Source organism: Guyanagaster necrorhizus (genome assembly GCF_019112545.1).
Source record: "Guyanagaster necrorhizus MCA 3950 unplaced genomic scaffold BT62scaffold_17, whole genome shotgun sequence".
Classification (NCBI taxonomy): Eukaryota; Fungi; Basidiomycota; class Agaricomycetes; order Agaricales; family Physalacriaceae; genus Guyanagaster; species Guyanagaster necrorhizus.
Genome location: NW_025064896.1, coordinates 88,477 through 191,356, shown reverse-complemented (window position 1 = coordinate 191,356; position 102,880 = coordinate 88,477). Strand labels below are relative to the sequence as shown.

The following is a 102,880-nucleotide window of genomic DNA, read 5'->3' as shown; positions in this document are numbered from 1 at the left end:
GGGCCCATAACCTGTTGTAAGTAGAGAGCAGAGTAATGTAACAGAGAACTAGAATTAGCCTCTCGAGAGAGAAACGTTCTACTTAAATACATTTCATATTACTTCGAGATCTTTCTACGAGATACTAAATAAGTCCGGATCACGATCCAAGTCAGCTGCCGCTGACTGGCATCGTATCTTCGAGTACATTCTCGTACTCGCTTGGGATTGCTATCCCAACATACCTGCTCTTTCATGTGCTGGTGAAGAGCCATCTGCAGCATAGCATATCATCACGTACAGCCAGAATGGGCTAAACACGTTCGCCCCGCAGGTGCATTTATAAATAACCGAGTCACAGATGCATAGTCCGCATCCTCCCCGTCGTTTGCATTTTTTTTTTATCGAGTGGATGGTTGATTCGACTTGGGACTTGGTTGAAATATCAGCAGAAAAATATGATGGGCTGGAGTTGAATGTTGAATGCGAGGATGGGATACCAGACTTGATATCTGGATTGTTATGAGCAGGCAGACAGTCTACTCATGATGAATGACCATCTCCAGAAACTGATGTGATGAACTTCGGACTGGAGATTTTTGCAGCTATATCGGTGAGGCAAGTGGGGATGGGAGAACTTGAGGACCCATACCTTTAGAACTTCAAGGATAGCTTTGTATGTAAGCTTTGGCTCAATCTGCCCTCTCACTCGGTGCATTCTGTTCGCTCGCAACAACAGAGCCGGGAACCTACCACTGGGGATTGTACCATCATTGCATCCTCCCCCAAAATCCAACAGCGCAGTACGGGTCTGGTTACAAGTTTCATGTGAAGAACGAAGGCGGCCTCTATCTGATAAAGATGGGCCAACTTGACCCAGCATATGCAGCTCATCTCTGGATCCATCTTGAACGGGTTAACTGCACCTTTCCTTCCCCACATACTGTATTTTCATGCCAAGTCTGGGTGGCCATCGCTCTTCATATTGTCGGCAGAGGCCGGTCACGTATCGCAAGCCAAATTGGCAACCAAATGCAGCTGTCCATTCTCTCTTCCGATGACGCCCATATAGACAGGTGGTATTACGTTTCTTCTTCATAGTGTTATCAATCATTGTCGCCACGTCTACCAGAATACTGCTTCGCAGCTTTACGGTAATTCTCTGCTCGAAGAATCACTCGGCCCTGCTGTCGATTCTTTTCACTCTGTCAATCGCCTAACCCTAACCTATACATTATGATGGCGTATACCACTTTACAATGAAGAGGGCAGTGGCGAAAACGTATTATAAAACCAGTCTAAGTTGAGAATATTTAAATTGATTACTGAAATACATGAAATGGAATAGCGAGGGTTTAAAGCTTGGATCTGTACGGTCATGCGAGTGGCTATTACCAGTACAGGGATGGAAGAAAGGGACAGAAAGATGAGGATAAACCATGTATAGGATGGGATAACTGCGAGGGTAATGCAAACGTACGATCTAACCGGTACCAGACGTGACACAGTGAATTGCATTCAGACAAACCCATGAACCAAGTAGCCAAAAGAATCCGTGTGACGTGTGACCATGGTTGAATATTAGCAAACAGCATCATCTAACTGGGAAATTCCAAAACCTTTCGCCTCTCCCAGGTCAAGAAGATTGGATATAAGCGAACTTCATGACAGGAAAATCTCTCTTGATGGCGTTGATGACGGTGCGGCCGTTTTCTCAGATTCATTATGTGAGACTCGGCACCGGATTTTTTAGATGTATGATCATAAAGAGCCCAGTCGTAATCTGTCGGCATGGTGTGAGCAGAAACAGCAAACCCTGTCAAGGATTTTCGATAATCCCTCAATGTATGTAGAGTCTGGAAATTTACCGAGGACAGATGGGGTATGGGTGCTACTGCTTGAAAATATGTGGAGGTGGACACCATGACAGAGTCCAAAGAGAGAGGACGACCCTCCGAGGCCCAATTAAGAATGTGTAGGTAAAGGCTTGACTATTACACTTTAAGACCCAGATGGACACCAGAGAAGATGGGGGAAGATAGATTGTCCATTGGTACCAAGTAGCTATGTACTTATACTATTTGTAGAGTGGCATGTAATAAGACAAAGGTAACTGGCAAAGACAATGTAAAATATTGAAAGAAAGGGGGAGGCTAACTAATGGTGACAAGTAAACACTGTATAGACAAAGAAAGGTAAAAGCAAGGTAAGGTAACAAAGGAAATGATCAAAGAAATGGTCTAGAGAGGGCGAATCCTCTACAAATGGGTCAAATCAGTTATTAACCCTCTTCTCTCGCATTATACAGCTACAATATTCCACGAGTAGCTGAGAATCTAACTATTAACAGACGCTGGAATAAGAATTGTCTTCTCAAAGATCTGTCATGAGATACATCCGGGCAATGTCGATAATGGTGATAGGTCATAAATGAGTGTAAATTGGTGTCCGCGAGCGCGTAGAGCAAAGGAGGAAGGACACGACATGTGGTCAAAGTAGATTCCACGCAGAGCGCCCACGATGCCGGCCGTTACTAATTTTAAGAACCCGATCGAATCTCCGGTTTAAGTTTAAATAATATATAGAATTTTAATGATGACGAACTTGTTCGTCGTTGTTACTTACATATCTGTTTTCTAGTCCTCACTCTGATTTTCCTGTCATACGTATGATGGACAATGTAAGTTGCATTGCTCACTTATACGCGCTCATCCTGACAACATTCAGAAATTGCCTTTCCCTCCACTACCATCCAAAGGATACCCGTGGCTAAACCGCATTCGTGGATACATACACGCTTTCATACTAATTCCGATATCATACTACTACTGTCGTCTTCGTGGTGAAGAGCTCCCGCCTGGCATTTTCCCCCTTCCATTCAACCTTATACTTAAATTCACGTCGGGTACCCGAGAGGAGGAGGGTCTGGCTATGTCCCTCGCACGTTCCATTGGCATTCCTGTACCTCGGTTCATCGAGTATGGTGATCACTGCGGCAGAGTGCCTTGGGGGTCCATTCTTATGACCCGCATACCAGGCAAGCCTCTGAGTGAGGTAATGGACAATCTATCGCGACAGGAATTGGAGACTATCAAATCGGAGCTCACGGATATCCTGAAACGCATGCGCTCTTATTCAAATCCATGGGGCAGCCGTGTTTGTGGCGTTGACGGAAATGATGTCTATGGGTCTCGTGTGCCTTCGCGGCATATCAGCGCCTGTGAAGACGAACCCACATTTCTCAAATCTCTTCTTCGATTCGCCCTTGTCAATGATAGTGAGAAGGACGGCGTCCGACTGCAGATGGCTCGGAAGTTGACGTCTCTACCTCACGATATCGTCTTCACCCACGGCGACCTTTGGGATCATAACATCATGATAAATGACGGACATATCAGCGGTATGATTGACTGGGAGTGGTCTGGGTGGCTTCCCGAGTATTGGGAGTTCACGTCGATCATGCAATGGCGTAGTTCTCCATGGAGCAAGCAATTGGCTACTTTACCTTGTTACAAGTACTACAGAGAGCTGGAGTGGGACTTGGCCCTTATAGGGCTCACGGATTCTTCCTTCTCCTTCTGGTAATGTCGGCAGACTGTAAAGGAAGGCGACTTTAGAGTAATGAGCCATGTAATCGATTGACTCACCTCAATTTATCCAGAAGGACTAGAAGGAACGTCACCATAGACGACAAGGGAGTAGAGATCGACTGTGATCTATGATCGTTATCTTACACAACACGGGGTGACGGTTCTTGAATAACATCATCGTCATCATAATATTAGACGCTACGCAGCAGCATTGTACCTCATTGTACTTCCGCAATGCTGCCACATGGGGAATGAGCGTAAATTTGAAATCAGGCTAACTCTTTTCTGTTTAACGAAACGCAGCTTTGATGTCTTGACTTTCTCAGTGGTATTAAGGATCTTGCCTGGTAGAATGACCACTCGTCCTTGCATTCATCTCTGAAAATTCAAATCATGCCCAGTGGGCATTTCATGCTGGTAATATGCGGTGGGACTTTGTTGATGGCATTAGAACATTCGAGGAGGAACCCGTTTATGGTGCCTTTTGACAGCTGAGATCCAGGATGGCAGTGATACCTGGACCCCCATTTGGAGATGTCATCGAAGAACTGTTGCGTTGTCAAGTCATACCAGTAGGTATGAAATAGGAACTGAAGCGGCCACCAGATATTCTGAAGCTAGATCACGGTCTCCAGGACTTGAGTCAAGGTAATTTCGCGTCAAGTCCCCTTTTAGTAGCGTACCATTTATATAAAGTCATGAATACGGGCCATCACGGGCCGTTACCTTTTCGAAACCATGGTGAACATGCCACTTGGTGCGTAAATAGAAGGTCGGCCATCGGGATTGAGGCGGGACCGTAAGCTCGCTCTATGACTTGACGCGGTGCCAGGCCTTCAATATCATCAATTATCTTGAATTTCGCTTCCTCGTCCTTCAAATTCCTCATTCTGATGTTCTAGAGAGATGCCCCGGATGAGGCGATCCTTATATGACACTCTCTGACTCGTCTGAACGTGAGAGGTGGGAGTCGGCGTGAACCATATTGGTAATCTCTAGAAGCCTTAAAAATCGACCAATACTCCTAGGTTCCCCCAACATTCTCTTCCTGTTCCATCCTTTCAATTGTCAGTGTATATATCTTTCATGACATCTTTCATGCCCTTATGTTTCACGTCCTTACGTTCGCCTTTTTTCAGAAATGTCTCTCGAAGTTGGCGCCATTTATATCATTTTGTTCGCTCGCCCAACAGAGCCGGGAACTTACCACTGGGGATTGTACCACCATTGTACCCCCCCAAGTCCAATAGCGCGATACGGTTCTGGTTACAGGTTTCATGTGACGAACGCAGGCAGTCTCCCAGGACAGTTTGTGCAAGATTTCGGCATGACCTCAGGCGCATTGATCTCATTCGCTTTGGTTGGACTTATCAAGATCGGCCAACTTGACCCAGCATACGTGGCTCATCTCCGGATGCATCTTGAGCAGGTTGACTGCACCTCTCCTTCTCCAGATATCATATTTTCGTGCCAAGTCTGGGTACTGAAGGCCATCGCTCTGCTCATCCATCTGGGTGTCGTCCACTGCAATGACATCAATGCGCTAGAACGCGAAGTATGTGGCTTCGCAGACCAAGAATGGGCTAACGCGGAAGGCAATAAGCAGCCACGCCCTATTGTACAGTCAAATGTTTGCACTTTTGCTTAACAAGTGAGTTTCTGCATCATAGTCCTGGTAGAGCCATCTGATGCTTTGTCATCCTAGCGACAGAATTACCTGTTAGATTTTCAATGTCTGAACTCAATGAATAAGAAAGATTTTACGTAGCTCTTCTGTATTGTCACACGTGTATAACATAGAAAGTGTTATGTTTGAGCATAAACCTATAGAAAATGAATTAGTACTTCACTAGTAATAATCAATTTACCTTAGTAAGATCGACGTGTTCAGAAGATGAGAGAAAGTTTCTAAGAACTTAGAACTAAGTTGAGGTTCAACTAGGGATCCGCACCGTACCTGTAATTACAATATTACGGGACGGTTGATACCGGTACCGTAACCGTACCGTGCTTGATCTTCATCACAACCATACAGGTCGGTATACGGTACGGACTGCACCCGTACAATCCGTACAAAACACAGCCGTGTACGGCTGTATATACAGATACCCAAGTGGTATCATCGGATCTTGAAATGACATCAACCAGCTGATTGATTGCATGACCTCCTTTCTCCAGAGCTGCCATGTCGACAACCATTCTAGCTGTTCTATTCCCTGTTACCCTTGCATTTGCCCACTGCTTGCAGCTTGACATTTCTTTCACTTATTACTTCCCAACTCTATCCCCAGGTCATGATTATCTCTTCTGTAATGACCTCCTTAGTCAATATGCAATATATCACTAGCCATTTCACTCCACCTAGCAGAAGTTTCAGTCAAGAATATTTCTGGGGAATCACTCTCTTTGCCTTCTGTTCATGGTTAATCCTTTTTTAGTTTGATGTGGGCCTGATAGATATAGGTCCATCATCTCCAGCAGCTGAACCATTGGAATCTACATTCCTTGATGGATCTCCTCAAAAGGTGGACTTCACATCTCGATATGATGATGATGATGATTCTGCAGTCACTGTTGATGAGTTTGAATGATACTTTTCTATCCCAAAGGAAATTTTCCATAACACTAACCCAGTGAATTAGTGGTACATTTGCTGTCATGACTTTCCATGACCATATTGTCTTGCTCATGATTTATTATCAATCCCAGATATGATTGTACACTATATGATGCAACATGTGTGCTGGCATCATGCCCAACCCCAGGCTCTGCAGTAGCAGTAGAGCATGTGTCTTCTGAAAGTAGAGACACTGTTTCTCTGTGATGAGCATGGTTAAAGCCTGACACCCTTCATGTTCTGATGCTAGTCAAACACAGGCTTCAACTTGCTCACAATGCTGTTGAGGAACTTCTAGCTAATAATGAGGATGAGGTAAATTTTGCACCATAGTTTTAGGTACATATTTAAGTACAGGACAAAGCTACAGTCATATACCCATAATACAGGCAGTATTATTACCATACTGTAAAGCTCCTAGATTTCTTCTGTACAGTTGCAGGTATGGGATATCCATATCTGCATGCAATCCATATAGTTGATGGTCATACCCATATACAGGTATGGTATGGATCCATAGGTTCAACTGTAACCTTGGAAAGATTGCATTAGTAGAAGCTGATTAACCTAATGAGGTTCTGCTTAAGATCACTTGATTGATGATGCATAAAGCAGAAGTAGATTAAAGAGCTATACTAATAGAAGAGGAACATATTATATACTATAGAAACACATCACTTGTAGTATATAAGTAGCTAGAATTTTTCCAATAAGAGGAACTTGCTACAAACCCCAACTACAGTTGTGTAATACAACTCTTCTATACTTGGCATCTGCGACTCTAATACTCACGACCGCATCTCTGATGGTATCTGCATGCTCTCAAAGATGTCAATGATTTCCTGCCACTCTTCTGCACCATCTTCCAGCCACATGACAATCTGGAGCATGCTGGGAGAAAGCCCTCGAACACGCTCGTGCAGGGACTTGCACATCATCCTGCTTTTCTTTCCTTTTCCAAGCTAACACTGTCACAGATATCAATGTCAAGCATCCTGTCATTCCCATCAAGTATCACGGATGGATCTCAGGCTGTGACCCAACTTTGCCCAATGCCTTTAGAACTTTAAGGATAGCTTTGTATGTAAGCTTTGGCTCAATCTGCCCTCAGGTTGTGGCGGAAAGATGAGGATAAGTGTGATTGCGGACTCATATAATCCCGTTACCACAATTGTTAGTCCCTCTTAGCTCAGTTGGTAGAGCGCGTCACTAGTATGACGAAAAGGTGTATGGTTATGACGAGGTCAGTCGTTCAAGTCGGCTAGAGGGAATCTCATTTTTGAACTTTGTCATAAGGTTGCACAAAATCTCCAGGGTCAGTAACTGTTTTACTAAAGGCTGAAAAGACCCTATGCATAGTCACATGACAGGTAAGTTAACCTCAATGAAAACTCTTCGGTTCTGTGTGCAACCCTGTGATTAAATGCGGGTTCTATCAGCTTCAGATTCGAAGATTCCTCGAAAGCCAAGTTTCCATGACCTGTGCAGCCTCGGCTGTATTATGGCCTGGGTAAAATTTCAATGTTCGGCGATTCATTAAATCTGGAGTATCAGTGTCTATAAGCTTCCTCTTCTAAATCGGCGCGACCGTGTTTGTTCACTATATGCCATTGAGCCATTTTCTGCTTTCAAAGCGAAGTTGGAAGAAATTTAAGTGCGACTTGTTCACGTGATGTCATTAACCTTTTTGACGGCCGGCCTCGAGGACTTTTGGTCTTAGACGCCTAGTACGATGTCTGAACACACCGCAGGCCACCACCGTCCTACCATCCCATCCATTCCTCCCACCAAAGAAAGCCGAAAATAGGAACGTGAAAAAAAAAAAAAAGTTAACAAAAATGGGCAGCGCACTCGGACGCAATCCCAACGATGGCGGCCCCAGCAGCTTTGGAGACTTTTACGCCGTGCTGTCTATCGAGAGGGATGCGACAAGTGAGCAAATTCGGGCAAGTTTTCTCCTCCCCCTTTTTTGTTTCTTTTCTTCAACTGTGGCTCTTATTATTGATTGTGCAGAAAGCGTATCTCAAGAAGATCATCGAGACGCACCCAGATAAGAACTTGGAGGATGCCGAAGGGGCAAACAGGCGTTTCCGGCTGGTAAAGAAGGCGTACGATGTGCGTGGAGTGGAATTTTCTTTTTTTTTTCTTTGGCAGTCCTCTTTCCTAACTGACTTTGGCAGGTGTTGATGGACGACAACGTAAGCCTCAAAGATATATATATATATATTGACAGAGACGCATGGATAACTATACAGGAACGAAAAAGGTACGATATATATCCGGAAGCATTCCATCGCGAAGTATCCGACTGCGACGAAAATGCAATGAGCGCGGAAGAGAGTTGCCCTGATTACCCGAGTGTCCCAGGTGGGTGGACGAATGACGGTGGCAGCGACAACGACGATGCCGGCGGGCCATACCACTTCTTCCCTGGAGGAGGCGGATCCAGGTCCAGCCCCGAAAACTCGTTCTCCGAAGATGACGACAAGGTCTCCTTCGAGGATCTCATCACGTTCCTGCGCTCCCTGGAGGGTTTGTCTTGGACTGCCGGCGAGAGTCATCCCACGGTTCGTGCTGGGCTCCAGTATACCCATACCCATACCCGATCCAACCTCATGACCCACTGTAATTATAGAGTGCATTCAACGTCATACCCGAGTTTTTCGCCCGGCTTGTCGACGATGAGCTGCGCTGCAGCGACAAAAAGGCTTCGTCGTATCCCTCCTTCGGAGACGCGCAATCCGTGTTTGAGCTCTCTACCTACACAGATGAAGAACGCGCCAATATATCCGGAACCGAAGTCCGGCGGTTCTATGCCTTTTGGTCCAAGTTCCAGACTGCGAAGCGGTTTGAGTGGTTCGAACCTGTTTATTGTCCTTACTCCTTTGATGATCCTCAATACCAGAGGTGGGCTAAATCCCGTGTTTTGATGGAGCTTCTGGCTGCTGACAAGTGCTAGGTTCTATCGGAAGATGAACAAGAAATATCAGGACGCGCTGCGGTTCAAGTATTCTGAGATTATCAAGGTGCGTTGGGGCGTTGTTGCTTTGCGGAGGTAGGGCTGACGCTTATGCAGGTTGCTGTCATAGCTCTGCGTGATAGCGACCCTCGATACAAGGTCCATGTTGAGCGTAAGAGTAGTGGATTGTATTATTCGTTGACATGTTGAGATTCGGTTTTCACGGCTTTAATATCATATTCTATTTTATATATATTTACTGCTTACTTTATACTTTGACATTTTTCGTACTTATCGACTTGACTTACAACCTCCACTGTCCTTACCCTATACAACGAAACATACCTTTCCTTCGACCAATATGCCCCCCTCCGAATTGCCAGCACCTAAATTCCAACACAACAAGCCTCCAGAAGTTGGACGCTGAGAGGAAGCAGAAGAAGCAGAAGAAGAAAGATAGGAAGAAAGGTAAAAAGGGCAAATGGTGAACTGGTAATCGGACATATTTTCTTGGGCCTTCTATCTTGGGACAGCGTGGGTACTTCTAGAGTGTAACTATTGGGAATTCAGGTTCTGTATTTTGTAAATCATTGGTGCGCTGTCACCATTTATCTAGGGACCACTTGATAGCGAGGCAAATGTCAGCTATCAGTCTGCTGTGTGCAGTAAGTAATTACTCACTCGTAGGGCCCGTGGTAGCATGGGTCGTGGGTGAGGCATATTCCTGCCGCAGATGATGATTCCGACGAGAACGATACTACTATCAATCATTCGATAAGACAACGAGAAGCAAAGATGGGTTAAGCCCAGGGATTCGAACCCTCAGTGAAAGGTAGGGAACCAAAAGGCTATTCACGTCATTGCTGGGAAATCTCACGAGATAGCCGCTAAGCTGTCACGCGATATGATAACACCCGCATGTCTTGTATTATGGCTCCGACAGAGTAAAGCCTACCAGCCTCATCCCAGCTTGCAAAGAAGGTAAACTGAATAATAGGACTCGCCCCGGTGTTTCAGTGTCGACGGAGTAATGGGCGTGAAAAACCCCGAGACACGCCAAATGCGCGAATTACGCCTCAGACAGTACAATAAACCTGGTGTTAGGTGAACTTTAACAGACAATGAAGGCCGGTCGATATCTTTCATATTCCAACTCTTGTCATTCGACGTGTATACTAGTCCTCCATCGACAAGTTGGGTATCACGGTTTTATTTATGGCCTCGACTTGGAGTCGCTTTTCAGATGATTTCTCAACGCACACAGGTATATTTTTCCTGGCCCGTGCTATCGTTGAATTAGCTCTGGCGGAATGACAGAGCATACAGCTCCCATGCTTTTTGTATTGCTTTCTGCAAGGCCGTTGATGTTGAGCATGATCTAGACCATCCCGTTATCGCTTCATCGTCGCTGGTCCAAATAGGAATGTACTTGCCTCAAAGGCCAAAGATTCTCTGTTGGATATTCCCGTTTTAGTACGTCCATTTCGGGTATTTCTAGGGACATGAACGTCGCATTTTGTAATGCGATTCTTTCCTTTCCGGACACAGCGCAGGAAGGAAATTCAATAAACGAGACCCAACTTCAAAGGTCGCCTACTAGTGTCTCGACCGGGACACGCGATTATACTTCTTTCCCGCGTAGATATGACGATTACACCATCATATCTCAGTGATCTCAGTCTGCTGCTGGATTGGCCTTTGGTAGGATCACGCCCTGAATATGAATATCAACTTTTGCTCCGTTTGCTCCGTCTTCTCTGGCTGGAAGAGGCAGTCAGGTACTGCTGTACTGGAGAGAGGACCTTTTCGGCTGCGCCACCCCCCCCCGTCTCATGGCCCGTTTAGCATGTAAGACGCCGTGGCTATGCATTCTGGAGCTTCGAGCCACAATGAGTTTGGAGCGGCCCAAATCACGCAATCTCCGAAACTGAGACCAGAGCTTCGAACTGCAATCGTGATGGAGCGGCCAAAGCACGTCATCAGAACTTACATAAATTACAAGGCGTATACTCCTTTTCCCACCAGCCCATGGCCACCGACGAGCGTTCTATTTCCAGTCGCGGCAAGGAGGAGGAGGCGACTGAAGATGTGTACAACGAGAGTACTATTGACCCGATATATCAACGCAAGGCCCATATTCTCAACGATGCGATTCAGGGTATTGGAATGGGAAAATACCAGGTATCTTGTCTGGAACTTTCCTCTCCTTTGATGATTGCTGATATATCCACGTCTGCTTCAGTGGGCTCTGTTCGTCGTGACTGGATTTGGCTGGCTCGCGTGAGTTTACTTACGTCCTTTTCGCCGACGATCGATGGATATAATTTGACAACGTCATCGATAGGGACAATCTATGGCCGGTAATGCTATGCTGCTCTCACCGTCATTCGAGTTGACAAACCAAAAAAAAAAAAAAAAAAACTTCATTAACAGATCGTAACCGGGCTCATCCTGCCAGCGGTCGTACAAGAGTTCGAGTTTCAAGGGCCGTTCCTCAAGCTCGGACAGAATATCGGTCTTCTTGTCGGCGCAGTGTTCTGGGGCGTAGGTTCGGATATTTGGGGACGCAGGTCAGAATATTCGCTATCTCTTACTATCTTCACGCTCCCAATTATGCCATGCCAACCAGAATTTCCTTCAATATAACCTTGCTTATCACAGGTGTCTTTGCACTTGCAGCGGGGGGTTCACCAAATTACATCGCCTTGTCGTCATTTGCTGCAGTATGGTCCATTGGCGTTGGAGGTAATCTCCCTGTCGATTCCGCCATATTCTTGGGTGCGTTTCCCCCGCAGATATGATGAGACCTTATGGCTTAACAAATGTTGGTTGGTTAGAATTTCTTCCAAAGTCTCATCAGTATCTCCTTACCGTCCTTTCCATATGGTGGGCGTTTGGTCAGCTGCTCGGAAGCTTGGTATGTGGGAGATTAATATTCGGCTCCACGTTCCTACGTAATGACCGCCTGGGTTGCATAGGTCGCCTGGCCTCTGATCGGTAACTATTCTTGCGACACGAACCAAGTCCCCTGTCCGCACTCCGCAAACCAAGGATGGCGCTATTTCCTATTCGCGATGGGAGGATTGATGATGTTGCTTTGGGGAGTCCGATTTTTCGTCTTCAAGCTTTACGAAAGTCCCAAGTACCTAATGGGCCGGGGAAGAGACGCCGAGGCTGTGGAGGCTGTGCATAAGGTCGCCAGGTATAACGGGAAAGAAAGCAATTTGACGATTGAAGATCTGAGAAAGGCGGGCGATGAGAAGGAGAATCCAGATGTGGAGCCGGTGGTTATGGATACTTCTGTGAAAGCAGCTGTTCGGAGGAACTTGAGTGAGCTCAGCGGGGATCATGTTCGCCCGTTATTTGCCAATGCGAAATTGGCCTGGTCGACTAGTCTGATCATTACCTTGTGGGGTGAGTTTTTTTTTTCTTTTCGTGCTTTTATGCCTATCTGAAGCATTGTCTACCTAGCACTAATTGGACTTGCCTTTCCCCTGTATGCATCCCTTCCATTCTTTTTTTAGATAAGCGCTGACATGCAAAAGGTATAACGCCTTTGTGACTTACTAGTGAGCCAATCCTTTCCTTCTAATTTCGCATCATGCATTGTATTGTTGTCTCAGTTTGTCCACCCGAGGCGCCGATTTCGGTGATGGCTCCGTGTACATCACCTATCGCAACGCAAGTACCCCCTTTCCCTTCTCCCTCGGTTCTTTAGTAATAATACACGACCTACCAGCAAACAATCTTAAGCGTCATCGGAGTACCTGGGGCACTGCTGGCGGGATACCTCGTCGATCTCCCCCTTCTAGGCCGTCGTGGTACACTGGCAATATCAACAGGTTGTTTCGTTCCGCATTGGTCCTTTCTCTCTCTCTGTGATTCCAGGCTCGCTGACCCGCTCCGCTCCATAGTCCTCACTGGGGTGTTCATCCTCGCGTCGACCACTGCACGGACCTCTGATGCCCTGCTCGGCTGGAACTGCGCGTATAGTTTCACGAGTAACGTCATGTATGGCGTCCTGTATGCCCTCACGCCCGAGCTGTTCCCCACCAAAGATCGCGGGACGGGGAACGCGCTCGCCGCTGCGGCCAATAGGGTCTTTGGCGTGATGGTCAGTCGGACTTGGGTTCTTTGATCTTCTTCATAACTTATCTGTGAATGAATACTCGCAGGCCCCGATAATCGCTTTGTATGGGAACTTGACGACGTCGGTGCCGATGTTTGTTTCGGGGGCGCTGTTTTTGGTGGCGGGGGCGATATCGCTGCTGTTGCCGTTTGAGTCGAGGGGAAGGGCCGCCCTGTAAGCTAGGCGTACGAGGTATTCTTGCTTTTTTTTTTTTTTTTTCAGATTGGGTCGGGAATTATGATAGGTGGTGATGAGAATCGGTTCATTGTGTAGGATCTCTCGCTTCTTTAAGTTATCATCAATCATCAGCGTCGAGCATGGCTCGGGCGGGGTACGGCATCTCCAGCTGATGCTTGTGTGATTTTTTGAATGTTTGAAGCACGTTTAGATGCTTAGCTACCAAAGGGTTCGAGTATGACACGATTGGCTCTAGTGTCGCCTATCTGCTACTACTAGTAGGATTCTGATGAACAAAAAGACGTTCTCGATGGGGCTGGCGATGTATATCTTTAATGTATCCTGGGGGAATCCTCTGCTGAAAACCTAAACGGGCTCGATCAACTAGTCAGTTCCATTTATTTTGTTTAAATACACTCTCTACATTATACAAAATTCGCAATAGTCCAGAGTAGCGATAACGCGGTTGTGGCTATGGAAAAAAAATCTGCTTAATTGTCCGAGCAAGAATAATTTTCTGGCTGTTCCTTTTGCTTTCTCTACCTGACTCCGTCGTCTCACATTTGTCCGTCAAAAGTTGATTCTACTATATCTTCCAAGTCGTAGGGCTCCTAGCGAGTATAGTTGAAGTATAGCATTACAGTTCGATCATGGCCACTAGTTTAATGAGTGATTTGGGACCTCGGCTTAAGTCAAGTCAAAGCAACGGCACCGAATACGCTTTCTCTGAAAAAGAAGTCAGCCTTACTTCTTGTGCATGCTGGAATAATATAGAAACTCGTAGAATATTAATAACTTGAACTATCTATAGTATATAAAACTGTCCTTACCATGTATGAAACAAACCAATCAATCTCACTTTCAACCAACCCTTCACACTGCGTGAACTCTCAGTCACGCCAAGCGCTTTCCGACACCAACTCGAAGGCTACGCTTAGCGCTTGCTTTCACCTCCAGCATGTAGTAGCTTCGCGCTTACCGGCCACTTCCCTCAGTAATTGCTTCGTGCTTACTGTCCTCATTTATTTCGCAAACCGGACCTCTCAGGTCAGGTCTCCTCACGGACCCTCGCCGGAATTCGTTTCTGATTCCCTAGCGTCGACATACATCATTTCCAATTACCTTCGATCATCACACCTCGCCTCGTGCTCGCATATCCGGACTTCGGCATATTGATGATGACGAGAAAGACGCGGACAGCACGAGAAGTATGTTACATAGAAAAGACGGTCCCCCACCTCAATGAATTGCATGTGCGCAGAAACCTTGAAGGCGGAGCTCAACGAGATCAAAGGGTAATGTGACGAGCGCAGCCGCCTGTCGTATAATCCCGAGTTAGCGAGGCCGAGATGTACACGAGGAACAGATCTCAGGGCGATTTTCCATTCATCGAGTCTGATCTATTTTTGTCTGATAGTTGTAAAGCGAACCTGAAAAGCAAGACAAAACATATTTAGGCACTCTAGGCAGTTCGAAAGACATGTAATCAGCATCAGAGGTTGTGTCATTCATTACGCGATAAGACCCCAAATTGACGGACCCCCCAAGCCATAGCACCGAGGGCTGTGCCCTTACAAAGAAGGCGCAGCATGAATGAAAATAGCAAATCCCACAAAAAGGATCCGGGGAGTTGTTCGTTAAGCGAAAACCGGACGAAGCATGCCATGCACAGGTGCAGTTATATTAAGAAACAAACATGAATGTCATCTGGGTGTAACAACCCGGTCAATACGGAAATTCGTAATATGAACCGTCCCGAGCCATAAGTTTGAAAGACCAAAAGTCAGCTTCAGACTTGACAAGTCTGCTATTGTGCATGTGGCCCGTGGACATCTCCAACGCCAGCATACAAGAATTCGGCTTCACACACTGGAACTCGCTGACAATGTCGTTGATGCGTCGATGGCCGTGAACACCGTGGGGGGCGTACATCAGAATGATGGGATCGGCAATGGAACGGACGCTCCTCGGATTGGCGAAGGAGACAGCAATGTAGCGGAGGAGGGGGAAGACACCACTAGCCACACCCTCCAATAGCCGTGTCTGCAGAGATAAGCATCAGCACCGGATCCACACCGTCAACCACGACACTCACAATGACGTTCTCATCATACGGAGCATCGACCTCACCCAGCCCAACAGACACGTCAAGAGAGACCAACCCGGAACACCTCATGATTTCATCCAGTTGCGTGTCGCCAAGACACCACTTGCCCTCAAAATCCGTGTTGACGCGCACGTTCCTCAAGCTCCCCGAGTGCTTGGGCACTACGCAATGATAGAATCTGTCCGCAGCCAGATCTGATTTGGCGACGTCGTCGTCGAATCGCCCTGCTGACAAGTCCTTTAGACCAGCGTAGGACTCTAGATAGCTTAGGAGGGGTTCATCGAGCTCTCGCACCGAGAGCTTCTGCAGATAGATACGCGCGGTCTCGAGTGCCCGCCAGAAATCGGCCGGCACAGAGATGGTGTCGGAGGTGATGACGAGGGACGTGAGGGATTTGAAATGGGGGGGGATCTGTGGGGCCGGGTCGAGGAGATAGCGCATCGTGCCACCTATGGTGAGGCTCTGCAGGGGGAGCGTCGTCCCTGTGGGGAGTTTGGAGAAGAGGTTCTCCATCGTGGCGGCCTTGTCGGACTTGAGTTCGGATGTTCCGTCGAGGGTAAGCTCCGTGAGTTCGGGGCTGTTGGCGATGATGATGGAGGGCGCGTCGTTGTAGCAGAGTCGGAGGCCACATAGGTGGATGGAGCTGAGGTTCTTGAAGTGTCGCGAGAGGGAGAGAGATACGCTGGGGTCGACGTCATGATACATGTGAACGGATAGCTTCGACAAGCGGGGGAGGGCTCCTAGTGATTGCATGATCTTGTCCGCAGACGAAGGCTGGTTGGTGTGTATATCGAAACTGGGAGACAGGGTCAGCGCATGCATCGAATGCTGGAGATTTGAGAACGCACTAAAGTGAGGTGACCGCTTCGAACTTGGTTATCGCACGAAGAAAGTCATTCTCGAAAGCCCTATACACGCGCTGCTTGCGCTTCATGATCCGTTGCCATAGCTTGAGACGCTTGTACCGCGGTGGGGTCAGGGATAGTATAGTGAGAGTCTGAACGTGCCTGGCCACATCACTCCGGCCAGAGGCGATAGCCTTGAGGATGGACGAGTATTTGCGAAATTGAGAGCTATCCGTATCGATTTTCATACTTGAGAATACGAAAGGCGTGGCGACTGCGTTGAAACGCTTGCATGTCGACCGTAGGCGTTTCAGGTCAGACATTTGTAGCTGACGATCGACGATGAGATCATGACGGCGCCAAGATGGTCGTATTCACCTTTTGAAAAATCTGATGCAGTAACTCGGGGGGAAGGGTTGGGATCATAGTGTGCGTTGGCAGGAAGACGGTGGGTGAGCTGTAAATATAAGTAGCTGTTATCCGCAGCCAGTCGGGTCCCTGATAAAAGGTACCCTTGATGGTAATTGGCAAATGTTTCAGTAGAGGCGGCCGAGATTCAATTGGCCAAGCTAGGAATGATTGACATCATCGTTACACCAGCGCTAAATTTGGATGAAAGCCGCGTGCTGTTGAGGTTCGAGTTATCATGCAATGGTCTCTAGACAACGCGCCTCGAGGATGGATGTGTACATATCCATAATTTCTGGCCAAATTTTACATAATAAATGACCATCGAAGTACACATTTACCACGTTCAAGTGAAGCAAGCTCGTGGCAACTGCGAAAGGCGGGACGAATTCGCATGTGACATGATGGGGGCGGAGATCTGGATCCAACAAACCCCGCATTATTAGCAAAACTACGAAACTGGGCCCGGAAGTCACAATGAGAATTAATTGATGTCAGTAGCCGACCGGTCAAAATCCATTCGCAAGAATTCGAAAGGTAATCACAAGTGGGTGACCATTGAGCGCACACTGTAGCAAGATTTTGTATTTTGCGATTTTCCCCAGGACTTCATATCAATGGTAAAGCGTAAGAACAAGAAGGACAACTTGATCCAACCACCACTAGCATACATACTAGGTTGACATCGCCACCAGGGGGGGGTTGTGGGATGGGGGGCGCACAGTCATGGTCATTACATTCTACCAGGCCGTCCGGGGTCCCCGAAGAGATGCAAACCTGGACTGATCAGAAAGTCGAAGTATGACAACCGTAGAAGCAGAGTTCCATTTTTAAGACGCGAGATGGTCGTTTGACTCTTTTAAGGTGCACGTCAGTGTGAAATTCTGATTTTCGAAAGCCACCGCCACCACGTGACTTTAATCCATATTTGGACCTTTTCAGTCAACAGTTTTTTTTAATTTTTTGCTTCCACCAGGTGCTGACTGAACACTGGCAGCATCGGATATCGAGGATATTCTGGAGACATCAAGTGAGACTGTCTCCTTGTTTTCATTACTTCCGTCTTCACCAATATGATCCTCGCGGCAAAGATAGACCGCCCAAGCGGCTGCTATGTTTACCCGCTCGACCTGCCGTAAGAGCTAAGATTAGTAATCATCCAATTGTCGTTAATGAATTTCATAGCCCTCTAAGAGATGATCTTCATGGTTGACATCAAATAATTGTATATCCGATGCACCTCGATTGAAATGTCATCCTTGGGTTTCTTACCCTCTGCAGGCTCCCCTGACGTACTTCTAGGGCTGATGCAACTCTCCTAGAGTCCAAAGAGTATCCTTCTCCATCATGTTTCACAGAGCGTGGACAAAAAATGAAGGTATCACTTTTGCGTCGCTATCTAATAATGATCACAAGCTAATATCAGCAAATCCCGTGGAATTTTAATGCTGAAAAGACCTGCATTTGGCTGTGCAAGACCGACGCCTGTGCAAACCCCTATGGTGGACCCGGACCTATCAGCTGATCACCAAAGAACTTTCAGCTGAACCCGCCTTGCGTTTTATGCATCCAAATATTCGAGACCATCTGTCTGCGCGAATATTCAGCGAAGGTATGAAACGTCGGCACAATTTCAGACATTGTCTGCCTTCTCTTCCTATCCTATCGGATTCCCTCAGATCCGCCACCGCTTCCGCACAAATCAACAGTGCCTTGGAATACTAACCTAGTATTCCCACAGTTTCCCATTCAATGATTGATCATCGATCGGCGCCACAGCATTTGCACCGACTCATGCCTACAGACGTCGCCGACGAAGCAATACCCCCTAGGCATCAACTGCGCTGCTTTTGCCCTTCCAGCAAAGCAGGCGATGCCTTTCTCGGTGATCCCTGCAGAGACGACACCGCAACCGTAGGATTATGCACGGTGACCTCGAGCTCCCCTTATTGGTTTTCGTCCTCCTCTGGAAGATTATCAGTGCTATAAAATGCCTCACCAAGGTCGGATTTCGACACCCGCTTCCTTTCTACATCATCTGACCTTTTCCCTGCCATGAAGCTCACACCTCTTTCATTTTCCTTGATTGCTGCGATCCTTCCGGCCACGGCGTACGCAGCGACATACAACGTGTCGGTCGGAGCCAACGGGACGCTCGCTTACGACCCGCCTTACGTCAGAGCGTCTGTCGGTGACACGATCAACTTCAACTTGTACGCATGTCACCGACGCGTTCTGATACAATTATCTTACGCCCAATTTTAGCTACCCAAAGAACCACACTGTCACACAGTCCTCCTTCAACGCGCCATGTGTTCCTCTCACGGACGGTGTCGATTCGGACTTGTAAGTGTATATCCTATCTCCTGATCCTTCCGAGCCTAAAACTGTTTTCATAGCATGCCAGTAAACGCCAGTCAAGTCCACTTGCCTACATTCCAGCTTTCAGTAGAGGACACCAGTCCAATCTGGATTTCCTGCCGCCAAACCGGCCACTGTGGCAAAGGTTAGCACTACGTCCCATTCTCTCTGCCTGTTCCTGTATGGCTAATCTTCCTGTGGCTTTCAGGTATGGTATTCGCCGTTAACCCAGGCGCAGAAGGCTCCTCCAACTCCTTCTCCGCATTTCGAGCTCTCGCGATATCCACCAACGGCACCGCCTCATCTTCGGCAGCAACAGTCGCTACCACTAACTATACCCCTCCGCCCGCACAATCCTGGACGACAGCGACGGCGACGGTCACTCATGGCACCACATCCTGGTTGACAACGTACACCAGCTACGACGGTACTCCCGGTACGGCCTTTCCCCCCCCCCATGAAACGGTCAATCCTCCTAACCGATCTTCTTCTCCTAGCCCCGACTTTTGCGCCCCAGCCCGTCGACCACAAGATCGTCGTTGGGAACAACGGACAGCTCGAATATGGACCCGCCAATATCAGCGCGTCCATCGGGGACTCGGTTACGTTTCAGTTCAACCCGAAGAACCATACCGTCACTCAGAGCAGCTTCCAACACCCGTGCCAGCGCCTGGCGGAGACGTCCACCTCCGGACAAGTTGGGTTCTCCTCCGGATTGTGAGTGCTTCCTCCCCCCCCCCCCACCCCTCTCTCTCTCCGTTGCCAAAAAAACCCTGTCTGACTGAACGTTCCTATACTGGCAGCCGGCCCGTCGCTGCTAATGCCACTGATTTCCCGACGTTTCAGATCACGATCAACGATGTGCGTTTTGGATTTCTTAAAGCTCTCCGTTCCCGTTCCCGTTCTCCCTCACTTGAGTTGACGCTGTTGATTAGACTGCCCCGATCTGGGGCTACTGTGCTCAGACGAGCCACTGTGGTTCTGGGATGGTGTTTTCGATAAACGCTGTTGAGACGGGGCCTAATAACTTTGCGGCCTTCAGGGCGCTGGCGATTCAGACGAATGGTACGGGGACAGGGGCCGGGGGGAATAGTACAAGTGCAAGTGTAAGTGCAAGTGGAAGCGGGAGCGGTAGTGGGAACAACTCAGATTCGAGCTCGGGGTCTGGAGTCGACAATGGTGCTCTGTCGATGAGCGGAGACATCAAGTTGATGAGTCTTGGTGGGCTTCTCTACGTCGTGGCTTTGCTACTATGATCTTTGATCGGCCGTGCTGGCTACTTACTTCGGATGGTTTATTTAATGCTGGACGTCAGTTTCGTTACTGTATCATGCTAGGGCTCGTTTTGTTTCAAATAATAGAATGGGACTGACTCTTCATCACTTTCCTTTGTGCGATCTTTAACGACTAAATGTACAGAAATATCAATGGACCAGGCAATCAAGAAGGTCGAATTTTCATGTCTGGGTTCAGCAGCCGGACGATGACGGTCGGGCTCAATGCCTTCAAGTGACTGTGAGTGGGAAACAGCTTCAGGATGCGGATTAAAGCGAGCATACTGTGATGTATGTATTTGATAGCCTGGATTCAGAAGGAATTGGATGAGCGATGAAATCTCCATCGCGGAAGTCCCTGGAGCAGCCGGTGAAGCTTGAAGGGAACTTGAAAGAGCCGGAGCGGTAGGAAGTGACTCGAAGGACGAATAAAAAGTCTAGTAGTCAAGGTTAACAGTACGACGGAGTGCGACTGGGTGAGCACACTTACCATGATATCATACGGTTGAGGGAAGATGAACGGATCGTCGTCCAGAGTCGAAGGGATTAGTTTCTGGGTGATGGCGAAGTTCAGAGCGATTAATGCTACCTCCTTTAAGACAGACGCTGCTCACCTCTTCGGAAGGAAAGGGAAAGGGGACGCAGTAATTGATCATGGTTAACTGTAAGATGCCACTTTAGCGATGTAGGAGCTGCATGTGGTTTACGCGGTAACTCATCTTTAGAGCAACGATGCAGTTGTCCAAGAGAAATAGCCAGCATCACGGTTTTAATTTCATTTTATCTTTTTTTTTTTCCTCCCATTGTTCGCCCGATTGAACGTGAACAAGAGGGCGACTTTTGTTTGCTGTCTCGGGTACAGTGCTTGGTGGCCCCCGGGGAAAAGAAATTCGTTATATATGTCTTCTAGCCCGGCTCCGAGTGGCGTTTGGGCAAAGCAGAGGTTCGAATGTGATATGACCTTGATTGAAACGAGTATATAGTTATATTACTTCGCCGGAGCCGTAGTCTGGACAGGCACAGGGAAGCATGCGCCGGCGGAGGCATGAGCGTTTGATATCATAAATGTATTCTCGAGCAGGCAGTGGAGTCCGGATTGGGTCGCCACTGAGGTTGCCTGACAGTTGCGTGAACTATCAAAGTGAGGGTAGTTCATGATGATACATACGTCACTCGGCATGGATAGTGAAGATGGGGGATATGACGGCCTTGGTCCCAAACATACAAATTTTGCCATCTGAATAAAAAATACGAGAGTTTCAGTGCGGGGGGTGCTGAAAAATAGATTCAGTTGTACAGAGATCAGAAACATCTGTCGCCTACATATATTTTGCATCGACAACGGTAGAAATTGACGGTCTTATGAATCAAAGTCTCGCATCGAAAAGTAGAGCAAGCCGGTGTCATGATGGTGTGAATGGGGATGTACGTGTCGAGAAGATTGGGTGCCATGTGGACGGTAGCTCCCTATGTGTGCACGATGATTGGATTGCAGACTGGATCAAATGTTGAGAGTGGATGCGCCTGCTATCCATTGTACATATATTTTCAGGGTCGAGTACTGCCAAGGAGACCGGATGTAACAACGAGAGAAATAGATTACCACGCGTTTCCAATGAAGTTTTTGGCGGATCTCCAATGATGAAGACGATCATCGCTCGATGCTACAGAACTCAAGATCAAGGCTGAATCAATGATGGACAGAAGGAGGTGACCATAACTTGTTGAAACTGGGATACATGCATTGTGTCGTCTTCCTCTGAAGTGGGAAGGGGTCTAGTAATTTGGATAATAACGCCGTGAAATATCAAAAGACTCGAATGAGTATGTCGATCTAATGGCAATTGCTACTGCAGCCTAAATTGTTTCAAATAAGGTTCGACCAAACAAACGTTAATGACCGTACTTACCTAACAGTCTATTCCATCTCTTGGATCAAACCAAAGAGCGGGACATGTGACGCAACATTTAGTCAGAATTAGTAATTGCTGGACTAGATTTTTTGAAACGCCCCAAGAAAGTTGGATAGATTATTAACAAAATAATCAACATGTTTCAAGGCAAAGGATACGGTCAGAGGGCAAAATCGAGTTGGTAGCGCGTCTTTTCGTTCCACGGCAGCGATGCGTTCAAGAGAATCGATCGGCGCTGCCCGCGCCCGAGTCGGTCGTTGCCGAAGCGGAAAGTGTTCCGAAAGTTTCATGCCCGAATGAACTTGACCATCATCAGCTTGAACTCTGCGACCAGTGGCAACTCCATCTCTGCTTTTTCTTTTTCTTTCCCTGGTGCCACTGCTCTTCTAAATCGTACTGAACCTATGGCATTAGCTCTCTAAGCTATTGTATTTCGTATGCTCAATCCGCCTATGTTCAAGATTCTCCCGGTTTCGGAATCCTGATTAATGATTACTGAAGTGCTAGTCCATATGGACCATCAAAGGCTCGAAACAAGTGACATGCTGTTCGTCCTGAGGATTGTTTTGGGAGATCAGCCGAAAATTCGACTTCGCGCTGTGTCCCTAGATTCTCTGGGTGATCTATCAGATATATCCATTACCATATACTGGTCACCTAACTTTAGCACATGGATGGTCGGAATGGAGTGTCTGCGTCGCAGATCTCTACCTCCCTTTCATCAAGTTGAGGTTTCAGGAGCTCTGTTTTGATTTTTAAAGAGTTCGATGGTAATGTTCATGAGTCATAACGAGCCCAAGCTGAAACTTCGGTATGTCATAGCAATCCGCCAACTTGGTCTTGCTTTGACAATATCATCAGGCCACTATACCTTGTAGTATATAAGACGACAGAGTTCAGGATTTCCACAACAGCTCCGTTCAAACTCCAGTCAGCTGAGACTAACCAAGGGTGTCACAGTCGCCAATATGTCTTTCAAGTCCGTCAAGCACGCTATCTCTGCATTCTTCCATACTGTCTGGTGCGCCATCTTTCGAAGCATTATCGGCATAGCGATACTCATAATCTTGACAGCACCACGCTCCAGGGGGAGTCAACCAGGTTCGCAGCTTGAGACTTTTCCATTTCTTCTCTTTATGACTGGATGACTATTAGGCCATCCAAGCAAGACCAAACCTTTGTGGAGTACGCGAATATTATGATATCAGATATGCAGTAAATTGTCTTACTCGGAAATTCACAGGTACCTTCCTCGAGGAAGCGCAACCGTCCAAACCCAGGGTTCCCGAGGAAATTCTGGAACCAAGGGAAATGGTTCCAAGTAGAGGATCGGCGCATATAAACGACGTGATATATATCTCATCGTCATCCACTGGATATAATTTACATTCTCTTATACTCCGCTATTTCTTACTTAGATTGCTTTATATACATTTATAGTACACACTTTTCTGACCTTTATTAATAATGTTATACAAACCAAGTATATTTTTCAAAAACCCGTAATATATGTTATCTATTGGTTCCGCTGAACACGATCGTAAACAAGGACGCAGCTACGATGCGCTTCTATAAGATCGTAGCTCGCTCCTTGTCGATGATATGAATCAACCATTCTTCAGTCCAAGAAAGGTTGGATTTTATCATTCAGAACTACGACAATGACCATTTGGCTTTGAACGAGCTGAAAATAAACTGCTATTCCTTTAACATGCAGGCGGAGGCCCATACTTTGCGGAGAATGCCGAGACCGCCGGCAGCGGCCGGGCAGACCCAACTCTTCCGCGGCGACTACTACTCCGACTGCCTAGCCTGCAAATAGCTTCCCTTTCGAATAAAGGAACATTTTTTTTTTCCAAGGCGGCCACCTCTTGTCCAATTTTCTGCCTCGTGAAATGCAGCCGACTTGGAGTGGCATCAAACGATTGGTTTCCACGCCTTGTACCGAATATGGTAAAGGTACTCCTTTGCCGGTGACTAAACCAGCTCTGAAATACCTAATGGTCTTTGTTTTTTTTATTCACTTGGCGATCGCCACTATTGTTGTTCCGCGATTACGAACTTCAATCACCCATAAAGGCCGACTAGCGTCTCTCCTAGAACTATCGTCTGCTTCATTGCTCCCTCCCACTTCTTTACCGCCCTTCTATGTTCATGGACGAACGCCGCCTACCACTGCGACTGGTTGACCGTTACCTTTCGACCCATACGCCTGCTTCTTGGGCTCCATTCGTCTCTCATGAAGATGTAGCGCGTCAACGAGACCGTAGGGATTTTGCGTACCAATTGCTCGTTCCGCGCCTTAATCAGATTCCGATGGAAATGAACGGGGACAATGTGCGGTGGCTTTTTGACGACTTGGAGCGGATATTTATCACTGCCCCCTACATTGCTATCGAGTCGACTGCTGACGCCGCCGCCGTCTATTTCTTCTTTTCAAAATTGCGCCATCCCTCGCTCAATCCTACGTCGGATTATATCAAAAGAACATATAGGGTGTTGATATTATCGCACTTGGAGGACATAGACTCGTCGGATCTGGAGCATATGGTCTTCCCACCCGAACCTCTCCCTTTCTCAGAAATCCAGATCATCGATGTAGTTCTCTCTGATGCTATCAGTAGACCTGGCAGAAACGACCCGTCTACTCTGACAGACGAAGATTTTAGGCGTCATAACGGCTATCCTTGCGATTCCAGATCGTTGCACATACGGCACATCGGAGAGTTGAACTTGTACGAATGGAGGCACATCCTTGGACGGTTCCCTCGTACCTCGATTCATGATAGCTGTATCTATCATTCAAAAGCCCTCGTCGACCAGTTCACTTGGGTAGATAACATACGCAGCATCAGCCTTTCCGAATGCGCCGTCGGACAAGAGGTTTTTCAGGCTCTGTTCAATCGCTGCGTGAATCTGGAGGAACTATTACTGGACATGGTATCAGTATCTCAAAGTCTGGAAGAAGATGCACCCATCCTGGAGGTATTATATCCCAACGAAAGCAAGCTACTCGTCTTCAGTGCGGTTTATATGAATGAAATCGATATGCAGATTGTGCTAGAATGCCTCGCCAATACGAGTGTGTCGAACCTCACACCGTTTAAAGTTGACAGCTTGCGCATCGAGTTGCTTGGAGAAAATCCGCAGATTGGGATCCAGAACGTGGTATGCAAGTATGTCGCCAATAACGAACGTATGAGGACTTTGACGGTAGGGATCAAAGAACGTGAGTACTGTTTTGGATGATTTGGGTGCCCCCTTCTGACTGGCGCCGTCTGTGCAGTGAAAATATTACTTGTCGCCGACAAGACTGGCATCGAGAGCTTGTGTCTGATGAATCTCATGGTCGAAATCTGGTCGACGAGAGACGATGATGCACCTTTCAGTGTGCAGTTGATGCATGTGGTAGAATTCCTCGACGATGATGGATGGATGCCCTTTTTACCTCATCTGAAAGTCGTGAGGATCGGGATTCGAGGAGAAGACCCTCTCGCTTCTGTGGACAGCTTGTCGCGATTGTCTTGGGAATCCCTTGACCTACTTCTGGGAGAGAGGAGGAACCCGATCTGGATGGGCGTTGATTTGTGTGGGGGGGAGTGTGTGGATCCTGATTCTTTGGCTGAGGAAATTAGATGCTGCATTGGGGAGCGAGCACATGTTCGTATTGGCGATGGGGAGTATTCTTGAACATTTTTTACTATATAAATACCTTTCAAACATTAATGTAGTCAGAACGATAAGTGCTGAAAATATTTTTCTATTCTCTGGCACTGGTCTCGAACAACAGATACTGGGCTGTTTCTTGTAAGGATGTTTGTGCAAGTCAATGAAGCAAACACTGTGATCCAATGATTACAGCCAATACAGCAAAAGTTTTGATTCTCGTGACAAGCGAATTGATCTGAAAACCCCGAAGCATGCCCATGAGAACAGCTTAACCTCGTGTCAATTATCCACACCCGCGCCAATCTCAGCCTGGTACACCTACTGCTGATGGAGTGGTCCATTCCGTAACACCCGTTCAATGTGTTACAAGTACCGTTTCACCAACATCAAGCTTAACAATCGGAATCTCGATGAGTGGGACAATCTTACATGAACATTTTTTTCCTGAATCTCGGGGCATATACTATCTGAGAGCAGCCGACTGCCGTGAAATATCTCCCTTCACGTTGGTTCCTCAGCATAGATTCAATCTCCATCATTACTTCTCCTGCCATCAGCGGTAAAAATGAACACGACGAGAAACTCAGGCTGTTCTCCATTCGAGTTATCGGATGCAGCTTATCGATGGTACCTAGCCTAGCGCTTAAGATTTTTCCAAGGCAGTTCAATGCTCCAGTGACGGCGAAGTTCATAAGAAATAATATAGACGGTGTTTCATTGTAAATAATCCGGCAGTGCTTTAAAGTCCGAAAGAACGGGAGTTGAAGATGCATCTCTTGGCTCACCTCGACAACGCTGGATCAAGGTACATGGGCAGAGCCTCTGCCCTCATTCGGCAATCACCGCATCAAACGACTCGCTGGCTTGTCGGTCCGAAAGTCCGTCAATTGTCTCTGCTAGACACCGTCGAATAGCTCCAGTTCCAGTTCTTGGGATCTACAATTTACTTCAAAATGACGTATGAGCCGCATCATATACCCTGATTTCATTTCGATCCTTTGCTGATAGCAGCTCTTTTCTACGTGCATAGCCAAGGTATGCTCCGAGTCCATCGGCGCACTGTTCGTAACGTTGTAACCCGACGCACTGTCAGCGGAGGTTGAAAGGTCGGCCTCTCGTGGTTCTATGATTTCTGACTTGAACTTGGATGCTGACGGCGTCGAGACGATATACACTGTAGTATAAAAGAAGATGCGCAAGGTAAGTACTTCATTCCGCCTGTGTACCCCAGCACAGCTCTTAACGAACTCCATGTGCCGCAGTATTACTCACGACATGCGATTCAACATCTTGAAGTACCTTGTTTATACAACTCATCAAGGTGTCCGGTGTGTATTCTACTAGCTAATTCATCCATGTTCCAGTGCTAACCGCGTTTATAGGAACATTCAGAAAGGAGGGTCATCCAGGTACGCACCTTAGACAACAATCATCTTCTATGCTAAACTCTAGCTAGTTCGCCTAAGCCAGCAGAAGTATCTTCGGGTTACATGAGCTCTGCATGGTCGGGAGTCTACATTCTCTCACTTAGCACAACACATATATGTCCCCCGTGGACGCCAATCCATCTCTTGAGTCTTCCCAAGGGTCTAGCACAATCTCCGATGGAAGTGTAAATAAACTAAGTCGAAGCCTGGTTCTGGTTCACCCAGATGAAGTACAGAAAACTCGAGCACACCGAGCTACGAGTAGTGCAGGTGCTACTTTGATATGTGGCTTTGAGCTCTCCGTTTGAATTATATGGGTCTAATCGACACTCCGGTGTAATTCTGCTTTAGGTTTGCGATATCCTCAAAGTATATACAGTAGTTATAGTACTTTTGTCCCTTCTTTTCTTCACACCGAGTAGCAGCTCCATGCATTTTGTCGATACGTGCTACCAGATTGGTAATATATTGTCTTTACACATCATAATGTTCCATAGTCCCCTCGCATTTGGTTCAATGGCTCACACTACATTGATAACTGTTTCACCGATGAGGCCTATTTAGCACTACCAATCTGATGAGAGCTTTGTCGCAGTTGAAGGTAGATAAAGAGATACTTCAGATGTTGATGAGGCTAAATGGACCATTCTGATGAGAGGAATATTTGAGATGAAGACAATAGCTGAATGAAACTAATAGAATGACAGGAAGAATATAAATGAATTAAGTACAATAGTGTGGTAGTTTAAAAACTATCATCCTTCTAGCAAGGCAGTCTGATGGTCAGAGTAGGAAGATGAGCAGCAATTTGCAAGTCTTGGGAGCATTGGCATGGTCCAGTTCTGCTGAGATCACATGTTGCATTGCCATAGATTCCTGCTTGTCTGTAGCTATAACTGAGACTATCACTAGCCATTCCTGATTCCCTCTCTTGTACCTAGCAATACAGTTCCATCATAACCTATCCTGTTCTTGATAAAGAAAGGATTCTATGCATGTAAGGCTCACTCAGACCCATCCCAGTGTTGGATAAGGGAGTAGATTACCAAGTGACAGGGAACCCTTGAAGGCAAATGCACAAGGGTGTCCCACTCTACATACAGCTTTTATACTACCTTAGAGAGTACATACTAGAATCTTCAAGCAAAGAAGATCAGCTGAGTAATGCATAGCACAATGGTTACCAATCCCGATGGTGAGTGTGGCACTTGTGATGATCAGCACCAAAAATAGCACACTCAGAGGTGCACAGACTCCAGATTCATCTGGGCAGTGCAGTGATAGTGGTAAAAAGGAAGTAGATCAACAGGCATAAATAACGTGTCAGATGCCGGGCCAAATAACATTGTACTGACTCTGGTGAAGCATACAAGCTCTCTTTTGTGATGCTCATAGAAATTTTCCTGTGTGGCAGTTGGCAGATCCTGTCACCCCCTATGATGTGGCACAAATGTTGCATCTCCGCACTACAGGTATGCCCAAGTGTCCATATTCAATTCGAACAGATTTTGTGCATGAATGAAAGTGAAAAATAGGCAGTGATGCTCTTTAGTGTTCTCCTTTCGAAGCTGCAATCAGATTGTCTTCGGTCGAATAGTATCCTACGCTAGTGGCCGTCGTCGTCTGCTTGTATACTCTTGATATAGAAGTCTTCAAAAGCTCCATTGGACGCCGGATATTGAGATCACGAACGTGTCATCAAAGTCGACCCAGGCTCGATTTGTGCTCCTTTTCCGAGTATTTCACGGGGACGAAAAGTGTATCGTACGATTTTATGCTTCCACCTGTCTTGAGAGATGTGTTTATCCTAATGTCTAGATCTTTCCTGAAACCCCGGCCTCTGAAACAAGAAGATGCATTTACTTTGGCATGCGCCGAGGTTCTGTTGTCGCGCTTATAAAATATCATCTGAGGTTTCTGAAGGTCGCTTGCGCGAAACCAAGACGTGAACGTCGCCTTCCACACTTCCCAGCTGGATTCCTTCTGTACCTGAAGAAAAAGTGACTGGACAGCCCTTACTGTGAATGGCTTCAATAGGATTCCATTGAGTCTAAAGATCGATTCACAACCTAAACTTCGACTTTGTCGACTGTGACGCGGAAATAGCAACATTTACGATCTTTCGTGGCACCTCCGGTACTTAGACGCAATTATTTCGAGGCTCCGCATTATCCACCATGTCTGACCATCAGTCAACAAGTGCGAACTTGTACAGTGATCTCGTCCGAGGTCAACAGTCCCTGTACGTCCAATGTGTATAAAACCCAAAAAATGCTTTCTTTTCCCTGTTCCTCATCATGGCCTATAGGGGTTTCGTTGTCTTTTGCCTTAATACCCTGGGGGTCATTTGTGCGACTCAAGAAAGATTGGACCTATATGAGACCTCGTCATCACTAACATTGTCGACGTCGCGCCAGATTGCTTCTCCCGGGTAGCGGCACTTGGTAATGGCGGCCGGTTTAGCGATACCAAGGTCGGATTTTTATTCCCATGGTCTTTACCTTGGCACGAGCTGATCTCTGTAAAGGGTGACGTCTTTGAAATCAATGTCCTCAACAATTTGTCGGACAACACCACCTTGCAGAACACGTCTATGGTATGTACTTTAGACGTTTCGTGAACTTTTGATGACATTCTTTCAGCATGGGCATGGACTCTTCCAAAGAAAAAGTAACTGGGCTGATGGACGGGCTTTTATAAACAAAGTAAGTCTTGAATATTGATACCACTCGCATTTGCTAATTTCAAGAAGTGTCCCATAGCCAAGAGGGACTTTTTCTAGTACAGGTTCGACTCCGCTGGACAAGCAGGGACATTTTGGTATCACTCTCGCCTACTCTAAAAATGAAGCTAGTTTTCGACCGTTGATCGTGATTTGACTAGCTACCCAGTACTGCGATGGCCTACGAGGGCCCTACATTATCTATGATCCTCACGCCAATCTTTGCGATGTCGATGACGGTAGGGCTCTCCTTTTGTGTACTTCAATAATACTAATCGTGTTTGATAGAAGCAACACACTCCCGCCAAGCGGTCGAAATCCTCGCCAGATACTTATTTGATGTTTAGCACGCCAGCCGCGGCATTAATCAATGGACTGGGAAGGTTAAGTTTCACTGAACTTCACTTTACTGCATGTTTTGCTTATCAAAGAATAGATTCAGTTCCAACCCTACATCCGATTTGTCCGTTATATCTGTCTTCTGTTTCTTATGGTTGTATCAGACATCGCTTTTGCATGGTAAGTATGTCCTGCGATGTCTCCTTCACCACATCCATACAGGCCCATAACATTTTCGTATATACTATATCATTTCCAAGAAGTTCTCAACAGAGCCGACAGGAGAATCATCGAAGTGGACGGCGTGAACCATATGCCTTATACCGTGGATCGAATTGAGATCTTTGCAGGTAAATCTTCATCCCGAAAGTTCTATTTGAATGCGTCTAGCCCAATCCTCCTCTCTAGGACAGCGCTATTTCCTTCGTTGTAGGAGTGTCTTCCCAATTAACAGACGTTGTGGCCTCACCTGCAGCCAGCTTGCAGCGGACCGACCAATCAACAACTACTGTAAGTCCTGACCCGTTTGCCTCGGGCAACGTCCCTCATCTCTCATCTCGCAGGGATATGAGCTGCGCCCAGCGCTGGCTTGAAGGGCTTTACTGGCACATTGAACCTCCTACCTGATGTCTATCAATGGAATTAAGTATTACGAAGTCGACGAAGAAGCACGACATACGAAGGAAAAGACCAAGTTCAGGGCATAATCTACGCCTCAGATTTCTGGACATTCAGGGTATAGAAAAGTTGATAACACCCGTACGAGGAAGGAGAATAGGACATACGGCTCCGAGATTCTCGAGTGGCTGGGATCATGATAAAAGCATGAACAGATAGGACAGATAGGACAGGATCAGAACGGAAGCACACATACCATGAGGTCAGTCTCGTTCATTGGAAAAGCTTACTGCTGTTTCGGTATCTGGTTCCTTCTCTTCAGCGCCGGAATATCGAAGGATAGCGCCCAACGGCGCCAACTTCATTCCGCCGACTATGCTCGTGCTTCTCCAGATTTTGAGCGGGGCTCAGAATGCGAATGATGTTCTGCTTTCTGGTTCCATATACTCTCTTCCGTCGAATGCGACAATCTAGATTTCGATGCCTGGAAGTGCTGCCGGCCGAGATGTAAGGACTGCTTTCATCGAAGGACATGTTTCCGCGCTCATCAGTTCTAGCATCCGTTCCATCTGCACGGAGGGAGTTCTCCATAAGCTGTTCAGTCTGAAGTCGTTCTGAATTATTCCTAGCACGTATTTGATGTTGTCCGGAGCTTCAACATACAACTATGAGAACCCCGTTAGACGTGATGTTGTCAGCACGGGGAACAAAGGTGATGTGACCATCCGGTTTAGGACGGATAACCCTGGACCGTGGTTCCTGCATTAGTGGGCTATCGTTCAAACTATTTCAATCATGACATGATGACTGACTGACGCTCTTTCTTACAGCCGTATTGATTGGCATCTGGAAGCGTGAGTTATCTCCGGTTGAGTGCGATCATTGTGATGAATAGTTTGGGCCCCAGTGGTCTCGCAGTGATTTTTGCTGAAGATGCGGGAGATTGGAATAGCGTTATAGACCCTACCTGTACGCATGTTCTTGCATCACAGGATCTGTACTGACTGAAGCACCGTAGCCCATTAGGACGATTTGTGTCCGAAATATAGCAGTTTGACGCCCGAAGACCTATAATTTGGTTACTCTCTTAACCGCTCAAATATCCTACCATCCTGCCATCAGGCAGTTCCCCTCATTTACGTGCCTGTTATAGGACAACCTGATACGTATCTTTATGTTCTTTATTTATATGAACCAAAGGACTGCAGTATACCAGGACCTTGATATCTATGTGCATCAGTCAGCGCTACAGTAATGAACTAACATAGCAGTACGAACTTGTTCCGTCGTCGGGTGGGACGGAGACAGCTACCAGGCACTTTTCGTGGGCGGTAAAAATTTCAACTTAGTGATGTTATCTCGAGGTTGAGGCGGCTGTTATGATGGTGGAAATCAAACCTAAACCGGCTCTTTGAAGAGTATGTGAGTAAGCAGGCAGTCTGAAGGTAGGAGTATATGACGCCAAGCAGGCTGACATGATGCTTTGAAGTTTGACTGTTAGTGTCAACTTCAAATGAGTCTTATCCTGGTAACTGACATCTCGGCTGAGTACGAAAACCGTGATTGATCTATGACACGATCCACTGTTGCTGTGAACTGCGTATATATCTCCCTAAAGATCCGCACGGTGATGCCAATATATCATGGAGATGAGACAATACAAATGATATGCCAGGCAAGGACGCATAGAACCTTGGTCAGGCCAATCGAGTTGTTATCTAGGGTGTTTTGATTCGAGATGACGGCAAGGCCCACTGTTTATTAGAAATTATAAAACAATGTAAGCGCTATATTCATTTTGTATGTTGGAAAAACACTGTGGAGCGCTTACTGAGTCGGAGTGACTGCAATCTAAGTACAAGGCAATGCTTGAGCTGGCAGTGCAAGAGATGTCAAGACCGAAGGTGTCGAACCATAGGCATTTTTCTCTCGAAAGAGGGAATTTCGACATAAGTAAACCTAGTTACATCGTACCTGCACTTTTTGAGAGAACAAAAGAAGGACGCGTCAACGATTAAGTCGCCTAGACAGGCGGGCCGAGCTTCCACGTTCCATCATATCTGTCGAACACCTTATTCTCCGACTTTCTCCAGTATTGTTTACTGTTTCAGCTATCTATAATAAGCATGACTAGCGCCATTATATATTCAATTAATGGCGTCGCGGAGTTCATATTGTTGCTACTTCGTCTTAGTCGATTCGCGGGACGTGAAACCCCGGAATTTTTCGAAACCTTCGAGTCTTGGCCATTGGTCCTCGGATACAATCTTTTCTTCCATATCACTACCCTGCTTCGAATTAGACGCCTGTTTCAAATGAACAACTTTCTCAAGGACCAAATAGGACAGTGTGCTGATCCCCGCATTCATGAGGCACTCGCCATGTCCCTCGTGATGATTTCCCCAATCTGCCAACTATTCGTGCTTCTAAGTTATCTGTCACTCTGGAGATTTAACATCACCGACTGCCAGTCAGCTTATATGCATAGCATTTATAACATATAAATGAAGTAAAGGCAAGCTGCAAATCTTCATCACTGTATCCTCAGGTCACGCTTAGCACCTGTGCTGCCCTCGCAATGAGCTTCTTCACGCTTTTCAAGGAAGTGGTTATACACTCCTTCAAGGAATTCAAGTGCACTATTTTCTTCTTTCTATGCTTGCTTTCTAAATGTAATTTCGTAGAGATTTTATCACCGTCGATAGACCCCGTCAAGACACCAGTACTCAACAGTAAGTGTGGAACTTTTTGTCATAAATATCTCACCCGACAAGATCTTTCAGCAGCACAAACTCTAATAGGTGACTGGAATATTCAACTACTTCAAACTGACGGTGTTGATATATACTTCAGCGGATTCTCAGCTCTAGGGCCAAGTAGCCGGAATCGTCAGAGACCAAAGCATGGTCGGGGCCATTCAAACTGACCCGGCGTGATCTCTGGATCTACACCTATGAAAGGATAATTGCAAAGTTTCCCGCTGACGTTCACAAATTGGCTTTATATATGCGTCCGCATCCTTCTACATGTAATTTACACATGCTCCTCTTATATTGATCCTACCACTATCAATAGCTTTGCTTGGTTTCCTGGCAGTTATTTGTGCCATTACGTTGCGCTTCCAAGGACTCAGATGTGGTCACGGCGACCCGGTCTGATTTGGAGTTATAGCTGTTATTTTATCGGAGCCGAGTTGAAAATGAGGCTCCACATGCCTGATTTACGGGTAACAGGCCCCCTTGATGTAGGAGCCAGATACGTACAATCGTACTCAGCACCCAAAAAGGTTTCTTCGAAGTGATTCTCCAGTCTGTTATGGATGATGTCAAGAAGAGTATAATATGTATTATTCTGCCTTCATTGTATGATAACGGCCACTGTCTGTCGAACGATGGTACCACAATCGACGTGAAATACGTACAAGCGGTTTCCGAAATTTTCGATCTAGGGTCACATTCGGAATCATGTTGGGTCGAGAGTTGACACGATCAAGATAGTAGCAAGAATCACCGCTACTAAGTTACCTTGAGCTGTTAACAAACACGATGGAGATATATCGAAAACGATTGCCTGGTGTTCCCTTCATTCTCTGACTGAGATGTTATCTCATGCTGCAGGCAGCGTTAACGGCGCAACAGAGGCTTCGTATCACAAAGCTCCTGTACCCAAAGTTTAAGCGTACCTAAGCTCGGTGTTTGGTGACTTAAGGATTACACCAACGCCATCTCCGCTTTACACTTTCCAAGAATGATATTAATTTGCCATGTAGTCGGGTCTTTTTTGAGCATAGAATCGAGGGATAGTAGGACCTGGACGAGCACTGGAGTGATATTAGAAGACTCGGCTGTAGGTTTCGCCGGTCAGAAAGACTTGCCTAGGCATTTGCGATGTCAAAGCATCCCAGGTCCGACTCTGGCTGAAGGCTGCAGAGCAATCCACAGGCCACAGCCATTTCCCGTCGGACCACCGGTGGGGAAAAGCTGTTACTTCCTCGCTCCTTGAAAAGGGTCACTCATGACGATGAAAGTCTGCTGGGAATCTGATAAGCCGTTCCATGGAATCGTCAGCAATGTGAACGTACATCAAGCGCTTGCGTTGTTTCCGGGTTCTGCGGTGAGAAGTTCATCTTAATGAAAGGTATATGGCATGTGTTCATCATTAATAAATCTTGAACAGAGTTCACGCCCACCAGTGACGCCGAGAAAATGGATCACACAGGGTGGCCTTGCACCTGTCCTATCGTGAGTACATCCCTTCAGATATACCTATGCATGAGTTTGATCATGAGCAATTTGTACCTGTGAGAGCATTCAAGTTGCTGAGTACTTGACAGTCGCGGAACCTTGGACTTCCAATCCTGGACATATGAACGGGTGAAGTCACGATGAGAATTTTGGACCACAAGGGAATGTGGAAGGGAAGAGGAAGAAAATATTATGGGGAAAACCCTATACCGGTCGTCGGGCCGACGGACCGGATTGGCCCGAAGCTAGCTCTCTTACTTCATTGAAATTTGACAGGCCTGTCTCGCTGATACGCATCTTATACTTGGGCATCTTTCCCGGATTTCAGATTGATTTGAAGGTTTCTTGTTCTATCGCAGAACTTCTGAGTTGCAGAGGATTGTCACGGTATGATTGGTATCAATCGATTGCAATCATCTGATCATTCCTGAAGATCAAATATCGATGAATCTTCTCCCAGTACGTGTCATATTTTGGCATATAACTACGCTTTAGTATCTCTGGGTAATTGTACGCCGAAGTAAATTTGACCGAGATTATGCTCACTAACCTTCCATTTTTATAGAAACTCGGTTCCGCTAAGGGATCAGGCATGGGGATAGCCTGTAGAGTATACGATGTCGCACAATTCCCCTGTGTGGTACCCTGATATTCTTCCTGCCTCATCACAGCTCATCAGTATGACCGCCAAGCCGGTCGACCCTGTCGCATATATGTATCCCGGAAGGCACATCGAAGTGGAACAATTGGACTCTTCTCTCATTCTGCCGGTCAGACACGAGAATCTTCTCTCTCTAGCTTATACATTCAAACACTCGAATTCTTGAATTTATTATCATTGCGCAATTTGGACGGTATCGCCAAAATCACCAACGAGCACTCAATCAGACCGCTGGTGCCGCGGTAATGCTGTTCCTTTTAAAGGATCGTTCTTGGCTATGTCGTCCTCAATGACAATTTCAACGTTCATCTTGACTTCATCGAGATGTTGAAGGAAACAAATGATATCAGGCAGCTAGCCATAATATCTGATACTGTTGTTTTCCGAGTACATCATGAGTGCCAATTATTATCATCCGAGATATACCTGCGAACTAGGCCTATTTCCAGAATTAGAACGTGGTTGGAGAGACGCGTCGTTATAATTTGCTCGTATTTGGGATACGCGCTCCTTACATAAGCCACTCCTCTTCTTCCCGACGTTGATGTTTGACGACACCAATAGACAACTTACATTTTACAATCCTTCGCATGTCCTTAAAAGTGACATAAAGCCCTATCATCTGCACCTATGACCGCCGTCGCGGAGAAAATGGTCGCTGGAATCAAGGCCCTTGCTTTTTTCACAGATACTGATAGGTGACTCGTGAGTGCTTCCCCCTGTGGTCGCGTGCTTCTGATCCTTACTTTCAGGTCATTTTGTAGTCGTCTTTGAGTATCTGATGACCAACAATCAAGTATAAAGGTCAGTTTCGAAACACTGACGAATGTTCCAATTTTTATCATCTGTGATACCCTCGTCTTAGTCGTCCGCAGGGTATGCATAAGTAGCCATATGGAAACTTCTTTGCAGCCTACGGTACCTTCTAATTTAGGAGCCAACTGTAAGAATGTTCTGATCCTTGCCGACCCTTTCCTTCTATGAATGTGTTATAGTACGAAATCGGTTTCGACGCATCAGAAATGCGTCGAAATCATGCATCATTACGTCGACGTACTCAATGTCATGGGAATATAGTCAGACTCAGATTTCCATAAATATCAAGCGAACACCGGCAGAGACTTGATGCGAATACACGATGTCACTGCCGGCTCCCCAAGGTGTCTCCTCCTCGACCTTCAATCCTCCTCCACTGGATGGATCGCTTACACCCCCCGAATTATTCGACTACAATGGATGCCACAGCGCTAAGCACAGTTTGTTTCGATACGACGACTCGGACGATGGCAAATTTCGCAGTATCACCTGGGAGGAAGGCATTGCCGCATTTCATGTGGCCGGACATTATTTCAGGGAGCACATCAACGATGAATCTCCAGCTATTGTAGGCATCCTGGTCAATACTGGTATGCTTGCGTATTTCCGTTGGTGTTAAAAGGCCTCAACACCTAGCAGACTCTATCACCTACTTTACGGTGCTCGTTGGCCTAATGCGCCTCGGCAAGATCCCCTTCCCCATTTCCACCCGTAATTCTGTTGCTGCCATTATTCATCTGATGAAGTCAACGAATTCCAAGTATCTTGTCGTCAGTGGAGATGCTACGCTGCAGAAGCTTGCCGATATTGTCTACCGTCATTTCAGGGAAAGTGTGGCTGACGAAGGGATCATCACGATACCGATGCCATGCTTCGCCGATCTGTATTCCTCCAAAGCACGCTCATACCAACCCCTCGCACCGATCCGGCCTGAATGGTCGCAGACGGCCATCGTCCTCCATTCGTCGGGTACGACGCGGTTCCCTAGTCCCATTTACACTACCCAAAGGATTCTCTTGCAAAATCTGACTCGGCCTTGCATGTGTTTTCAATTTCCGTTTCTCACTCCAACTGAACGATCTTAAGATTACGGGGAAATCGACTTGTGCGGAGAAGTAGTCGGAGCTCAGGCGGTCCCAATGTATCGTAGGTATCTTTTCTATATGCATCCTGGGCGAGACGAGTTCTGAAGTTAGTTATAGACACAATGGGGTTTTCGTCTATCTTACTCTCCGTGTGTTCATCTCTTTCGACTTTTATTCAATAGCACTGACAGCTTGTGACAGGTCGGAACCGGAGCCATCATTGCCTGCTTCCCCCCTATAGAACCGCCCATGGTACCGACCGCCGAACGGCTTCTTTCAAGCGTGATCAACACCAGAAGCACCATAATTTTTAGTGTTCCTTCTTTTCTGGAGGTGCGGAAAAACGTCTCGGAAATTGATTAACATTGCTAATAGACTAGCGATATAGAACTGGGCGCGGGATTCTCGGGCTATCGAAGCTCTCAAATCGACGACTGCGATTGTAAGTTGTTCCTTGTAGCTGAATAATTATGTTGACTATCTTCCAGACGTTCGCTGGCGGTCCACTTGAGAAGACTGCTGGTGACACTCTTGCTGCAAATGGGATTTTCATAGTATCCGTTTTTGGACTGTAGGTGTCGCTGTTTTCTTGATGACTCTGCCATCACACTTATTCTCTTTCAAGCACTGAATCCGCTGTATCCATGGTACTGCCCAGTACGAACGCCATTTGATCTTCTGTGAGGCGTTGATCTGATCGATAAATAGAGAGCATCCCAGCTGAAGGGTGCGAGTGGATGAGGGTAAGTGCCCTGTAAAGTTTCTGGAAGCTGTTGTGGACTATCTCGCAGATGCCGAGTAATATCGATGTCGCCTTTGTTCCGACAGATGAAGAGGGCATCTATCATCTGTACGTCAAGGCAGGTCTCTGATGTTGTATCTCCTGTTGTCTCTGCTAAACGGGTGGAGCTCTTAGGAAAATGGACTGAATTCTCCTTCGGTCCTCGATACTGAAATTGACGGAGTGAAGGCTTTCGATACGAAGGATCTGGTGCAGCTGCATCCTTTGAATCGAAATCTTTTCAAGGTGTATGGGCGGGCCGGCGAGTTGATGGTCTCTCAAGTTTAAACTCGTCTAATTCAGATTCCAGATGACCAGATAATACACAATACAGGGGTACACAGTGTATTCTTCTTACCCCTGTAGTACAATACTAATCTTCATACCTATGTTTTAGGAGAAGGTATACTGCTTCATACTCTTCGCACCATTATGCTCATCACCCTTATGAAGACCAATCCTGTACCAATTGGTGAGCAATTTTCAGACACACACGACGTTTCTCATGCTATCCAATGCAGAGGCATGTCTAGTTGCGGACAGACGTATCGCGGCAGCCGTCATGTTTGGTCGATCGAAATTTCAACCAGGCGTCCTTATTCAGCCTACGCCATACGAAGCCTTTGACTCGAGCGATGTCATACGATTGGCAGAGTATCGGACAAAAATATGGTCTGGCTTGGGACTCCCAGTTTTCCCGTGATATCGTTAACCTTTGGTTCAATAGGGCCACCATTAACAAGGCGAATGAACAAGCTCCCCAACATTCCCGGATATACAAGGAGGTGGGCATTCTGCCTTTGTTAAAAAGGTTGATTGTTCAATTATTTGGAAGATGATCCTCATTGCGAAACCGACAAAGCCATTTGAGTTCACTGCGAAGGGGACCCCACGACGAAGCGCCATCCTGAAAACTTACAAGGAAGAAATCGAAGCTTTGTACAAGACTCTTGACCATCTATTTCCCGCTGATGTGGTAATCCCTCAGGTCTGGTCACTGAAGAATATCACAACCATGATTAGAGATATCGTTCGGGCTGTTTTTGAACGAGATGTCAATGACACCGATGATATCTTTGTAGCAGGAGGCGACAGGTATGCATTTTAGCATCCGTCTGACACTGTAGCTCATAGACTGTTACGTAGTTTAACAGCAATGGCCATCCGAAACTCTATCCTTCGTGCGCTTCGCGAGTCTGACGCAGTCTCTGTGAAAGCTGTCAGAGCTCTCCCGCATAATTTTGTGTTCGACTCACCCTCCGTCGCGGAACTGAGCACTTTCATTTATGGGTTCGTGCTCGATACTCAAGCCACAACGACTCCTCAAGATACTAGCAATGGACTCAGCACTGTTCCTTCAGACAAGCCTCGGCATGAACAATCATTTACCGATCAAAGTCAGAGTGTAATGAAGCTACGAGACGGCAACGGTGAATCGCCTTTGATCATTATTCCTGGTAAGCGCAATCTTATCGTACATACAGTGTGTTAATTGAGTCTTTCCTAGGTGCCGATGGATCTTTCTTCGAATACGTGACCTACGCAGACACTTTCCGAACGGCAGTTTGGACACTGGCCTTCACACCGGATACACCCTTGACCTCTCTGCACGACATGGCGTTCTTCTATTTCTCCAAAATCAAAGCCGACAGACCCACTGGCCCCTACCGTTTTGCGTCCTACTCGTCGACTAGCGTTTTGCTCATCGTCCTCCTGAAGCTCTTCGAGGACAACGGTGACGAGATTGCGCAAGCTGTTATGCTGGACCACTTCCCAGCTATGTTAGTGTACGCCGCTAATAAACACGGAAATCCTGATCCCGGGGTGCCAGAGAATGTTGAGATGATGCTTGATGCGAGTATGGTTTCTATCAAGGCAATGATGGACCGAGACTCGCATCGCAAGCAGCGGCTTTGGGATACTGTCGGTACCAATGACCTAGATATGGTATGCCGGTCAATCCGCAACATCCGGGCATATCTCACTGCGGCTGCCGAGTTTGTGTATAAATTGTCGACAGACAAAGAAGGAGTGTCGTCCATTGAGCTGATGGCACAGTGGCTGAGGACAGTGAAAGCGCCTGTGACGGTAGTCGTGGCGGCCAAGGGTGCTGCTTATGGGACCGAGTGGCCGGACATGGGCACGAGGCAGTGCCTCCCGGACGCGCGGGTTGTGGTTGTCCCAGGAGGCCACTACGAGTTTCTGAGAGACGAGGTCATCGTGGAGCTGCTGCAGGAGGGCTATTGAGTGTAGAATGAATGATTATTTTCGATGATGCCGTAGGCTTTGTCCTGGTTTGGTTACCATCTTGCATTCCTTCTACCGCGTCGCATTGCTATCATCACCCCAGGCTGTCGGTTTAACAACTATTTATATCTCTCTACCTTCCGTCACCCCATTGGCGACGACGGGCAATGTGGAGCCGATCTTCGGATTAGTGGAGATAACTACAATTTCTAACCTAATGTGGTCCCGTCTTCGCTAAAAGCCTCCTCGTATACATTACCCGCACATTCAGCACATCCATCTCTGTCGGCTTTCTCACCCTATGCACTATAAAATTCTTCATTGTCCCCAATTTTTTTCCTTGTCCAGAGTATCCCTCCACACCATGTCCTGAAATGATCCCCGAGACGCCTGCCGACGTTTATTGCAAGAAAGATTGACCATCAACTTGGTATTTATGTCATCCAGAGCGTCCCAAAGACTCTTTGCGCCTTTGATTCGAAGGCAAAGGGATGAAGATGTCTATTTCCTTCACAGTGGGGATGTCCAAGTTCGTGATCACCATCAGCCACAACGACAATATTTACACTGTTCTTTGAGACAGACCGCCAGTTTTCTGATCCTCAGTGTTTTTAAAGGAAGTGATATCGGCCCGAAGTCTTCGACTTGCACTGTCTATCAGTATTGGTGACTCCACTTCTCTTCGTTTCGGCTCATCAAACTTGACCGACAGCGAAGGTAAATTCTTCAGCCTCATTTTGACGTACGGTCCAAACTCAACATCCAGCAACTTCAAATCTCCATTGAACCATGCTCCCGCCTTTGATCTGCCCAAACGGAGTAAGCTCCTCTACACCCTCGATCTCTTCCCAGAACCCCGTCGTATCCACTCTACTAGAAAGACCCTCTTCAAAGCCTGAGAGCCCCTCAAATCCGAGTGTCCCCACTTCACCCTACGGAAGATCTCCTCGAGGTTTTCCGTATGAGCGCACACCTCATTGAGCGACGTCATTTCGAGTCTCTGCACACATCAAGTAACACATGGACCCAGGTACCAATCCGTGGTGAAATGTCTTCGAACGTGGTGCATCGTTTTGCGTCGCTCAATCAGATGGTGTGGAAAAGATGAAATCTGGAGCGGGGGAAGAGGATATGCGAAGCGAGAGTTCAGGATGTTAGAGCTTGAGTAGTGCGATAGGTGTCCGACCATAGGGTAATAGCGTCGATTACGGGTTCGAGGATTTCTTGAGAGAATAGAGGGTCCATTGGAGAGAAGTCGGATGAGGGGTTATCATCATCATCATTACACGGTACGGTGCCAGAATTCTTGTCTTGTCCTTGTGAAAGAACGGAGGCGTAATGGAAAAAGGTAGGACCTCCAAGTTTTATCGTGAAATCCCCCCTTAAATCGTGGGATACATCCCGACTCTTGGTAGGCAAAGAACTTCCTGGAACGACCTTTGGAACTTGAAACGGTACTAAATTGGTACTAAGCTAACAGCAGACCCACGTATTATTGAGCAAGATAAAGTCTTGTCCCATTGTCCAGAAAGTTGAATCCAAGAACCGCTTGTTCCTTTTCGTATGCTTTCTATGAAGCTCATTGCATAAAGCAAATTTGGAGAATTTCATCTGAATATGATTTCAAGCAAGCCCTGGGATGGTACACAAACAATGCGCTTTTGAATGGCATGCAAACGAGAACAAGAACAGGGAGAGAATTATAACATTCCAGACTAGGACGTGAGTCGTGTTTTGCTGAAAGAGGCAGGCAACATATGTCCACATTGTTCGCAGCGGTCAGTCAAAGACCTAAAGGAAATACGAAACATTCATAGCCAAGGTAGTTGACTGCGCATTCGATAGGTACACTAACGGTCCAAATGACGATATCTAAGCAAAACTAAGTCCATTTAAATATTCACAACAGGTCCAAACCCCCTCAATAGGAAGTTTTATTCGTTGCAATGGCAAGTGCCTTGAACGCCGCAAAGGTGTTCGGCCCACTCTCGGGAGCATTGATGGCGAAAACCATGCCTGATGCACAGTGACTGACGGGCACAGTCTGGCTGCAATAGGCCCAAATTGGGTTGGTCTAGCGGAATGTCAACACGGCACGTTATGACACAAAAAGGCTTGCTCACATCGTTAACGGTAATTTGGAACGTCGGGATGTATGTCGCATTTGCAGAAACCGGCCTACTGTAGCAGCGATATCAGGAAACACGCTACAAGGGGAAGGACGAGATGGGCCTTACAATCCGGAGAAGAACCCGACCGTTCCAGTCGAAGTCTCCAAAGGCACACATGGGTTAGCGAAGTTGCTCTGGGTAACCGTATGATTCTTGGGTTGGAATTTAAACGTGACTGTATCGCCAACAGCAGCAGTGATATTCGGGGGACTATAGGCGAGCGTTCCGTTTACTCCAACGATGATCTTGTGGTCGACGGGTACGGGCTTGGTGGGCTTGGCCCAATCCGTAGTCGTACTCACAGTTGGAGGAGGGGGAAAGGGACCACCCGTAGCGATGGCCAGGGCCTTGAACTGATCGAATGTCCCAGGAGGAGGATTGATGGCGAACACCATCCCTGTTGACGTTGAATGTCAGGAAGATGCAGGCTTATACAAAGAGATTCGTATATATACCAGCTCCGCAGTGGCCGGTCTGTTCGCAGTGGAACCAAACGGGGTTGTCGTCGACGACCTTGACTTGGAACGCAGATAGGTACTTGTTGTCTGGCGCAACTGGAACGCTGTGGACGCCGTCAGATCACAATGAGAGAGTTGTTTATGCAACTAACAATCCAGAGTTAATACCGCCATTCAGAGGAACGCAGGGAGCCTCGAAAGACGATTGGGTTACTGTGTGATTCTTCGGCTCACTGAGTGATAGTTAGCATAATGACAGCGATATGAAGAAGTGATGCATACAAAATAAAATTAATCACATCGCCTGGCGCAGCGTAGACGTATTCGGGATCATAGGCGAACTTGCCATTGGCGCCTACAGTCACATTGTACGTCGAACCGTACGTCGCCATAACGGCGGGTAGAAGAGCAAAAGCAAACAAAGAAGAGATCATTATGAACAAATAAACCAAAGGGAATATCCCTATGGAAAGGCGAAGAAAGAAAAAGATGGACAACGAATAATTACTTCCAACTTTGGCGGCGTTTTATACCATGCGCATTCCAAAAACGACCAGACCAAAGAGCGGAGGCTGAGGTGGTGCAGTGCACAGGAGACTATATCCCCGTATCGTATCTGTACGTTTTAATTGGGTGGTGCGGAAGAAACTTGTAGGACGAACTTAGACTGAGGCGCAGCAATGGCTCCAACTCCCGCAAAGTGCACCTCTCAAACGGCTTGTGGAAGCGCCCTGTACAGATCCAGCAAAGATTCTGACGCTATGCTTGAAAAACGGATACCCTCGGGGAGGTCGGACAGCAGAGCCGGTGTCGATGCTGTGTCCCCATTAATGATGCGCCTTTTATGCGGTGGGCACGAGACTAAGCAGTCATGAGCGGGAGGAAAAATTAGATTAGTTCAAACTGTTTGAAAGCCGTGATCCACGATGAAACGAGGCAAATATGCGATCCTAGTTTCATGTTGAATAGTCGCCACGGGATTCGGAAACGGGGTCGTCGAAGCTAGCCATTGTAGGAATGGTTGAATTCTACCCCTGGTAGAGTTAGTTACTGAAGCAAAGTCCCGTAATGACGGATGTTTACTCTGTAGCCGATGTAGGTGTTGGCCTTGGCCTTAGCAGACATGATGTCAAACACAAGCACGGGTGTCGGACCAGATACATAGATCGGCCATTAGCTGTTCATGTGATACGTCCTGTACCGCGATATACTACCGACAGGACGATTCAGTGAGACGGGAGTCGTGCAGAAGGTATGACTGAGGCTCAAAACCATCTATAGAAGGTCATCAGAGTCCTAAGTAGATACATCACAACATGGACCCCGTCATATCTAACTTTTGCTTGTAATTACTCCCACTCAGTATGACAATTCACCAGGATTGAAACGGAGCAAATTTGGTTGAGGAAGAACCAACGTTGATATGTCCAGCGGATCTGGGCATTTATTCTGATCTGTCTTCCCTAGCTCAGTGGTGCCGCGATAAGGCCGTACCAGCTCGTGTCGACAACAAAAGTGCGGATGAAGCGGATTTCTGCATTTACAGGGGGCCATTATACATCGTAAATGAGCTTGTAATGACTTGCAATGGGCCCCAGAAGGAACAAAAAATAGAAGAAATCATACTAATAATCAAAGGACCACAGCTTTGTCTGAGAGGTATCGCATATATGCGCTGTTATCAACGATGGGAATTCAGAACTGCAGGTAACGTTCATGTCTCATAGCTCGAAAAATGTAAACGCTCTTCCGACTTTAATAGGGTCGACAACCAGGTTTCTGCTGCTTGGAACGGCTGGTCAGATAATAAATATAGAAAGAGGTAGTAGTCAGACTCACCTCAGTTACGAAATCCGACCATCCATGAGCAACACGGTGGTGCAAGGGAAAATGAATATCGGCGTTTGCCGACGCCGCCCATCGCGTCCCATGCTTGATTCTCCACCAGTCACCACGAACATCTGCGCTCTCTTGTACTTAAAAAAAGGATTTCAAAACGCCAGTATACACCCCAAAGGATTCGTACCTTTTGCAGGTCGCCCTAGTCTTTTGAACCAGTCAGCTGCCGAGGCACGCATTGAGTTCGTTTTGAAGCATGGATGGCAGGTATCACCAGCCTGGACTGGCAACTAAGGCTACACACATCTTCTTCAAGCATTAGAATCTGTACCCATAGAGCGTATTATTTTGGACCTTGGTTGTAGAGTCTAGACCCAATAATGCTACTCTGAACATCCAAGAAATAAAATCTTGAAGTATGACACATCTCCGAGCGGTAATCGGGCGCCCACGACGTGCACTCATGTACTTCGATGAAAAAGACGCGTTTTGGTTAGCGCGCTACCATTGGTTATTTATTTGCGGTGGAACCCCTCGAAGAGTCAGAGAGGTCGAATGGATCGATGTGATGTGTTCTAGCTACGACAACCGAACCTCTATGAACCTGCCCTGAACAGTCACGTGACCCGTCTGATCGTCGGAAGGATCGACGAAGATGCCGACGATGAATCGCCCGTAGATCCGGTGGCGGGTTCCGTTCATACTAGGATTTGAGTCCAAGACATTCACATGCCCAGTGAGAAGAAAACAACTGGAATCTCCAAGAAGGCGTTGAGGGGGGATAGACATGCCACCCGGCCCACTGTTGGGCTTGGCTCTGATTTCTGTGGAGAGAGGGTTCAGAAATAAGATCTCAGGTGATTGCCAGATTCCCCTCGGTATCCTCGTGACTTCACCAGTATACAAAGATTTTAAAAGTAAAGGTCTTGATGAGGCAATGATGATAAGATCCGATAAGTTAAGCATGGGAACATTTGTATGCCAACGTGGTGCAATCAAAATTTTGAACTTTGAATTTTCCTCTTTCACCAATTACTGACGTGCCGTTCGGTTGACCCGTGCTTATTTTGCGAATCTTCACTTTTGCGATACTCACACACCTGACCGACTAGAAACACGCCATGCTGCTAAAGTAGCCTCCTGGGTCCTGTTCGTTTATCATTCAATCGCCGTCACCCTCGAAGCTACGGACCATCTCTGCCACACCGTCACAGTCGCTACTACAAATATATGATTCCAACTATCCATGGGAGCGCATACACATGAATTCTTAGACGAAACTCTGCAAGCTCGGATCACTCGCATTCAATTTTCTTTCATTTCATCCCAGTTTGGAACAGTGCGAGCACTAAACGGGTCGACGTCATTCTCATCACTGACATTGCCAACCGAACAATATTGCGCCTCTACGTGAGATGATTGAAGAAGAAGTTCAACTAATACTGGCGCTGTCGCGCTCGTTTAATAGCGTGGCACCCGTCCAATTCAGCGCCAGTCCACCCAGACTCTCTGACTTGCGTTTGCTGCCAACTCCTGCCTTCCATGTTAATCCTTTTACCGAGTGTCTGTCCACACTCCCCTCTAGCACCGGATCTTCTACCGTCTACGCATATGGGCGGAAACTCGAGGTGCGTGCTCATGGCAAGTCTTGCTTTGCTTCCCCATTCCGATAGAACGGTCTGCTTTAAAAAGGCTCGCGGGTGGGTCATATGCTTAGCAGCACCCCAAGCAAGCCAACTCAGCCTGATGATGCTATCTTTCCTCTCTCTTCTCCTAGTCGCTGGTAGCGCCAATGCATGGTTCAGACTCCCATGCACGCTGCCGCTCGTTCAAGGTCCCTCCCCCCATGCTTCCTGTCGCGTTTACCCAATGACTCTCAGAGCGCCTTGACCCTATCGAGCAGCCCAGCGTAAATCCCTCCAAACATGTCCATGTACGTACTTTCTGATGTTTGCCCTTGTTCTTCGTCCCTCATACCGACGCGCTTCAGACTGTACACGGAGGATCCAGTGAGCCCTGCACTTGTCGCCAAGCGTTCAGACGGCTCACTTTCGCCTTTCCTTCTAGACTTCGCGGCTGACAGCACCTACCAAACCATGCGCGAGTCTCGATGCACTTCATGTCAAGTCGGACAGGATCTCTCCAACTATTGTATGGCTATATAACTGAGTCATCATCGCCGCTTGATAACTGACCCGGTTTATATAGGGTTCCCCAAGCTCTACTTCAGGGACCCACAGACAGGACTATTCGAATCTGTCGCCAACGGTGGTATGATTTTGGTTTCATTTCCTGCATCGCTCGCGCTTACACGGGGGGAGCAGGTCTCCTCATCTACTACCAGAACCGCGGAAGCATGGACGTCGCCAACGGCGGTCCTGGGCTCAAAGCCTTCCCGGAAGGGTTCAGGATGATCACCGGGGACCCGACGAAGCGCAGCTTCCCGTACGTTCAGCTATCGAGCACACCGTCGTGGTCCAACTCACTGACACCCGTGGTAGATTTCCTCCTGGCTTGGGCACCCAGGCCGAACTCGCGGAAAGTGCCATCGCCTGGCTGTGCTTGCGCTACACGACGAGCAACCCCGACTATGGAGGTCAGTTTCTTCCACCCCTCGGTTTCTCGGTGACACATCCATTCTGATTCTGATGGCCGTGATGGATTGACAGGAACGGGCGGATTTCCCACTACGGACTGTGAGGCCGGGTTCCAATCTAGGTTGCATTTCCCTGCGTGCTGGGACGGCGTTGTCAGTATATACTTATATCTCCCTCTGTCTCTTTTTTTCTTTCTTCTTTGTTCCACCGAGCACTGAATGGGGTTCACGATAGAATGTGGACAGCGCGGACCATAAATCCCACGTCGCGTATCTATCGTAGCTCGACAATGGCGATTGCCCCTCTACGCACCCCGTGGGCCTCATGAAGCTCTTCTACGAGATTACATGGAATATCCACGACTTTGTCGGGAGATGGAACGAGAGTGACGGATGGCCGTTTGTTTATGTATGTGTCTTTTACTGTGTCTTTTGCTTGAGCTGACGCTGTTTTTTTTTCCCGTAGGCTCATGGGTATGTTCAGTTCCGGTATTCGGTTAACGGTCCGCTTGTTTACCCGTGTGATTCCATATAGCGATCCGACAGGATACGGATGGCACGGCGACTTCCAGAATGGATGGGATGTCGAGTATGTGTTTTTTTTTCTTTTCTTCCCTTTGTCTAAACCACCCCTCTCTCTCATCGTCATACAGAGCTCTGCAAGATGCGATCGACAACTGCAACAACCCCGATAACGATACTATCAATGGTAAGAGGGATTCAGCGTGGCCCCTCGAAAACCGATTGATTGATACTCACTCGTATCTCGTCTAGGCGTATTCACCGCTTGCTCGGTATTCGATATCATCAGCGCTGATACCACTAATGAGTGCAGAATCGCTGCGGTGGTCGATGAGGCTACGGAGGGTACGCTCGCGAAGCTCCCTGGATGCAACCCGCTGCAGTACGGCCCGGGGGATGCTACGATGTATACAGATGCAGAGTGCCCATCCTGAAGCACTGATATAATAATAACAATGTTTGTATGTACGAATTTATTCGAGTTAGGATAGTTGAATACGAGTTTCCACCTTCAGTGGCTTTTTTTCTCTCAAAGCTTGAGGAAATTAATAAGCCATTTATGATTGATCTTGATGTTACGATGAATCGTCTGTTGGTTCGTTCGCCTGGCACAGCCCCACCAACCACTAATAACCGGCATCTTCAGGCCGTCATTCTCATTCTCTATCTCTATTTATATTTTTCACCTCTTGTTCAAAACGATCACCGCCTTGCCTATACTACCATGTCTACCGGCTGGAATCTGTTCCGTGAAGCTCAGACGTTGTACGCCCGAGGCGATGCCGATGGGGCCTTTAAGCGCTACCAGAAAGCTATCAAGAAGATCGTGAATGATGAAAACGTTATGAGGCAGTTACCCATACCTGGCGAGGTGTTTCCTGATGATACCTATCCGAGGCAGACTCTGGGCGCAGCATGGAGGAACTTTATTGGTTTGTTCAAGGACTCAGCGCTGGGTAAGACCAGGGGTGCGTACATCCAATGAAAAATGCCCTTTTGTTCTGCCTGGCTCGCCGTCTGTTAACCGGCTCGCGTTACAGAGAACTCGCCGGACGCATACAAGCTGCTCTACCGCTACCGTCCCACTTCCACCAAGGACCACGCCCGTTTTTCCACCAAGAAAGCCAGGCTCTACCTGACGGGCATGCAAATCACCGCGGGGCTGACGCTCGGGCTGCTCGCCTGGGAGGAGAATGACCGGCCGACCGCCATGAAACGATTCCGTGAGGCTCTGGAACTCGCCGCCGCGAACCCACCGTACTCTGACCTCGCTAATGCGCGTCAGCCTTGGGACCGCTTCGTCTACATGGAGGTGAATGATGTGCGAGACGGCCTCGCTGAGGTGTTCCAGAACGACCCTGAGAACGCGCAGCTGCTGGAGATGTACGGTGTGGAAGGTGGGGATATGCGGAAGGAGGTGTTTGGAGTTGGATACGTCAAGTATGAGGCCGATGGGGGGATTACGTTCGAGAGGAACGTGATGGTCGCGTCGGATACGTGGACGGCCCGTTGGAGGCGCGATGTGAAGCTGCGCAAGTATTGCCGCTGCAAGGAGATTGCTCGTAAGGCGTGTATTTTTACATGGCTTTTATTGCTCGTCTGTGCAGATCGTTTCCTTAGATTGTGGAACCCGATGTTAGATGAGGTGAGTTCAATTGTTTTCTGGTTTCGTTGACGGCTCTGACTGGCTATTAGGATGTATAAACCGGATTGCATTCCTGCTTAAACTGGAGTCGTCTTTTTTGCATAAACGTGTAATATCAGTCAGCTTTCAACGATGCATTTTAAGCTTTTCCACGATGCATTTTTTTTCTGCTTTGCGTTTCGAACCCGGTTATTTCTTCAAGTTGTGTCTCTCTGACCTCTGAATTTAATGGCATCGTTGACAGATCTCCTCAGAGCGGAGAAATCAACCGCACCCTTTGTATTTCCTTATTAATTATCAACGCTGGCACAGGGTAATAGATTTTCTGGGCAACGGTACGCACCCTTTGTGAATATCATGCCATGAATAGCAAATATAGTGATATACGAGGACTGGGCTGGTGCGCCGCTGTCAATATAGGAGAGCTCGGTTCCGGTCAAGGGGTTGACTACGATGGAAGTGAAAGCCATGATAGCGAGATCAGCGAAAAAAACTGTGGTTCCGGATGTCTACAATTATATATCATCAGGATAGTGGGAGGACTTCTCCGCTTCGAGTTGTTGCTGACTGGCAAAAATGCGGCAATCACGCTGTAGTTATGCACATGACCTTCCCGCTAGCGAGTCCCGGGTGTGTTTGGAATTGAGTCGGAAGTCCACCGGAGAGCACGTACACCCGATTGGTCCGCTGTGTCCATGGGCGCTAATTATGAGCGGCTCTTAAGTGTGGCTGCATTCAATTGATGGGCTTCGCCAGTCGAAGAGGAAAGGAGGTCGATTACTCAAGTATCAACAAAACACTGGAAGGACGCGCAAGCTTACGAATCTGTACACTGCTAAGAAAAACATACGAAAATATTCAAGTTCCCCTCTCCTACATTATGTTTGGGCAGTCAAGATGCGTTGTAACTTGTACTGAATATTCGCTGAGTGATGACAGGTCATAGAGATTGTTGTCCATGTTTTAGATTAGAAATAAAGTGTTGTCACGATTCCAGTGGCCAGTAGCTAGAAGTGAACCAAAAGGAAGCGCCCAGTTGGTCCCAAGGATAGAAAAAAGCAAAAGTCGCGGATGTTGCCGGAGGCCGCGGCACGTTCAGCCGCGGCAGAAAACCCTGGTCCGGTGCCAATGGTTGGTGGAATTTAGATGAACAAGGAAGGTGGTTGTTCAAAGTCAATGATTAGCTGTCTTGATCCGACGGCTTGTCTTTTCTTCAAATTCATTGTCTTTTCATCTCATTCATATTTCATTCCATATTCCTGCCACTCGGCCTCACTATTATATATAGGTAGAGCAAGCAGTGAGCACTCTCACCTTCACACTCACTGCTTGCAGACACAGTACATTCTGCTACCGAATTTCTCCCACTCACCTCCCTAGTTACAATCTCTTTACAATCTCTTACATTAGTCTATCTCATACATGCATAATTACCTTGGTCCTGCACTTTCAGGTGCTCAAGAACTCGGTTTCCAATGTATCTCACTTTGATCCATCTCCACTCCCGAAGTTTCCTGCAAGCACTCGGGGGACTTCCTCCGACACCCAAACAAACAGTCTAAAGCATTGATTTCAGTTTTAGATAGTTTGTTCTCTTGCAGGATCTGCTATACCTGTCATACAGTCTTCTGATGCTCCTAGAGCATTTTTGAGAGATTCTCAGAAACTCTAAAGCAGATACACTGCTGGCATGCAAGGAGACGAATATAATTTACGGCAAGAGAATGCCCTGTGTTGCTAATGACCTATCCATTACTATACATAATACATTGATTGGACACTAGTAGTACAATAATTATATCAACCCACTCAGCGAGTCACATTTCTCCATTTCGAATTGCATCAGAACTGAGAACATAACCTGTTATGCATAAAGTCATCTCTGCGTCTCAACAGTGTCGGGTATCCCTTGACTCTCTAAATCATCTGCGACCAGATGAGACTTCTCTTTCAGTGCACGTATAGATCGTCTTCTCCGAATCCATCGATACAAAATCAGGGCGACCACCATGAAGATCGCCACTGCTAAGATCTCATATTGAGTGTTCGCACACGAAATTATGCTAGCGTTGCCCGTACCGCTGGACCCGTTGACCAATGACCGTTTACTGTTGTAATGCAGTTAGCCAACTGTCATAGGGGAGAAAGGAGATGATGGACTTGGAGGTTGAATACTCGGGGATTGCGGTAGGAGCAGGAAAAAAGGTGGTTTGCTCGTTTCCCATACTTAAATTCTACAGATAATGATGAGCGAGAGAATGTCTGATAGCAGAGGGCGTACCTTCACTGGAGTGTAAACGGGGTGATGGTTTTAGGAGGTCATTGCATAACTTATATACTAAATCGCGTTTGGTGGACGTGATGAAACACTGGGACTCAATCAAGGGGCATGAACAAACTCTGGTACTTATCATCATAGATTAGATGCACAGCAGATATAAAGTGTACGCAGCGTAAGCAATGGATGGTGACACTTGCAGGTTGAGCAGCCAAGACAGTGTCAAAAACGTCTTTGTTGGAAGTAAATAGCTGAAGAAAATCATCGATTCAGAAACATTGACATATGTAGATACATTTATATTCTTGTTTTCTGGGGCAATAATTCATTCATTCAGTCGCCTTCCAATCTCATATATGGCACTACACAGCGATTAGGCTCTCACTTCAGTCTAGTTAGTAGGAATAATCGCCTCATCCTTCTTGTCCTGACCGGTGCCTGCAACATGCCACAAAATAGCAGGGTGATAATGATGACGGAGAAGAATTGGATGAATATCAGCAACTTGTTTGTGCTCAAGCCAGGCTGCTAACATAGATGTCCCTGGAAAAATGTCAGATATATGGCAAGGAAGCTGGAGGAAGGATGACAAACATCGATGCCAAACTGATAATCATCAAACAGCCTATGCACATCAGAACGGAGAACAATGGCATTGAGGGGTATGTCGAGGTTTTCCTTGGATGGCTTGGAGGGGATCTTAGTTTCTTTATAGAACACGCTTAACCGAGGATCGCGGCGAGGGAACGACACTGGAAACTGTGAACAGCACAGAAATGAACAGTGAGCACCTAGTTTTGAACTTTGAAGCACAATACAAAGGCGACGCAACATACTAAATCTATCCCACCGAGAGGGAACATATGGGCAACTTCTAATCCAACGAAATTAAATCCCCTCTGCCGCCGGCCGGCAATGTCTCCTGTGACACGACATTTCATATCACGCATTCGAACATCTCTTCTCGTTGATGCTTTCTAAAGACAAATATATCAGATATCTGGTGAAGAATATCCCCATATCACTGACCCTATTATATTTACCACCAGATGTTGTAGATCCAGTTGCGGTTACTGTCATGTGCCTGTCCGTGATCTGTGGAGCCGAAATAACTGGACACCAGCTGTGGACCTTGACTTGCCCTACTGTTAAAAGGTAAAATGTTACTAGCAATTGCAACAGCGCAGGGCCAGAAAACCATACATTCATTCCGAGAAAGTCGGACAAGTACATAGTGTCCAATTCTTACCTCATCATCACTATCAATGTGATCATTGATGATGAAGCGGATTTGCCGGGGCGGAATCGGGATCGGAATTGTAGAGTTCTGCCAGATGAAACGAGGATCTCCGTCCCGTATAATGGTTCCTTCAGGGGCACCGCTAGGGTGACGGTCGATGTCACCCAAATAATACAAAGCAAAGTCTGGATGGTGTAGTTAGCATGAGTTATGGGTTAAAGAAATGGAGATATGGACTTACGCTCGACGGGCTCCGTTGAAGTAATAACCTTTAACCATTCAAAAAGTTTCTTGTATGTGACTTTGTTTGCAGAAGATGTAAAGCAGCCTGGGCAATTGAACATACTGAACTGTTAGTAAGCGCCAAACGAGAATCCTTGAAAACAGACCAGCAACAATACGTATCGCGCCACGTTTGTCTTTCGGCGGTTTCTCAGATGACCAGACATGGACATTTCTTTGATCCTCATTCGGGTAACGAGAGGAATATTGAAGCAAAATGTCAGGGGAAGGCATCTTTCATATGATCCTGGCTGGACTCATTCTCTCTCGCCCTTATAACGCTCTGACGGGGGCCGAATAAACAAAATTGTTTATGTTTCAAGCCACAACGATCCCACGAACATGGGAGCCACGTCGTCACGGCACCGTCAATTACCCATGGAGTCAAGCCACTGGTTTCTGAAAGTGTGTGAGTGAATAGATTGTCATTAGCAACGGAGCAACATTTAGGCGTCTCTTTGAATGATCCAAACCCCACGTAATAGATATCACGGGAGAGTTTAATCATTAGGAGAAAAGTAGAACGCATGATAAATGTAAGAAGTAATAAATCATCCTATCGATAGTCTGTCACAGGCGACGCTTTCCGGAGAGATAAAAAATGGTAAGTACTAGGTTGACCGTGTCTTTCTTTCTTTGAACGGATAAAATCAAATATTCACAACAATTTCACAAAGTTTTGTTAACTTGCTGTCTGGTCGATGATAACAGTCGGTAGACTGCCAGAGATACTCGGTAATTGAAGAAGGACCACGGTATATCGGTAAACGAAGAAAGATTGCATCACCTCTGACTGCGAACTGAAACAGGTATTTCTATGATTAATCTCAGTAATTCATGTTACAGTTGTTCATCCAGGTTCATTAACTGAGCAACAGAATTGCTTCTCGTGGGAAGCATGACTGACACAACGACTGGCGCCACATCTCGGGCCGGTCAAAAGAGCATGACAGCTGACATAAGCATGTTCTATTTAAACTGCCCAGACGAAATGATGATCTGCATGCATACGATCATGAATCGCCCAACGTCACATATACTCTCTTCTATATCCTCATCTCTCGAACGCGATACATTTCTCTGGGCATATATATTTCCCTCAACTCTTCTTATTGGTGGTCTGGATTCCTTTCTATCTTCATAATTTGTTGATGAATATTCGTATAGGATTCAACTCACATCTCACACCCGTCTCCTGCGCCACTTTGAGACGATGGACGAAAGTATTGGACCCTATGCGTTGGAAAGATTTCTCATTAAATCGTGTTATTGTACACCCATACGGCGTCATGTCCTATGGTGTTGAGCCTGTAGGAGAAGAGATCCCCCCTCTATCGACGGAGCCACTTCCTACAGGAGATTACGGATGGTTCTCCCGCAGTAAGTACGTTCTTTACTCCTCTAATATCTGAAATTCCATGATCACACAGGCAGAGTACCTTTCATTCCTGCTTTCGCGCATGTCGGAAGCATGCACTCCTTCACGGCTATGCAGCGCATCGCAATAAAGGACGGAGATTTCTATTCGGAACTCGGAGATCCTCACACCATGGTTTCTTGTTTTACTCTGCATTTTCCAGTATCATGTTGAGTTAAATTCCAGTTCAAAGTACCATCTATCATCAAGGATCGAGTCCGCCAACGTGATCAAAATCGATGTCTCTTTACCGGTAGCCAGCCGCAGAGAGCTATCACTGTATCTTGGCTTGTACCTCCGTATTGTTGCGAGGAAGTGAGTATCTCTCCTCGTTTGGTATCATAGTACCTAATCTCATTCCCAGGTATTCCCCCCTCGGTTATTACTGAGAGGTCTGGCCTGTATCGCGAAGACTTAACAGTACCCTCAAATGCGACGGTCTTGCACAGAGACCTTGTTCCCTATTTTCTCAACAACGCCTTCAGCGTCGATATAGACGTTTGTATATCCTCCCATTCCCTTTAACCTGGTCGTACTTGAAATCTTCCAGGACGACTACCGTATCATCATCTTCCGTGAGATGGGTTCCATACGGCAACTCCTTCCTACACATATGCCTGCTCCCTGTGCCCAAGATCAGCAATTTGACATGTTTCTCCGAGCTCACTTTCGCAGCTCCTTGCGAGTGAACATCCTTCGTGGCGACATTAGAGAGGAATATGATGCAGGGACTATCCAGAGAATGATGGGTCAACTTGGTGTCGGAGATGACAACGATGACGACGAGATGGCTCCTCTTTCGGATTCGCGTCGGAACTCTGTACTTGGACAAGCCATATTGGAGGAAGTCATGAGGGAAAGGATCGCTAGAGCGTTGTGAATTTCAATCAGTAATCTTTCTTCAAATTATATGCACTCTGTTCAGGCCACGGACACTCTAAATCACCTACTTAAGTGTCTGCCTCTTTCACGTTAAGCGATTCCGAAAACTTTCAGCCCAGTGTGATAGTTAGGAGAGAGTTATCCAGCTTGAAGATCTCAATTCGATGGAAACAATACTGAAGGATGATACACCTGGATAGATTGGGTACTGTCCTTTGGCATGCACAGTATAAAATAGAATCCTACCAACAGCCATAGCACATGGTTCTGACCATGGCCGAGGGTGCCTGAAAGATCAGACAGAGAAAGCTCTGAGCTGTTTTGAAACATGAGCATCTTCAGAATAAACTGACATGCTGCAGCCTTTGTTGAAAGAAACACATGATACCTGATGCCAATCCTGAAATGTTACTTTGTTTATACACCAACCTAGATACATTCCTTTATTTTCTACTCCTATATTTCAACCTGACAGTATATATGCCCCCTGGTTACACATGCTACCTCAGTCATTTCACACTAACTGTGCCAACTGAGGCATGCAATTTGAGCTATTATACTATTATATGTTGTACTCACAGTCCTTACAGTTCTAACTACTCTGTTCACTTACTTTCAGGTAGGATAGACCATCAATACCATCATTTCACTCATACTGTGCCAACTGAGTTCTAACTGCTCTGTTCACTTACTGTTAGTCTTGTCACCATTGAATGACTTGATAGAAGAGGTGAAAAACTCTGTTGCAAAAATGCTCTATCCCAATTGACACATCCATCCTCTATGTTGTGCAACCAGTTCCTGCATTGATCAATAACAGAGCCTGATTCCTCATCTTGCTGATAAGCTTCTGGCAGGCAAGGTGAATTTTCCATTTGCATGTATGCATTTGCTTACATTAATTTGCATTCTGTTGGTGACTGTTTGCATTCTTACTAATACATTGTTAAGCCCAAGTTGCACATAATCAGAACACATGATAAACTGGTGCTGTATTGTGTTCATACAGTCACATCAGAGTTCACTTGTGTGTATCTGTTGACTAGATGCTTCAAGGCCTGTAAACAGTTGGCTCAAGATAAAGTGGTAAGAATAAACTTTAGCTTAAAGCTGAGGATATACAGTGAGAGCTACACTACTTATATACTGTTCAAGTCTGAGTTAAATATATCCCTACTAATTGTGAGTTTCTATGCTATAGTGCTCTTTGTCCTTGAGCATTGTTACTGCCTACAAAAGAGTGTTGTCTGTCATAGAGGGTCATCATTGTGTCAGAGGACAATGGCAGATTTGGCCTATTAAAGTGATTAAGCCTGTCCCACAGTCCTAAGCACTGGTATAGGTGCTCTGACTAAGCATAAATAGGAGTTAATTGAGAAAGAAAAAAGAAAAAATCATAACATTACTCCCTCCCCTTAATACCATCATCTTAATAGCTATTCAAGAGAGAGTTCATAGTCATGAATTATATCATCTGCATTCATATGTCATTTGTTGATCCATTGATTAGATTCAGGGCTGTAACCCCTCCAACTAACCAAATAATCAACTGTGATTTGAGTTCCTCTGCCACAGGCATGAACTTTGTGGAGTTTGTGATTAAGAACTTGATCAATTTCATAGTGTTTCTCATCATTGATCAGTTCCAGTTTGGATGGAGGTGGACAGTCTTGATTTGGGAATGCAGAGGTGATATACACCATGAGTAAGGTATCATTGAATATATCATGGATTTTCCATATGGCAGGAAGGTGAAGTTTATATGGAGAGGTGTTGATTTTAGCAAGGATAGGGAATGGGCTGGTGCATTTGTTGGTGAGCTTCTGTTTTGGGCAAGGCAGATGAAGATTGATTGTGTCTAACCAAACCTTGTTGTGCACAGTATAGGAATAGGCAGAAGCATGATGTTTGTTGTATTGTTTTTTCATAGATGTTGCCACTTTTTCAAGGGCAGCATGTGTTTTATTGTGGATCTTGGACATTGTTGCAGTGAAATTAGAGGAGGTGGGCATTATTGTACAGAGTCATTCTGTATAGGAGATGTTTGAATAGCAACTATAGTTCATGAAGAATGGAGTTTTTATGGTAGTAGAGTGGACATAGTTATTGTGTTGAAAAGCAGCTAAGGCAAGCCACTCCATCCAGTCATCTTGACAATAATTGAAGAATAATCAGAGATATTTCTCAATCTCCTGATTAGCCTGCTCCATCTGGCCATCGGTTTGGGGATGATATGTGGTGGAGGCATTGTGTCAGATGTTTAAAAGGTGGTACAAGTCATCTAGAAACTTTAAGATGAACTGAGGCATGCCTGTTTGGCATAGACCTCATTGCAGAAGATCTTGGCCCACACTTCTGATGTTAATTCTGTTGAACATGCAATGGGAATGATTGCCTTCAAGAATCAGTTGACAATCACTAGTATGGTATTGTAACCATTACAGTCAGATAATCTGGTGATCATGTCAACCAAAATGTGGATCCATGGTGCCTGAGGGACCTCATTCAGATGAAGCAGTGCTGCTCATAGTTGAGTTGATGCATTTTCTCACTGACATGTCTCACACTCCTTCACATACTGTTCTATATCTTGGTCTATCTTTGGCCACCAATATTCCTATAGGACCAACTCCTTAGTTTTCACAATCTCTGGATGTCCTGCTGTTGCATGATCATGGCAGATGGTGATGACCTTGTCTTGCAGTTGCTGATCCTATAAGATATAGATTAGCCTATCATAATAGATTAATCCATTCTTCTTCATTATCCCTCATTCATGATTTAGTGATAAGGCCATGTGCTGATCCCATTTGTGGTTGTCTCATGTCACACTCTTAATCCATTCATGGATCTCTTCTTCTGTTGGCATTATTATCACCTGGAAATGTTCAGGCTTTAATAATACCACCTCTTTATTGTCATTGTCTCCTTGATTATGGTCAACTCACTGGCTTAGAAGATCTGCTTTTCAGTTCACCACACTGGCCTTGTGGTATAGCATGTAACCATATTTAGATGATTCTGTGACCCAATATTGATGTGCTTGGTAATAGCTAAGTGACTAAGAGAGGTGAATGAGGAATGAACTCTGAAACACCAACATCTAATCACTCGATATGCAATCACCAAATACAGTTGAGGTCAGTTATTTTGAGTACAATAGAAGCACTCTTGCAGTCTTAAGTAAAATCAAAAAAACAGTCAATAAAGACAGTTATTCAACTTCTATCTTGCTTTCTAAGATGCAATATTTGTGAGAGTAGTTTATAGCAATGTTTAAGTATAATTAGGACTTAGAATCAATGCAAAATTGTGCTCTAAATCAACTTAGCATATTCCAAAACTTAATGAACTCTAAAACCCAAATACTAAGTCTATCAAGCACTTAGGCTTGACTAGCTGCACTCTTGGCTGGCTAGCAGTACTCAAAACTGAAGAACTTGTATTCTGATGCCGAAACTCTTATAGTTTGAAACCCAAATTAATCCAAACCCAAAATACAGTTATTATTCCAATCCAATCCTCTCTAAGTGACAAAGTGACTTAAATAAATCACTAAGTCAAAGCAAAACTCAAAATCTGTTGTCCCAGAGACTAGTTACAGTGAGCTAGAAGGCCTGAATGTGGGGGTAGGTCACTTGCCTGCTATTTCCCCCCCATTCTCTTCTTTTATACATCAACAACAGATATAGAATCTATAAATAAAGCATTCAAAATAGTATTTCTCCTGTTTAAAGCAGAATCATGCTATTATTCCTGAATGGCAGCACTCCTGGACTTCTCTAGGCTTGCACAGATCTGCCTGGCTACTGCACAGCTTTATTTTAAGCCTACAGTGCCTGTGGGCATCTAACTCTTTTCTGTCATTCAGAGTTTTAACTCTCTGAGCTATTCTTAGTAGCTTGATCAATCAGGCCTGATCAGGCCCAACCAATTGGTTCTATCCACTCTATTCCTCTCTATTTTAAGTCCCTTAGATCATCTGATGTCTAGAAATTCTGACTTAGGCATTTGAGTCAAAACTTAGAGTGCTAGCCACAGATTATTGGATCTCTCTTCTTACTACTTCTGGATGATGCTGTCTTTACTCAATACTCTACAACTGGCTATGGTATTACCTCTAGCTGTCTTAGAATATACTTATCTTAGTGGCATGTAGAATTGGCTCCAGTTGAGGTACTATTTCTAAGTCCAACTTGGACTTAAGTATTTTCCCAGATATGGTGCAGAACTTTTCTAAGTTCAAACCTGACTTAGGATTTTTATCCTTGGGCCATGTTGTTTTACAAAGTCTCTTTTAGACTTAATATTGGTGACTAGCATGTCTATCAGCTCAGAGCCTCAGCCATAGTTCTCTACTAGCTAATGGTTCTCAGTTACTAGTGTATTCTAGTGTGTTATGCAGAATTCATAAATTATAGGGCTGGACATGTATCCTGCATATCACTGCCTGATCTAATTGATGATGAAGAACATTATGAAATCAATCAGATCCTTAATCACTGCCTTCAAAAAACCCACACATGTGAGAGAGGCATGACAATGACCATTGATTATCTGATTAGTTGGAAGAGTTATAGCTCAGAATCTAACCAATGGGTTAATAAAAAGTGGATGAACACAGCTGATGCAATTTATGATTATGAATTATCCCTAAATTGAGCCATTGGGATAATGGTCTTAAGGAGAGGATAATATTATATTTTTTTTATTTTCTTTATAATCTAACCCCTATTTATGCTTAGTCAGAGTGCCTATACCAGTGCTTAGGACCATGGGACCAGCTTAGTCATCACAACAAGCCAAGTCTGTCATTGTCTTTTGATGCAACAATGTCACTTGATGATGCACAGCAGTCTTTTGTGGACAGTAACAATATCCAAGGACAAAGGGCACAACAACTTAAACAGATACAATAGGTAGTAGTATTAATATCTACATGAACAATTAGTATATAAGTAGGCTAGCTTTTGCTGTAAAATCTCAGCTTTGAGCTAAAGTTTATTTTATACCACTTCACTCTTGAGCTGATCTACAAAGGCCTTGAAGCATCTGGTCAACAGACACAAATAGTGGACTCTAATGTGACTGTATGAATATGATATAGTGTCAGTTTATCACATGTTCTGATCACATGTGACTTGGATCTAACAGTGTAGTCTCACTTCTCATGTTCTGTGAGCCTGTTGTCTTGTGTTCATATTATCTCATGCACTAATTGATCAACTTTAAAGTCAACATGGTCTTTCTCACTTTCTTTACCCTTGGTTGACTGCTTTCTGGACCATGATTTCATTTTTGCCATCTCATATCTCATACATGTGTCTGGATCAGTTTTTCAGACTCTTGAAAAAGGTACAGTCATATACCCATAATACAGACAGAATTATTACCATGCCAAACTATATAGCTCCTAGATTTCTTCTGTACATTTGTGGATATGGAACATCTATATCTGCATGCAATCCATATAATTGATGGTCATATCTGTATATGGGCATGAATGCAGAGCCATAGATATAATAAGTCATGGCAATGCAGCTCAAGTATTAGCCAGCTGAAAGGTATTAATATGCTATCAAATTAGTAGATGACTACTCAGCTTATCTCAGCTTAATGGAAAAGTGAAGTACAGCAACTACTTTGTTGATAAATTAACAGCTAGTTTGAATGCTGATGCAGCCAGAGCAAATGGCTCTGAAATGACTTTGGATTTCAAGTTGAGTCATAGGCAAGACCAGAAGGATGGAGACTGGCTCTCTCACTAACAATAGACATGCTTCTTATGATTTTCTTGTCCTCTATCGACAACTAACCTGCTGTTTATATTTGCATAGCCATTATATTTATTGAGAACACTCATTGTGTTTTTGTCTCTGTTGAGACCATTATTCATATTGGTCTTCACAAATTTTTTATGGTCAAGTCATATAAAGGCCCAGGCATTATTATGAAGAATAAGGCCAGCATGACTAATTTTAGCTAATATTTTCTTCTTATACTGATATTTTCCAGCCAGCTATGGAGTGTGCTAAAGATCTTGCACTATACAGTATCCAATGCACCTGTCATGTGACTTGCCATCCAGGCCTTGAAACAGTGATAATACAAGTGAAACACTGAAGTGGAATAAAATGATATTTACATATGCATTCAATTATGTGATATATTCTGCCATAGTACACTATATGAACCTCAATTCAGTGCTTGTCATAAGAAGTTTTCTGGTGGAAATTAAAGGCAATTAAAAAAGGGAGCCAAGATTTTGCATTTGAGTTTGTTGTTGCTCTGATCAAGTCACACCACTTTTTACTAGCCTATATAAATTCAGAGTCCCACATTGATTCTCAAATCTAAATAGTCTACTACAATGTGTATTGATGAACCCACACTCAAATCACCTTTTTCTAATCTTAATATTATGGACACTATTATTCACACCTTATCAACTCTACTATGAGACTACTGTATATCATGAAATTATGTTTATGCTATCTTTCTGCTACAGCTGCAAATCAATCAATATCATCTTGGGCACCTTGGAACTCCTTGCTGTATGTGAGTGTGAAGCATTCTGGTGGCTGTCAAGATGCTTAGAAGTGGTACATGGTATTGAATATTTTCCTACAAATGAAGAAAAAAAATTGTGAGTCCAGTACTATGAAAACCATTTTATCAAAGGCCTACATCTACAACATAGAATTCTTGATTATTTTCTAAGACCCCATCAGAAAATAGGACCTTGGGATCTATGAAATAGCAGTATAGTATTGGAGGTCTCATATTTTGCTGAGACCATACATCTTCATCTTATTTCTCATATTTTCAAACTGAAAATAAAAGTCTTAGGTTCTGATCCTATAAGAGTTCCTCTCATGTTCCTATCTCAACAGGTGACCAATGGTAAGATACTGGACTGTATACCACAGCTGGATGACTTCTTTCCTTAGAAGAAGCTTGCTTGTCAAAGGGTTAGTGTATGAGAAAATGACTCATCTTTTGAGCTTTGATATCACAAGAACCAAATGCAGCTAGACATGTTTCTGAATCATATGATTGTTAGCCTTACTGGTTCTCTTGAGCAACAGAAAATATAGTATAGTCCAGTCATTGCTTTAATACCCCAGAGAGATCCATATGAAGTACACAAATTTCAAATGGCATCACTTGAATGTTTTCAGAAGATTTTTCATGAGTTGTCCTGATTTCTCATTTGTTTCTTAAGTGAAATATTAATTAGAACATTTACTATATAGCAGCTAGTTAGTCTTAGATACCCATTTGTTCAGAGCAATGATTTGAAGTAGCCTTTGTTCATGATGCCACCAATATGATTAAGGTTGAAAATGAGTAGCAAATATCTGGCCTATGGCATTACCTGTTGTGGATGATATTTCCCTTAGATTATCAATGCATGAGACTGCAAGACATCTTTGAACCTGAGCAACTCATTTAATGTTGTTATCCCAACTATTGCAAGACCAGAGGCCAGTTGAAGACATGAAGATTTTGGCTAATTCAGTGGATGCTATAAGCTCATATTAACATTGCATTGACATGCCTGCACAGGGATATACTTGTGATGCCCAGCATCTAAACTCTGCAGCATGTTATTTATATGGATTTTGCTAATGCATAAGTCAATCTCTTCACATAACAAGAATCCAAGATCATTAATATAACTACAGGGCATGAATGCTATGCTGAAATAGGCATGCATGGCATGTATCAACTGATCTGACTCCTAGGTGGTATCAAAAAGAACTTATCTGTTGAATATAAAAGGGATCACAGTTGCTTAAATTAAGCCTATGAAATGGAGTGCTCATTGTGATTCATCAAGCTGATTATGATAGTGAGAGATGTCTGAATAGAGGTATCTGAGTTTCTCAGTATCTTTCTCAGTGTGAACTAAGGGAGAGTATAACTTGGATGCCATTGAAACAGGTGAAGCAAGAATAATATCAGAGTTGTATTAGTTGGCATACTTGTACAAATGCTTGTTTTCTAGACTAAACTGAGTTTGGATTCTGTTTCATGCAACATTAAGACTTTGTAAGTCCTTAGTCCCTCTGAAGATGCTACAGAAAATGCTACAGAAAACCAACTTTGAGTCAATCTGGTAAACCTTGGTTTGATCTAACAGCTGGCCAGCCTGGTTCAGAAAGTCCTGCAAGTCATCCATAGTCTTCACTAAGAAGATGTAATGCTCCTCTATTAAACAGAATCATGCTTGGTTTGAAAGAGCTCAATTGTCAGTGTCAAGAATGTTCTGAGGCTTCAAATTGCAGTTACTGAAGTAGACAACATTGTTCAAGATGGAGGCCTCCTCATTTTCATCATTACTAACAAATCACAGTAATAGCTGGCTTATAGGAGAGTTTTATGATGGTTTTATGTGGAGGTGATTCAATGATGGTTCTTCAGTCTTGTCAACTCTGGGGAGTCTGATCTGAGGTGATAATATGATCATAGCAGCTCCAAATAATAGTCAAATGTTGAGAAAAGATTGATAATAGTATGGTTGGATTCCTCTTCCTTGAAATCATGAAGTTTCATGGCTTCAAGATGGATGAGACATCTTCTGATGAGTCATCATTGTGAGTAGCAATTATTGTGTCAGTTTAATAAGAATTATCATTCTTCTGGGCAAAGCTCCAAATGTTGTGAGCTCTAGGAAGAAAGCATCAAAAAGATAATTAGCTGTTCACAAAGATCAGTTGTTGATGTTACTATAGGATCTGGGTTCCAATGTGTCCACCAATATAAGAATTCAATTATTCCTACTCCTCTTACTCAGATAGTATAACATGGCAATATTATAGTGTTGAGTGAGATTCTTTGAGAATCAAGCAGTCTTGAATCCAAGGTCTCAAGGCACAGCACTGCAACTATAGAGATCTATATGGATGTAAGTAAAGTAAGATTGATTGTATAATTCCAATACATATCATAATTCTATATGTTCTACTCATGTTCCTTCAATTGCACTACTAGAGTCAACTTCTGTGAAAGAGGTCAAGGCTAAACACAAATAAAATGCAGTTAGATCAATTGTTCTCTGAGGAGTTGAATCCTCATATTCATAGTAGTCTTATAGACCTGGAGATTGTCCTTCACTCAGTGACTCAATCTACTGAAAGAATCATAGTGGGAATTATTGCATATGTCTAGTTATTAGTGCTGGATACTGCTAAGCCATGACTCTGATATGAATAGTATGTGCAATCACTGTACATGCTTGGGCTCATGCTTCAAAGGTCTTACATTCATATAGCAATATATAACAAGGAGGAATCTCTTCATTGAGCAGGCTAGCTATTCTCCTTGCATGGAATTGACTTTATTCAGTTCTTATGCCTCTCTGTCTATCTTCCATTCTCTGAAGTCCTCTATTCCCATTCTGACATCTCTTTCTCAAGTTCCCATCTGATGTCTCTAAGATCAGCTTTTTCAATATTTCACCTTGGCTGTGACATATCATGGAGTTGACTTTTGTCAGCTTTCTTTCTCTTCCAAATCAAGTACTTGTCTAATAGTGTAATCCTTGATATACTCCAGAAAGTATTTTCAGCCAAGACTATCACTATTATTACCAATAGTCCTTCTTGTTGAGATTTAGACTGTATTCAGAGAACATGCTTTTAAGATCTTTAATCTTTGGGTTACAAACTCTCTAAGGAGTTTCCCCATTGACTTCTCATATTTATACTAGACTATATCTTTTTCAGTAATTTCTATCTAATTCCATCAATTTCTCTCAGATTTTTTCCTTATTCAGCATGCCAGGATGCCAGATTTCTTGAATTATCTTGCAGATTCCAACACTTTTGCTAAATTTCTCCAGCAAACTTGTTGAGCTTCCTTACCTGGAAAATCTTATTTCAAGAAAAATCATATGATGCACTCACCAAAAATCTATCTTGATAGTCATATTAGCATGATATAATATGCATGTGATAATCTTTCTACTTTCCTGCCATCTACTCAGTGCTGTTATTATCATGATAAAGGGTTCTATATTATTGCCATTGCAGAAATAAAGCACAATACCAATGAGTGCCTTTCTGTGGTTGTATAGTGCAATAATGGCAATATTATAATTGCTTATCCAAACTTGTTTTCACTTTGTACTTCATATCATAAACTCCATTTCCAGTGGCTCATGCCTTAATATATTAGATTCAGAAATTAGGATATTTCTATTGACTGATGAATCATCAGCAAATTGACCATCTTCCATGATCAAAAATGCATTAGATTTGAAAGGCACACTGACCATAGCATGGTAACCTTTGCTAATGTCATGGTAAATGACTGTAACATGTATTTTACACAACTCAGCCTTTGTATGAGTCACCATCCAGGAGGACAGCTATTACTTTTGTGGACCAAAGTTACTAATAGATAACAGTTCATAATTTGCTTTAGTGGAACTATATCACTAGGTCCAAGAGAGAAAATCAGTAATAGCTAGTGATGGTCTCAGTTGTAGCTATAGACAAGTGAAAATCTATGGCAATGCAACACATGATCTCAGAGAAACCAAACTATGCCAATGCTCCCATGTGGCTCTTTACAATCAGATGACACCTCCATATTGCCATCACCTCCTACAGCATGCAAGAAAAGCCAAAAAGAAAGAAAGTCTCATTTTCTGAATCAATCCAGATCCTCCAAAGCATCTCACAAATGAAACAGCCATTGATCACCAGTTCAGTTCAATGAAGAAGCTTATGTAGTCAAACTATGAATCCAGCACAATGATGCAGACAACTGAGATGACTGTCAATTAAAGTGCTGTTGAACTGGCACTTGATACTTAAATCAGTTATGTCTTATACTATGCTGTTGCTGAGTAGAGTTGTTCTTTAAGCAGTGTTGTAACTTTGCAAACAGTTTCTGAGCATCTGAAGAGAGACATGAAATATCCCTTAGTGGAAGTGTTGATGAGACAAGAGGTGTTATTGAATGAATAGAGATGGAAGAAATATCATCTGCCCAGCTAAAAGGCTCTGACTTTGTGAACAATGCATTGGTGAGATTTAAATCATCTTGTAATTCTGTAATAACAGCAGCATCAGCAAAACACCATATAAGGACTTTAACCATGATGGAAACATTGACAACATCTCTCTGACCAGCTTGACAAACACCTGATTCTGCATGCTCCACCTCAATCCAAGTGTCCTTATCTTTCACAATGATATGCTGGATACATGTCCAGCCCTATAATTTGTGAATTTGTTATGATTTTTCCCATTTTCTTCTCTTTTCTTTTCCTTTTTTCCTCAGGAACAACCTCTATCTTTGCTTAGTCAGGGTGCTTAGACCAGTGTCTAGGACCATGGGAACGCTTAGCTCAGCAACCCAATCAGGTCACTCTCCTGTTGTATTGCTATGTGCTGTGAAGGGAGAGACAATGCTCCTTTTGTTCTCCAACTGCAGTGCAGTGGTAACAGCATAACAGCAAGACAACAGCTTTTGTGGAGAGCCTGGCAACAGCAGAGGCAACAGCTCTATGACAGACAATATCTTTTGTGAAACAGCTATTAAAAGACCGATAACAGAACAGTATTTAAGTAGCTTAGTTCTCACTGTAATACTCCAGTCTCGAACTAAAGTTTATTTTTCATCATTCTATCTTGAGCCAACTGCTTAATGCCTTGATCACACAAAGCTGGTAGTGCATCAGTGAATTCTAACAGTATAACCCGAAGTGCGAGGTTCTGTTAGTCTATCACATGTTATCAGTCACATGGAGTTTGAGCCTAACAATTAGTTCGAGACTTTCTTTTTCCCTTCCTCAAGCCCAATTGTGCTGAGGAACCGAATGCCCCCTGCCCTTAATCCTTCTGACCCAAACTTTACCCATGAGTTCTTTGAACTCTTGGCTTCTATTATAGGAATCTTGATTGGTCTATTGGTGATCATACAGCTGTGCCGTGGATGCCAATCAATCATAGCTTGGACAATCAGGCACTATCATGAATTCCAATGCATTCGAACCATACTCTGAAATGTCACACCAGACCTCCCCTTCCATGACATCTCTGCCTCTGTCTGACAGTCCTTCCAACCTGCAGAAGGATCCAATCCTGAAGATGAGCCTCACCTGAGGAACATCTTAGGGAAGAAGAGAAGCAGCATCAGCAGCACATGTACTCCCCACGACCTCCAATGGCAGTCATCCAAAACCCTGGAAACCCTTAGGCTGCAGGGTTTCAATGACCCAGACCCAACACTCCCATCCCATCCCCCTAGCACAGTATCACAGCAACCAGAACAACAAGCCCCATTCCTAGCACCGGCATTGGGTGCCATGCTAGAGATTCCCTGGATGCCCCATGGATGGCTCGAGGAACTGGGAGTTCCAGGGGCTGGGGATCTCGACACACCACACTAGTACAAAACAGTGACACTAATAACAGGAGAGACCCCTATTGAAACAACGACAGCAACAAGCACCACTAGTGGTGAGTCGCTGCCACTGAGGCTGACAGAATAGAGTGCCACCCAGTTGGTGGTAATATTAGCAGAGCAGAAAGCATATGAATGATACCAAGCAGAGCACGACCAATCAGCCCCATTGACCTGGGTCCCTCAAGAGAGAACCCAGTACAACGTGCCTGAGACCTTCCTGAGTACAGGCAGGACCAGACACATATTGACAATGAGATTACAAGGGAGAATGCCCTCTTCAGGAGGTACCTCCAGGCATGAGCAGCAGAGGAGCACAGAAGAGGTGAGGGAGGTAGCCAGACCACAACTTATGTTGGAACTACCACCCCTGACTCGCCCTTCAGGAAATCTGCCACTCCCACCACTGAGTCCGACCCCTGGGCAGACTACCACAAAGAGGAAACCCAGCCCCACCTTGATGACAACCACCCACTATCTTATGGGACCAATACCATTGCATAGATGGAGGACATCCCAATCTGAGAGGATAGAATTCCCACTGAGAGGGGGACCATCAGGGGAGACAACAAGAGTATCGACTCCACCAGTGATCTCAAGAAGTTCCTCAACAGGAACTTTGTGGCTCTTTTCCTCAACCTGAAGTTTTACAGAAACTTCTGCTGGTATCACAGAGCAATAGCATCGAGAACAGCAACAAATGTCGAGGAGTCACCAGAGCAGCCTGAGCAACAGTCTGCTCCTCACTCCAGACCCAGTGACACCAGACCTAGTATGCAGCCCCAGCCCAACCATGCTGGCAGTCTACGACCTGCCCAGCAGTTCTCTTCTTGAGGATGAGGAGGCAACCGATGCAGATGATGAGGCTGAGGAGGCAGACCCCAACAGGAGGGATGAGGTCCTGCTCTCTAGCTGGAAGAAAGAATTCAAACTGCTGACAGAAGAAGAATTATGATGGGAGGTGCACAAGGCATGGAAAGAGGATTTCACTCAACTGTATCAGGAGCAGGTAGCTGAATTATAGAAGGACGATCTCTGGTTAAGATTGTCCTTAGGACAGAGGTATACTTTCACTGATTTTATTGAAAAAGAAGAGATTTTACAGTATGCAGCCACTGAGCAGGCCATTTTTAACTTTAATCAAAGATATTCACATTATCAGATGGGACTATTACCACCATACAAGCCAAAGTATGACAGAAGAATGGCACCAAGAATGTAGACACCGAGTGTAATGCCATCCAAAATGGCAGACACAGCATCATCAATCTGAACAGCATCCTCTCAATATTCATTCACCATGTCGGCCATCTGCAGCATAGCATCTTGGCTTGCCAGGAGCTGACTATAGGCAGACTGACAACATCCCAGCTTATGGAGACTGTCACTCTTCCCATAACCATTCACCAGGCAGCTACCTCCAGACGAGGCTGAAGGCAGTGGAGGAAATGCATCTGAACCACCTCCCCTGACAGAAGACAACCCTGAAGCGCTTGCCCAGGGCTGGACTATTAGAAATGGGAGAATCATGTGAAAGGAAGCCCCAAAGCCAGGGAGTCCCATCACTGATAATGGATCTTTACACTCATTCCCAGGACCCCCGAGTGGATGGGCACAGCTGCCTCATGGCAGACTCCCAAATCCAATGCCTGCCCTTGATGCTGGCACCCAAATCCTCCAAGTAAAACTGATTCTCTGTGCTGAACCCCATCTCTTTTGAGGAGCATCCAATGATATAAACCACTTCCTGGTTGATTGTGACTAATATTACCAAGTGTTCGCCCCATATTTTCTTGCTGACATGTACAAGGTGACTTTTGCCATCACCCACATGGCAGACAAGGCTAAAACACGGTGGGTTTTGATTGCCCCCACGTTCTGGTCTACTACCAGGGACCATCATTAATATCCCACTTGGCTGATCTTCAAACAAATGATTAGGGATAAATTCATGGACCCTGCCATTTAGGAGGTCCACAAACAGAAGATGAAGGAGTTCAAGATGGCTGGGAGACCAGCCACAGAGTATTTCGATGAATTGGAGTGGCTCAGCACACTTGCTGGAGTTCGAGAAGACACTGCCGACACCAGACAAATGGTCAAATATATGAAAATGGGATTACCATCCCATTACCTTATTACCATTTCAGATATTGGCCAAGACATTCTCCTGGGCTATAACGAGTGGAAGAGCCGAATCATCACTATGTACAAGAAATGGCAACAACAGAAGGCAGAAGCAGTCACCTTGGCCTACAGCCATCAAAGTCAGGGACAGGGCCTGAAGCCCTCCACCTCCAACATGACCACATCTGCCAAGCCCAGCAGCTCAGCCCCAACTTCTTATGGAACAAAGCAAACCGGTACAGGCATAACATATACTGGAACAGGTCAGCCAATGGATGTGGATTGCCTCAAGAAGGAGGGGAAATGTTTCAACTGTGGCCAAAGGGGCCACATGGCATGAAACTGTCCACAGAAGAAGAATAAGCATATACAGGAGAACATTCAAGCACAGATTGCCGAACTCATAAAGGAAGAAGAAGACCTTGGGTGGGATGATAAGCCTGAGGAGGAAAAAGATTGGGCCAAGCAGTAAGCAATTCTGCTGACTTGGTCAAGGACTCAAGCAAAGTGTCACAATTGTTTGCTGGACAAACTGACTCTGTAGATACTCCACCTATGACTAAATTATGTGTGCATTCAAATATACCTGACTTTATCACTCATAACACAGAATCACCTAAGGAACTTATTTCAAAAACTCAATTGCCTACAGGCCGAAGAGGGGCAGAGAGCCCCAAAGGTGTGTCATCACAAAAAGTTCATCAAACTAACAATAAGAATAGGAAGACTCAATCGCCCTTGGGCCAAACTGGGACAGAGAGTCCCATCATCTGGCTCAAACCATTCGACACTGAATGGACCTGGCAAGCCATCAAAGATGCCAAGGATGAAGCAACAGCTAAGGCAGTACTCAAGAATTGGGTACATAAGACCTGAGCCAAAGAAGTAATTGACCAGATGATCACTGGAATGCAGGCTGCGGAATGATGCCAGGCCCTGGAATGGCTAGACAAGTTACATGGACCATGAAAATTCATCTGACAAGCCAAATCTCCAGGGCAGGACTTATTAACCAAGGCCCAGATCGAGACGTTGACATCTCGATCTACCCATGCAGTCACTGTCCTAATTGACAGTGGCTGCACAGGAAGCTCAATTAATTGAGCCTTCATCAACAAGCATAAACTTCCCACTCAGGCAACAGTGGCACCCATTCCAGTTTATAATGCAGACAGAACAAAGAACCAGGCCGGGTCAATCACTGAATACATGGAGCTTAGGCTCATCATCGGCGATCACTCAGAATGAATTGACCTGGCAGTAACTGACCTAGGAACCAAGGAGGTGTTCCTTGGTCATGATTGGCTAATCCAACACAACCCGCTAATCAACTGGAAGACCAGCTGCATCATTTTCGCTCGATGTCGCTGCCAGAAGATTCCATTTGAACTATCAGATGAAGATCTCAAGGACCAGTAGGATGAAGAAATGGAAGACAGTGAGACCATTCTCACTGTTGACCTACAAAGAGCCATTAGCATTAAAGCAATGCACCATGCTAATGACCTAGCTGCAAAGGCCAATGCTGGAAAGGAGGAAAAAACATTCAAAGAAATGGTATCCAAATAGGCATGTGATTATCAGGATTTATTTGAAAAAGAGAGTTTCGATGAACTACCTGATGCAAAACCCTGGGACCATGCCATTGAATTAATCCCCAATGCAAACACCAACCTAGATTGCAAGTGCTACCCACTTGGCAATCATAAACAACAGGAACTGGATAAATTCCTTGAAGAGAATTTATCAAGTGGAAGGATCTGGCCATCAAAATTGCCCATGGCATCACCCTTCTTTTTCATCAAAAAGAAGAATGGGAAACTCCAACCGGTACAGGATTATCAGAAGCTTAATGAGATGATGATCAAAAACTGTTATCCGCTTTCTTTAATTTTGGAGTTGATGGACAAACTCTGAGGTGCCAAGTACTACACCAAATTAGACATCCAGTGGGGGTACAACAACATACAAATCAAAGAAGGTGATGAATGGAAGGCTGCTTTTTGAACTAATTACAGTTTGTTCAAACCAATGGTTATATTCTTCGGACTCACCAATTCACCCACCACCTTCCAGTGGATGATGAATGATATCTTTAAAGATCTCATTGCCATGGGAAAGATAACAATCTACTTGGATGATATACTTATTATATCCAAAACCAAGGAGGAACACAGAAAGATGGTATGTCAGGTACTATCCCTGATGAGGAAACATCAACTTTTTCTCAAAGCTGAAAAGTGCGAATTTGAGGTACTAGAGACTGAATACCTCAGAGTCATTATCAGTGAAGGAAGCATCAGGATGGATCCTGTCAAAGTGGCAGGGGTAACTGAATGGCCAGAACTGACCAAGAAAAAGGAACTGCAATCCTTTTTAGGATTCACCAACTTCTATTGATGATTTATCTGAGATTACAGCAAAATCGTCTGACCAATGACACAACTAACCAGAAATTCCCCATGGGACTGAGGAATTTTTCAATGGGAGGTGTTTAACAATCTTAAATGCTGACTAGCTGAGGATGTCATCCTAGCAATACCTAGCCAGGATGGAAAGTTCCAAGTGGAGGCTGACTCTAGCAAAGGTGCTATCAGAGCCATGCTCTCACAGGAACAGGATGGCAAATAGTGACCTGTCATCTTTATGTTAAAAGCGCTCATCATAACTGAGCATAACTATGAGATCTATAACAAGGAACTTCTCACCATAATGCTCACCCTTGCCAAATGGTGACATTATCTCATTGGAGCCAGCAATGTCTTTGAGATCTGGATGGATCATCAGAACCTCCAATACTTCCAACAACCGCAGAAGCTTAATCACAGACAAGCTAGATGGGTTACAGAGTTATCAGAATATAAATATACACTCTATCACAAGGCTGGAGTGGCCAACAAGAAGGCCAACTTCCTCAGCTGTTGGGCAGATCATAATCAAGGAGGAGATGATAACAAAGAGGTTGTATTACTATGACCAGAACACTTCTGGGCAATGATCATGCTGACAGAGGAGGAGATGCATAAACGCATCAAGAGCACCACCTGGGATCCCCATAAGTGGGATCAAAGGATCACCCCATCTCTCAATCATGAATGAGGACTGAAAAAAGAAGGGGGTTTGATCTGCTATGATGAATGGATCTATATCCTAAGGGATCAGGGACTTCAAGGTGACATTATTGCCACCTGCCATGATCACATGACTGCCAGACACCCAGAGATCATGAAAACAAAGGAATTAGTCTTGAGGGAATATTGGTGGCCAAAAATAGACTATGATATCATCTAATATGTCAAGGCTTGTGAGGTCTGCCAATGCAGCAAGACTTCAACACAATCCAGAGCAGTGCCACTCCACCCAAATGAGGTCCCTTTATCACCATGGACCCACATTTCAGTGGATATGATAACTGGACTTTCTGAAAGTGAAGGCTATGATGCAATCATTGTCATTGTCAATCGCTTCTCGAAGGTGATCATACTGATCACCTGTTCAATGGAATTAACATCAGAAGGATGAGCAAAAATCCTACATGATGAGGTTTATGCAAAGTATGGCATGCCTCAGATAGTGATTTCAGACAGAGGACCACAATTTGTGTCCAAATTCCTGGATGACTTATACCAGCTCCTCAACATCAAGCGAAATGCCTCAACAGCATATCACCCACAGACGGATGGCCAAATAGAATGGGCTAACCAGGAAATTGAAAAGTACTTGCAACTTTTCATCAGCTATTGACAGGACGACTAGACCAAATGGCTGGCATTGGCAGCATTCCAACACAATAACAGAGTTCACTCAGCAATGGAAAAAACACCATTCTTTATGAATTACAGATGGAATCCACCAGTTGCACAAACAGAGTGGATACACACAACCACACCAGCATTGGTGGACTTTGCAACAACAATGGCAAAGGTCCACGATGAAACCAAGGCAGCACTAGAGAAAGCCGCCATGACAATAAAGAAGCAATACAACAAATATCATCAACCAGCATATCAATATTCAACCAACAACAAAGTCTGGTTGGATACAACAAATCTCCACCTCCCACAACCAAAACAAAAACTAGCAGACAAATGGACAGGACCATTCAAGGTCATTGCTAAAATCAGCAACTCCGCATACAAGTTGCAGCTTCCCACAACTTGGAAAATTCATAATGTTTTCAATGAAACATTATTGACACTATATGTAGCTCCAGCCTTCTCAAACCAAGAATGACCACCTCCACCACCACCAGAACTCATCAATGACAAGGAACATTATGAAATCGATGAAGTGCTAAACCACAAAATCTGAAAGGTTAAAGCATGAGGCAGAGACATGAAAACAACTGTTGACTACCCAGTCAGTTGGAAAGGCTATGGACCAGAATCAAACCAATGGGTCAACAAAAAGTATATGAATGCGAAAGAGGCAATTTATGACTACAAACACCAGATCAACAAAGTGGACACAAAGGGGGTCATGTTCAACATTATATCTGTGAAACAAGGAATGGCAAAAACAGAAAAGGATGCTACATCTAGCCAGATATACATCAACCAACCTGCCGACAGCAGAGGACATGTTACAGAGGACGATGAAGATGACCCTGCAATGAATGAGCCAGAAATGGTGGGGACATACAGCAAAGAGTAATGTACCACCCCTTCGACTCATTTGAAGCCTGCCACTCAAATGATAAGAGGTCCAGCAGATCGGCCATCTCCTTCTGGCCAGGATGACTTCCCCTAACTAAACCATCAGGATAATGGTCTTAAGGAGGAGGCAATGTTATGATTTTTCCCATTTTCTTCTCTTTTCTTTTCCTTTTTTCCTCAGGAATAACCCCTATCTTTGCTTAGTCAGAGTGCTTAGACCAGCATCTAGGACTGTGGGAATGCTTAGCTCAGCAACCCAATCAGGTCACTCTCCTGTTGTGTTGCTGTGTGCTGTGAAGAGAGAGACAATGCTCCTTTTGTTCTCCAACTGCAGTGCAGTGGTAACAGCATAACAGCAAGACAACAGCTTTTGTGGAGAGCCTGGCAATAGCAGGGGTAACAGCTCTATGACAGACAATATCTTTTGTGAAATAGCTATTAAAAGACCGATAACAGAACAGTATTTAAGTAGCTTAGTTCTCACTGTAATACCCCAGTCTTGAACTAAAGTTTATTCTTCACCATCCTATCTCGAGCCAACTACTTAACACCTTGATCACAGAAAGCTGGTAGTGCATCAGTGAATTCTAACAGTATAACCCAAAGTGCAAGGTTCTGTTAGTCTATCACATGTTATCAGTCATGTGGAGTTTGGGCCTAATAGAATTCTGCATAACACACTAGGATACACTAGTAACTGAGAACCATTAGCTAGTAGAGAACTATGGCTGAGGCTCTGAGCTGATAGACATGCTAGTCACCAATATTAAGTCTAAAAGAGACTTTGTAAAACAACATGGCCCAAGGATAAAAATCCTAAGTCAGGTTTGAACTTAGAAAAGTTCTGCACCATATCTGGGAAAATACTTAAGTCCAAGTTGGACTTAGAAATAGTATCTCAACTGGAGCCAATTCTACATGCCACTAAGATAAGTATATTCTAAGACAGCTAGAGGTAATACCATAGCCAGTTGTAGAGTATTGAGTAAAGACAGCATCATCCAGAAGTAGTAAGAAGAGAGATCCAATAATCTGTGGCTAGCACTCTAAGTTTTGACTCAAATGCCTAAGTCAGAATTTCTAGACATCAGATGATCTAAGGGACTTAAAATAGAGAGGAATAGAGTGGATAGAACCAATTGGTTGGGCCTGATCAGGCCTGATTGATCAAGCTACTAAGAATAGCTCAGAGAGTTAAAACTCTGAATGACAGAAAAGAGTTAGATGCCCACAGGCACTGTAGGCTTAAAATAAAGCTGTGCAGTAGCCAGGCAGGTCTGGGCAAGTCTAGGAGAGTCTAGGAGTGCTGCCAATCTGGAATAATGGTGTGATTCCTGTTATGATTTTTCCTATTTTCTTTTCTTTTCACTTGACTTATTTGGAATTGACCCCTATTTCTGCTGAGTCAGAGCACTTAGCTGGCACTTAGAACCATGGGAGGGCTTAGTCAGCATACAGCCCAGGTTCTACTGCACTGCTATAAAGCTGTTCAATGACAGAATATTCCTTTTGTCTTTGCATAGCAGTAATAGCAGTAACAGCTGAACAGCAGACAATACTCTTTTCTAGGTAGCTTGGAAACACTGGACAAAATGCTCTACAGTGCCAGGAAGAACAATTAGGTAGTTACATCTTTAGAATAGACAATGATTAGTATATAAGTAGCATAGCTCTTGCTGTAGTAATCCCAGCTTTGAGCTAAAGTTTATTCTTCACCATCTTATCTCAAGTGACTTGCAATACCTTGACAATACAGTGCCATCAACACATCAAGTGGACTCTGACATTATAACCCAAAGTGTGAGGTTGTATCAGTTTATCACATGTTATTGATCACATGGAATTTGGGCTTAACAATTCTGCTTCAAACAGGAGAAATACTATTTTGAATGCTTTATTTATAGATTCTGTACATGTTTTTGATATATAAAAGTAGAGAAGGGAGAGGGGGGGGAGAAATAGCAGGCAAGCAATCCACCTCTGCATTCAGACCTTCTAGCTCACTGTAGTTAGTCTCTGGGACAACAGTTTTTGAGTTCTGCTTTGACTTAATGATTTATTTAAGTCACTTTATCACTTAGAGAGGATTGGATTGGAATATTAACTGTATTTTAGGTTTCAGATTAATTTGGGTTTCAAAATATAAGAGTCTCAGTGTCAGAATACAAGTTGTTCAGTTTCAAGGACTGCTGGCCAGCCAAGAGTGCTGTTAAGCCCAAATTCCATATGACCAATAACACATGATAAATGACTGCTACCTCACACTTTGAGTAAAACAATCAAGTCCACTTAATGTGTGATCAGCATTGTGATGTCAAGGTATTGCAAGTTGCTCAAGATAAGATGGTGAAAGAATAAACTTTAGCTCAAAGCTGGAGTATTACAGTGAGAGCTACATTACTTAAATACTAAATCCTTATTGTTCTAAGAATATAACTACCAATTTTTCATCCTTGAGCTGTAGAGCTCTTTGTCCAGTGTTGCTAAGATATCTACAAAAGATAATTATCTGCTGTTGAGCTGTTACTGCTGCAGATGACAAAAGAGGTGCACTGCCATTAAACAGCAGTGATAACAACAGTGCAGTAGTATCTGAGTCAGGATGCTGACTAATCCTCTCACAGTCCTAGATGCTGGTCTAGGTGTCCTGACTAAGCAGAAATAGGGATCAATCCCAAATAAATCAAGAAAAAGAAAGAAAGAAAATAGGAAAAATCATAACAAGTGCAGCTAGTCAAGCCTAAGTGCTTGATAGATTTAGTATTTAGGTTTTGGAGTTTATTAGGTTTTGGAATATTCTAAGTTGATTTGAAGTGCAATTGTGCATTAATTCTAAGTCCTAATTATACTTAAACATTGCTATAAACTACTCTCATGAATATTGCATCTTAGAGTATGAGATAGAGTTGAATAACTGTCTTTATCAACTGTTTCTTTGATTTTATTTAAGACTCTAGAGTGCTTCTACCATACTCAAACAACTGACCTTAGTTGTATTTGGTGATAGTGTTTTGAGTGGTTAGGTGTTGGTGTTTGAGAGTTCATCCCTCATTTGCTTTTCTTAGTCTCTTAGCTATCACTAAGCATATCAACAACACCTTCTTTCTGTCCTGCTCTACACTCTTCAACAAATGCCTCCAGCATTGCTTTCTCCACCTTAAGCCATCTCTCCTTCAAATCATCATAATAGCCTATTTTCTGCCCCTCATAAAGTCCAACTTCCTTTCCACATCAAAATCCTTTGTTGGCCCTCTCAGTATCCTTCTGTATGCCTACTGAAATCTCTGCATCAACTTAAGCTTGCCTCCTAGTGCTACACTCACTCTCAAGTCTATGCTCTGCTGTTGTAAGCTTTCAAAGAGCAGCATTGTAGCCTTGCTGATATTCAGCCTGCTCCATATTTCTCAATGCTGAAAAATAGCTATTCTCCTCCTCCAAGTGATATGTGTGCCTCCAGAATCATGTTAAAGCCTTCTTTGAATCCTCTCCAGCCTCTTATGCATCAAGAAACTCTTGTAGAGCTTGTGAGAATGTAAAAAGTGGTGTTGGCACTGTGTCAGAGCTGATTTTCACTGCTATATCAAGCTGCTGCTGCAGAGTCAAGTTGGTAGCAGTTATTGAGGTCAGAGACTTCTTTTTAGACTTCTTCTTTGCAGTAGTAGAGTCCATATATAATACAGGTATGGATAGAGTCACTTCATTGGTGGTATTCACCATTATTGTTGAGTGTAGAGTTTAGAGAAAAGATGTAGACTTGAGAGTGAAAGGAATATCAAGAAATAGCACAAACAGCTTAGTCCAAAGGTATTATTAAATCACAGTCTCATCATCATATGGAACTATATTGCTAGATCCAAGAGAGGAAATTAACAACGGCTAGTGATAGTCTTGTTAGGCTCAGTTGACATGTGACTATAATCACATGATAAATAAATGCTGTATTGTGTTCATACAATCATGTCTGAGTTTATTATATGTGGAGACTAGCAGTGTGTCTTCAAGGTCAAAACTAGTTGACTGGAGATAGAATGGTAGAATTAAGAACAGTTTGAGACTAGAGATATACAACATCAACTATGCTACTTATATACTGTTTATCTTCTAGTTAAATATAGTACTGCTAATTGTGAGTATCTGTGTTATCATACTCATTGTCCTAGAGTGTCATAGTTACCTACAAAAGTCTAGTTGTCTTATTGTCAGAGCATCACTATGTGTCACAAGACAATAGTCATTGGCTGACTAATGCTGTCTCACAGTCCTTTAGCACTTGATTAGATGCTCTGACTAAGCATAAATAGAGGCTAAAGTAATGAAAAGTAAAGGAAATGATGAAAAATCATAACATTACTGTTACAATTTTTTCATTTCATTTCTTTATTTAGCCCTATTTATGCTTAGTCAGGGCATTAAAGACAAGCACTTAAGATCATGGGACAAGGCTTAGTCATCACAACTGGCTAATCCATCATTGTCTTTTGATGCAACAACAATGCCTGACAATGCACAATCATCCTTTTATGCACAGTAGTGATGCTCTAGGACAATGGACACAAAAGACTCAACAATGCACAATTAGTAGCACTATATTTAGACAGAACTTGTACAGTATTTAAGGAGGTTTGCTCTTGCTGGAAAAACCCAGCTTCAAGCTAAAGTTTATCTTCACACCATTCTACTCTCAAGCTGATTCATTTAATCTTATGACACACTGATCAGGTTATGCATCAGTGGACTCTGACAGTATAACCTGAAGTGTGAGGTTCTGCCAGTTTATCATGTGTATCTGTTCACATGATGCTTGGGTCTAACAATTAGCTTGAAGCTTGATTTTTCTCTTTCCTCATGCACTATAGTGTGGAGGAAACCAAATGCCCACTATCACTCCATCAGACTCAAACTTTGATTGAGAGTTCTTCAAACTCCTAGCTTCCATTGTTGGAACACTCTTAGGCTTACTTGTGATCATCCAGCTGTGCCAGAGACATCACTTGATTACTGCCTGGGCTATTCAATATTACAATGAATTCCAAAACATTCATCACATCCTCTGCAATGTAACCCCAGATCTCCCTCCACATGACATCCTCAAATCCTGAAGAATGTCCCACCAGCCTCTGACAAGCCCCTTATCCAAAGCCAGGCCTAGCAGCACACATCAAGGAGACATTCAAAAAGAAGAAAGACATGGATAATCCTCTTGACAAAACAGCAACTCTCATGTCACAGGATTCAGAAACCTGTGGACCTGAGGACCAGTCTCCAACTATGAAGATGAGAACATTCCAGAGGACTTCTTTCAGCAGTCTCCCTCCCTCAACCCTTCCACTGCCTCTCAAACCCATGGGATTGCTAACCATGCCTGAGACTCCCTTGATGCCACTCGAGTGGCTCCAAGATCCTGCCAGACATCTTCTAGAAGCCAGCCTCACAGCCCCTCTGTTAAGCTCAAATTCTATATGACTATTAACATGTGATAAACTGACAGAACCTCACACTTCAGGTTATACTGTCAGAGTCCACTTGATGTGATAATAGTGTTGTGTTGTCAAGGCATTGCAAGTTGCTCAAGATAAGATGATGAAGAATAAACTTTAGCTTGAAGCTGAAGTACTACAGCAAGAGCTATGCTACTTAAATATTAAATCCTTATTGTTCCAAGAATATAACTACCTAATTGTTCATCCTTAAGCTGTAGAGCTCTTTGTCCAGTGTCACTAAGATACCTACAAAAGATAATTATCTGCTGTTGAGCTGTTACTGCTATTACTGCTGCAGATGACAAAAGAGGTGCACTGCCATTAAATAGCAGCAATAACAACAGCACTGTAGGACCTGGGTTGGGATACTGACTAATCCTCTCATGGTCCTAAGCACCAGACCTAGATGCTCTGACTAAGCAGAAATAGAGATCAATCCTGAATAAATCAAGGAAAAAGAAAAGAAATTAGGAAAAATTGTAACATCCTCTGGTCTGGCCTCCATCGAAACCAGTGGCAGGATGGGGTGGACCTTCTTGGAGTGACTCAGGGATGAGTGACAGGTTCAGGAAAACCAAAATAAAGTCATATACTGCTTATTCCTTGCATGGGACCTTAATGTCCCATTCAACTATGATGAGGCCCTCAGACAAGAAGAACAAAGACAGTGAAACATCCCCCAGCCCATCTGAAGTGAGCTGGAGGAGCACCTTATCCTTGAAGGACAAAGAAGGAGGGCCACTGAGCATGATCAGCAGCATCAAGAGGAGCAGTGGGAAATCGAGAGGAGGCATCTGGAAAGGGCAGATGTCTCCAACTGGTATGAGCTTCAACCAGAGGTTGTATCAGTCCTCATGCTGGTATAGGCCAACCAATCTCTCTTGATTCCAGTATTCAGAGAGCTCAGCACCACTGAAAGTGATCTCTGGACCTGGACTGATCTTGAAGTCCTCACAGCTGATGAAGCAAGGAGGAGGAGTGACAGAGCCCCTTCTCACTCTCAGGACAATGTTCCAGGAACTGCCCCATGCCTCTCAACCCCACAGCATCTCCCTCTCTGATGAACTTCTAGCATCAATACCACATTCAGAGATGATGAGTCCATCCTCAGACACTATGGATTACAAGTCTCTAACATGGCTCACATCTCTGCCCATGCTCTTTGAGGTTTCCTCAGGAGCCAAGTGGTTAGACAGCTCCTCAATGATGGATACTGAAGAAACATCCAGCTCTATCATGAGCAAGTGGCAGCGGTGCAAGCAATAGGCAGAAACTGGTATGACTCTGATATTGGAAGTCAGCCTGCTCCCTCCTACCTCAATGCCTCAGACTTCTTGGGCCCCACTGCTGGGCCAAGTATCCAGCCAGGACAGCAGATTGACAGTATGACCACCAGAGAGTGAGGGGAGTTTTTATGACCTGCCTGCCATTTTTCTTCTTGAGAAAGGGAAGGATGACATGCCTAAGGAAGACAAGAAAACTGAAAGTAGCAAACCACCTCATGCTGGAGGGGAACTTGCATATGGACTAAATGAAGACATGGATAAAGAAGTATTGGAAGAAGAGATTCAGCATGCAAGGGTACAGGAGTACCAAGAGCTGTACAAGAGAGAGGTAAATTTCTTATGGTGTGATGCCAACTAGTTGGTGTTGCAAACAGGACAATTATATTTCAATTGTGAAACTAATGAATGAACAGAAGTATTAAAGCATGCAGCAATGAGATACACTGCTTAGCAGTACAATCAAAACCATCCTGAGAACCCAGTTGGCATTCCACTGGAATACCAGCTGCTGCTCTTGGTTCGACCAATGCTGTGATCATCCCCTGTCACTCCAAAACAAGCCATATATACAGCACCATCAATCCAGAGTACATTTTCATACTCTGCACCCTTCTCTCAATCCACAGCAACTTGGCTATCTTGCTCCTGACCTCAGCTGAGACAGCTGCCCAGCTCATACTGAAATTCCTGTACAGGCCAAGGCAGTTGTATTCTGGGGGCACAACCACCACCAGATGAGACTTCCAGGAGTGGGGTGGGGAAGGAACCTATCAGAGATGATCCCAAAGCAGTCCAATTAGGGTTCACTGTCAGGGATAGAGTGATCATTTGAAAAGAAGCTGCCCCATAAAGAAGCTCTGTCACCAATGACAATTCTCTTCACTCTTTCTCATGCCCACCAGATGAGTGGTGATGACCCTCTTTCTTGGAATAGCCCAACCCCATGGGAGCCCTCCCTGAAAACACTGCCATTTTACAATGCTGACTTGATCTACTTCACAAACTCCATCCTTTCAAAAAGGCCTCTGATGATATTGACTGATTTCTGGTCGACTGTGAGCAGTATTTCAAAGTCTACATCAGGTAACTTGGGACTGATATAAACAAAGTTGTCTTCATCACCTCCTATCTCAAAGAAAAAGCCAAGACATAGTGGATTCTTGTCTCCCCTAATTTCCAATCTTCTACTTGAGAACATTACTGGTACTCCTCATGGCCAGTCTTTAAACAAATGCTCTATGACAAGTTCATTGATCCAGCGGTACAAGAAGTATATAAACAGAAGATCAAGGACTACAAGATGGGAGATAAAGCAGCCACAGACTACTTTGATAAGCTGGAGTGACTTGCCAAACTTGCCAGTATCTGAGGTGACACAGCCAATGATGGCCATATAGTCAAGATCCTCAAGAGAGGAGTCCCCTTCTTGTACATCACAATGATCTCTATGATTGGCATCAAAGTCTTAATGCCAGTCAGATATGATAAATGGAATGAAAGAATCATCAAGATGTACAAGGAGCAACAAAGGCAGAAAGTGGAGCAATCAATGCTGTAAGACTATTCAAAGAAGTTGACACCACCAACTCCAAACAGCTCTAAACTGTCAGAGACAACTGCTGGGAAATCATCAGGACCCTTGATAGCCTCCACTTATAGATCACAGAAGACAGGAACCAGAATGACATACACAGGGGCAGAGAAGCCCATAGATATTGACAGAATGAAAAAGGAAGGAAAATGCTTCAACTGCAGACAGAAAGATCATATAGCCAAGGACTGCCCAAAGAAAAAGCAGATCCAGAAAGATATACATGCTCAGATCACTGAGCTCCAGAAGGAAGATGAAGAACTTGGTGCAGAAACCAAAGTGGAGGAAGTAAAAGACAGAGCCAGCCAATAAGCGATTCCATTAGACTGGCCAAAGACTTTCATAGTGTGCCTATAATAGCCAATAGTCAGACTGATTGTATTTCTGTAGTTACTCCTATGTCTATCTCACATATGCATTCGAATATACCCTGATCTCTGACTCTGCACACCAAAGAACTGCAAAAGAAAACTCAAATGCCTTCAGGCCAAACAGGGACAGAGAGCCCCACTCATTGGCTCAAACCATTCGATACCAAATAGATCTGGAGGGCTATTAAGGATGCTAAAAATGAAGCTGTAGCAAAAGCCATACTCAGGAATTAGATCCACAAAACTTGAGCCAAAGAAGTAATTGATGAAATGGTGGAAGAGATGAAACAAGCTAAGCAGTGTCAAGCCTTGGAGTGGCTCAACAAACTCCAAGGACTGCAAAAGTTCATTTGTTGGTCTAAAACACCAGGATGAGACCTAATCACCAGAGCTCAGATTGAGACACTCACATTCTGATCAACTCATGTGGTAATCATGCTGATTGACAGTGGCTGCACTGGGATTTCAATCAACCAAGCTTTTGTCAACAAGCACCAACTTTCCACCCAGGCAACCACAATCCCAATACCCATCTATAATGCTGACAGAACCAAAAACCAGGCCAGTTCAATTATCAAGTTTGTTGAGCTTAGACTCATGATTGTGATCACTCCAAATAAATTGACCTGGCCATGACCAATTTAGGTACCAAAGAAATATTCCTTGGCCATGACTGGTTAATATGTTATAATCTGTTAATTAATTGAAAGATCAGGAGGATCACTTTTGCAAGATGCCAATGCCAGAAAATCCTCTTCGAACTACTGGATGAGGACTCTGAAGACTGGTGGGATGAGGAGATGGAGGATGGTGAAATGATCCTCATGGTAGACCTGCAAAAAGAAATTCACATCCAAGCCATCCATCATGCCAATGACTTGGCAGCTAAAGCCAATGAGCAGAAGCAGGAGAAGATATTTGAAGAAATGATACCAGAATGGGCCCAAGACTTCAAGGACCTATTTGAGAAAGAAAGCTTTGATGAGCTCCCAGAATCCAAGCCATGGGATCATATGATTGAGCTTATCCTGAACACCAATGCAAATCTTGATTGCAAAACCTATTCTCTTGGGAACAATAAACAGCAGGAACTCAACAAGTTCCTTGATGAGAACTTGTCAAGTGGGAGGATCTGACCTTTGAAATCCCCTATGGCATCACCATTCTTCTTCATCAAAAAGAAGGACAGCAAGCTCTAACTGGTTCAAGATTACCAAAAACTTAACAAAATGACAATCAAGAACTGCTATCCTCTACCACTGATCTCAGAGTTAATGGACAAGCTCCAGAGTGCTAAATACTACACAAAGCTTAACATTCAATGGGGGTACAACAACATCCATATTAAGGAAGGGGATGAATGGAAGGTGGCCTTTTGGACCAATCATAGGCTGTTCAAGCCAACAGTAATATTCTTTGGACTTACCAACTCCTCAGCAATCTTCCAATGGATGATGAATGATATATTCAAAGACCTCATCTCCACTGGGAAGATCACTATCTATCTTGATGACACCCTCATCATGTCAAAAACAAAGGAGGAGCACAGGCAACTAGTATGACAAGTATTGGTCCTAATGAGAAAACATAAATTATTTCTCAAAGTGGAGAAATGTGAATTTGAGGTGCTCGAAACTGAATACCTCAGAGTCATAATCAGTGAAGGGAGCATCAGTATGGACCCCATCAAAGTAGCAGAGGTGATGGAATAGCTGGAGCCAGTCAAAAAAAAGAAGTTACAATCCTTTCTCAGCTTCACAAACTTTTACCAACAATTCATCCAAGACTACAGCAGGGTCATCCAGCCAATGACACAGTTAACTGGCAATGCCCTCTGAGTCTGGGGCCTCTCCCAACAGGCAGCATTTGATGACTTAAAACAATGGCTAGCTGAGGATGTAGTTCTTACCATTCTAACACAGGAGGGAAAATTCTGAGTCAAAGCTGACTCAAGTGAAGGAGCCATCAGCACTGTTCTGTCTCAAGAGCAGGATAAGAAATGGTGACCCACTGCATTTCTATCCAAGGCACTCATGGTTACCAAGCAGAACTATGAAATCTATGATAAGAAACTACTCACCATTATGCTTTCCTTGGAAAAATGGTAACATTATCTAATTGGAGCAATGGAAGTTTTTGAGATCTGAACAGATCATCAAAACCTATGTTATTTCTGACAGCCACAGAAGCTGAACTGCTGGCAGGCCAGATGGGTTATTGAATTAAGCCAATACTAGTACACTCTCCATCACAAGGAAGAAACAGCCAACAAGAAGGCTGACCTCCTCAGCTGAAGGGCAGACCATAATCAAGGGGAAAGTGATAATGAAAGAGTAATGTTATTATAGCCTGAGCATTTCAGGGCTATGATAATGCCAACAGAAGAGGAAATCCATGAGTGCATCAAAAGCACCACTTGCAACAACTGCAAATGGGACCAATGGATAGCCCAATCATTAAACCATGAATGCAGAGTGATGAAGGAGAGAGGACTGATCCATTATGATGGGTGAATCTACATTCCCTGAGATCAAGGGCTTTGTGGCAAGATCATCACCATCTGCTATGACCATGCAACTGCTGGTCACTCTGGCATTACCAAGACCAAAGAATTAGTACTACAAGAATATTGATAGCCTAAAATAGGCAATGACATCACCACATATGTCAAAGCATGCAAAGTCTGCTAGTGAGACAAACCATCAACACAGGCCTGAGCTGCTCTGCTCCACCTGAATGAGGTTCCATTATCACCATGGACCCACATTTCAGTGGACATAATCACAGAACTATCAGACTGCAATGGCTATGATGCCATCATTGTTATTGTAGATTATTTCTCCAAAGCAATCATTCTGATCACCTGCTCTATGGAACTAACCTCTGAAGGGTGGGCAAAAATCCTACAAGATGAAGTCTACACCAAATATGGCATGCCACAGGTCATCATCTCACACAGGAGACTACAATTTGTCTCCAAATTCCTAGATGACCTGTATCGACTCTTTAGCATCAAACAAAATGCTTCCACAGCTTACCACCCACAAACTGATGAGCAAACAGAATGCACAAATCAAGAGGTGGAAAAATACCTTCACCTCTTCATCAATTATCAACAAGATGACTGGATTGAATGGCTTGCTCTTGCCACCTTCTAGCATAATAATCAAATCCACTCCACAACAGGGAAAAACTCATTCTTCATGAACTATGGCCAACACCCAAACATCACTCAAACTGCCAGGCTTCGAACAACCACATCTGCCTCCACTGACTTTGCCGCTACCATGGCTAAAATACACACTGAAACTAAAATGGCCACTGAAAAGGCTGTGACAGCAATGAAAATCCAATACAACAAATATCACCATCTAGTACATACATATTCTGTCAATGACAAAGTGTGGCTGGATACAACAAACTTGCACCTCCCTCACCCAAAGCACAAACTCATCAATAAAAGAACCAGACCATTCCCTGTTCTAGCCAAGATTGATGCATCAGCATATAAATTGTGATTGCCACCAATCTAGAAAATTCATGATGTTTTCAATGAAACACTCCTAACACTATATGTCACTCTAGCCTTCCCCAACCAAGAACAGCCACCTCCACCACCTCCAGACCTGATCAATGATAAGGAACACTACAAAATTGACCAAGTCTTAAACTATAAATTGCAAAAAATCAAGGCAAAGGGTGGCAGAATGACAACAATGGTTGACTACCTAGTCAGCTGGAAGGGATATGGACCTGAATCTAACCAGTGGATTAATGAAACACTAATGGATGCTGGTGACACCATACATGACTATAAATTATCCCTAAATTAAACCATCAAGATGATAGTCTTAAGGAGGGGGTAATATTATGATTTTTCCATTTCTTTTCTTTATTTAGCCCTATTTATGCTTAGTCAGAGCATTAAAGACAAGTGCTTAAGATCATGGGATAAGGCTTAGTCATCACAACTAGTCAAGTCCATCATTGTCTTTTGATGCAACAACAATGCCTGACAATGCACAATCATCCTTTTATGCACAGTAGTGATGCTCTAGAACAATGGACACAAAAGACTCAACAATGCACAATTAGTAGCACTATATTTAGACAGAACTTGTACAGTATTTAAGGAGGTTTGCTCTTGCTGGAAAAACCCAGCTTCAAGCTAAAGTTTATCTTCACACCATTCTACTCTCAAGCCAATTCACTTGGCCTTGTGACACACTGATCAGGTTATGCATCAGTGGACTCTGACAGTACAATCTGAAGTGTGAGGTTCTGCCAGTTTATCACATATATCTGTTCACATGATGCTTGAGTCTAACAATTACCCTCTTTTTAAGACCATCATTCTGATGGCTTAATTAAGGAATAATTCATAATCTCAGATAGCTGCATCTGCATTCATAAGTTTCTTGTTGATCTATTGATTGGGTTTCAGGCCATATCTCTTCCAGCTGACCAGATAATTGATGGTTGTGGTTGTGCCTCCACCCTTGGCTTTGACTTTGTGCATTTTGTGGTTCAACACTTGGTCAATTTCATAGTGCTCTTCATCATCAATAAGGTTAAGTGGTGGTAGTGGTGGATATTTCTGGTTAGAGAAAGCAGGGGCAATATAAGATGTTAGGAGTGATTCATTAAATGTATTGTGGATGTGCCATGAAGCAGGAAGACAAAGTTTATAAGCTAATGTGCTGATCTTGGTCAGGATAGAGAAGGGGCTGGTTCATTTGTTAGTGAGTTTCCATTTCAGACATAAGAGATGGAGGTTTGTCATGTCGAGCCAGACTTTATTATTGATGGTGTATATGTGCATCATTCAGTGGTGTTTATCATACTGCACTTTCATTGCTGTGGCAGCTTTATCAAGGGCAGTCTTCATTTCATGATGGATTTTTTCTATTTCAGTGGCAAAGTTGGTTAAAGCAGGAGTAGACATGTAGGAGTGTGTAGTTATGGCAACCTTTGGGTGTCATCCATAGTTGATGAAAAAGGAGGTCCACCCAGTAGCTGAATGGATGTGGTTGTTATGTTGGAAACTTGCCAATGTGAGCCACTCTATCCAGTTGTCCTGCCTATAATTAATGAACATTCATAAATACTTCTCAATTTCTTGATTAATGCCCCCCCTCAACTCTAAAGCACAAATTTTGAATGTCAAACTGATTCTTGTGCACAATCCACTCCCCTTCAAGGGGGCATCTGATGATATTGATCAATTCCTCACAGACTGTGATCAATATTTCCAAGTATTCACCTCATACTTCCTACTTGACATGTACAAAGTGACATATGCCTTGACCTACCTGGAAGACAAGATGAAAACATGGTGGGTCCTTCTCACCCCCACATTCTGGTCAACCACATGACAACACTATTGATATCCCTTGTGGCTGGTGTTCAAACAAATGATCTGCAACAAATTCATGGACCCAGCTGTCCAGGAAGTCCATAAACAAAAGATAAAGAACTACAAGATGAGTGACAAAGCAGCCACCAACTACTTTGATGAGTTGGAATGACTCAGTAAACTTGCTGGAGTATGAGAGGACACAGCTGACATAGGATAGATGGTTGAATATATGAAGAGGGGACTGCCACCCTCTTACCTCAAGACCATCTCTGATCTTGGACATAGCATCTCAGTTGGCTATGAAGAGTGGAAGACCAGAATTGTCATCATATGGCAAGAACATCAATGGCAGAAGGCAGAATCATCCACCCTATCATGGGATGGACACAGGAACCAGGAACAGGGCTGGAAGCCCTCCACCTCCCAGGCAACCACATCATCTAGGCCTGGTGGCTCAGCCCCAACTTCTCAATATGCCAAGAAGTGAACTGGTACAGGCACAACATATACTGGAATAGATAAGCTGATGGACATGGACCATCTCAAGAAGGGAGAGAAGTGCTTTAATTGTGGCCAGAAGGGCCACATGGCATGAAACTGTCCACAGAAGAAGAACAAATGCACCTGAGAGGATACTTGGGTGCAGATTGCTGAACTGATGAAGGAGAAACAGGACCTCAGCCAAGACAATAAGACCGAGGAGGTAAAAGGCAAGGCCAAGCAGTGAGTGATTCCACTGACTCAGCCAAGAACATGAGCAATAGGTCACAAACTGCTGGACAGACTGATAATGTTTCTGTAGTACCCTCTACATCTAAATTATGCATGCATTCAAATATACCTGATCTTATTGCTCACAAACATGGATCACCTAAAAATCCAACCTCAACAACTCAAGTGCCAACAAAGGGCCAAAGAGGGCCAGAGAGCCCCAAAAGTGCATCATCATCATCAGTTTGCTAAGCTAAAAATCCAAAACAGACTCAATCACCTATGGGCTGAATAGAGGTAGAGAACCCCATTGGCTGGCTAAAGCCATTCAAGACTGAATTGACTTGGCAGGCCATCAAAGATGCAAAGAATGAAGAAGTGGCAAAAGCCATACTCAAGAACTGGGTATACAGGGCTCAAGCTGAGAAGGTGATCAACAATATGATCACTGGAATATGAGAAGCTGAATGGTGTCAAGCTTTGGAGTGGCTCAATGAGCTGCATGGACCATGGAAGTTTATCCAATGGACCAAAACTTCAGGCCAAGACCTAGTAACTAAAGCCTGAATCAAGACACTCACATCTTGAAGCACCCACACTGTCATGGCACTAATTGACAGTGGATGCACTGGGAGTTCCATTAACTATGCCTTTGTCGATAAGCACAGCCTTCCTACTCAGGCAACTGCAGCCTCAATCCCTGTCTATAATGCAGATGGAACAAAGAACCAGGCTGGTTCAATCACTGAATATGTCAAACTTAGACTCACTATCAGAGATCATTCCAAATAAATTGATCTGGTGGTAACTGACCTAGAAACTAAGGAAATCTTCCTTGGTCATGATTGGCTAATTCGACATAATCCACTAATCAATTGGAAAACTGGACATATTATATTTGCATGATGTTGATGCCAGAAAATTCCATTTGAGTTACCAGATGCAGATCCCAAAGACCAATGGGATCAGAAGATGGAAGATGGGAAAATGATCCTCACCATAGACATGCAAAGGGCCATCAATATTCATGCTGTACACCATGCCAATAACTTGATGGTGAAGGCCAATGCAGGAAAAGAAGAAAAGACATTTGAAGAAATGGTACCCAAGTGGGCATGGGATTTCTGAGACTTATTCAAAAAAGAAAGTTTCAATGAACTACCCGATTCCAAGCTTTGGGACCATGCCATCAAACTCATTCCCAACACCAATGCGAACCTTGATTGCAAGACATATCTGCTAGGCAATAACAAACAGCAGGAGTTGGATAAGTTTCTCAAAGAGAACCTATCCAGTGGAAGGATTTGACCATCAAAATCACCAATGGCATCTCTCTTCTTCTTTGTCAAAAAGAAGGACAGCAAACTCTGACCAGTACAGGATTATCAGAAGCTCAATGAGATGACAATCAAGAACTGTTATCCACTTTCTTTAATTTCAGAGCTAATAGACAAACTCTGGGGTGCCAAGTACTACACCAAACTGGACATTTGGTGGGGGTACAATAACATGTGCATCAAAGAAGGTGATGAATGGAAGGCTGCTTTTCAGACAAACCATGGTTTGTTTGAACTGATGGTTATGTTCTTTGGACTCACAAATTTACCCGCCACATTCTAATGGATGATGAATGATATCTTCAAGGATCTCATTGCCACTAGAAAGGTCACAATTTATTTGGATGACATTCTCATTATGTTCAAAACCAAGAAAGAACATCAATGACTAGTATGATGAGTACTAGCATTGATGAGGAAGCATCAGCTTTTTCTCAAAGCTGAGAAATGTGAATTCAAGATATTAGAAACCAAATACCTCAGAGTCATTATCAGTGAAGGAAGCATCAGGATGGACCCTGTCAAGGTGGCAGGAGTAACTGAGTGGCCAGAACCGATGAAGAAGAAGGAACTGCAATCATTCCTTAGATTCACCAACTTCTACTGATGGTTCATCCAGGACTACAGCAAAATTGTCTGACCTATGACACAACTGACTGAAAATGCTCCATGGACTTGGGGAATTTTGCAATAAGCAGTGTTTGATGATCTCAAATGCTGATTGGCTGCAGACATCATTCTCATCATACTAAGCCAAGACAGGAAGTTCTGAGTGGAAGCTGACTTAAGTGAAGGCACCATTGGGGTGGTACTCTCTCAGGAACAGGACAGCAAATGGTGACCCATCATGTTCATATCCAAAGCACTTATGGTAACAGAACACAACTATGAGATATATGATAAGGAACTCCTTGCTATAATACTCACACTCTCCAAGTGGTGGCATTATCTCATTGGAGCAGTACAAACCTTTGAGATCTGAACAGATCACCAAAATCTCTGATATTTCTGACTGCCACAGAAACTAAATTGCCAACAAGCCTGATGGGTCACAGAACTGTCTGAATACAAGTACACACTGCACCACAAGGCTGGTGCAGCAAACAAGAAGGCCGACTTTCTCAGCTGCAGGGCAGATCATAATCAAAGAGGAGACAACAACAAGGAGGTCATATTATTATAACCAGAACACTTTCAAGCAATGATCATGCCCACTGAGGAGAAAGTACATGAGCACATCAAGAGCACTACCCAAGATTCCCACAAGTGGGATCAAAGAATAGCCCCATCACTCAACCATGAGAGGGAGCTGAAGAAAGAAGGGGGATTGATCCATTATGATGGATGGATCTACATCCTGAGGGATCAGGGACTTCATGGTGATATCATCGCTATGTGTCATGATCACACAACTGCTGGACACCCCAGGATTGCTAAAATGAAGGAACTAGTCTTGAGGGAATATTGGTGGCTCAAGATGGACCATGATATCATCTGATATATCAAGGCTTGCAAGGTTTGTCAGTATGGCAAATCCTCAACACAACTCTGAGCAGCACCACTCCATCCAAATGAGGTGCCTTTGTCACTATGGACCCACATTTCAGTGGATATGGTAACTGGACTTCCCAAAAGTGATAGCTATGATGCAATTATCATCATAGTTGATCGTTTCTCAAAGGCAATCATTCTGATCACCTGCTCAACAGAATTAACATCAGAGAGATGGGCCAAAATCCTGTGAGACAAGGTTTATGCAAAATATGGCATGCCTCAGGTGGTAATTTCAGACAGAGAACCACAATTCATCTCTAAATTTTTAGATGATTTATATTGACTCCTCAACATCAAGTGGAATGTCTCGATGGCATACCACCATCAAACAGATGGACAGACAGAATGAGTCAATCAGGAAATTGAAAAGTATCTCTGACTTTTCATCAACCATCACCAAGATGATTGGACAGAATGGCTTTCACTAGCCACTTTTTAACATAATAACAGGATTCACTCAGCAACTGGAAAGACCCGTTCTTTGTCAACTATAGACAAAACCCATCAGTTGCACAAAATGGATGGGTACACACAACAACACCAGCATCATTGGATTTTGCAATGACAATGGCAAAAATCCATGAAGAAATGAAGATTGCCCTTGAGAAGGCTGCTTCAACTATGAAAAAACAGTATGACAAACACTGCAGACTGGCCCATGAATATGCAGTCAACAACAAGGTTTGGCTTGACACAACAAACCTCCATCTCCCTCACCCCAAACAGAAGTTGGCAGACAAACAAACAGGACCATTCTCTATGACAGACAATATCTTTTGTGAACATTTATTTATAGCTAGATAACAGAACAGTATTTAAGTAGTGTAGTTTTCACTGTAGTAGCTCCAGCATTAAGCTAAAGTTTATTCTCCACCATCTTATCTCAAGCTACTTGCAATGCCTTGACTACACAATGCTATTGACACATCAGTGAACTCTGTCAGTCTAATTCGAAGTGCAAGATTCTGAACAGTTTATCATGTGTTGATAGTCACATGGAATTTGGGCTTAACATTCTCACTGCTCAACTTCCATTCAGACAGAGTACTGGGCAAGAGTTTCACTAAAGTGACTAGAGGTTGAGAGGAGTGGACTAGAGGTTGAGGGGATTGGACTTTCTCTGAGAGTGACATACCTAGACTCTCTTCCTGCAAGTCTCACAACCTCTGTTAGGCTCAAGCAACATGTGACAGACTGACACATGATAAACTAACATGACTTTGCATTCGAGTCTTCTGTTAGAGTCCATGCTAGGACAGCCCCTGTGTGTTTCAAGGTGTAGAGATTGCTCGAGAGTAGAATGAGAGTGTATAAACTTTAGCTCAAAGCTGGGTTGTAATCCAGCTAGATGAGCTCCTTAAATATTGTACAGGGTAGGCTATTAATACTGGTATCTAATTGTGTGTTGCTCTCATGATTGTGCTCTTTGTCCTTGAGTGTTGCAACCATTCATAAAAGTAATTGTGCATTGTCGAGAGGTGGTGGTGAAGGTGGTCCTTGTGATGACTAAGCTCTTCCCACCATTCTGATCATCTGCCTTTCTTGGGTTCTGACTAAGTGTAAATAGAGGAAAAAGAGCAGAAAAGGGAATAAAATCATAACATTACCCTCTCCTTAAGACCATTGTCCTGATGGCTTAATTTAGAGATATTTCGTAGTCCCGGATTGCTGTGTCGGCATTCATGTTTCATTCATTAACCCATTGGTTGGATTTGGGTCCATATCCCTTCCAACTAATGAGATAGTCGATTGTTGTCGTTATTTCTCTGCCTTTAGCCTTGATTTTTCATAGTTTGTGGTTTAATACTTGATCGATTTCATAGTGTTCCTCATTATCGATCAGGTCTGGAGGTGGAGGTGGAGGGTGTTGTTGGTTAGGGAAGGCTGGTGTGATGTATGGGGACAGCAAGGATTCGTTGAATACATCATGTATTTTCCAGGTAGCCAGTAGTCATAAGTGATAGATGCTCTTACTGACCATTTCCAGGATCGGGAAGGGTTCGGTATGCTTGTCGGCCAGTTTATATTTTGGCCATGGGAGGTGTAGGTTCATGATGTCCAACCAGACCTTGTTGTTTAGGGAGTATGAGTGTGTGGGGTGTCGGTGTTTGTTGTATTGTGACTTCATTGTGGCTGCTGCTTTGTCAAGTGTGGTTTTCGTTTCAGCATGGATCTTCATCATTGTTGAAGTGAAGTTTGTGGAGGCAGGGGTTGTTGTATGGGTATGGTCTGTCTGCGTAACATTAGGATGTTGGCCGTGATTGACAAAGAACAGTGTTTTTCTGGTGGTGGAGTGTACACGATTGTTGTGTTGGAAGGCTGCTAGTGCTAGCCATTCTACCCAATCATCTTGTCGGTAATTAATGAAGAGGCACAAGTACTTTTCAATTTCTTGATTTGCCCATTCTGTTTGTCTGTCAGTCTGAGGGTGATATGCTGTTGAAGCATTTCTTCAGATCTGGAGTAGCTGGTACAGATCGTTGAGGAATTTGGAGACGAATTGCGGTCCCCAGTCCAAGATGACCACCTGGGGCATTCCGTATTTTGTGTAGACCTCATCGTGAAGGATCTTTGCCCATCCTTTGGATGTCAGTTCTGTTGAGCATGCGATAGAGATGACCACCTTTGAAAAGCGGTCTACAATGACTAGGATCGCATCATACCCATTGCAGTCCAGCAGTCCAGTGATCATGTCCACTGAGATGTGGGTCCATGGTGCTGACAGTACTTCGTTAGGGTGGAGCAGTGCTGCTCAGGGTTGCATAGATAATTTTCCCCTCTGGCAGACTTTGCACACCTTGACATATGCTATGATGTCACCTCCAAGTTTTGGCCACCAGTATTCTTGTAAGACTAGTTCTTTGGTCTTGGCTATACCGGGATGTCCTGTGGTGGCATGATCATGGCATGTCATGATGATTTCTCTGTGAAGGCCGGGATTCTGGGGAATATAGATTCATCCACCATATCGGATCATCTCTCCCTCCTTGGTCATGCCCCTCTCATGGTTGAGAGATGGGGCAACCCATTGATCCCATTTCCGACTGTCCCTTGTCGCACTCTTGATCTGCTCGTGTATCTCTTTCTCCATTGGCATTATCATGGCCCTGAAGTGCTCAGGCTTTAGTAACATTACTCCCTCATTGTCAGACCCCCCTTGGTTGTGGTCTGCCCATTGACTCAGCAGATCAGCTTTTTTGTTTGCTACACCGGCCTTGTGGTGTAGGATGTACTGGTATTGACTAAGCTCTGTGACCCATTGAGCTTGTCGCTGATTCAGCTTCTGTGGTTGATGGAAGTACCGGAGATTCTGATGGTCCATCCATATTTCGAAGACCTCAGTCACTCCGACCAGGTAATGTTGCCATTCTTCCAGGGCAAGCATTATTGTGAGCAACTCTTTGTCATAGATCTCATAGTTTCATTCTGTGATGGAGAGGACTTTGGAGAGAAACATGACTGGTCACCACTTCCTCTCCTGCTCCTGTGATAGTATGGCTCCACTTGCTCCTTCACTGGAGTCCGCCTCAATGTGAAACTTCCCATCTTGTGATGGGATTGCAAAGACTATTTCATCTGCGATTCGACTCTTCAACTCTGTAAAGGCGGCTTGTTGCAAGTGTCCCCAGGCCCAGGGGGCATTGCCTGTGAGTTGGGTCATTGGTCATACAACTTTACTGTAGTCATGGATGAATCATCAGTAGAAGTTGGTGAACCCCAGGAAAGATTGCAACTCCTTTTTCTTTGTCAGCTCTGGCCAGTCTGTGACCCCTGCCACTTTGATGGGGTCCATCCTTATACTTCCTTTGCTGATGATGACCCCCAAGTATTTGGTCTCGAGTGTCTCAAATTCGCACTTCTCGGCCTTGAGGAACAGTTTGTGCTTCCTCATGAGTCCCAGTATCTGTCACACTAATCTCCAGTGTTCTTCTTTGGTTTTCGACATGATTAGGATGTCATCGAGGTAGATCATAACTTTTCCGGTGGCGATGAGGTCCTTGAATATGTTGTTCATCATCCATTGAAAGGTTGCAGGGGAGTTGGTGAGGCTGAAGAACATCACCATGGGTTCGAATAGTCCTCGATTGGTTTGGAAGGCCACCTTCCATTTGTCCCCCTCTTTGATTTGGACATTGTTATACCCCCACCAGACATCCAACTTGGTGTAGTATTTGGCCCCTCTGAGCTTGTCCATCAATTCCAAGATCAAGGGCAGGGGATATCAGTTTTTGATGGTCATCTTGTTTAATTTGTGTTAGTCCTGCACATGTCGCAGTTTTCTGTCCTTCTTTTTCACAAAGAAGAATGGCGAGGCCATGGGGGACTTGGAAGGATGAATCCTTCCACTGGAGAGGTTCTCATCTAAGAACTTGTTGAGTTCCTACTGCTCCTGATTGTCAAGAGGATAGGTTTTGCAATCAAGATTCACATTGGCATTGGGTATGAGTTCGATGGCATGATTCCAGGGCTTTGGGGTGGGGAGTTCATTGAAACTCTCTTTCTTGAAGAGGTCTCAGTAATCTCAGGCCCATTCGGGTACCATTTCCTCGAAGGTCTTTTCCTCTTTCCCTTCGTTGGCCTTGGCTGCTAGATCATTGGCATGGTGCATAGCGCGAATGCATATCTCCTCCTGTAGGTTTACTGCCAGGATCGTTTCTCCATCTTCCATCTCCTCATCCCATCAATCTTCTGGGTCTCCATCCAGCAGTTTAAAGGGTGTTTTCCTGCAGTGGCACCTGGCAAAGGTGATCCATCCATTCTTCCAGTTGACCAGCGGATTGTGTCAGATGAGCCAGTCATGGCCTAGGAAGATCTCTTTTGTTCCAAGATCGGTTACAGCTAGATCAATCCATTCTGAGTGATCTCTGATGGTGAGTCGTACTTCAACAAATTCGGTGATCAACCCAGCCTGATTTTTAGTGCTGTTGGCATTATACATGGGGATAGAGGCTGCAGTGGCCCGAGTTGGGAGGTTATGTTCGATCATGAAGGTTCGGTTGATCGAGCTTCCGGTACATCCACTGTCGATCAGGGTGACTACAGAGTGTTTGGTGTGCATGGTTAGGGTTTCAATTTGTGCTTTGGTGGTCAAGTCCTGCCCAGGAGTCTTTGAGCCATGGATGAACCTCTATGTTGTCTGCAGCTCGTTGAGCCATTTGAGCACTTTAGATCATTCTACTTTTTGTATCCTCTCTATAACTTCATTGGTTACTTCCATGGTTTGGGTCAGATGTACCCAGTTAATCAGCATGGCCTTTGCTGCTTCCACGGTTCTGGCTTCCGTGATGGACCTCCAGGTCCACTCGATGTCAAAAGGCTTGAGCCAGGTCTTGGGACTCTCTGTCCCTGTTCAGCCTGTAGGTGGTTGAGTTTTTGTTTGCAGTTTATAGGTGTGCATAGTAGTCGACCAGGGTATATTTGAATGTGTATGTAAGGATGACATATTCATAACTACAGGAACTTTATAAGTCTGACCAGCGATTACATGAGGCACACCTATTGTCTCTTTGGCCAGTCCAGTGGAACTGCTCACTGGCTGGCCACGTCTTTTACCTCCTCGACCTTTGTTTCTGTGCCAAGTTCTTCTTCTTCCTTTTGCAACTCAGTGATCTGGGCTCAGATGTCTTCATGGATGCACTTCTTTTTTGGGCAGTCCTTGGCCATGTGGCTCTTTAGCCCGCAATTGAAACACTTCCCTTCTTTCTTCATCCGGTTGATGTCCATCAGTTTTTCAGCTCCCATGTATGTCGTTCCCATTCCGGTCTTCTGGCTTCCATATGTCGAGGTCAGAGGAGTTCCCGATGATTTCCCAGCAGTTTGCCCTGACTTATTTGGGGTTGGTGGGGTCAGCTTCTTGTAATCTTGCAGTGTCGACGATTCTGCTTTCTGCTTTTGTCGCTCCTTGTACATCTCGATGATCTGTTCCTTCCATTCATCGTAACTGACCGGCATCAATAGCTTGACACCCATTGCAGAGATCATCATGAGATACGAGGAGGAGACTCCTCATTTGAGCACCTCGACTATCCTTCCATTGTTTGCGATATCTTCCTGGATTCCGGCCAGCTTGGTGAGCCTTTCTAGCTCATCAAAGTAATCTGTTGCCACCTTATCCCCCATCTTGTACTCCTTGATCTTCTGCTTGTGCACCTCCTGCACTGCTGGATCAATGAACTTGTTGTTTAGCATTTGTTTGAAGACCAGCCACAAGGAGTATCGATAGTGGCCCCTTGTGGTGGACTGGAAGTTTGGGAAAATGAGGATCCACCATGTTTTGGCCTTGTCTTCCAGGTAAGAGGTGGCGAAGGTGACCTTGTTCATGTCGGTCCCTAGGTATCCGATGTAGACTTCGAAATACTGCTCACAGTCTACCAGGAACCGATCAATGTCATCAGAAACACCTTTGAATGGGTGGGGTTTCTAAAGGAGGTCAAGTTGGCATTGGAGAACGTTGGCATTAATGGGCAGGGTGTTCATGGGGTTGGGCCACCCATCGAACAGTGGCTGTTCCCACTCTGTTGGTGGTCCTGGGAATGAATGCAGCGAGTGGTCATCAGCGACTGGGCTCCCTTTCAGCTCCTTGACCTATATGATTACTCTATCTCATATGGTGAATCCAAGATGGATGGCTTCTGGGTCATCCTGTACTGGTTCTTTTCCTTTTCCGCTTGGGCTGGCCTGGTCCAGAGGTGGCTGTCCCCCAAGGAGGCGGCTCCCTTTGCTGGTCCAAGGGTTTGGGGGCATTGATGGCTGGGCTCGAGATCGGTTTAGCCAGGCTGCCATTACTTGCATGGAGTAGTCAGAGTTTGTCAAGGTGCTTTGAGCTGAGAGGGTCCAATAGACAGCTCGTTTTGGGGTGACGGGGGGGGAGGGGGGTTTGTGGCATTGGTCATACTATGGGGGCTGCTTGGGATGCCGAGGGTCGGCTAATCAGATATTCGGGGTGGTGGCGATTGTACAGCCAGGTGGCATAGTCCATCACCACTTGCTTCAGAATTTCTGCTCATTCATTAGTTTCCACATGTAAATATAATTGTCCCATATATGATGCTACCCATGTAGCATCATGCCATAAGAAATTTATCCCCCACAGGTAATACTCCTGGTATTCCCACTCCAGTTTCTCACAAGCCAGCCTTTTCACTTCTTCTTGGTCTATCTCTTCTGCTGAGTTGTATGGCAGTCCCCTCAGATGTTCACTGCTCTCCATTTCTTCATCCTCGTCCTCATCATCCTCCTCTAGGAGAGAACCAATAGGCTGGTCATAGAAACTCTCAGCCTCTTCTTGGCGTATTGTCATTGCACTCCCCTGACTGGGAGCTCAGTCCAGCGGCTGAGAGCCCTGGGGGATATTCATAGGTGGGGGCCAGCTGACTTCCGATGTCAGAATCGTAGCAGTTCCCACCTGTTGCTCTCGCCACCTCCACTCGCTCACAATAGAGGTGGACATTTCGCTGATATTCATGGTTGTTGACAAGCTGTCCAACCACCCTGCTCCCAAGGAACCCTCGGAGGGCACAGGTGGGGATATGGGTGTTTTCAGGGACTCAAAGCCCATAGTGTCTGAGGACAGACTCGTCACTGTCGAACCTGGTGTTGGCACTGGGGGTTCTTCGGGAAGGGGGATATTGGAGGATCAGGGGCCAGGGAGGGGATCCTGCTGCACTTCCCTCTGCAGCCTGGGTTTCCTCTTGGTATCATCGCTTGCTCCAGATGCTAGTTCCAGAGCTGGGTTCATGGAAGACAGGGGTGGAGAGGGAGGGGTCGGCTTGTACTGGGGCGAGAATGCTGAGGCCCTTGGGTCAGAGTCCGTACCAGTTGGAGACATTGGCACAGGCCAGACATCCCCTTTCAACTTCTTGCTGCTGATCTCTGTTCCGCTCATCATACTCGGCAGCTTCCCTCCTCTGCTGGTCCTCCACCGCCTGTGTGCTATGCTCACCACATACTGGCTGCAGGTTTGTTTGCTGCTGACACTCTTCCTGCTGGATGGCATCATCATAATTGAAGGGGACAGTGAGGTCCCAACCAGGAAAGTACCGATGGATGGTTTCTTCCCATATTCATCATTGTTCTTCACTGGTTTGGTCACCCCCCATCTGGTTGCCCTGGCTGGGAGGGGTGGCACTGCGAGGCTTGCTAGCAGGTGTGATGGGTCGGGATCTTCAAGCCATCCTAGGGGCATCGAGAGAGTCTCTGGCATGGTCGGCAATTCCATGGGTATGGGAGGCAGAAGAGGGGTCAGGGGAGGGGGACTGCTCAAAGAAGTCTTTGGGGAGGTCCTGGTCCTTGCCATGGAGGACCGCGTCCAGTACAAAGATGCCTTGTTGTCTTGGGATGCTAGCATGCTGACTTCCGGGTCAAGAGGATTGCTGTCCTCTCACTTCTTCTTGACCATCCCTCAGATGTGTGCCGCTAGGCCCGCCTTCTGAGGGCTGGTAGGTTGTTCTTCAGGATTCGGGGATGTCATAGAGGGGAAGGTCAGGGGTTATATTTCATAGGATGGTTTGGATGTGTTGAAATTCTTGATAATGGCGGAGGGCCCAGGCAGTGATTGAATGGCATCCCTGGCACAGCTGGATGATCACCAATAAACCTATCAATGTTCCGATGATGGAAGCAAGGAGTTCAAAGAACTCATGGTCGAAATTCAGGTTGGTAGAGGTTGTGGGGGGCATTCAGTTTCTCAGCACAATTGGGCTTGAGAAAGGGAAGCTAGAAGCTTTGAGCTAATCGTTAGGCTCAAGCAACACATGACAGACTGACACATGATAAACTAATGTGACTTCACATTCAAGTCTTCTGTTAGAGTCCATGCTAGGACAGCCCCTGTGTGTTTCAAGGCGTAGAGATTGCTTGAGAGTAGAATGAGAGTGTATAAACTTTAGCTCAAAGCTGGGTTGTAATCCAGCTAGATGAGCTCCTTAAATATTGTACAGGGTAGGCTATTAATACTGGTATCTAATTGTGTGTTGCTCTCATGATTGTGCTCCTTGTCCTTGAGCATTGCAACTGTTCATAAAAGTAATTGTGCATTGATGTGCTTGGTAACAGCTAAGTGACTAAGAGAAGTGAATGAGGAATGAACTCTCAAACACCAACACCTAACCACTCAATACACAATCACCAAATACAGTTGAGGTTGGTTGTTTTGAGTACGATAGAAGCACTCTTGCAGTCTTAAGTAAAATCACAGAAACAGTCAATAAAGACAGTTATTTAGCTCTATCTTGCTTTTAAAGATGCAATACTCATGAGAGTAGTTTATAGCAATGTTTAAGTATAATTAGGACTTAGAATCAACACCAAATTGCACTCCAAACCAACTTAGAGTATTCCGAAACCCAATGAACTCCGAAACCCAAATACTAAGTCTATCAAGCACTTAGGCTTGACTAGCTGCACTCTTGGCAGTCTAGCAGTCCTCAAAACTGAAGAACTTGTACTCTGATGCTGAAACCCTTATAGTTTGGAACCCAAATTAATCCGAACCCAAAATATAGTTATAATTCCAATCTAATCCTCTCTCTAAGTGACAAAGCAACTTAAATAAATCACTAAGTCGAAGCAGAACTCAAAATCCGTTGTCCCAGGGACTAGCTACAGTGGGCTAGAAGGCCTGAATGCGGGGGTGGGTCGCTTGCTTGCTATTTCCCCCCCATTCCCTTCTTTTATACACCAACAACAGGTA

The 102,880-nt window shown here is 44.7% G+C and overlaps 20 protein-coding genes and 1 non-coding gene across 21 annotated transcripts; 15 read left to right on the top strand and 6 right to left on the bottom strand.

Annotated features, from left to right (window-relative positions):
- Positions 1–2,591: 2,591 nt before the first annotated feature.
- BT62DRAFT_951606 (kinase-like protein) lies at positions 2,592–3,706 on the top strand. The gene is made up of 2 exons (XM_043188196.1): positions 2,592–2,659; positions 2,707–3,706. Exons 1-2 carry the CDS (start codon positions 2,648–2,650, stop codon positions 3,562–3,564), a joined length of 870 nt encoding a protein of 289 aa, XP_043038113.1. The 5' UTR covers positions 2,592–2,647; the 3' UTR covers positions 3,565–3,706.
- A 921-nt stretch (positions 3,707–4,627) lies between these two features.
- On the top strand, positions 4,628–5,220 carry BT62DRAFT_970494 (uncharacterized protein; the record flags this gene model as incomplete). The annotated part of the gene is made up of 2 exons (XM_043188983.1): positions 4,628–4,636; positions 4,709–5,220. Exon 2 carries the CDS (start codon positions 4,711–4,713, stop codon positions 5,215–5,217), a length of 507 nt encoding a protein of 168 aa, XP_043038112.1. The 5' UTR covers positions 4,628–4,636; positions 4,709–4,710.
- Positions 5,221–7,364: 2,144 nt separating this feature from the next.
- BT62DRAFT_t129 lies at positions 7,365–7,457 on the top strand. The gene has a single exon. It is a non-coding gene; the product is annotated as a tRNA-Thr (tRNA).
- A 562-nt stretch (positions 7,458–8,019) lies between these two features.
- Positions 8,020–9,974, top strand: BT62DRAFT_995139 (DnaJ-domain-containing protein; the record flags this gene model as incomplete). Its single annotated transcript, XM_043190508.1, has 11 exons — positions 8,020–8,132; positions 8,200–8,301; positions 8,367–8,384; positions 8,442–8,753; positions 8,822–9,093; positions 9,146–9,212; positions 9,529–9,613; positions 9,716–9,738; positions 9,762–9,810; positions 9,833–9,856; positions 9,925–9,974. The coding sequence occupies exons 1-11, from the start codon at positions 8,025–8,027 to the stop codon at positions 9,972–9,974; spliced, it is 1,110 nt and encodes a 369-aa protein (XP_043038111.1). The 5' UTR covers positions 8,020–8,024.
- Positions 9,975–10,980: 1,006 nt separating this feature from the next.
- BT62DRAFT_951598 (MFS general substrate transporter) lies at positions 10,981–13,477 on the top strand. The gene is made up of 13 exons (XM_043188195.1): positions 10,981–11,326; positions 11,388–11,425; positions 11,490–11,505; positions 11,579–11,715; positions 11,775–11,923; positions 11,983–12,062; positions 12,124–12,559; positions 12,617–12,641; positions 12,691–12,714; positions 12,769–12,862; positions 12,885–12,987; positions 13,060–13,259; positions 13,321–13,477. The coding sequence occupies exons 1-13, from the start codon at positions 11,174–11,176 to the stop codon at positions 13,450–13,452; spliced, it is 1,587 nt and encodes a 528-aa protein (XP_043038110.1). The 5' UTR covers positions 10,981–11,173; the 3' UTR covers positions 13,453–13,477.
- An 805-nt stretch (positions 13,478–14,282) lies between these two features.
- Positions 14,283–14,750, top strand: BT62DRAFT_1007618 (uncharacterized protein; the record flags this gene model as incomplete). Its single annotated transcript, XM_043177363.1, has 3 exons — positions 14,283–14,498; positions 14,548–14,659; positions 14,713–14,750. The coding sequence occupies 3 exons, from the start codon at positions 14,283–14,285 to the stop codon at positions 14,748–14,750; spliced, it is 366 nt and encodes a 121-aa protein (XP_043038109.1).
- Positions 14,751–14,907: 157 nt separating this feature from the next.
- On the bottom strand, positions 14,908–17,035 carry BT62DRAFT_933639 (uncharacterized protein). The gene is made up of 4 exons (XM_043186589.1): positions 16,782–17,035; positions 16,407–16,732; positions 15,547–16,354; positions 14,908–15,494 (listed from the first exon to the last, which is right to left on the bottom strand). Exons 1-4 carry the CDS (start codon positions 16,827–16,829, stop codon positions 15,177–15,179), a joined length of 1,500 nt encoding a protein of 499 aa, XP_043038108.1. The 5' UTR covers positions 16,830–17,035; the 3' UTR covers positions 14,908–15,176.
- A 1,600-nt stretch (positions 17,036–18,635) lies between these two features.
- BT62DRAFT_216235 (uncharacterized protein) lies at positions 18,636–20,467 on the top strand. The gene is made up of 8 exons (XM_043180088.1): positions 18,636–18,814; positions 18,873–19,024; positions 19,077–19,157; positions 19,211–19,317; positions 19,381–19,608; positions 19,670–19,889; positions 19,976–20,033; positions 20,108–20,467. The coding sequence occupies exons 1-8, from the start codon at positions 18,734–18,736 to the stop codon at positions 20,426–20,428; spliced, it is 1,248 nt and encodes a 415-aa protein (XP_043038107.1). The 5' UTR covers positions 18,636–18,733; the 3' UTR covers positions 20,429–20,467.
- Positions 20,468–20,505: 38 nt separating this feature from the next.
- On the bottom strand, positions 20,506–21,102 carry BT62DRAFT_1007615 (uncharacterized protein; the record flags this gene model as incomplete). Its single annotated transcript, XM_043177362.1, has 3 exons — positions 20,506–20,883; positions 20,937–20,999; positions 21,061–21,102. 3 exons carry the CDS (start codon positions 21,100–21,102, stop codon positions 20,506–20,508), a joined length of 483 nt encoding a protein of 160 aa, XP_043038106.1.
- A 3,308-nt stretch (positions 21,103–24,410) lies between these two features.
- Positions 24,411–26,049, top strand: BT62DRAFT_1077396 (uncharacterized protein; the record flags this gene model as incomplete). The annotated part of the gene is made up of 2 exons (XM_043179298.1): positions 24,411–25,588; positions 25,646–26,049. Exons 1-2 carry the CDS (start codon positions 24,508–24,510, stop codon positions 26,047–26,049), a joined length of 1,485 nt encoding a protein of 494 aa, XP_043038105.1. The 5' UTR covers positions 24,411–24,507.
- Positions 26,050–30,334: 4,285 nt separating this feature from the next.
- BT62DRAFT_898977 (uncharacterized protein) lies at positions 30,335–30,949 on the top strand (the record flags this gene model as incomplete). Its single annotated transcript, XM_043183351.1, has 4 exons — positions 30,335–30,488; positions 30,533–30,565; positions 30,620–30,778; positions 30,813–30,949. Coding segments are annotated over 4 exons (483 nt in total), but the record flags the coding sequence as incomplete, so codon positions are not given.
- Positions 30,950–31,773: 824 nt separating this feature from the next.
- On the top strand, positions 31,774–32,208 carry BT62DRAFT_899126 (Cupredoxin; the record flags this gene model as incomplete). Its single annotated transcript, XM_043183355.1, has 4 exons — positions 31,774–31,901; positions 31,965–31,988; positions 32,042–32,111; positions 32,161–32,208. 4 exons carry the CDS (start codon positions 31,774–31,776, stop codon positions 32,206–32,208), a joined length of 270 nt encoding a protein of 89 aa, XP_043038103.1.
- Positions 32,209–37,177: 4,969 nt separating this feature from the next.
- BT62DRAFT_1007606 (NRPS-like enzyme) lies at positions 37,178–40,968 on the top strand (the record flags this gene model as incomplete). The annotated part of the gene is made up of 19 exons (XM_043177361.1): positions 37,178–37,445; positions 37,495–37,824; positions 37,942–38,001; positions 38,058–38,089; positions 38,142–38,273; positions 38,329–38,382; positions 38,429–38,511; positions 38,566–38,597; positions 38,649–38,683; positions 38,732–38,794; positions 38,857–38,967; positions 39,025–39,057; positions 39,119–39,124; positions 39,175–39,193; positions 39,243–39,393; positions 39,449–39,506; positions 39,557–39,816; positions 39,868–40,178; positions 40,229–40,968. 19 exons carry the CDS (start codon positions 37,178–37,180, stop codon positions 40,966–40,968), a joined length of 2,778 nt encoding a protein of 925 aa, XP_043038102.1.
- A 1,921-nt stretch (positions 40,969–42,889) lies between these two features.
- On the bottom strand, positions 42,890–43,989 carry BT62DRAFT_981456 (Cupredoxin; the record flags this gene model as incomplete). The annotated part of the gene is made up of 6 exons (XM_043189600.1): positions 42,890–43,042; positions 43,092–43,149; positions 43,206–43,536; positions 43,595–43,701; positions 43,750–43,830; positions 43,880–43,989. The coding sequence occupies 6 exons, from the start codon at positions 43,987–43,989 to the stop codon at positions 42,890–42,892; spliced, it is 840 nt and encodes a 279-aa protein (XP_043038101.1).
- Positions 43,990–44,306: 317 nt separating this feature from the next.
- BT62DRAFT_1007603 (uncharacterized protein) lies at positions 44,307–45,675 on the bottom strand (the record flags this gene model as incomplete). Its single annotated transcript, XM_043177360.1, has 5 exons — positions 44,307–44,458; positions 44,531–44,681; positions 44,733–44,807; positions 45,437–45,573; positions 45,624–45,675. 5 exons carry the CDS (start codon positions 45,673–45,675, stop codon positions 44,307–44,309), a joined length of 567 nt encoding a protein of 188 aa, XP_043038100.1.
- A 1,510-nt stretch (positions 45,676–47,185) lies between these two features.
- BT62DRAFT_981455 (uncharacterized protein) lies at positions 47,186–48,988 on the top strand (the record flags this gene model as incomplete). Its single annotated transcript, XM_043189599.1, has 12 exons — positions 47,186–47,270; positions 47,317–47,369; positions 47,427–47,445; positions 47,504–47,587; positions 47,645–47,707; positions 47,761–47,908; positions 47,938–48,032; positions 48,106–48,185; positions 48,316–48,431; positions 48,568–48,621; positions 48,686–48,741; positions 48,807–48,988. The coding sequence occupies 12 exons, from the start codon at positions 47,186–47,188 to the stop codon at positions 48,986–48,988; spliced, it is 1,035 nt and encodes a 344-aa protein (XP_043038099.1).
- A 290-nt stretch (positions 48,989–49,278) lies between these two features.
- BT62DRAFT_899415 (uncharacterized protein) lies at positions 49,279–50,229 on the top strand (the record flags this gene model as incomplete). Its single annotated transcript, XM_043183365.1, has 2 exons — positions 49,279–49,522; positions 49,595–50,229. 2 exons carry the CDS (start codon positions 49,279–49,281, stop codon positions 50,227–50,229), a joined length of 879 nt encoding a protein of 292 aa, XP_043038098.1.
- BT62DRAFT_1077388 (uncharacterized protein) lies at positions 50,121–50,896 on the bottom strand (the record flags this gene model as incomplete). The annotated part of the gene is made up of 4 exons (XM_043179297.1): positions 50,121–50,485; positions 50,543–50,708; positions 50,768–50,815; positions 50,873–50,896. 4 exons carry the CDS (start codon positions 50,894–50,896, stop codon positions 50,397–50,399), a joined length of 327 nt encoding a protein of 108 aa, XP_043038097.1. The 3' UTR covers positions 50,121–50,396.
- A 1,972-nt stretch (positions 50,897–52,868) lies between these two features.
- BT62DRAFT_933625 (uncharacterized protein) lies at positions 52,869–53,573 on the bottom strand. Its single transcript, XM_043186588.1, has 4 exons — positions 53,507–53,573; positions 53,314–53,454; positions 53,072–53,236; positions 52,869–53,020 (listed from the first exon to the last, which is right to left on the bottom strand). Exons 1-4 carry the CDS (start codon positions 53,555–53,557, stop codon positions 53,006–53,008), a joined length of 372 nt encoding a protein of 123 aa, XP_043038096.1. The 5' UTR covers positions 53,558–53,573; the 3' UTR covers positions 52,869–53,005.
- Positions 53,574–55,014: 1,441 nt separating this feature from the next.
- BT62DRAFT_1007598 (uncharacterized protein) lies at positions 55,015–56,296 on the top strand (the record flags this gene model as incomplete). The annotated part of the gene is made up of 6 exons (XM_043177359.1): positions 55,015–55,117; positions 55,167–55,379; positions 55,430–55,551; positions 55,603–55,735; positions 55,781–55,914; positions 55,967–56,296. The coding sequence occupies 6 exons, from the start codon at positions 55,015–55,017 to the stop codon at positions 56,294–56,296; spliced, it is 1,035 nt and encodes a 344-aa protein (XP_043038095.1).
- An 8,907-nt stretch (positions 56,297–65,203) lies between these two features.
- On the top strand, positions 65,204–68,704 carry BT62DRAFT_1007597 (uncharacterized protein; the record flags this gene model as incomplete). Its single annotated transcript, XM_043177358.1, has 2 exons — positions 65,204–65,209; positions 68,369–68,704. 2 exons carry the CDS (start codon positions 65,204–65,206, stop codon positions 68,702–68,704), a joined length of 342 nt encoding a protein of 113 aa, XP_043038094.1.
- Between the last annotated feature and the right edge of the window lie 34,176 nt (positions 68,705–102,880).

Bases quoted from the DNA above. Each gene is read 5' to 3' on its own strand.
- BT62DRAFT_951598 (XM_043188195.1), top strand. From the start codon at position 11,174: ATGGCCACCGACGAGCGTTCTATTTCCAGTCGCGGCAAGGAGGAGGAG. The intron at 12,642-12,690 runs GTATGCATCCCT...GACATGCAAAAG, and splicing joins ATTGGACTTGCCTTTCCCCT to GTATAACGCCTTTGTGACTT. The intron at 12,715-12,768 runs GTGAGCCAATCC...TTGTTGTCTCAG, and splicing joins AACGCCTTTGTGACTTACTA to TTTGTCCACCCGAGGCGCCG.
- BT62DRAFT_933639 (XM_043186589.1), bottom strand. From the start codon at position 16,829: ATGATCCCAACCCTTCCCCCCGAGTTACTGCATCAGATTTTTCAAAAG. The intron at 16,733-16,781 runs GTGAATACGACC...GTCGATCGTCAG, and splicing joins TGCATCAGATTTTTCAAAAG to CTACAAATGTCTGACCTGAA. The intron at 16,355-16,406 runs GTGCGTTCTCAA...CCTGTCTCCCAG, and splicing joins GAAGCGGTCACCTCACTTTA to TTTCGATATACACACCAACC.
- BT62DRAFT_216235 (XM_043180088.1), top strand. From the start codon at position 18,734: ATGCACGGTGACCTCGAGCTCCCCTTATTGGTTTTCGTCCTCCTCTGG. The intron at 19,609-19,669 runs GTACGGCCTTTC...TTCTTCTCCTAG, and splicing joins CAGCTACGACGGTACTCCCG to CCCCGACTTTTGCGCCCCAG. The intron at 20,034-20,107 runs GTGCGTTTTGGA...GCTGTTGATTAG, and splicing joins TTCAGATCACGATCAACGAT to ACTGCCCCGATCTGGGGCTA.
- BT62DRAFT_933625 (XM_043186588.1), bottom strand. From the start codon at position 53,557: ATGACAGTAACCGCAACTGGATCTACAACATCTGGTGGTAAATATAAT. The intron at 53,455-53,506 runs GTCAGTGATATG...ATTTGTCTTTAG, and splicing joins CTGGTGGTAAATATAATAGG to AAAGCATCAACGAGAAGAGA. The intron at 53,237-53,313 runs GTATGTTGCGTC...TGCTGTTCACAG, and splicing joins CTCTCGGTGGGATAGATTTA to TTTCCAGTGTCGTTCCCTCG.